Source organism: Callorhinus ursinus, unplaced genomic scaffold, assembly GCF_003265705.2.
Source record: "Callorhinus ursinus isolate GAN/ISIS: 27379988/994484 unplaced genomic scaffold, GSC_fseal_2.0 scaffold51, whole genome shotgun sequence".
In the NCBI taxonomy this organism is placed as follows: domain Eukaryota; kingdom Metazoa; phylum Chordata; class Mammalia; order Carnivora; family Otariidae; genus Callorhinus; species Callorhinus ursinus.
In genome coordinates, this window is record NW_027397113.1 from 9,141,670 (window position 1) to 9,265,403 (window position 123,734).

At 51.0% G+C, this 123,734-nt stretch overlaps 2 protein-coding genes, 1 long non-coding RNA gene and 1 pseudogene across 6 annotated transcripts in view; all 4 read right to left on the reverse strand.

The window, feature by feature from the left end:
• CD5 (CD5 molecule) overlaps nucleotides 1-5,971 on the reverse strand; it is a 21,194-nt gene extending 15,223 nt beyond the window's left edge. Inside the window, exon 1 of the mRNA XM_025878463.2 lies at nucleotides 5,836-5,971. Coding sequence (XP_025734248.1) covers nucleotides 5,836-5,893 — 58 coding nt within the window. The 5' untranslated portion in view covers nucleotides 5,894-5,971. The remainder of the gene's footprint in view (nucleotides 1-5,835) is intronic.
• Nucleotides 5,972-19,436: 13,465 nt separating this feature from the next.
• LOC112829099 (peptidyl-prolyl cis-trans isomerase FKBP3 pseudogene) lies at nucleotides 19,437-20,400 on the reverse strand (annotated as a pseudogene).
• Nucleotides 20,401-43,412: 23,012 nt separating this feature from the next.
• Nucleotides 43,413-53,427, reverse strand: LOC141370969 (uncharacterized). Its single transcript, XR_012375510.1, has 4 exons — nucleotides 53,284-53,427; nucleotides 47,653-47,739; nucleotides 44,560-44,801; nucleotides 43,413-43,837 (listed from the first exon to the last, which is right to left on the reverse strand). It is a non-coding gene; the product is annotated as an uncharacterized lncRNA (long non-coding RNA).
• Nucleotides 53,428-71,135: 17,708 nt separating this feature from the next.
• Nucleotides 71,136-107,240, reverse strand: CD6 (CD6 molecule). Of its 4 annotated transcripts, none has more exons than XM_025878618.2 (13): nucleotides 106,987-107,239; nucleotides 84,199-84,267; nucleotides 82,900-83,250; nucleotides 81,813-82,124; nucleotides 80,807-81,109; nucleotides 79,399-79,464; nucleotides 77,029-77,169; nucleotides 76,593-76,688; nucleotides 75,415-75,537; nucleotides 73,644-73,715; nucleotides 73,163-73,417; nucleotides 72,758-72,859; nucleotides 71,136-72,225 (listed from the first exon to the last, which is right to left on the reverse strand). In XM_025878618.2, exons 1-13 carry the CDS (start codon nucleotides 107,045-107,047, stop codon nucleotides 72,161-72,163), a joined length of 2,016 nt encoding a protein of 671 aa, XP_025734403.1. In that variant the 5' UTR covers nucleotides 107,048-107,239; the 3' UTR covers nucleotides 71,136-72,160. The 4 variants fall into 4 exon arrangements, with proteins under 4 accessions (XP_025734403.1, XP_025734402.1, XP_025734404.1 ...); XM_025878617.2 differs by having other exon boundaries at nucleotides 72,758-72,862; XM_025878619.2 differs by lacking the exon at nucleotides 75,415-75,537 and having other exon boundaries at nucleotides 72,758-72,862.
• Nucleotides 107,241-123,734: the final 16,494 nt, after the last annotated feature.

The following is a 123,734-nucleotide window of genomic DNA, read 5'->3' on the forward strand; positions in this document are numbered from 1 at the left end:
GGTATTAAAGAGGGCACGTACTGCGCGGAGCACTGGGTGTTATACGCCAACAATGAATCATGGAACACTACATCAAGAACTAATGATGTAATGTATGATGACTAACATAATAAAATCAAATTTAAAAAATACATTAAATAAAAAAAAAAAAAAAAGAAAAATAGGTTGCTCTGGCCACATCGGGCTGCATCCCCATGAGCCCCAGGCGGCAACCTGTCAGATCTGGTTTACCAGCACCTTCAAGGCACCTTACTGTCCCCCTGTGTCTGGAGCTCCAGCTTCAAACTCATGATGGGTTCTGCGGCGAAACATGAATTTTCACACTATGTGGGATGCGCAGGATTATAAATAGCCTGCCATTTGTTCAGGTCAGGATTTGCACCAAAGGCATTTTCTGGAGACCTGTAGGCGTTGTTTGGGTTTGGGAATTGCTGGTGAGTGTACTGTGTTAGCACTTCCCCTTTGCAGGACTCGGCAGAGCCAGAACTTGGCCCAGGCTGGCTGGCCCCAGGCTCACTCACAGACCCTGCTGGGACCCGCGAACATCTGCCTTTGCAGCCGCCATGTGCTGGGATGGCAGCGGGGTCCCAGCGAGGAGCTGGGATGCCACTGATAGGAGCAGTGATGGTGAACATTTATGGCACTCTTACCTCGTGCAAACCCCGGGGCAAGCCCTCTGAGCGGGAGACCCCACCCCCGACAGCCTTACTGAAGGGGGCTGCTATCACCCTGATTCCCAGATCAGGAATCGGAAGGACTTAGCCCAGGTTGGAAGTCAGATTTTCCATATTTTCCATAAACAAGGGGTCACTCTTAATAGTCCACAAACGTCTCCTCAATTCACAGCGAGCACCACATGTCGGACTGCCTTTTGGGGGCATTCTGGATTTGTCTTCCTTTCGTCCTCTGATGAGAGGCTGAGTTGAAAGGTCAGAAACCCCCTTTATCTGAAATGATACTAATCAGTGGAGTGCTGTCTACCCCGCGTCTGTATCAAGGCTCTAGGGGAACAAAGATCACAAAGGCCCCAGATCTGTTTCTCAGTGGAGAACCAGATGAAGTGGCTGGTTTTTGATCAGGAGCCTTTTTATGTGCAAGACACGCAGAGGGTCACACCGAGCTTATGTCAGGAGAAGCCCAGGGACTGGTGCCCGCAGAAGGAACAGCAGATTCGGGCCTCTAATCCCACTCACGGGGCCTGCGCCGACCCGTGGATGTGAGCTGATCGCGGGCAGAATGGCTGTCACAGTCTACATCGTGATCGTTCTCTCGCTGGTGGCCTGCTGTGTCCAACTGAATTTGCCCGAATTTCCACTGCATCTCCACTGGGACAGTGACAAGCCCTCCGTTTTGTTCAGAGCATCACATATCCCAAAGTTTTTTCCACCCATGGCCCACGCTCATTCTCATTTTCAGATCAGCAAACTGAGGTTCAGAGAGGCCGAGCGACTTGCCCAAGTTCACACAGCTTGCTGATGGTAGAGTCAGGACAAGAAACCCCATCACCACCGCATCACGGCAATCTACCACTGGGAGAACCTGGAGCCTGCTCATCCCGGGGTACAGACAGGGGAAACTGAGGCCAAGGAGGGAAAGGCTCACCCTGGATGTCTCCATGGGTGTCTGTGGTGGCACAGGACGCTTTTTGCTTCTGCCAGTCACCACCAATTTCTTATCCTGTTCCCACCACATCTGTCGCAGCTGTGCCCCAACGGCAAAGGGAGTTTCAGGGTTCCCGTGGGAACAGGACGTGATGCTGATGATGGTAGTATCTATGGAGGAAGTGATCTGGGGCTATAATCCTTCACCTGCAACTCAGGACCCCAAACTGTAAGTCTTTTCTAGTGCACTTGGCAGGAGGGTGTTTGCAGCCTTTATGGGTCTCTCTTAGGGTGTGAATTCATGTTTCACTGAATGGGAATGCGTTCGATTCGGGGGTGTTGCCCAAGACCTCGTTAGCAGGTGATGAGCACACAGCACATATGCAGTATGACCCACAATCTGGAAAATTCCGAATTCCCAAACGCGTCTGGCCCAAGGTTGGGGATAAGGATGTGTGGACCTGGAAAGGTGTGGGGGACCGTTCCTTTCGAGGGCACTCATCACACTTCCTCTTCTACTCTGCCCCTCTGCCTGGATCGTCCTGCCCAGGCCCACACTGTGTACTCCCTCACTTCCTACAAGCATTTGCCCAAACATTATCCACTCATGAGACCCACTGCACCCTCCTTGGGGTAAGCACAGTGCCCAGCACTCCCAACCCCCCAGCCCCACCCCACTCATGAGCTCCCAGCACCCATGCCATCACTGTCTGTCTCCCCATCACACCCCGATTCTTATGTTGGATCTGTCAGGGTGGGGATTTCGATGGTTCAGTTGTGTCCCCAGCACTTCGAATAGTGGCCAGCACATAGAAGGTGCTCAATAAACGCTTGCTGTCTGAATGAGTGAATGAACCAGATTCACGATTGCATTGTCCTTGAAGGTGGGCGTGGTGGTCAGCCCCATCTTATAGATGGGAAGCCTGAGGTTCTGAGACGTGTTCCTATCATTTGTGAGGGGCTCGACAGAAATCAAAGCCCAATCTGCGCGACTCCAAAGCCCCACAGGCCTTCACGCACCTGCGTGCACAGACAACACATATGCACACAAGGACACACACCGCGTGTGCACGCACAGCATGCACGCGTGTGCACACACAGCATGCACACGTGTGCTCGCACATGTCCCCACATGCAGGCACACACACACGCACGCAGGGGCTAGGTGTTCAATCAGTTTCATCAGGTGGAATCCTTTCATCAGGTTGAAATCCCTCCTTGGCTCTGCGGGGAAGTGTTGGAACTGGACAGAGTGACCAGAGGGGCCAGTGCCAGCACTGGAGCCCCCGGGGTTCCTCTATTCCCCACTGGGGGTGGGGAGCTTGGGCTGCTGGGCGCTGAATTCTTTGCGCCCAGAGCCAGCAAGGCGACAGTGGACCGGGCAAGCCTGCTTGAAGCTAGAGCCCCCGGGCCACCCCCCTGTCTCCTGTGGATGCCCAGCCCCTCTCGCTCCTGTCCCGCCTGTTGCGTTTGTCCTTGCCAACCCCTATGGGACACTTCCCCCTCTGCTCTGCCTGGCTGGCTCCTTCCTGCGTCCGTGTCTCCGAGGAGATGCCACCGCCTCAGAGAGGCCCTCCCCTTGGACTGGGCCCGCTCCTCAGGGACCGTGGCCACTGAGTCACAGCTGCTGTTGTGTTCTGCATCGCACTCACCACAACATTTAGGAATTTGTAACTATTTTGGGTGCTCCCTGCACAAGCGGAAGGACTCCCGTCTTGTTTACTGCTGGATCCCCAGTGCCTGACACAGTGCTGGACGCACAGCAGATGGCCCACAAATATTTGTAGGTGGATGAATGAAGGCAGGAATCGCCCGGGTCAGAGGACTGGGGAAGAGAAGGAGCGAGGGCCAGGCTGGCGTCTGGCGAGACTTTCCACCACGTCCCGAGCTCACTTGCTCCCTGCCGACTCCGACCCTGGTGATGATGATGGTAGTAATTACTAGGACCATCCATGCTTACTGAGCACTTACTACACTTGAACTGACATTCCTCTGCAGAGCTCCATAATCGATTCGTTTAATCCTTACAAATCTCTATACGAGACACAGACTCTTATTATTCCCGTTCTGCAGAGGAGGAAACTGAGGCTTATAGTATGGTCCAAGGTCACCCAACTGGCAAGTGGCAGATCAGAATCCAAACGGCAGCGCCCATGACTTTGCCATGGCCCCAGTGCTGGCTTCTGCCATCCCGGTGGCCGGGCCTGACCCTCAGGGCTGTCTCCAAACCCTGCTCCCCGAGCAGGTGAGCCCCAGGCAGGTTGGGGCTAAAGGCAGTGACAGAGGGGACCAGCTGTGACTACCACCCCAGGCATGCCGTGGGCATCTTCGTGCCCCAAAGTTCCCCTAGTCACAACCTTGGTGGCCAGCCAGGAGACACAGCCTCCCCAGGGCTCTGGTGGCCAGGTGTCTCTTCCCGGAATGGCTCAAAGGGTGTGCGTGCTGTTGGCCCCCAGCCCCAGCCCTGGCCCTCGGCGTCCCCTGCCCTCAGCTTCCCCTGCCCTTGCTGGGGCATGTCTGACAAGGTAGTTGTGACCTGCGGCCCTTTTCCTACTTGTGGGAGTGGCTTTGGTGTGTCTGTACTCTGAGGGTAACTCTCCTCCATGAGAGCAGGAGTGCGGGTCCTGGGTCCCTGCTGCTTACTAGCTGCCGTGCCCTGGGCTTTGCTTCTTGGCTTTTCTGGAACTCCGGTTTCCCGACTATAAAATGGGGCGCTGGGGCCCGCCCCCCTCCTAGGCTGTTCTGCAGCTTACAGAAGAAAATGGCTTCAAAGGTATTTTGTAAGCGGTGACCCATTGAACAATGGGAATGCTTATTATCTGCCAGTTCACACAAACACACACACCGGAAAGCATGAGCTCCTGGGGTTCCAGATGGTTCCCATACTCCCGGGGAAGGTGCTGTCTCCCAGTCTCCCTGACTCCCGGCTCTGCTGGCCTCGGGGAGCTGCCTGATCCTGCCAGAAGCCTGGCCCCATGATATGGGCTTCAGATGGGAGGCCCAGAGAGCAGGACCCCATTCCCATCCCCTGGCCAGCCTCCCTGCCCCGGTGGCATCAAGGACCCCATCCTAGGAACCCCCAGGGCCAAGGAGGCCACAGCAGCTCCTCAGGAGGGTCTCATCTCTAGGCCTCTGCCCTGGGGACGGGAGGCATTTTGTATGTCTTTGCGGTTCATGTGAGAAGGGCGGTGTGAACATGCGAGCACCTGGGCCATCATCACATGCACGGGCAGAAGGTAAACCTACAATTGGAGACGTGTCTGGCCCATGAACACACACACACACACACACACACACACACACACTTCTCATACACACCAACACACACTTACCTCCTAACACACACATTCACACCTACTCAAACTACTCACACTACACACCAGCCTGTCTAGGAGGGACTGAGGCTCCCTGATCAGGCAGCCAACGGCCCCCGGTCCTTGGCCTCCAAACCGGGAAGACGAAACACCCGCCCTGTTCCCACCTGGCCTGCAGTCGAGCATCTCTCTTGCCCCGCAGTATCCTCCAAACCCTTGAGAAGTGGTCAGACCTCACCCAGTTCACCCCCTGCATTTCATAAATATTTATGGGCCAGCTTCCATCAACTCCCTCCCAGCAAACAGGAGGCCCCAGGCTCACCCGCCTCTAATCTGACCCCCAGCCAGCTTCTCAGAGGCCCCAGGTTGCTTCCACACTGGCCCCTCCCCTGGGCCTGCAGTGAGAACAGACCCAGTGTGTGCTCACACCTTGGCTGGCCGGCCTGGCTGGGGCACCTCCGGGAGAGTCAGGAGGACTTGGGACTAAGGGAGCCTTTGGCACATGCTCAGCTGTGTTCTCAGCGGCAGCCCCCACCCTGCCATGGCCCACTGTGCTCAGAGCATCATCAGGACTGCCCAGGAGACTGTGGGTGCCCTGTGCCTGGGCGCATCTAGGTGAAGGCCAGACACTCAAGGTGTGTGTGTGTTGGGGGGGCTGTAGAGGAGGCTCACACTGGATGGGGGCTGAGAGTCTGATTTCCTGTGGGTCCCACCTGAACGGGGGCAGGAAGACCCCTGCAGTGCAAGAACGAAGCAGAGCTGGGACAGGTGGTAAAGGGATGGGGGGACAAGCAGGGCGGCCCCCAACCCTCCGTGATGCTCCAGAGAGGGTACATGCGGGCCTGCATCAGACCAGGGCAAGAACTGGCACCCCCTCGCACCCCGAGTCCCAGTAGCCCCGTACGTGCCCCGGTACTCACCCAGCACCCCCAGCAGGTACAGGGCGGCCGGCGGCGGTCGCTGAAACCCCATGGGCATGGCCTCCTCTTGCCTCAGCCTTGGCAAGCTCGGCACCCGTGGGTGAAAGGTGTCTGGTCCTGGGTCTCCCTCTCAGGGAGGAGGGGGTGGGGCGGGCAGGCGCCGGCAGGGGTGGGGCGGGGGGGCAGGAGACAGCGTGGGGCCTGCGTCACCCGTGTTTGAAGTCGAACTGTCAACTTCCTCCCGGTAAAACCATCTGCCCCAGTTTGAATGGCGGCCCTGGCCTCTGCCAGCTTCCTGCCTGAGGTGCCCAGGGCTGGGGCAGTGCCCCCACCACACCACGCCGGGGCGGGGCTACGGCGTGGGGCAGCTCTGGGCCCGGTGGCTGGGAGGGAGGAGGCCTGGCCTCATTGAGGGCAGGCCTGAGGGGCCTGGGGGGCGGGGGTCTCACTGAAAGGGCGCTGAGCTGTGCTAGGAGGTGACAAGGGGACGTGGAGGCCACACCAGTTCTTGCCAAAGGCACAGTGGTGGAAAACCAGATGAAACCGTCTGTATCTCCTTCACGGGGATGAGGTGGGAATTTGAGGTGAAGCTCCACAGGTGGTATTTTACCATAGAGCGTGGACGAGGGCTCCTCCATGAATGCTGGGCCTGGGCGCACGTGTGTGTGTGCGTGTGCGTGTGCGTGTGTGTGGGATCTCCATGTCGTTCTGTGTGATTTCTACGTAGGTATGTATGATCTCCATGCAATGTTGCCCCCACAAGGGCTGGAATCAACCTCTGGCCTGTTGGGGAAGAGCAGGGTGGCTGGGTTTCAGCAAATTAGCTGGGGGGGGGGGTACCTAGCATGGGGGGAAGGGCTGCAGCCCCTGGGCCCCGGCCAGGTTCAGTCCCTCTGCTCTCCAGGACGGGGCAGACCCAGACCATGGGCTCCTTCGGGCTTCCTATAATCTGAGCCACGCCAGGAGACACGACATGGTTCAGAGACACATAGATGACTGTGAACAAGTATGAAGTGCGAAGTGAGCGTGAAGGCCTCCCAGCCACACCCTTCCAACCCCTTTCAGCGGCTCCAGCTCCTCGGCCCCTCCTTCCCTGGGCACCTGGCTCCCCAGATTCCCCGTGTCTCCGTGGTGAGGGGGGTTCCAGGTGCTTGCATCTGCTCACCAGAGGCAAGAATGGAGGCCGGATCAAAGACTGAGGACCCAGGACAGCCCTGACCACCTGTACAGGAGTAGGAGGGGCCTTTTTAGCATCAGCCAGCCCTCCAGGCCCTGCCCCCTGCCCTCACATCCCTCCCTCCTGTCCTGGGACTCTGGAAATCCCAGACTTTAAAAAAAAAATTTTTTTTTAGAGAGAGAGAGAGAGAGAGAGAGAGAGAGCACACATGTGCGAACAGGGGTGGGGAGGGGCAGAAGGAGGGAGAGAGAGAGAGAGAGAGAGAGAGAGAGAATCTTGAGCAGGCTCCACGCTCAGCATGGAGCCCAACTCTGAGATCATGACCTGAGCCAAAATCAAGAGTTGGATGCTTAACCTGAGTAAGCCACCCAGGCACCCCGAAATCCCAGACTTTTTATCCATTAATTCACTCATTCATTTATTCTTTTTTTTTTAATTTTTATTTATTTATTTGTCAGAGAGAGAGAGAGAGAACACAAGCAGGGGGAGCAGTAGTGGGAGAGGGAGAAGGAGGCTCCTCACCGAGCAAGGAGCCCAACGTGGGACTCGATCCCAGGACCCCGGGATCATGACCTGAGCCGAAGGCAGATGCTTAACGACTGAGCCACCCAGGCGTCCCTCATTCATTTATTCAACAGAATTTTGCCCCATGCTAACCTCCAGGGATGCAGAGATGAAGGGGACAGACATGGGCCCCGCTCTGCTTACACCCCGAGGACCCCTCTGGATAATTTTTCTCTTAAAGTCTCAGTGTTTAGCAAGCTTGTATCGGTCACACTAGCCCCACGTAGCAAGTGGCCTTTCACAGGCCCCGTTAACACTTGGTTTACAGAACTGCACTGTGAAAGGGAGAAGGCATTTTACTGAGCACCTCGGTGAGCCCGGGTGGGGCCTCTTTTATTTTTCCCAAGCATTGTGGGCGGGGGGTGGTTTCCCATGTCACAGGTGAGGGTACTGAGGCTCAGAAAGCAATGCACTTGGCCTCAAGAGACCAAAACTAAGATTTGAACGCTCATTCTTTACTCGCTCTTTAAAACCCTTGCCACTTCCCCCCTTCCCCAGCCCCCACAGACCCAAAGCAAAGAAAACAAACAGAAAATTTGGCTATTTATGTGATCACAGGCAAGGGCAGGCGGGGTTTCTAATCCTTTCTGTTTGTTTTTGGAAAACTGAAGGCAGCTCAGGGCCTGGGGGCTCGGTCAGGGCGCCTCCACCCAGGCCTTCCCCACTCCCCGCGCCTGGTGGGCTCCCTCCTCTCCCTCCTCGGGCCTCCTCGGCCTCATCCAGCCCTCCCTCCATGCCCACCCGCCTCGAGTTACCCCTCCCACCTCCAGGCTCGCTGTCCCCGCTGAGACCCCAGATCCCAGGCGGGAGTTTCCTGTTCTCATCACCACACTTTCCATGACACAAGAGGAAGTCAGCTGGGCTGGGGCTGGGTTTTCCAAGCAGCCCAGCGGCGTGGGGTCGAAGGAGGTGGGGGGCGGGGAGGGGGTGAGCGGCCCCCAGGACCTGGGCGGCAGTACCTCCGAGGCCTCCGCCAGAGAGGCGCCTGCCTGCGCTGCCCTGGGCCCACACCAGGTAACCCTGGGGTGTGCATGCATCTGTCAGCTGGTTAGTCAGCCGCCCTGGGCTCTGTGACTCCCCAGCGCCCCCAGAATTTGCCCTCTTGCCAATGCAAAGGGGCCACGGGGACGCAGGGGAGAGGGGGAGGAGCTGAGCCCTGGGAGGCAGGGAGGAGTGGCGGGAGGAGAGGAAATGTGACTGGTGCCTAGTAGGACCTCAGTGTTTGTCAAATGAATCTATGCGATGGTTGCCAAAGGCCTTGGGATGGCCTGGTGGCCGGAGGAGATGCCTCTGCTCCGTGATGAGTGGGAAGAGCTCTGCAAATATTCGTTAAATGGCTCAGTGGCCTCAATCTTTGAAAACCGTGGAGTGGGGGCCAACTGAGGGGAGAAGGCTTTGCAGAAGCACCCTGCCCCCCTCCGTATCAGGAAGTGCATCCCCGCCCCCCAGCTTTGCTCCCGCTCAATCAGATCATTGGGGGGGGGTGGGGGAGGAGGGAGAAAGTGGGACAAGGTAAGATTGGATTCTGGTTCTGGATGGACAGCTGAGGGGCGTGCAGGTGTGGTGGGGGGCTCTGGCCCAGGCAGTCCCAGCTCTGCCCCAGCTTGCCAGGTGGGTGCTCAGGGCCTCAGATATCTTGTCTGTAACATATGGGGATGGATGATCCTGAGGCCCGTTCTCTTATTCTAGGAACCCTCTGGGGTTGCCTCGGTTGGTTCCCTGTTCTGGGACCTGAAGGGTCTGACTCTTCCTCTTGTGGGACAGGATGTCAAGTGCTGGGCTTTCGGCGGAGGGCAGAGGGCAGAGGTTCGGAGGTTGTGTGGGTAGGGGTGTGCGGGCTCTGTGAGGTGGCTCGGGTGTGTGCCTTTCGCCCTGTCCCAGGGAGGTGGGGCTGCCCTCAAGGCCCTGTCCAGCCCGCAGGGACAGGTCAGGCTGCCTTCACCCCCAGTCTTTTTTTTTTTTTTTTGTCAGAGAGAGAGAGAGAGAGAGAGAGAGAGAGAGAGAGAGCGCATGCCTGTGTGTGCACAAGCAGGGGGAGCGGCAGAGGGAGAAGCAGGCTCCCCACTGAGCAGGGAGCCCGATGTGGGGCTCCATCCCAGGACCCCGGGATTGCGACCCTAGCTGAAGGCAGATGTTTAACCGCCCCCCCCTCCGGCCCCCATGTTTCCCAGCCCCTCCTGGGAGCCTGGTTTTGCTCTCAGTTAATACTGGCCTCACTTCCTGGTGGCGAAAACTTGGGGATAGGACTCAAGCAAGTTACCGAGACTCCTCATCCATAAATCGTGATGTTTTGAAGATGAAGCCAAAATAATCCGTGTAAAGAGCAAAACGCAATCCTGCCTCCTCATAAGGGTTCTGGGGACCTTGATTATATTGTGATGAACATTTCAGGGTGGGGAGTAGAAGGTTTGGGGATCTGGAAGCTGGCTTTTCCTTCTGACTAAATGGGTGACCTTGGGCAGGTTATTTTCCCTTTTGGAGACTTCCTTTATAAGATGGAGTAGGGAATGATCCCTGCATTGCAGGGGCTTCTGGAAGTTTCCATCATAACGACATGAAGGGTTTGTAAACCCTAGTGCACTCCCCGGAGTGTGAGGGCCGGTCAGCTGAGGCCTTGTCTACCCCAGCCAGCCCCAGGGCCTCTTATACTCCTCACTGGGGCTGTGTGCATGGAGGCCCAGCAGATGCCCTTGAATGAACTGACCTGCCCTTTCACCCCGACCCCCACCCCGCACCCCGGGACCTGCAGTAGGCCTCCCCAAGGTGGGTGTGTAAGAAACACGTCCCCAGCCCCTGGCCCCATGGGGGCTGTGAATCACATATCTCAAGGACTCAGCGTTCACGGTTTCTCTTCCGTTGCTTCTGTAAGTAAGATTGGACTTGTCACACCACGGGGCACGCGTTCAGATTGAGAAAATAAGGCCACCTAGTAGAGAGAGTAGGACAAGTGTTAACCAAGCTCATTTTTCAGATGAAGTAACTGAGGATCAGAGAGGCACGGCGAATTCCCCAAGGCACACAGCCAACTGGCAGCGAGGTTTGGCCTGGACCCCCAGGTCTCCTGGGCTGAGGGCCACCCTTCCCCGGCACAGCCTCTCAGGCATCTCGGGTTGGGACCTCCCCTGCCCTTTGGGGGACCCACTGTGTTACAGTAGAGACTGTGGGGACAAGGGGGTCGGCAGGCCAGCTGTGTGTCCTTGACCTCTGCTCTCAGAGCCTCCCTTCTGTGAGATGTGTGGAGCAGAACCTGCCCGGAGGCTTGTTGAGGACTGGCTGAGCGCATTCGCGGAAAAGGCACACAGTGGGTCGTTAGGGTAGTGGGTTTAGAGCACCGGACTCTCCAGCCCCAAGGGGCAGCGTTCAGCCTTCTGAAGTCCCTGGCAGCTGTTGGAAGCTCTCCTGTCTCTTTCATTCTCCAACCCAAGCCTTCTCTCCCCAGCATCGAGCGCCCACCACAAAGCGATTTCTTGGGCAGATGAAGGAATGAATGACGGGGAGGCTTTCAGCAAGGGCACAGGAGACAGTGACAAGCAAACCCCCAGCCCTGAGCTTCCAGTGTAGTGGGGACACGACCTGACTGGCAGCTGGGACAGAGCAGGGCTAGGCCTGAGGGAGCACGGAGGAGGAGATATGTCAAATCCAGCCCCTGGAAAAGTCAAGGAAGACTTCCTGGAGGAGGTGACATCCAGGCTGAGACCTGCAGGGTGAGTAGGAGTTTGCCAGTTTGGCAGAATAGCTGGACAAAATGTTTCTACATTAACAGAAAAACGGTTTTGCAGGATATTCATCAAAAAAATGATAACAGAGATTAATGGTTGGGGACAGGATTCGGTGGAGATGGGGGAAAGCCTGGGTTGGGCTTTCGTTTTTATTTTATGCACTTCTGTATTTTTAGCTATTTTCAAAGAATGTATATTATCATTTTATAACAAATTAAAAAAAATGTAAAAGGGATTTGCAGAAAAGTTGTTAAAGAACAAAGCCCCATGTGTGGTTATGTATCACATATCACATTTTAATATCATTTTCCATTTTCCTTAAGAATAAAAATAATGTGTGTTTATTGAGAAAAATCAAGTACAATAGACTATAAAGAAAAAATAAAACCACTGGAAATTTTACCATCCAATATGTCTACTGTTAATGTATTAGAGCATATATTTGTATTATTTTTTCTATTTATAATTATAATAATTATACTTTGTTTCAAGATTAGTATTATATATGAGATATTTTTATACATATAAAAGATGTATATATGTATATATTAAGATATATACACACAAAGATATATATAAATATATATACATGTACAAACATATATATTCATAAACTGTTTTTTCTCTTATAGTATATTTTGAGTGTTTTCTCATGTCATATACTTATATAACATGATTTTTTTTAAATGGTCTATAATAGCCAATATATAAAAGTCCTGATGCTTGTTTAACTAATCCCTATTAACTGGACATTTGTGTTTACTTTTTTTTTTACCATTAAAAAATAATTCTGTGATGAATATTTCTGTACAAGCATCTTTAAAAAATATCCTTACTTCCTTTAAGTAGAATTATTTGAATCAAAGATTATGGCCATTTTGCTTTATTTTATTTTATTTTTATTTAATTTTATTTAAATTCAATTAATTAACATATAGTATATTATTAGTTTCAGAGGCAGAGGTCAGTGATTCATCAGTTGCATATAACACCCAGTGCTCATTACAGCAGGTACCCTCTTTAATGCCCATCACCCACCCGCCTCCCCTCCAGCAACTTTGTTTTTTCCTAGAGTTAGGAGTCTCTTACGATTTGTCTTCCTTTCTGATTTCATCTTGTTTTAGTTTTCCCTCCCTTCGATTATGGCCATTTTAAGTACCAAAAGCCTTTGTAAAAAATTGAATTAGTGACCCCCCTCACCCTCAGCTGAGCTCTAGTAAATCTACATCCTCATTGGCTGCATTAATTAACAAGAGCCGTACCCACATAGCTAGACAAGCACTTTCAGATCAGGGTTTTCCTACTCTGCGAGTGGGTGCTCTGGGTACCTGCTGACAGTCAGTGAGGGAGGGGCCCAGGCACATCCCAGAGGGCAAATGTCAAATAATATTGGCACATTTTTGATGATTTCCTGAGTGTCCAGAGCTCTCCTACGATGACTTCTGTGTGTCTAGTGATCTGGGCCCATTGGTGGGAGGTTCGGAGGAGCTTGCTGTGTTGTAGAGATGAGGGGAGTAAAGCTCTGAGGGATGAGGGGTTAGGCCCAGGTGCAATAAGACTTGGCCTGCAGGAAGAGACAAGTCAACACAGGCCTCCAGAGAGAGAATGGCTCTGGCCTGGCACAGGGTGTGGGAGGGTACAGCCTAGTGTTCTCCATCCAGTCTGTACCCACATGGAGCCCTTACTTGGATGTGCATCCCAGCAGGTCCCAAAACTTCAGAATGGGTTCCATGTCCTGAGTTCTTTAAGCTCTGCTGACATTAGGGCCATGTTGAGTTGGCCCCATGAGATGGTCTGGAAGCAAGTATTTACTGATTCTGTGTGTGGTGATAATGATGATGATGGTGATGATGCTGGTGATGCTGGTGATGCTGGTGATGATGTTGGTGATGATGGTGATAATGGTAAAGATGGTGATGGTGTTGGTGATGTTGGTGATGATGGTGAAGATGTTGGTGATGATGGTGATAATGGTGAAGATGGTGATGGTGTTGGTGATGTTGGTGATGATGGTGAAGATGTTGGTGATGATGGTGATAATGGTGAAGATGGTGAAGATGTTGGTGATGATGGTGATATTGGTGATGATGTGGTGATGCTGGTGATGCTGGTGATGATGTTGATGATGATGTTGATGATGTTGGTGATGGTGATGATGTTGGTGATGATGATGGTGATGATGGTGAAGATGTTGGTGATGATGGTGATGGTGTTGGTGATGTTGGTGATGGTGTTGGTGATGTTGGTGATGGTGTTGGTGATGATGGTGGTGATAATGTTTACCATGTGCTAAGGGCCTGCACAGAGCTAGGAGCTCTGAGTAACCCATTGTCTTGGTTCTCCCCAGTGTGAATATGCAACCATCACTGAATTGGAGGATAATTTGAGGTAGCTCACAGATGACCACTTTTATCTTAATAGTTATGTGTTTAACGTGTGTCAATTAGGAAGTAGATAATTAGCATACCAAATCCATGATTTATGAGAGCGATATAAAATTTCATTTTTAGGTTATTTAGCAAACACTGCTGAGTTGATTTCAAGGGAAAATACTAATACTTGGTGTTGGGATAAGGTCAATATGAAGGTGGAACTTAAATAGTTGACATTTGGGATCATTAAAGGCGGAAACCATTATTATCCCCATTTTGCAGAAGTCAGAGCAGAGAGAGTTTAACCGGCCGGAGGTCACACAATATGCAAATGGTAGAGCTGGGTCTTGGCCCCAGATGCCAAATTAAGAAAATCTTTAATTTAAGTAAAGGATACACCCAAAAGCGCCTGTATCATACATGTATAGCCTCAGTGACTTCACAAATTGGACATGCCCATGTAATCGGCACCTGGATGTCCCCCTCCCGCGCGTCCTCCCAGCCCCTCAGCACCAGCTCCCCGGGTAGCCACCATCGGGACTTCCATCATCACAGATTGCTTTTGCCTGTTCTTGAACTTTATCTAACTGGTATCACACAGTTTATACTTTTTTTTTTTGCGTCTGGAGTTATTTTAGCCAACACTGTGCCGGAAGATTCATCCATATTATGGCGTACGGCAGGAGCTGGGTCTTCTTCCTCACCATATGATATTCCCTGGCCTGCGGCTATCACAATTTATTTACCCCTTCTCCCGAGATGGCCACTGGGGTTGTGCAAAGCTTGAAGCTCTGCTGCTCCTCAACAGATACCTGCACACTGCACAGTAAACAGGACCTTCTCCAAGGAGCTAGAGACCAAGGAGGGTGTGAAACACACAAACCCACAATTACAGAACTGGTGCTTTCCTCAGTGCGAGGTGGCCTTGAGGTGGCTGGCGTGGTGAGTGGTTTGGACGATCTCACTGGTTGTCTTGTGGCCTTGTACTTTATAAAGCGCTTTTCCTAGCAGCTCCTCACAGCCCTGTCAGGTGGCGTTTGCCTTGTCCCCACGCTATCATTGAGGAAAGGGGGGCCAACAGAAGTGACTCCACCAGCATGTGGGGAAAAGGAAACAGAACCCGCATCTGAGCTCAGATCTCCTGCCGCTAAATCCTTGGCTATCTGTACCTCCTTCCAGCTGCCTGGTGCATCTCGGGGGGCTTGCAAGGCCAGGGAGACCCCCATGGCTGGGGGATCCTAGCTGTTTTCTGAGAAGGACCTAAAGCCAAACCGAGTGCCTGGCTTTTTGGAGTGAGAAACTACCTTCTTTTGAGCCTGACTTCATTTTATTTGCAAAACAGGGGGAGGGTCCCTGCTCCCTCCCTGGGGAGGGCTGTGGTCGCCATGACCCACAACAACGTCTACCCGCCGCCCGCCCTGAGCAGAGCGGTGAACTTTCACATTCGTTGTTGTAGTGGATTTCATAACCACCCTGGGAGGACGGCCGTGCACATCAAGTTTGCCCCGTATTTCGGAGAGGTGAAGTGACTGGCCCATAGTCACAGGGCCCAATAAGGAGCCAACAGGGACCCAGGACCCAAGGGGATACTCCCTTCTCTGCTATACCAGGCCTTGTCCTCTAGGGGAGCCCTGCTTTTAGGACAGAGCTCACACGGGGGGCCCTGGGGCCTGAAACACAGGGAGGTGGGGGCCCAGCAAGGTGAGGGGGCTGCCTCGGGACACACAATAAGAAGGGTCAGGCCAGGTGAGAGCCCGAGGCTCCTGCATCCCACCGCTTGCAGGATGGGGCTGGGGTGGAAAGCCTGGGGCATGAGCATCAGCAAAGAACCCCAAGACGGGGCGCCTGGGTGGCTCAGTTGGTTGGGCGGCTGCCTTCGGCTCAGGTCATGATCCTGGAGTCCCCGGGGTCGAGTCCCGCATCGGGCTCCCCGCTCGGCGGGGAGTCTGCTTCTCCCTCTGACCCTCCTCCCTCTCATGCTCTCTGTCTCTCATTCTCTCTCTTGCAAATAAATTAAAAAAAAAAATCTTAAAAAAAAAAAAGAACCCCAAGACAGGTGGGGTCTAGGGCAGCCTGCCTGGTGAGGGTAGGGGTTAAACGAGCTTCTAGAGCCCCTTTTTTATTACCTGGAAAGCTCTGCCAGCTGAGTAACCTCAGTAAGATGAGAAAAATAAAATTTTCTGAATTGTCATGAGGATTAAATGAGGCAAAGCCCAAACAGGCTCCTGGCACTGAGCACTCCCCCCCGCCCCCACCATCCACCTGCTAACGAGGGCGGCTCAGGATGGGCATGCGCCTGGCTTTGGGGAAAGGTGAACCGGCACAAACCCGTCCCCAAGGTTCCAAAAGGGAAGGGGTTTGTGACTGTCATGAACAGATCGAGCCAGCGCCTCAACAATCAAGTGTTGTTCCTTGATTCTGTGACAAGGCCACTCTGCTAGGTTTCCAAGAGGCTGGAAAGGAAAATGTGTTCTCATGGCATATAAACCACACCCCGCCTGTGGGCTTGCACCGGGGGGAGGTAGCCTGCCCTCTGTGCCCCTGTGGGGTTGGACTGATGGATGTGCAGGGCTGGCCTAGGCCCTTGATGAGATAGGCCCCGGGGAGGAAGGACCGGGCTCAGTGCTGGGGCAATGCACCCAGGGGTGAGGTCTGGGCGGGGCGTGGGAAGGGTGTGGGGGGCGGAAGGAAGCTGGAGCTGGTCCTGCCCCCACTTTTCTCCTCTGAAAGTCCCTACTTTCAGCCAGGCCTATGCCCAAGGCTTCCTCCCCCCCCCGGGAAGCCCTCCTTGGTTCCCCCTCTGCGGTGAGGCGTGGCCTGCCTCCTTACCCTCCATCTTCTTTTCTCTTCTCAGCTCCCTTCCGACTTCCCCTCTCTGATAAAGGGCTTGGAAAGAAAAGCGAAAAGTCTAAAATTCTGTGATCCGGAGAGCTTACTTCTTCCCAGGCTCTGCTAAAGGCACCGCCAGTGTGGCCACAGGATGGACTGCGAAGTTCTGGGTCAAATCTGGATCGTAGTCGGTGGAGAGAAGAGCATATTTAAAAACACGAATGAGGATTTTTCTCAAGGGCTCCACTGTCATCTGGGTGTCCTCCCTGTGCCTGGTGCCTGGGTCCCTGAAGAGGGAGGCTGCAGGCTGGCAGGGGTGGGGGCGGAGGGGGGCCTCAGGGAGCAGAGGGCCTTCCCCACCATGTCGAGGTCCAGAATGGTACAGGACACAGAGCTCCCACCTCTGGATGGTCTTTCAGCCCGAGCTTTTGGGAACCTGGTTACCCGCTGATTTCTAGTTGTTAGTGAATCTAAAGGGAGGCTTTTGGGGGCCAGCTAAGGAACTCACTTCTTCTGCCCCAGGATTTGGGGGCCCTGGGAAAGGGGATGAACCAGCATGGGCGGTCAGGGCCCAGAGTTGGGGATGAAGCTCTCGGCTCAGGCCCATCACAGAAAGCTGCCGGGCCTCTAGCCTGGTGTCTGCCTCCTCTGGGGGGCTGCCCAGGCTGGGGAAGTTGTCTAGGGCACCTCCGAGCCCAGGGTGGGCAGGGGTCCTGACCACGGGGCCAGGTTTGCACAAGGTTCCACAAGCTGCCCACTGTCATGAGTGTGTATTTTCTGGGGGAACAGGCCATCCCTTTAGCCTTTGTGTCTCCCTCGCCCCTCAAGAGGTCCCAGAACCTCTGGTGCAGGACCAGCCATTCACCATGGAAGTGTGTTTTCGTGTTTTGTTGATGTGCTGGGTTTTGCTGCAGACAATGTACCTTCTCCCCACTTGGCAAACCGCTGCTGGGGGACGCAGGCTGTGTGCTTTTTGTCTCTACCGCTGGGCTCTGTGTGCATCCGTCGTCCCGCCCGAGATTACCCAGCTCAGCTCGCGTGCACTACTGTCACCTCCCTGAGTCAGACCCCAAGGAGCCTTTGGCATGGTTCTGGCGGCTGGGGCCTGGACGTGAAATGAACCCGGCTGCCCAGAGAGGGAAACTGAGGCCCCACGGTCAGGTGGCCAGCACAGGTGCGCCCAGCCCATCCGGCGTGGCAGCTGGGACTTCCTTCCCTTCTGAGTCCTCGGTCCTTTCACCCCATCATTCTCCAACCTCTCTGCCTTCCACGTTGCCGTGGCAACAAGAGACTAGGGAGCCGAGGCAGTTAATATTCACTAGTACTTTCCACACATTCGCCGCTCACCACAACCCCGCAAGTGGCCCGGGATCTTGTCTCCGCTTTGTGGTCACTGCCCAGTGTGGATGGATCGATAACCAGGCTTCGGTGTCCAGCCCCAGTGTTACCCGGTCCTCGCTCCTGGTTGACAAAGAGCCTTCCCTCACTTTGTCGGAGGCCCTGTGGGATTTTGGGGAGCTCAGGGATCGGGAGCTGGAATCACACAACACAGCTCTGCCTGGTGGAGATGGGGTGGCCAAAGCCCGTGTGGGGAGAAGGGGGTCGTCCCCGTTCCCATCGTGGACCTTTTGGAAGTTAAAAGGTTTTTTTTTTTTTTTTTTTTTTGCCTCTTTACGTGTGTGGCCTGCGACCTGCGGGTTTGGAAATGACTGGGCCCAGCTCTGGAGGGGTCGTGGGGGGCAGGGTGGGGACGGCCACTCCCAGGTGCTCAGGGGAAAAACACTAAGTGACAGAAATGGGATAGATCTGTTATCAGCTACGTGCACTGTGATATATACATTCTTTTGTTATTCGCTCCCGCAGGGAAAAAAACTCACAGACGTCTGGTGGGGAGCTGAGGAGATAAAAAGGGATCCCTTCCAGTCACTGGTACCTGGCCTCACCTCCTGGGTGTGTTTGCAGCTGTGCTGTGCTCTCGGATAGACGGGAGGACGGGGTCCAGCCCGCCGCCTCAGCCCCACCCCCTCAGTACCTGTCTCTCTCTGACTCAGTTTCCTTCCCCAGTCGGGGTCAGGGAGCCTGGTTTTCTTTTTAACTACCTTTTTTTTGTGTGTGTGATTAGAAAAATTAAGACCTGTTCAATAGGCACATGAAATACACGGAAAACAAATTTAAACCACCTCCCTGAATCCCATCACCCAGAGACGCCGGCTTAAATCCGACCTCCTGAGCCCAGCCGGTTAACCTTAACGTATTTCAGCGTTGGCTCTTCATTTTGAAAGCATTTTTATTATTGTAACGTTTGCACGCTCACTGAGGAAAATTTGGGAAGCACAGAAAAAGGAGATGTTCTTGCTTCTTTAGCAAAGAAAGGAAACTCATAATCCCGTGGCCCCGACGTGGCCACTGTGCGTTTGGAATAGCTCCTTGTCATCTTCTCAGACATTTTTTAGAGCCTATGTCTAAAGCGTATGTTTCCGCAGTTGTGAGAGTGTTACACAGAGGATTCTGGGTCCTGGTCTGTCCTGCAATAGTGTGAATAACCATTTCCCATGTTAATAAAAATAGTGGCTTGTACGCTTTATTGTGTGCTGGCTTTGCCCAGCCCTTTGCAGGCAACCGCTTGCTTAATTTCCTCATGACCTTTGGAGGCAGGGGCTGTTGTTAATTTCAGAGGAGGAAACTGAGGTGACCTTGTCTGAGGCTGGAGAGCTAGCCCTCCTGCCCCAAGGTCCATGTTCTTAATCACTCCATTATGTCTCCTCCTCTGAATTTTTAATAATGTTTCTAGTTCCACAGAAAAGAAGCAAATGATCATTGTTACCGATTCAGAAATTTCTGAACAGCGTAAAAAATATGCAGAACCCCATCACACTGTAATGTTTATTTCTGACCTCTGTCAGCATTTTGTGCATATATCATCCCCGTATTTTTTTTTGACACTGAATATGTTTTTATTGAGCCTTTTAGTTTACAACATGAGGTAAAAGGAAAGTCATTTCTCCTTAACCAATATTTTACACAGCTGTAGTAAAATATTTCGAACTTTAGGGAATTATAATGGATTACATATATTAAAAGTTGGGGATTGGGTAAACAATATCGGAGTTCTTGAATTCTCCAGTTGACTCTTCCCTTACAATAGTAACCAGCTCTAATTAGTTACATAAGTTTCTTCAAGGCCATGTTTTATTGTTGCTGATGTCTTTATATCCGAAGCGTTGCTATTTCAGTCAATATCCACTAACTCCACTTCAAAAATGAGTTTTGCATTTGGTGGAATTTTGGCATCAGGCTGTCCTTTCTTTCCATAAGCCCATTCTGGTTCAATCTCTAGTCGAGCCTTTTCTCCTTTACTCATAGTTAAGAGTGCTTCATCCCATCCTCTGATAACTTTGCCTATTCCAACCTTAAAACTTAAAGGCTTGGCATTTTTCTTCTTCTTTGAACTCGTTTGAATATTAGTATCAAAAACAGTCCCATCCTGTAGTGTTCCTGTATACCAGCAGTGAACAACATCTCCCTTTTTGGGAAAGTTGGTTTTATCTCCTTTTTTAAGAACAGATTTTATATATTTTGGTGGACCCTCATCCAGAGTCTCTTCAGACTTGGTTTCTTTGGGTTTATCGTCATTAAGCTTCACATTTTTCACCTGCTCAGACACTTTACTTATACTTTCAGTACCCTTGAAACGTTTACTTTCAAAAAGATGGTTGTGGGCTGTAACCAAATGGTCCTTGTTAGCTGTCTTGGCCACATTTTTAATGTTTCCTAGTAACTTATGTTCTGCAAGAAACGAATCTGAACCGTGGTCCTGTAGAAACTTGATAATGTCCTTCTTGGGTAGCTGCTCGCTGCGCAGTGGCTCCACGGTCCAGGCCCGCTGTGGTACGGCTGCCGCCATCTTCCCCGGCTCTCATCCGCATATTTTTAAAGTGGATATTATCCTAGCTGGCTAGTTTTGAATGATTTTTTTTTTTTTAAATCTTACATCTTAAGTATTTCCCAAGTCATCAGACCCTCTCAGAAAAAGCTGATTTTTATTGATGATTGATCGGTTCATCGAGTAGGAGGTCTTTAGTGGGTGTAATCACTTCCCAGAGGCTGGACTTTTAGGTTGGGTTCTCTTTCTGAATTTATATAGAGCCAAGAGGTAACTAACTTTCTGCGTAAAACCGTTTTTGTATTTCTGTTTTTTAAGGATATATTCCCAGGAATTGAATTACTGGGCCGAGGGTTTTTATTGCTCTTAATTTCTATGCCAAATTATTTTACAGATGGTTGGTAACTCTGTTCTTCAATGAGCAATATCCACTTTACTCCCGAATAGATGAATATAAAATATTACCTTGTTTAATTTGCATTCCTTTTATTCCTAATGAAGTTGAATTTTTAAATGTGCGTGTTAGCCACTTGTGTATCTTCTTTTGTGAATTATCTAAGCACTTTGCAATCAAACTTTTAATGAGTCTAGAAATGGTCTGTATCTACAGTGTCCAATAGGTTAGCCACTAGCCAAATGTGGCTATTGAGCACTTGAGATGTGGCTAGCTTGGCTGAGAAACTGAATTTTCAATTTAACTTAATCTAAATACAGATTTAATTTAGTGTAAGGATTTAATTTAAATCTAAATTAATTTAAATGGCCACTTATGGCTCTTGGCTCCCATATTGGATAGCACAGGTTTAAGCCTTTCTCCAATTATACACCGGAGTCTCAGTGGATGTTTTATATTGATTTGCATGAGCTCTTTATATATTACAGCTGTTAATCTTACATTACGGCTATTTTTCTTTTATTGTATTTGTTGCAGATAATTTCCCCAGGTTGCTACTTGACCTTTACTTTTTGTTCATGTTGTTTACAGAGTATCAAAATTAGGTATAGCCAAATCTCGAGATCTTTTCTTTTGTGGTTTCTCCCATCACTTTAGGCTTAAAAGTCCTCCCCCTCACAAAGTTTTGATAAATTCTCTCATCAACTTTATTCTAGTCTTTCTGTGATTTTTTTTTTTTCCTCTAGCTCTTTAATCCACCCAGCATAATTTTGCTGTGTGTTATGTGGTATGGCATGTCTTAGTCATCTCTGTGCCTGGCGTAGAATATATAATCAATACATTTTATCTCAGATGGGAGGCTTTGGTGCCTGTGGGTTAGGTTGGGTGGGGGGTGGGTAAGCAGGGTGAAATTAAATAGTGAATAAAATACCACTACTTGAAACATCGATATGTTTTTAAATTGTGATACTTATGAAGGTGTTAATGACATAAGAAAATGCCTCTGATACAATGTTATATTCAAGGAAAGATACAAAATCATACCTACAATGTACTATCAACTCTGTTTTAAAAAGGTGGTGAAAATATTGGAAGAAATATTCCAAAATATTAATAGTAAACAGCGGTGGTTGATATGTTTTTTCCTGCTTCTTAGCATTTCTATACCAAGTGCTGACTCCAGTAATTGAATGATCACAAATGTTAAACACAGCGCTTGGAGAAACAATGTGCCACCACTTATTCCCACAGCCACGGTCTGCTGAGACAAAATTGATACGGCCACACTCTGGTCCAGGACCAGGGGGCTGTGGTGGGGAAGGGTCCTCCCTGGCTTTCGGTTCAGGCAAGCTGAGACTGAGCTCCTTCTTAGCATTCACAACATGTGAGTGTCTCCGGCAAGTGATATAACCCGGGGCTGTTTTCTCATCTCTAAAATAAAACTGATAGCGATATTGTGTGGGGGCCTGTGAAACACTGTCTTGTTGTTAATTTCTCTCTCTCTCTCTCTCTCTCTCTCTCTCTCACACACACACACACACACACTATACATATGTGCAAAGTCACACGTATCATTGAAACATTCAAAGATCCCCAACATAAATTTTTAAAAAGCAACATCCTCTCGTCTTTATCATTCTCCACCAAGCCCGCTGCCCACGTGTAACCAGGGCTAAAAGTTTGGTTTGAATCTTTATTCATTTGTTTAGTCTACAAAATGGGATCATAATCTACTTCTCACTATAAAATTGCTTCCCTTTCTTCCCCCCAGTGAGTTGTGACTTTTCAGGGCAGGACATGGGGATTCTGTCATTCTCTGTAACACCTGCCCGTCATCCACGATATGAATGTGCCACGATTTCTCTTACCTTCTCTTTGTCAACATGCATCTGGTCCCCTGTTACAAGGAGAGCTCAGCAAATGTGCTTTAAGCAGGTGTGTTTAGTTATCTTTTATTTACTTATTTTTTAAAAGATTTTATTTATTTGAGAGAGAGAGAATGAGAGAGAGAAAGCACATGAGAGGGGGGAGGGTCAGAGGGAGAAGCAGACTCCCTGAGGGGCAGGGAGCCCGATGCGGGACTCGATCCCGGGACTCCAGGATCATGACCTGAGCTGAAGGTAGTCGCTTAACCAACTGAGCCACCCAGGCGCCCTAGTTATCTTTTAGGATGTATTTCCAGAGGTGGTGCTGCTCTGTGCCCAGGAGCATTTACAATTTTGGAAGACAATGCCAAATGGTTCTTTTAAGACAGCTGAACAGGTGGACATGATTACTGTCCGGGTAGGAACTCTCCTTGCCCCCGAGGTCCTCAATTCTGGGTGCTGTTGGTAGTTTTAACTTTTATCACTATGATAAGTGTAAAATATCTTATTGTGTTTTAAATTTTAATTTCTTTAATTATCAGGGAAGGTGAACCCTTTTTCATATGTTTTGTGGACATTTATATTTCTTCATTTATATTTCTTCATTGGTTATTTACCTATTCATATTCTTTGCCTGGTTTTCTTTGGGGTTGTCTGTCTCTTCCTTGTTGATTCATAGAAGCTCTTTAAAAGAATGGATATGAATTCTTTGTCTATTACACATGTTACAAATATTTTGTCCCGGCCTTCTCTTTTGTTTGTGACAATTTATTTTTATGGTATCTCTCATTATTCGTAAGTTTTAAATTTGTATGTGGTCAGAATTCTTTTTTCTTTTTTAAAGATTTTTATTTATTTATTTGACAGCGAGAGGGGGAACACAAGCAGGGGGAGTGGGAGAGGGAGAACCAGGCTTCCCGCTGAGCAGGGAGCCCGATGCGGGGCTCCATCCCGGGACCCTGGGATCATGACCTGAGCCGAAGGCAGACGCTTAACGACTGAGCCACCCAGGTGCCCCCAGAGTTCTTTTTCTCTTAATGGCATCTGGTTTTTATATCATGCTTAGAAAGAGCTTTTCCACATTGAAATTATAAAAATTTTCCTCTATGTTTCCTTCCAGTATTTTTGTTGTTTTGTGTTATTACACAGACATCTTTAACACCCCTGCACGGTTTTTGAGTATGGTGTGAGATGTGGCCCGTTTTAATTATTTAAAATTATCTTTAAAGTTTTTACATTTTAATTTTTTTTCGCCCCAAAGGAAAGCATTTGCTTCAACACTACTGTTTGAAAACTGCACGTTCCCCCCGCCCGCGATTAGAAACACTACCACGCTATTGAATTTCCTTATAAATTTGGGTCTTTTTATTTTTTTGGATTCTTTCTTATTTCCCATTAATTAATCTATTCCCCAAAATGCTACACACAGTTTTAGTTCCAATAAATCTGTAGACTTAAATATTCTCTTGGTAGGTGGAAGGACATTATTCTTCTTCTCAAACATTTCTTTATTCTCGCTCATTTTCAAATACATTTGTCAAATCTCCCAGCCCTGAAATCCCACTAGGTTTAAATCTCAATGAATGTATGGATTGATTTGAAGTAGAATTAGCATGATAACAATATGGAACTTGCCCAGTTGAGGTTCTATTGTTAGAGTAAGTAAAACTTATGTGCTGGGCCTCAGTTTCCCTATTGGTAGAGAGAAGATTGGAGTAGATGTGAGGTGTCCTTCAGGTTCTATAATTGAATTAAGAGAGCACAAGAAGGAGGAGCAGCAGAGGGAGAGGAGAAGCAGGCTCTCTGCTGAGCAGGGAGCCCGATGCGGGGCTCGATCCCAGGACCCTGGGATCATGACCTGAGCCGAAGGCAGACGCTTAACGACTGAGCCACCCAGGCGCCCCTCAGGTTCTATAATTGAAAACAACAGTAATACTAGCATTCTAGAGCCGAAAGCACCATGCTGGGTACTAGGGCACAGAGATAGATGCCCTGATCCTCCAGGGGCTTTTCATATAAGGGGAGATTCAGCATTTGCAAGAAATTATGGCCAGAAGGCCCAATTAATGTGTTCTAGATTCATGGGCAAAAGTCAATAAAAGAATAAAAAATAAATACATGGATGGAGGCAGCTGTCATTGCCCACCGGCCAAGGCCAGGGCCACCGCCCTTGGCAATATTTTGCCCTTGGCACAAACGTTCACTATCTTTAGTGAAATTTCAGGTGAAAAAAATTAACAATGGGGCCTGCATCTAAATTTCCAGATAACTGCCCACCTTTTTGGGGCACCTTTCTGCTTTTGGTAACCAGCTAGTTTGTGAGTGGTTGTTTTTCTCTGACTTAGTCAGAATGTGTCCAGGCTTGGCCACTCAGAGCTTCTCAGGGTCAGAGCTTCTCAAAACTCGGAGCCCCAAATCTTGATCGTGTTGAACAGGAAAATGAGTCCCAGAGAGGGGAAGGGACCTGCCCAAAGTCACACAGCGAGTTGGAGCCAGGAGAATTCGGGAAGGCCCTGTGGGGGCCTTATGGTTGATCCTCTTGCCCTTGGTGCCCTGGGGCTCGAGGGCACAGCCCTCCTCAGTGCAAGGTGGTTGCAGCCCTGCACCCGCACTCCCGGCCGGGTAGTCAGAGAAGCTGTGAGCCAGCAACTATGTGAGCAGGGAGGGGTGTCGAGCGGAGGTTGCCCCCCAACGGCCAGCAGATCCCCCATGCTCCTGACTCAGGCCTCTTGGGAAGCCCCAACTTTTATCTAGAAAACTCGCCATGGTCTCCGGGGTGCTGACTTCTGATCCCGGGTGGGATTCTGACTTGGGCAAGTCTCTCTCGGGGCGGAAGAGCAGTTGGAGTAGGTGGTTCTGAATCCCCCACCGGCACCTGGGCCGCCAGAGCTGGCTTTCTGTGTCCTTTAGCTTCTCCACCACAGGTTGGGTCTGCAGCTCTGTGTGTCCATCCTGCTGGTCTGAGTGTGACCGCGGCCAGGCCACGTGTGCTGGTGGGCAGTGAACAACGTAGGTACCAGTGTGTTGGTGACAGTGCGGGGTGGGGAAGGTTGTTGACAGCCTCAGGCCCACACTCACCGAGAAGCCATCTTGATGTGCCGAGTGACCCATCTCTCCGCCAGCACCAAGGTCTCTGGAATCTGCCGCTCTGATTCCCAGTGCAGGGAAAGACCACCCGTGCTCAATCCCGGTCCCCTTCTGCCCCAGGCAAGGGTCCACAGAAAGCTTGAAAGCCCCCACCCCCAAGTCTGGGCAGAAGAGCCCAGAGTCTTCATCGGGTGGGGGGATGCCCACGGAGAATGAGGCTTGGGCCTAATTATCCTGAATCAGCTGTGGACTGGTCCTCACCCACTGAAGGCAGGAAGCTGAGGCCCAGCTCCGTCACTGTCACCTCCCTCCTTTGGGACTGCCCCAGGTGAGGCCCCACTTCTTCCCAGAAGCTGACTCCCCCTCACCCTCCACGGTGGGGTAGGTGAAGTCCTCTGGCCCCGTTTCTGTAATGGGGCCCCATGACCCCAGGTCTAGGTTCTTACTTGTCTGTGTCTTTCAAAAGGGCTTTTTTCCTTCAGGACATAGAGGCACTTCTAACCCCGAGAAGCTCATGAGCTGGGATGTTTATTTTCAAAGCAGTGTTGTGGCTTGTCTTTGTGAATGGCTCATTCTCTTCCTTCATACCTTCACTGAGTAAGTATGCACCAAGCACCCAGCCTGGGTTGGGCACCTCGCCTACAGAGATGGATAGAACACAGTCAAATTCACCAATTCTGATCCGACCGGAATGAATACCTCTCCCTTGGTGGTGGCAGTAGGGGGTGGGGTCAGTTCCCCCCAGGATGCTGGGGACAAGCCCAAGTGTTCCTTGGAGTTGGACAGGACCCCCCTCCCCCCGAGGCTCTGACATAGGAGTGGCTCGGGAGACCCGTGGGGGATTCCATTGCTTGGGGCCTTGTGCTCCTTCTTGCTTCAGACCATATTCCTTATGACAGGGCCAGGCTCAGCGTCCCCACGGGGCCCCGAGTGCTGCCGGGCCCACCTCGCCTGTGACCCGGTCGGCCTGTGGTTGACCTTGGCCCCCGTGAATCAGGGTGGCTGCCGTTTGCTCAGTGAGACTCTGGTTCTCACTAAGGTGGGCAACTCTCCTCCCCAGAGCTGCCACCACCAGCTCTGCAGGAAGTGGTTCTTCTCTCTCTGCTTCCCCTTCTTCAGTTCCACACGGGGGCTTGACACCACGGGCAGGAGAGGCCGGGCCCGCGCGCCGGGGGCTCTTCCTCGATTGCTCTGCAGGGGTGGGTGCTGAGGTCTGGCGGCAGGGGCGAGTGTTTTTTCCCTAAAATGGATGCACATTTTCTGTCTTACTAAGAATATTGATATAAGCTAATTGTAAATTATTCATAGAATATGGAAAAGAATTTTTAAAAGAGGAGGATCCCCCTGGGCTCACTACCTAGGGACCACCACTGTGGTCTTTCTAGATACGTTTCTCTGCAGATGTCCCCGCCTTTTAAGAAAACAAGGCTGGGCTGAGCCAGCACATGGCTTCATGCTCCATGTCATGGCCATCTCCCCGAGTTGGGAGATGGTTTCCAGGAAGCCATGATTTCTGGCTCCCTTGCCCTGCTGCGGACACTTGGACGGTCATTGCTCTGTCTTTCCAGCACTGCTCGGACAGACAGCCCCGCACGGCCACCGGGCGACAGCCTCGCATGAAATCTCTAGCTGTGGGATTACGGGGCCACAGGGAGGCACGTTGAAAAGGCTGGGGTATGGCTTCCTGCGTCTGCATCAGCATTTGCTTTCGGCTGGGGGAAAACCAGTTCCCTGGTGTCCCCCAGGCTGCTTGAGCCCCCTGCTACCTTCTGCATCCTCCTCGCAGGGGCCGGTCTCCCGGTTTCTGGCTGGCTTGTTCTTCCCCTGCAGCCAGAGCTGGTTTGCCTATCCTCTGCCCAGCACGGCCTCTGGCCTCCCCGGCTGATTGCTTTGGTGGCTCTGGAGGAAGCAGGGGGCAGAGACAGGGCAACCAAGTGAGGGCCAAGCCGGGTGTCGGGATGAGGGGTCCTCCTACCCTCTCCGATGTGTGTTGTTGAGACTTCTTCACCTGGGCCTCCTGGCCTGTGTGACAGGGATGCTGGAATCTTGCTCGGGGTTTATGTGTGGGTTCAGCTGACACCGTAGGACGAAGCTCTTTGTATCTTGCAAAAGGCAGGACAGATGTGAGGGGGACAAGGAGGCAAGGGGCACACTGGAGGCTGAATGAGGGCGGTGGGAGAGCCATGAGAACTGAGGGGACACGGGAACCTGCTGGAGACACACTGCACCCCACGCCCTACCCCGAGTGTGGGTAGTGAGGGGCCAGGAGGAAGGGAAGCCTTCGTGGCCAAGGCTGCGGCCCCAGAGGGAGGTTGCTGAGCCTGGACTCATTCATTTATCCAATGAGTTTTGGATGTTTCCTGCGGGCTAGACACTGCTGTTGGGGTTGGGGAGACGGCCGTGAACAAAATGGAACAAAGGCACCCCTGCCCTCATGCTTCCAACATTCTCATTTGGGGAGACAGACAACACACCAAATAAATAAAAACGTTGCGTGTCAGATGGTGATTAATGCTGCAGAGGGGACTTGGGAGGTGGCAGTTTTAAGAAGGGTGGCCAGGGATGGCCACACCTAGGATGAGAGAGGGAGCCCTGTGGATATCGGGGCGGGGGAGGAGCTTTCCAGGCAGAGGGATCAGGCCGTGCAAAGGCCCTGAGACAGGGGCTATCTGGGGTTTGATGGCAGGAAGGCCATGTGGTGGAAACAGTGCGAGCAGGTTGGAGAAGTAGGATGTTGTGAGAGTGGAGACGTAATGGGGCCTTGTTATAGGGTCACTTGGTATGCTGTGCGGAGCGCGCGCTGAAGGGGGGAGGGGCAGGAAGCGGGGACCCGGCTAGGAGGTGAGACATGATGGCGGCTCGGACCAGCCTGGTCACCATGGGGGTGATGGAAGTGGTCAGGGTTTGGCTACTCGTTGAGCGTGGAAGTGGCAGGATGTCTGGGCGGCTCGTGCGGGAGAGGCGAGAGAGAGGAGCCAGGAATGACACCTTGGTTTTGGGCCAGGGTTCCTGGAACGATGGAGGAGACAGGGACTCTCTGGGGTTTGCTTTCGGTCATATGACGCTTGAGATGCCATCGAACATCCAGGTGGGGTTGCTGAGTGGGTGGTGGGAAGTGGGGGTTCTGAGTCTGGGGCCTAAGAAAGGTTCATGCGGGGGCCAGACCGGTGTCATCGCTGTGGATGTGGGAGGGGGGTGGGCAGTGGTCATATGAAGTCATGGCCCGGACCTTCTCTGCCTCTCCTTTGAGCCTCAGAGAAGAGAGCCCAAAGCTCTACCTGGAGCCTGCCTTGCATTGCCCATCAGCCACTCCCCACCCACCACTTCTCCTTTTGCAGGCACCTGCTGTCTCTGTGTGGGTTGTTGGGGGGGGGGGTTGCTATTTTGGGCTCCCTCTGCCCTCACTGAACAGAGGAAAGGGCTTTGGAGGACATCCATGCCAGACCCAGCTTGCTCCAAAACTAGGTCACTCTGGAGCCCAGGGCCGCTACACCATGTCTGTCATTGATCCGAGACTGGTGTGGCCCTGCTCCCAGCGGGTGCCATCTGGGCCGCACACGGCTCTGATCACCTCACTGGGGCTCAGAAAGCAGGTTCCAAGCATCAGCCAAGGGAAGAGGCCTTGTGTTCATTGCACTTCCGCGGCCAGATGGCCAGACTCGCTCCCCCGGAGGAGCAGGAGAGCTGTGTGTGGCGGTCACGGGGACACACAAATGTGGTTGCAGAGTCCCTGGTCTCACATTTCACAGGAAGGATCCAGACTCAGCAAAACTGTCTCCGGCTGAGCCTTTTCATCTTTTGATCAAGCGTATAGCATATATAGGGTTAGCTCTGAAACAGATGGGTAAAACAGACACTGTTAACGATTTTAAAGAAAGCTTAGAGTGGGGCATAACACACGCACACAACTCACACGAGCATTCACACACATACACGTGGTGCCACTGCCCCGCTCAGGACAGAGGGTTTCCATCCGTCCTGGAAGGCTGTTCAGTGCCTCTTGCCCACAGTAGCCACATCCCGCCAAGAGCTAAGCCCTGTCCTGACTTCCATCACCAGCAATGAGTTGTGCCTCCGCTGGAGCGTCATCTAAATGGAACCCGAGTCTGTATCCTCCTGTCTGGTTTCCTTCACTCATCATTCTGCCTGTGAAATTCATCCGTGGTTTTGAGTGCGGCGCCGGTTTGTGCTTGCGTGTTGCTGTGTTGTCTTCCGTTGGGTGAACACCAATTTTATTTAGTGTTCATGATTTTGCTCTAAGCAACGTGAAGACCTAGACGCTGTGTCGCTTTCAGCGTTGTATCCACAGAGCCTGGCACGAGCCTGGCACAAAGCTTGTCCAATACACAAATGAATCGTCCTTCTTCAGTGGACATTAGCCAGGTCTGGACTCGAGGTGCGTGGTCACCTCAGCGGTGGACAGCCTCACAGCCACGCTGGGTTATCTACCGAGGACCTAGAGGACCCAGTATCCAGAGTCCTTGTCCCTGCCCCCTCCTCTGCGGAGGGCATGTCCTATTGTTCATCAAGGCCATAGCAGACCACCACCTTGTTACAATCCTGGTTCTGGGGTTGTGTGAGCCCTAGATGTGACCCCTTGGCCCCCACCTTGGGGACAGGGGTGGGGACATCCCTACATCAAGTAGCCTGAAGCCGTGCATGCTGCAGGGGTTACATGCCCAAGCCAGGGTGAAGAGACTGGCTGCTAGAGCCTTGTTGTGTGACTGTGGACACATGACTGCCCTCTCTGGGCCTTGCTTCCCTCGTCTGTGCGGGTAGTTGGGCTTTGTCTCGGTCTGTCTGCTGTTGCCGCACTTGGCTGTGGGATCCCGCAGGGAGGGACATGTGGGGGATGTTTCAGAATGTTCCTTCTCTGTCGGCTGCTGGGGTCCAGAGCTGCCATCCCAGAATCCCTCTGCAGGTGGAAAGCTGCTCAACCAGGCATGCTGCCAATAAGGCCACTCCCCCCCCCGCCCCCAGCCCTGCCCTGGCCCTTGTCTTTGATGGTGAAATGTGAAATCAGGAAGCGGCTAGCTCTTGAGTGAAGTTGTATCGAAATGAATCCATCAAGGGAAATGGGATCTTGATTTTTTTCGGTTCCGTGGTCGCCGTTTCCTGAGTGGAAGCGTAAAAGATGACAGGGTGCTTTCATTAGAAAACAAAGTGAGATGGATGATGGAGTAAATATTCGGCGGGACGTTAAGACCAGGCTCTCCGGGGGCGAGGAGGGCTCCTCCAGCAGACCCCAGATCTTCCGCCTTCCTGCTCTGAGGCTGGGTCTGCGCAAGTCTAATCTTCTGGGGGAGCCCGCATGAAGAGGTTAGATGTTCTGTCTACACGGGTAGCAAATGCACAACACACATATGACCACTCAAGAAATGGGGGAATCTAGGGTCTTGGGACATCAGAGGTGGGAACTTTGAGAAGGCAGAGGACGAAAGATGGAGGGCTTGACCCTCCTGCCTCACTTCTTTTGAGTTGGAGCCAGCCGGGGATTCACAAACAGACAAGTACCAACGATGACAACAACACAACAGCAACACGCTTCTCATGTCTGTAGGTCGCTTTGCGGTTCGCGAAGGGCTCTCCCAGAGACTTAGGACGTGCTCCTCCCAACCCTGAAGAGTAACCCTGTCTTCATGTTGAAGGGGAGGAAACAGACACAGGGAAGTTCAGTGATGTACACAGGGCCACCCAGCTAAGAACGGCCCAGATCGTCCCGTGTGACCCCCGTGACCCTCCTACTGCCAAGCGGAATGTCTTCATCCCTCCCCCAGGTCTCGAATTCCTTTTCTGCTTCTCACCTGACCATACCGTCAGCCTGTCACCCTGTGGGCCGGCTGCTGACTGTGTCCTGAATTGAGCTCGTTAATGGCGTATGTAAAATGGAGATTTATTTTGGATACTAGCCCCTTTATCTGATAAGACATTTGCAAATATAGGAAACACACTGAGGGCTGCTGGAGGGGAGGGGGTGGGGGGATGGGGCAACTGGGTGATGGGCGGTAAGGAGGGCACTTGATGTGATGAGCACTGGGTGTCACAGGCAACTGATGAATCACTGAACTCTACCCCTGAAACTAATAATACATTATATGTTAATTAATTGAATTTAAATTTAAAAAAGAGAGAGAGAGAAAATAAGATAAAATGAAGACAGAGTCTGTTTTTCTCACTGGCCCTTCTGCGGGGCTCGGCCCCATCCCCTCTCCTTGTGGGAAATGGCTTTGGGTCTTCCCCTCCGTTTCCCCCCAGACGTCCTGATGTTGCTCCCTCGATTACACGCGGCTTCACGTTGAAAACAGCAGGGAGGAGAGGTTTCTGGGCTTGGGAGTGAAGTTAGTTCGTTAGGCACACTGTTGACCCGGCCTCTACAATTGGTTTGCGTTAGCCCTGAATGGAGTCACCTTATTTAATGCTGCCATACCTTCGAGTTAACTTCCCAGAGAGCCTTCCTTATTTTCCCATTTGACTCCAAGTTATTTTGGTAGGTACTCTGTGGATCAGGCTTTCCATCTGGGAATATATTGCTTTCTAAATGAGACTTACATCCTGAGCCCCCAGGGAGAAAATAGAGAAAAGGTTCTCTGCAAATCCAATCCCCAGGGAAGTTCAGTAGAGGGGCAGGGCCCCTCTTTATGCCTCCCCCAATCTGGATCCTGCATGGGGTACTGGGCTCTGAATCGGCTGCCTACCTCCCATCATGTGCTCTGTCCAATCTTCCCCACAGCCACCGGAGTGCTCTCTGAACAACAGAAATCTGGTCACACCACCTTTGCCCTCCCCCCACTAAAAACCCTTTATTCTAAGCAATTCAGCCCCTCCCCCAGCATGCAGGTAATGCCAGGCAGGGGAGACGCCAGGGAGTGGGGGGTTGCAGTGAACTGAGATGAGGAGAGCGGCTGTACCCCATCTAAGGAGAACCATCCCAGCCCTCTTGCCATAGAAGAATATTCCCAGGTCCTGATTTTTCAACGCAACCTGAGAAATCTGGGTTTTTAGATGAAATCTCCCATTTTTTTAAAAGTGGGCTCCCTGCCCAGCATGGAGCCCAGTGAGGGACTTGAACTCATGACCCTGAGATCAAGGTCTGAGTTGAGATCAAGAGTTGGACTCCTAACCGACTGAGCCACCCAGGTGCCTCGAAATCTAATTTTCAAATGTCGGTTTATACTTTTTATATAAAAGAGGCCACATGGGCCACCAACAAAGGATTTCTGTGAGCCAGATACCCACAGGTTGTGAACTTTGCCCTATGCTATATGTTCACAAGATGTCAGCAACTCTCCCTAGAGGCCATGTTCTTTCATCTCTGTGACTTCCTACGTCCTGATCCGTACACTGTTGTGGCAGGTCAACCTGTCCTCTTGCAGTCCTCATGTCAGCTGGGTGACTTTGGGCCAGTTCTTTAACATCTTGGTGCCTCTGTTCCCTCCTCCATAAAGTGAAAGTATCCTGGAAGTTATCGCAAAGGTTGACTGGGAAGACTGCCAGAGTCGGTGAACTCACGGGAAGGTGTATCGTCGTGCTAAGCCAGGGTTAGCTAAAGTTGTTGCTGTCAACGTGTCATCCTGCTTCTCTTGGTTGTCACTTCCTCTGAGACGTCTTTGTAGACTCCTTGAGATCAGACATCCCCACCCCCCTGGATCCTGCAGCGCCCATGGCCCCCACCCCAGCCCCCATCTCTCTGCATTGACTGTTTGCCTGCCCGTCTTCCCCAGACTGTGAACCCCTTGAGTGGACAGAACTGTCTTTCTTTCCATACGCAACCCCTGGCAATGCTCAGCCCGGCTGGAAGAGGCCTCCAGAGAGGCTGACTGAATGGATGGTCCTGGGATGCGTGGTGGGCTGGATGCCTGATACCACTTGATCTTTCAAGCCGGGCCAGGGATGTGCTTCTTCTATGACATCCATCCATCCCAGTAGTTCCTCTCGCTGGAGGGAGGAAACCAGGAGACAGGAAGTGAAATTGACAGACACTGACCAACCTGGTTTCACTTCAGGTGTGAACGAGAGGGATTGAGGCCCCGGGGTGGGGGGCGGGGGGCGGGACGGGGAGTCATGGTGTGTCATCGAGATGTTGTTGGACGCATCTTTCAGTTTCAAAAGCGCGAAGCACTCTTACCATGCGTTGAGAACTTGGAGCACCAGATGACTGTGTCCCAAACAGGACGTTGTTATCGGTGTCTGGTAAAGTACCTGGGAGTTTTCACTGTTCCCAGCTGTGGGGCCCTATAGTGATGTTATGATCCCATACAGTAGCGTTCCTGAACCTCTGAGCCCTGACTAATTCTTCTGCCCTTGAACTGCTGTTTAAAAAAAAACCAAAAAACCAAAAAACAAAAACCCTCTGTGGTCGCAACTAAGATGTGATAATAGACTTCGAGCCCCGAGAGTCTCGCCCAGCCCACTCTGGCACGTTTCGGGGATGCTGTGAAACTCAGCCGAGCTGCCTGTCATCATGAGAGAAGCAAGCAAGTGGGGGTAAGACATTCAGATCAGCACGAGTTCTGTTTCTTGCTGCTTGAACAAACAGGTGCTTGCCGGAAGCTGCCTCAGTGGGAACGAGGTGGAGCTCTGTGAGGGCACTGTCAAGTCTTTGCTGGGAATGATGGAGGTTTTTCCATTTTCTCATTTTCCATTACTCTAATACAGTTATGACCTGGGACTTTTTGTGTGTGGGGTCCCGGTTGAATGTTTGTGATATTCAGGAGTTCTGGGAGGAGTTGGGTGAAGTGCAGACCGGGTAAACCTGAAACTTGCCCTAAATTCATGTTCCATTCATCATTGCCAATTACCCGCATCATGTGGGAAGTGTGTGTTCAAGAGATGTGTGGTGTGGCTGAAAGAATATGGGATGTGGATTCTGCTTCTTCCTGGACGACTTGGTTGGACAAGTTCCTCTCCTTCTCAGAGCCCGAGTCTATGTCTTCAATAATGCATTTGTGATATAGGACCAGTGGGAAGAAATTCAAGGGCCAATGTGCAGACAGGTCCTGGGGCAGAGAGGGTGCCCTTCTGCCCCTCCCCATGCTTCAGGTGGATAGGGCTGGAGGCTGGAGAAGGTCAGCCTCGGGGCTGCTCACTTGCCAGGATTCTTCCACGGCCCTTTATCTAATTTTATTTGTGTTCTGTCGGATCCCTTTCAAAGAAGACCTCCCCCACACCTAGGCTGTATAAGCTACAAGCTCCACAAAGTCTGGGTCCATCCCTGATGGTGTATCGTGAATAATGAAGAACTAAATCTATTGACTACAGGTTAGAATCTTGGCTTCATCTGTAGATAGGATCCAGCTATTGACATATTTGTTCATCTTGTTTGTTGTCTTTATGAAAAGTATTTACTTAATACCCCAAATGAGAATCAGACCCCTGGACCATTCAGCCTGTGTAGATAATAACTATGGATAGTCCTTGCTGAAAAATGAAAGGTTGGACGTGATATTCCTTTGAATTAACTCAGTGCTAGAGAAGGTCGTAAGTGTGAAGGGCTTGGTTCTCCTTGAGGACTTTCTCAGTCGACAGGGACTATCAACATGGACATGGTTCCCTGCAAGATCTCACAGGTGCGGTTTCAATGGGCTGTGAGGTGGGCAGGACAGGGGTCATTATCCCCTTTTAGCCAGTGCACAGACACAAAGCGGTCAAGGAGCTCAGTCAAGGTCACACTGCCACTGACAGGCACAGCCAGGATCCAGATTCATTACTGAAACTCCAAATTCACTGCTTTCAACCATGGCCACGTTGCTTTGGCAAGAAGTTTCACACGGGAAAGACCAGGGTGGATTTGCTCTTTATAAAGAGTGGATTTGTTCTTTGTAGAGCGTGACCCCACTTCAACTCTACCTACTGTGGGTGGGTGAGCGTGGAAGTGACCGGAGGGGCTCACGGGCTGAGTTCTGTGCCCAGTGGAGTCACCAAGGCCTTTCGGTCCGGTCACATGCACGCTACTCTTTGGAGTTTTTGGGACAGGAGACCGAAGGTAAAAGATTTCCTCTCCCCTACCTCCTCTCCCTGATTATCAGGTTCAAGGTTAACCTGAAGAGGTTGACAGTGGTTCAAGTGGTGGAAAACCAAAACGCCCACTTGAGATGTGATGACCCTTTGATTTTGTGACTCTATTTTTCCCAGCTGACAGTCGACTTAACCACTTGGTATGGCGTGAGGGGTGATTTTCTTGTGTCTGGATTTATGCTGCACGTGACCTAATAGGTCAATGTTGGACATTTGCTGCACCTCACCTGCCTACGGAGCTTCCGTTGGAATACATATCAGTGCTAGAGACCCAGGCGAGGAAGGGCCTGGAGTGTCAGGACTGGAAGGGGCTTCTGGATGTGTCTAGTCAGGGGGTTGCAAGCTCAGATGGCCACCGGGGCCGGGCAGGTGACCAAGTCCTGTGAATCAGGCCAAGGATAAGCCAACAGGGAGCAGCCCAGCTGTGGTGCTCACATTCAAACACTTCAACACTCTGTGCTGACCAAACAAAACTGTCAGACTGAGCAAACTTGGCCCACGTGCCGTCGGTCTGCAACTCGAATGCGGTCAGGCCTCCTCACTACACCACCAGGGGAACGGAGGTCCTGAGCGGCGGTGAATTCCCAGCGTCCCGTGAGACCATGAATACGTGCACGTGTCTCAGTGGTGCCACCGGAAATCAACAAAACAAAACAAAACACCTTCCCTGCACATAAGGTTTTAGAGTTTATTAAGTGTGGTCGCACAGATTATTTCAAATGGGTCCTTATAATATCCTCACTCTAAACCTGAGGAGACGGAGGTACAGAACAGCCACCTTCGGTCCCAAGTTGGGTGACCATTAAATCCTGTTTGCCCGGGACAGTCCTGATTTTTACCAACTGTTCCACTGTCGTTATTAATAGCCCCTGACGGTCCCCAAAGTGCCCTGACTCGGGGGCTAAATCACACAGCAGCTAGAAGGTGCCCGTGGGCTCTGGACTTGGCCGATTCCCCTGACCTTCTGAAGCAGCACAGCCAGCAGCTGGCCGAGCGGTTCTGCCTCCTGTCTGGTGCTCTCCCCTCTGCCATGTGGGTGCTGGTGTGAACCCCGGGGCCAGGCGGGGCAGTGCAGCTGGTAAGAAGGGCACAGGCTCTGGTGTCTGTCGGACCCGGGTGCAAATCCAGACTCTGCCCCTTAGCTGCCCAAGTTTCCGTATCTGTAAAATGCGACTAATAATAATAGCAGGGACGTCACAGCCCAGGGTTGAGGACTGACTGTCAGAACGCATGGAAACCGCGTAGCACACGGCTTGCATCGGCCTCGGCCATGACCCTGGGCTGTCAATGAGTGTTCAAGGCAGTTCACGGCCGAAACTGTCACTCCCCAGGGGTGATGAGTAGCGGCCTAACCTGCTTTCAGGGCCTGAAGTCCTGAGCCGACCCACGTGCTCGGGAGTGGGGGTGCCATGTGCCCCGGCCATGTGGGAGCTGGGTGCCGTGGGAGTGGGGAGGGCCCCACTGCAGATCCTTGTGACTCTGTGCCGGTCTCACGAAGGAGGTGGGTTTGGACTTGCGTTGCCAGGGTGCGAGGTGGCGACTTGACTGGGGTGCGCTCTGGGATCCGGCTATAACGTATTTTCCCAAGAACTGCTGTGGCTGTCAGGGTATAGATGGGACGGGGGCAAGGAAGGCTTGAAGCAAGTGAGCTTGCCGGGGCCACAGAACCCGTGGGACATGTGGGTTTGAGGGTGGTCTCCAAACAGTCCAAGGAAAAGCACCCAGAATATGGCTGAGCCGCGAAGGAGAGGGAAATCCAGCCTGGCTTCCGTTAGGGGCTCCCTTTAGGATCCCCTGGGGAGCTTAAAAAAATCCCTCTGTCCAGGCTGCACCCCAGACCAGCTAAGTCAGGATTCCTGGGGTGACCACAGACAACAGGGTTCAGGGTGCTCTGAGCTCAGCTCCCGTTCTGCAAATTAGGGCCAAACACATTTGTCACTGTGACTATGAATTCTTACCAGGAGCAAATGGGGATAATGCTGGAAAAGCACCACATAAGCCATCAGGGGCCGTGCAGACATAAGGTCAACCGTCATGCAGGCCCCGGGACCTTAGGGCAGCACTCTGCTGACAGATGAGTCCCACCGGGGCCCCGCCTCCGTATTTACTCCTCAGAGACCTTGCACCCCATATCTGGTCACACATGGGGGTAGTGGAACATTGATGAGATGAGGAAAAGCACTTTTGGGGTCTTCATGATGCTGGTCTGGGGTTTGGGGTTTGCACTGACTCAACCTTGCAGCCAATGGGGTGATGACTGGCTTCGTGTGGTCCATAGCTCTGGGTTGGCGGGCCAGGTCTGTCAGCCGCCAGCCACGTGACTTCCCCACTCCAGGCTTCAGTTTCCTCCTTTGCGCTTGGGGATCTGTGAGCCTGCCAGCAGAGGGTTGCTGTGAGGGCCCTGTGCAAGGCTTCTGCTTTACAACGCACTTTGCAGCTTCTGAGCTGCGCACATCTGAAGCCTTAACATCAGCCTGGGGCTTCTCAGTTTTTATTACCTTTGACACAGAGAACTCATCATGATCTGCTGACATCTGGATCTTTCTCTATTTGCATTTCTATTTGCATTTCTGTTTCCCTGTATTTTTGGGGGCTGGTGGTTCTCAAACTTCTTCAGAATTACCTGAGTACACATTTTAAAATGCGGGTTCCCCATTTCAGTTAGTTGGGGGTGCGGAGGGCCCAGGAACTTGCATGTTCGCAAATGTTCTCTGAGTGATTTCTACAGCTCAGTGTCGATGGGGGAGGTGAGCAGAGCCTCCTTCCCTCCTTCCCTTCACTTAGCCATCTCTTTTGGGCACCTGTACTTGGCCTTTGGTATAAACCAAGCAGGTTTGACCCCTGTCCTGCTTCTTTCTGCTGTGAGATACAGGACAAGGTGTCCTGGCCCTCTGAACCTCGGTTCTCTTGACTGTAAAGCAGGGTGACCACTGAGGTGCAGTATGCACTAGCCAATGTTAATTTCTCTGTGCCTTCCTGGGCTCTGGGCCGCTCAACCTGTGGCTTCTCCCTGGTCCCGGACCAGCCTCTGCCCCTCGCCCCCTCCCAGGGACCCCTCCTTGCCCCCTTGGGGGGCTCTGAGGCTGACCCCACATGGCCAGTGCTTGGGGAACAGGAAGCATCCCCATGATAGGCAGAGCCTGGCTCTGGGCTGGTGTGTGGCCGCGAGGGAGTTCGGGATGAACGACCGAGTCTAATCCAAAGCCCAAGGGACTGGACAGAAGGCCATGAGCTGCAGAAGGGACACCGTGGGGAAGGGGACTTGTCTCCAGCCCTGTTCTTGGGGATCTCCTCTGAGCTGCTGGTATAGTAATAGCTAGGTTGAGGTTGTGATGAGATGCTGGTTACTGAGCACACGGCCATTTGCGAGGCACATACTAGGCGACTTTCATCTTTACCTCATTTCATCTCTACATCGGCCCCGTGAAACTGTTACTCTCCCCGTTTTAGAGATGAAGGAGCAGGGGCCCAGCTAGTGAGCACAAGCGCTAGGTCCCCGTGTGCTGTGTGGTTGCACACACTTGGCTGTGGTCTTAATAATAGGACTGGCATCTCCGGAGCACATCACAGTTTTCAAAACACTTGTGTTCACGGTCTCTGACTTGAATCTTTACCATCTAATGCTTTTCTCCAGGTACTTTTTAAAAACAGCTTTATTGATGGATAATTAACATAGCATAAAATTCACTCGTGTTAATCGCACAACTTAATGATCTTCGGTGAATTTACAAAGCTGCGCGACCATTGCCACAATCCACTTTCATGATGTTACCATCACCCCAAAAGATCCCTAGTGTAGGCTCCATTCCTCCCCAGCTCCAGGCCACCACCAATTCAATCTCGCCACCAGCTCCTCAGGCTGTTACCATGACATTTTACAGCAGAAGACACTGAGTGCCAAGAGTTGTGACTGTTCCAATCTTACAGCTGACATCTTGCTGGTTAACCTGCTAGGAAGTGTCAGAACTGGTCTCAAACCCTGCCAGCCCAATTCCAAACCCGTTCCATGGTCCCCTAAAGCTCCTCCCTTCAGCAGCAAACCTGGACAGCTCGTTTCCCATTTGAGTTTCAAAGTCCCCCCTCCCCTCCCCCCCCTCCCCCTCCCCCTCTCCTCTTCTCCTCCAGCTTTGCCACAAGGGACAGGCATGGGCAGGCTAGCCATTTCCTGAGGTTGCTGAGGCCTGCAAATCAATTTCCATTGACTAGTGGCTCCCTCCCTCCAGAGAGACAGAGCTCATTCCCGCAGTGGGAAGGGGGACAGTGATGTGTGGCTGGAGCTTGACCCAGCTTCCCCAGGTAGGAGAGCTAGAAGTTCACAGAACACTGCGGCTCTCTGGTGTTCATTTGTGAAGCTCTCAGTGCCAAGAAACTAAACCAAGAAGCCAGCCGCTCTAGGGCATACAGATGGCATTTTCTGGTCTCTGTTTCCCCTTCCATGGTGTTGGGGAGATGGTGTTGGTCGTGCTGGGGACTGACTGTTCATGCTAGCATGCACCTGGGACATCTACCTACCCAGGTCTCTGGCCCTCAGCGCAGGACCCCTTCAGGCTCCAGGGATCAGGTTGTGGCTGGGGAGATGGGGGGAAGGCAGCTGTCCCCATCTGTGGATCTAGCACTCAGCCCAGATCCTTATGGTCATGGGGGGGGCAAAGACTAGGCTCACCTTATCCCCCCAGGTTGGAAGATCTGCTCCAGGGAGGCAGGGCTGGGTGGCAGCAAGGGCCTGCCTGGAGCCACCGCAGGATGATATCTGGTGCATGTGGGGTTCGGGTTGGCATGTGGGAGTACTGGGTTTTCCAGCCTTGGGTGGGAGGGCCCTGGTCAGGATCGGAGGGTGGGTGTGATGCGGGTTCCCAACCCCTGACCTCCAGAAGCTGGTTGACCTGAGCTCCTGTCTCAAAGCTGCTCTCCTGGGAGGACGTGCATCTCGTCATGGGGTAGGAAGGGCACGGGACAGGGACCTGGCCGGACCTGGTGGGATTCCGGTTCTGTCATTGTCTGTGTGACCCTGGTCCAAGTGCTTTACCTTTCCCAACCTCGGTGTCTGCACCTGTAGAATGTGCACCAGCACCTACCCTGCTTCCTGCTGAGCGTGTTTCAAACATCCTGCGGCTCGAGCCCGAGAGGCCCCATGGCTGCCGTGCGGCTCTGCTCGGGCCTCTCATTTTTGGGGGCTCCTTCCCAGGCGCCAGGAAATGGCAACTGTGGGTACCTGCTGGGCTGGCAGGGGGAAGATAGTTCTGTCTAAGCCCTTGGAGTTGAAATGTTCACTATTTCCTCTAGGGATGATTTGTTCTTTTTTTAAGATTTTATTTATTTGACAGTGAGAGAGACAGCGAGAGAGCAAACACAAGCAGGGGGAGTGGGAGAGGGAGAAGCAGGCCTCCCATGAAGCAGGGAGCCCGATGTGGGGCTCGATTCCAGGACCCTGGATCATGACCTGAGCCGAAGGCAGATGCTTAACGACAGGGCCACCCAGGCGCCTCTAGCTGGTGATTTTAAATCAAAGACCCAAATGTGCAGAAAGCCACTATCACAAAGATTTTAGTGAGACCGAAGGGAGCCTGGGTGGGAAACAGCCTTTTTAGGGGCTGGAACAAGGGACCTCAGTGATTCTCCTACCCTGGCTGTATCTTTATGGCATCGAGATGAGCAATGAGTTCTGTTAAAAATAAAAGATCCTGGGGAGTGAGGATTTTGCCGTCATGAAAAACCCCGCGACAGCCCATAACGATGGGACCCACTGCTGACTCGGTGCGGAGTGACACTCTCAAGCTAGGCCTGTGGATTTACGGTGTAATCACAGCTACGTGATATATTTTAAGTTGTCATTTATAAGTGCATTTTGAATTTATAAAATCCTAAGTATATAATGTATGCATAGAATTTTAATTTTTAAAATATTGGCTACTAATAAATCACTAAAGCGGATGTTTATACTTAAATAGCTCCCACCTAGTGGGCCCTCACTGTGTGCCAGGCCTTCTAAACAGCCCATGCTTTGTCTTGCCTTATAGAAGCCTCACAACCTTGTGAGGCAAATCCTTCTCTTCTCCCCATTGCTCAGATAAGGTAAATGAAGTTTAAGAAGGTTGAATGATATGCCCAAGGTCACATGGCTAGGAGGTGAAGGAGCCAGAGCAGGGGTACCCGGCTCTCTGTGACTTAAACTCCCCTGATCTTTGCATGGTTCTGTAGACACACGTGTCATATGTATTGACACAGAAAAGAGGATAGGAAGGCTAGAAAAAGCGATGCCCAAGTGGGAGCAATGATTGTCTTAGGGGCGGAGAGGTCCCTTATGGGCAACTACATTTTTTTTAGATGTTTGTGCATTTTCTAAAATGTCAACATATCACTATGTAGGGGAGGCGAAAACAAAACAAAACAAAAAAACTTTACCCTCTTAGGTTCAGCGCCGGGGGGCATGTAAATCAAACTGATAAAAGAAAGACTAATGGGAGAAAAAAGTTTATTTTGCATGAATATGAGGGCTTCACAGGAAAGAAGTGAAAAACTGAAGAAGTTGGACTCGGGAGCGTATTCATTATTTTGACAAAATGATGATCAATTGACAAAAGGTGATCAATTGTGGAGAAATAACTAGACGAAGGAAGAGGGGTTGGGCTCCTAGGGGAGGTCTCTTGTGGGAAGATAAGTATAGGAGGGAAACTAATGGAAATTAAGGGTTATTTAGTAAGGTCTGCAATGAGGGGTCAAGTTGGTGCCTTTGCCATTGATAAGAGTCATCTCCAGTGATTAAGAGGTATCCTTCTCTTCCCTGTATGGGAGACAGAGACACCTTTACCAGTGAGAATTTGTATTACCTTTGCAACAGGAAATGTATGCCCTGCTTTCCAATGGAAAAGTGGAGGGCGGAGGGTGAATTGCTTTCAGTTCAAAACAATCCTTACACTGAAGTGGCCTACTTTGGGGTGGCGTGCTCCGATCTCCCTTAACTGTATTTCAAATTTTTATTTAAATTGTACTTGGTTAACATACAGTGCAATGTTGGCTTCAGGAGTAGAATTCCCTTAACTATATCTTACATTTAAATCAGGATACATGTGGTTACATTTCTTGTTTTAAACGTGTTAACTTTAAGGAAACAATCTAAGGAAGAGAGATCTGTGTGTTCAAATGTCCACCGTGGACTTGACTCCTGGATAGGAAACCAATGTGCCACCCCACATGTGACTAAGGGAAGACCCAAAAAGCCACTCAAATTGAGCAGCCATTGAAAATGACTGGCTGGGGGGCGTCTGGGTGGCTCAGTAGTGAAGCATCTGACTCTTGATTTCAGCTCAAGTCATGATCTCAGGGTCATGAGATCGAGCCCCATGTCGGGCTCCACGCTCAGTGGGGAGTCTACTTGTCCCTCTTCCTCTGCTCTTCCCCCCACTTGTGCTCTCTGTCTCTAAAATAAATAAATCTATAAAATCTTAAAACAAAAACAAAGGGCCCGCAGGGAGGTGGTAGTGCACCCCAGGGAGGTTCTGGGATGTGACAGGATGTGACACAAGGCAGAACCAAGTGAGGCCATGTGGGGAAACAAAAGTCACATGGAGCAGGACCAACGGGGCCCGGCTCAGGGCCCAGTGGCCTGTGGGGGACACAGAACGGGCTCCGGGTGGCCTCTCTCTGCTCTGGACTCCTGCCCATGGCTGTCTCCGCCCCGCCCCCCCCCCACCCCGGTGGTAGAACCTGGAGGAGCCTCGGTCAGTTCATTTTGAAAAGGACAGCAGAGAAAATCCAATGAAATGTTTCGTGATCAAATGAAAAAGAGTAGAAAAGCAAAGCATCGTCTTACCCCAGGGGTGAAACCCGTGTGGTGAACAGGCTGTGATAACTGCGTGTGTGAATCACAGGTGTCAAGGGCTTTGAAAGCTTAGAAGCAGTAGTAAGCCCAGAGCGCCAGCAGCTGGGATTTACTGAGCACATAGCGTCTGCTGGCGCTGAGCCGCGAGCACCCGCAGAGATGGCCGCGCTGTCACACTCATTTGATGGTGACGAGGATCATAACTGTATCATCGTTCGCAGTGGGCGTGTGCTGTTTGGAGCGCCTCCCCCGCCTTGGCTCACTTCGAATCACCTCCTCCTGGGGAGATGAGGAAGCCGACAGTGAGGGGAAGTCAACAGCCAGTTAGTCGTGCAAAGGGGTGCCACAATTACCTACGGTCCAGGATAAGAAGTCAGGCCGAGTAATGGCTCAAGGTCAGAGCTGCAACGGCGGCAATGTCAGTGCAATGAGCCAAGGCTTGGTCTGCCGGGTACACGGGGTAGATCCAGGAGCCTTTCTGGAGGAGCTTTGTTTCATGATGCTTGGCTGGGTATGGGGTTTCTCTTCATTTGGAGCCCCTGTAGACCCTGCGGTGTGGAGAGCTTACCATCTCTCTTGGCCAAGGCCAGGTCTTCAGGACAGCTTTGATACTTAGTTACAAAGGAAAGGTTGCAACCAGCCAGGCAGGTAGCTTTCTGTGATGTCACTTCAAACCCTGCTGGCATTTTAAGATCCGGCAGTGGCTTGGGTTCCAAGTAAGGAGCGCCCCCCTGCTCCCCGCCCCCGCTCCCCAGCCTGGAGGCGGAGGTGGGGAGCAGAGGGGCACCTGAGGTGAATTTCTTGCTTGTGTCTCTGCAACAGCCTGGGAGCTTTAGGGGGTGAAAGGTTTTGTTGCTTTTGCTTTGTGTTTTTAACCGAGACTTTTTCTCAGTCACCTTAGAACCAGGTAGGCCGCTAACGTAGGGTTCTGGATTCCCGGGGGGCGGGGGGTGGGGGTGGGTTTCAAGGGCAATTTTAATTTCCCGACTTTGTTGCTTTACCTGGTGGGTGAGGAAAATAGGTCTGTTTTGATAGTTGAAGATGTGGGAAGAGGCCACTGATGCACTTTCTTCTGACGTTAGGGACTAGAGGTGACTCAGATCCGCCTGTGACTGATCAAGGTAACTCCTCTTCCTCCTCAGGTGACCCAGTCATCGGATGTGGGGAAGGGGCTAGGAGTCCGGGGACCAGCCCTCGGCCCCTTCCGACATCCAGTTACTTCCCTTCTCGTTCCGCCAAGGATCTGAGGCAGCAGTGGATAAAAGGAAACAGATTAAAGAATTAGAAGAATCTGCATGATAGGAAAATAAGGATAGACTATAAGATGAATTTGGGGGGAAGGTTGTCCACGTGGTGCCTGGTGCCAAAGGGTCTGTCCACGTGATAGGTGGTGAAGCCCTGGTTTGTTTCTGAGTTACCCGGTGGCCAAAGCAAAGAGCTAAACCCGGGGGCCTGAAGATGCTCTCTTCTGTCTTGAGAGACATTCCCGTCACCAATATGAGTGGTCAATAGCAAGTTTCAGGGAGCTTTTTCTTATGAAATCCCTCAATGCCTAAAAGTTGCCCCAAAGCACAATTCAGTGAGAGCAATTCTTTAGGGACCAAAGCAAATTAATTCCTGGGGAAGAGGCCTTAATTATGGTCGCAACAAAGATTTACATGTTAGACAGAGGATTGGGTCTTTCTAAGCCTGGTTTCTAGCGTCAGAGACACTGTGTAAAGCTGGGATTCTTTCTTAATTTAAAGATTTATTTATTTATTTGAGAGGGTGGGGGAAGGGCAGAGGGCGAGAGAGAGAATCGTAAGCAGACTTCCTGTTGAGTGTGGAGCCCAGCATGGGATTCGATCTCATGACTCTGAGATCCTGACCTGAGCCAAAATCAAGAGTTGGACGCCCAACCGACTGAGCCACCCTGGTGCTCCTGAAGCTGGGATTCCTTTTTTTTTTTTTTTTTTGGTAAGATTTTATTTATTTATTTGACAGAGAGAGACGGTGAGAGAGGGAACACAAGCAGTGGGAGCGGGAGAGGGAGAAGCAGGCTTCCCGCCGAGCAGGGAGCCCGATGAAGCTGGGATTCTTGACGAGGGTTTTCCCTAAGTGCCCCAGGAACTGCCCAGGCCTCAGAAATAAGGTGGTATGTGCTTAGAACAGTCCTCTAACGCGTAGTAGGTGCTCAGTTCGGTTGTATTGTGGTTGCCGTTGGGTCAGTGCCATTTCGCCCAGTGGAAGGCCACTCTCGTGCTTGCTACACAGCATCAAAAGCTCTTTGCAAAGAAGAGGCCTGTTTCGGGGCATCTGCAGCGACTGCATTGTTGCTAGTAGGGGGATCGTTGGGAGATTTGCTGCAGAGCAAACACAGAACTCAAGGCATCCTAGTGCGTGCCTTTTTGAGGCTTGAGGAAAGACGTGGGGAAGAAGGGCAGGACGGAGTGTGGTGTGTCGGTGACTGGGTGGGCGGTAGGGGACCGCATCGCCTCCGCACCGCTCCCAGGGCTGCTAGCCTGGTTGAAGACAGAGTTGCCTTCCCAAGTGTTTATGGCCCAAGATGGCATTGGAAGTCACTTTCCAGCCACCCTCCATATCAGGAAGCAAGCCTGGCAGGGATCTGGGGCCTTCACAGTATCATTTGACAGAGAAACACTATTTTTAGCTGTGCCATTTACTCTGAATTGCACTGAGCACTTCATGTTCTTGAAAAATCAACTGCCACCTCAAGAAATCAGGGAGTGCTGCAGCTGCAGGCACCTCAGCGTTCACGTGACGCCCTCCACGTCCTCCTCTTACAAAGGAGGAAACTGAGGACGTGATGGGAATAGTGAATTAACAGTAGATATGACAGCTAGCTGGGAGGCTGACTCCCTGCCCGGCTCACTTACTGATAACATCAATTACCGAGTGAAATATTGCAAACAACCTCAGTGTGCATCAATAGGGGATTAGTTAAATAAATAATGGTCCATCCACCCACAAGATGTGTGGGTGGAAATACTATAATGCAGACCATTAAAAAAGAATGAAGTCGATTGACTTTTATTGATATGGAAGGATGTCCATGACATATTCATGAATGAAAGAAGCAATTTGCAAAACAGCACTTGTGTGTGTGTGTGTAATATCTATCTATCTATTTATCTACCTATCTATCTATCTATCATCTATCCATTTATCATCTGTGTCGTTATTGTACAACAAAATGTTAGAGGTGAGTCTCTCCAGGTGGTAGGATTTTAGATTATTTAAATTTTCTTCTATACAGCAGAAGAGCAGCATTTAGCCTGTTTTCTTCCAATGACTATGGATTTGTTATAATAAAAGTGTATTAATTTTGGGGCGCCTGGGTGGCTCAGTCGTTAAGCGTCTGCCTTCGGCTCAGGTCATGGTCCCAGCGTCCTGGGATCGAGCCCCGCATCAGGCTCCCTGCCCCGCAGGAAGCTTGCTTCTCCCTCTCCCACTCCCCCTGCTTGTGTTCCCCCTCTCGCTATCTCTCTCTGTCAAATAAATAAATAAAATCTTTTAAAAAATAAAAAAAAGAAAGAAAAAGTTTAAAAAAAGTGTATTAATTTTGAAAACTGGTAATGGCTCATTTAAAATAGGTTTTAAAACCATCAAAGAAATAAGTATTCATAACGGAAAACTTTTTTTTTTTTTTTTACATAGAAAGAAAAAAGAATCCCATCCAGCCTGACCATCATTGTTTGCTGGAATTTATAAAAAAGAGTCACTTCTGAAAATGGCCTAAAATTCTATCCGATCCACATTTCAGAATTGACTGAATGGTTTTCCTAGATGCCGGGCACCTATTTCTAGTTTTCCCTTGTGCTACAGATGCTAAAGGACATGCTTGTGCATAGATGTTCATCCACACTGTGTTCTTAGCAGTTCCTAAACGTGGGTCTCCTGATCAGCATTGCTAACCTCAGCAAATATTTTCCAATTGCTTTAAAAAGCAGTCTATCAATTTACATTCCAACGTGGCGACTGTCTTTTCAAAATATTTGCTAAATGAATCTGTCACCTTGAAGCTGTTCGAGGTATGTCAGGCGGAAAATTGGGAGGCTGGTGCAGAGCTCCGGGGGTGCCATGGGTGTACCTACGGTTGGCTTCATGACCTCTCACATCTCTTCCAGTTCAAGCCGACAGATGGCCAAAGGGCGTGAAGGGAGGATTGGTACAAAGGCATCCTGAAATATTGGATGGAAAGACCAAATATCATAACTTAGAGGTTAAAGGCCATTCTCCCCAAATCCAAATGGTATTGATGTGTGTGTCGTGGGCTGGAGGGTGGATTTAAGTAATTTCAGGTTCACCTAAAGGATAGACTGATGAGAATTATCAGGACATTTTTGAAAAATGGGAGTGGTAAAAGAAAGCTTGCCTTTCCAGCTATTAAAATTCTAGTGTTTTATGAAAACAGAAGTAGAGGCTAATACAGACCTCTGTTTATCTGATGGAAGGATGAAGAAAAGACTTACTAAACACCCAATAATGAAAATAAAAACATAAAAGGAAAACGGAAGTAGATTTTAAAGTTCTGTAAGGAAATAAGCATCACGAGCAAAAATGTAAGCTATTGAATACCTAAGCACATACCTGCAACATATAATGGGAATGCAAACTGATGCAGCCCTTGTGGAGACCAGTATGGAGTTCCTCAAAAAATTAACGATAGAAGTACCCTGTGGCCCAGCAATCCCACTTTTGGGTATATATCCAGAGAAAATGAAAATACTATACACTGTAAGACACTTGAACCCCATGTTCATTACAGGATTATTTATAATAGCCAAAATGTGGGAACAATCTAAGTGTCATCAGTGGATGAACAGACACAGAAATGGTGGTGTGTATATATATATATACACATATATATATATACACACACACACACACAGAGTGGCATATTATTATATATATGCAGTGGCATTATATTTTATATATTATATGTATTATATATGACACATTATATTATATATAATATATATATACAGTGGTATAGTATTATAGTGACATTATACTATATTATATATGTGCATATATATATATACAGTGGAATTATATTATATATTAGATAATATATATTATATAATATATGCCAATAATATATATAATATATATTATTATAATATATATTATATTATATATGTACAGTGGCATATTATTATATATATGCAGTGCCATTACATATATGCAGGGGCATATTATTTGGCCATAGAAAAGAATGAAATCTGGCCATTTGTGACAACATGGATGGACCTCGAGGGCATTATGCTAAGTGAAATGAGTCAGGCAGAAAAAGACAAATACTGTATGATCTCACTTATAAGCGGAATCTTAAAAAAAAGAGAGAGAGAAAAAAAACTAAGACCATAAATACAGAGAACAGGTTGGCTGTTGCCAAAGGAGGGGGTGGGGTAGGGTGAGGGTGGGGGTGGGGTGAAACCGGCAAAGAGAATCAAAAAAAGAAAAATAGTAGGTGGAGGCATTCTGTACAACAGTCTTAAACTTTCTTTTTTTTTTTTTTAAAGATTTTATTTATATATTTATTTGACAGAGAGAGGGAACACGAGCAGGGGGAGTGGGAGAGGGAGAAGCAGGCTTCCTGCTGAGCAGGGAGCCTGATGCAGGGCTCGATCCCAGAACCCTGGGATCATGACCTGAGCCGAAGGCAGACGCTTAACGACTGAGCCACCCAGGCGCCCCTGTCTTATACTTTCTTTTTTTTTTAATATTTTATTTATTCATTCGAGAAACAGAGATACAGAGAGAGAGAGAGAGAGAGAGCGTGCGAGCAGGGGGAGAGGCAGAGGGAGAAGCAGGCTCCCTGCTGAGCCAGGAGCCAGACATGGGCTCGATCCCAGGACCCTGGGATCATGACCTGAGCCGAAGGCAGATGCTTAACCATCTGAGCCACCCAGGTGCCCCCCAGTCTTATACTTTCATAGATGAAGAACTTTCGATTAAAATAGGATTGCTCCATATAGTCTCAATCAATATTTAAAAATATTGATGTAGAGCTAATTATGTGTCAGACATTGTACTAGAAAGTGGTGTGCAATGATAATAAAAAATCGTTATACACTGTATTGAAGTTAATAATATAGACATCTGGGTGGCTCAGTCGGTTGAGTGTCAGACTCTTGGTTTTGGCTTTGTTCCTGATCTCGGCGCTGTGGAATTGAGCCCCATGTCAGGCTCCACACTCAACGGGGAGTCTGCTTGAGATTCTCTCCTCCCTCTGTCCCTCCCCCTGCTCTCTCTCAAAATAAATAAATAAATCTTTTTAAAAAGTAATATTGCACCCTATGTTTTCCTACTGTTTACAATGTATCCTGGTGATGCATGAGGTTATTAATGGGGAGAGCCTTATGAAGAGCCCACAGGAACTCGATTCTGGCAACTGTCAATCTATTTCAAAATAAAAAGGGTAATGTAAACAAAGTATACAGCCAAAAAGCATCATGAGCAAAAATTCAAGGCGTTTGATAACTAAGAGCACATATTTCCAACATGGAGGAAAAAGGATGAACATCCCTAGGATTTATTCATTCCCTTAACATTTATTGAGTGCCGTGATGTTTAAGGCACTGTTATAAATGCTGGGTATTCACAAATATATTATATACTTTTATATTTCCATAAGAAAAAGATAACACCTTAATGGAAAAACCAGTGAACATGATAGCAATTTGCAAATTGAAAGATAGGCTTGGCCAATAAGTGTACTTAAAAACCCCTACCTCTCTAATAATCATGAACATGCAAGTTAAGTCAACAGTGAAGGGGTGGCTTGGGTGGCTTAGTCGCTTAAGCGTCTGCCTTCGGCTCAGGTCATGATCCCAGGGTCCTGGGATCGAGCCCCGCATCAGGCTCCCTGCTCAGCTGGGAGTGTGCTTCTCCTTCTCCCTTTGCCTGTACCCCCCCCAGCTTGTGCTTTCGCTCTCAAATAAATAAATAAGTAAAATCTTTACCAAAAAAAGAGAAAGAGTCTCATCCAAAGTGTTCAACATTTGAATAATAGTTGAATAAATTAAGGTGCATTTATACATGGACTACTAAGTGTACATTAAAAACCTTGTTTTCTAGGGAATTTTAGTGATATATTATTAGGTGAAAAAATGTAGGATGTAAAATCCTCTGCATTTTTAAATTATATGTGTTTAAAAGGACAGTGTTCCTATACGTGTAAGTATGGAAAGGGCTGACCAGAAGCGGCAAATTTTGACAAAATGCACAGCAGCTTGTTGACTTTGAGGAAGACCTCTTATTTCTATTTTAAAACCAAAATTATATTTTTGAATTTTTGCTAGGAGGAAGTAATGCTTTTGTAAAAGAGGAGCTATGTTAGGAAGTTAACAAAATCCAATCAGCATCATGAAACACACAGCCGTCTAGCAAAACACACAGGAAGGAATTCTAACAAGTTGATGATTAGGATTTTGAGCCATACTTTTATTCTTTTGTATATTTTGTGAATTTTCTACAAAATAAGTGTAGCTGTCATGACCAGGAAGTAAACCACAGCCTAAAACGTCCAGGTGACCTCCCCCCCCCCCCCCCCCCGGCAACCCGCCGAGTCATTTTTGCACGCTCGGGGTGTTCAAAATCTCAGGAAACAGTATAAGCTTATTTTAAAGCAATGTTAGTTACATTTCCAATCTGTTTTCTTCAACCTCTAGTTACTGTTTCACGTGAAAGACCTCTAAATTTGAAGCAATGCGTCCAATTGTTAATCTGAAAAAAAAGTGCAATAAATAATTGCCATTTCACGTGAATTTCTAGACTTTCTGGAAACTCTGTTGCACTGGAGGATGAAGAAAAACATCGTGCTCGGTGTTGAGATTTTAACGTGCTGTTTAAAAATGAGTTTAGCGGGTGGAAATATAAACATGGTACAACGGCTTTGGAAAACAGTTTGACCGTGTCTTGTACGGTTAAACATGCATCTTGTACCATACAACATGATAATTCCACTTGTAGGTATTTACCCAAGAGAAATGAAAGCGTATGTCCAGACACAGCTTATGCACGAATTGTTCACGGCAACAATGCTCATAATAGCTCCAAACTGGAAACTTCCCAGATACCCATCCACAGGGACAAACTGTGGTATATCCATATATCATCACAGCGATAAGAAAGCACAAACAATGATGATACAACTGCATGATGAACCTCAGAACAGGGCACCGGGGGAGGAAGGCAGAGCAGGAGTGCATACTGCACAATTCTGTTTTTGTAGAAGTCTGGAAAGGACAAAGTCAGCTAGAGTGCCAGAAAGCCCGTCCATGGTTGCCTGGGGCTGGGATGGGGGAGTGTGACGGGATGGAGCAGGAGGGAACTTTCTGGGGGTGATGGAGATGTTCTCTGTCTTGATTGTGGTGGTGTTGACACGGATAGACACGGTTGTGAAAATTTGTTCAACTGTCCACTTAAAATGGATGCACTTTGTTGTATGTAAATTATGCCTCTGCAAAGTTGATTTTTTAAAAAAAGATTTTATTTATTTATTTTAGAGAGAGAGAGAGCGAGGAGGGGCAGAGGGGGAGGAAGAGGGAGAAAGAATCCGAAGCCGACTCCACACGGAGCTCAGAACCCGATGCCGGGCTCGGTCCCACGACCGTGAGATCATGACCTGACCCGAAACCAAGTGTCCAACAGTCAGACACTTAACCGACTGAGCCACCCAGGTGCCCCTGATTTTTTTTTTTTAAGTCCCAACACAAGGCTTGAACTCAGCCCCCGGATATCAAGATCTGAGCTGAGATTGAGTCGGATGCTTCACTGACTGAGCCACCCAGGCGCCCCAGTTGATTTTTTTTTTTAAGTGAGTGTTTTCTATGCAGAGCCAACTGCATAATTAAGAATTACGAAGCTGGTAGAGCATTAAACCATGCACAGAGTCTTTCTGAGTGTGGGGCCCTGAACAGGTCCTACACCCATGATGCTGACTCTGCTTCTGTTTCCTGACATTTCAGATACTCTGTGTGTGTGTGTGTATATGTGTGTGTGTGTGTGTGTGTGTGTGATACCACTTTACATAAATGGTATCTCACTACAAATGCTGTTTTTAAATTTATTTTTTCCCTCAAAAATATGCTGAGGTCTTCTCTCTAAACCAGCAAATCCAGCTGTATATCGTTCTCCAGAGAACATTCCACAGTGGGCTGTGTGCTGTAAATAAGTAAGCAGTCTCCTTTTGATAGTGTTTAAGATGTTTTCTGTTTTTCACCGGTACCAGCACCCACCCCCACTGTACGGGGCTCTGTGCACAGAAATTTCTAGGCCCTTTCCCAGCAGCCTGGGCCCCTCCCCGCCAAGGCACCATCTCTGATGTGCCTAAAGATTGTTTGCCTTTCATATTTCCCTTCCCGCTTTCTTTTTCTCTTGAGCTTTAAATAGACTGGGTAGGTCTCTATAATTAACTTTAGCTCAGAGGCTTCTGCCACCGCTCCCCCTCCAGGGGACTGTGGCACCTGACCCCTTGCACCCGGATTATGCCTGTCCCTCCAGAGGCCGCGAGGGAGGGCCACAAGGCTAGACATCGTGCAACTGGGGCCCCTCAGGGTCAAGCAGCCCATGGCCCTGTGAGTAGGGTCATCACTAACCGTGCCCTAGGAAGTGTACCGAGCCTCAGGATTTCCAGAATCTACCATGAGAGGATAGCCTAATATTCTTACAGGGGAGGGACCCTGGCACATTTCAAAAGAAGAGAAGTGTCAACTTACATTTTTACCATATACAGCTTGATGTTGGCTTTCCACGCCCAGAAGAGTCTCTCGGGCCTCCCACTGCTGGCTTCGGAGTGGGCCGAGGTTCACTGCTGTGTGCCGTGTGAGGGACTTGGAGCCGCCCTCTGTCAGTTAGGCAAACATTTATTTGGCACATGTCATGTGTCAGGCCACGTAGCACCGTTTACAAGCGTCAGGGTTGTTGGAAGAGCATGGTGGCCTCTGACTAGCTCTTCGGCCTCAGGAACGTCACCTGGTGCCCTCAGCTTCCACTTTCACTACACAATGCGACCTTGGCACTAGACGATCTTTCATGGTCTTTAGGGTTTCTTCCAGGCCCCAAATGTGAGGATCCCATCTCTCCCCCTCCAGACAGGAGTCCCTTTTCTAGGCTTGGAAGGACTGCGGTGTGTTCTCTCTGAAGGAGTCTGCCCCGGGCTTCCCAGAGGACCGGCAAATCACTCCTCTGCTAACAGAGGAGAGGCCCCGGGAGGAGGCGGGCCTCCGGGGGGCGAGGGCAGCTGCCCAGCCAAGCCCACTGCTTTCTCTTGGCTGGACAGGCCGATCCGCGTCCAGTGTCAGTGAAGGCCTTGCGCGCCTGAGAGGCTCCCCGGGGAAGAGCACTGGAGATCGGTAGTTTAGCTGCAGGGAGGGGATGTGCTCTTCCTGCACCTCAAGGACAGTCTGGTCAACTGCCTTTCACACAGGGCGACCGGGTCATCTGAAGAGGGGATGGGGGTGTTGGGAGAGGCAGCTCGGGGTGGGGGGGCCGGAGCAGAGTCAGGAAGTGAAAATGACAAAAAGCAGGTGAGAGGTTGGTGAATGTCAAAGTGATCGGGTCACCCAGTGTCCGCTAAGTGGCATTCCTCAAAGTTCGGATTCTACCTTGAGACAGGAAGGCAGAGGTCCCGTCCTTCCTGACAATTGCATTCAAAGGAATGGCTCTCCGGTCCTTGAGACACCCCTGGGTGGAAGGAGATGCATGTACAGCTCAGAGGGACAGAGAAAAGATTTACAATTTTAAGTGTTTTTTTTTTTTTTCCTTCAATAAACGCTCCGTGGAAAGGGAGCCACCCTCGGGTGTTTTCTGGAACAAATGGTAAAGTCTTCTGGCCACCTCGAGCTTTTGCAGACGGGAGCTCAAGGAGGCTGGGTCACCCCAGGGATGTGGCCATAGGCTGCGAGGAGCCGTGTGAGCGTGGTCAATCCCCTAGTGCAGGGGCTTGGACTGGAAAGTTCATGCCGAGGGTTTCTGAAATTCTTGGCACTTCTGCCTTTCTTCATCTTTGCCCCAGGCTGCTGGTCTTCAGATGGGAAGGGGCTCCGGGGGTCCTCGGGGACTCTATTTCCAGCGACCTCTGTACTCCTCCCAGACCACGTCCTTTTGTGCACTTTCATAATTTTCCCTCTTCCCCTTACTAAAACTGCGCAGGCCTAACCCACCCCCTTACAAACTACTGAGGCACCCACAAAGGGACGATTTGAAGTGTCGGCCCTGGTGACAAGGAATTAAATGACTCCAAGAGAACAAATCATTTTGCAAGTGGGATGAGTTCTGGTTTTTATCTTCAACAGAATCTTGAATCAAGAAGTAATTTGATGCTAGATTACTTTGTGGAGTTTAGCCTCTAAATTGGACACAGTTGAAAAAATTAAGTGGCATCACTATAAAAAAAAGTCCCTTCCAGTGTCACTGGCCAGTCTGCGCGCGTCCATAAAAATGAAAAACAGGATGCTTGTACCTATGTTGTTTTAGCAACAAATAATATCCATCCACGGATACATTAACTACATGAGGGGGGGAAAGATCCTAACGCCTGATTCAGAGAGAGATACATTTCCCATAAAACGTAGCCTTTTGTAGCTAATAATCATTTATCAAAATGGTAACACCCATGTTATTTCTATTTGTGCACTAAGAATAATTGTAATGACAATTGTGGTCGAGGGGGGAAATTTTACCAGAACCTTCTCACCATAGGAAATGGTAAAGTTTTAATATTTTAATGTAGATATATTTTTGTTTCAAAACACAATAGGATGAAAGTAGGAAAATATATGAGGATAACATTATATGGAAGGAGTAGAATAAGTGTTCAGGGAAGGAAAGGAACGATGTGGTAATACTACCTGGTGAAGAAGAGCGTCCTCATTTACAATTGACTCTTGCACAACACGGGTTTGGACTGAGTGCATCCACTTACATACGGATTTTTTCCTATCCATATACGTATAGTACTGTGAATGTATTTTCTCTTTCTTATGATTTTCTTAGTAATATTTTCTTTTTTCTAGCTTACTTGATTGCAAGAATACAGTATATAATACATATAACACATAAAATATGTGTGGATTGGCTGTTTATGTTATTGGTGGAGCTTCTGGTCAACAGTAGGCTACTGGTAGTAAAATTTGGGGGGAGTCCAAAGTCAAATGCGGATTTTTGACTGTGAGTGGGCAGGGAGGGGAGGTTGGCACCCCTAACCCCCATGTTGCTCAAGGGCCAACTGTATTTTTAAATGGTTGTACACTCTGCAGGAGGCAAATTTTTTTTTAAGATTTTATTTTTAAGTAATCCCTACACCCAACGTGGGGCTCGAACCTACAACCCGAGATCAAGCCTGAACCAGCCATGCGCCCCAGGGGAGGCAAATTTTTACCTCCCCTCTCTTAGGTTTCTGAGTGTGCCTGACAAACTGACATACAATGAATTAGTTAAAAGGAGAAAAGCACCACATTGATGAAAGTGTTACATGCCCGGGAGCCCTTGTGAAGCCCCAAAGACATGGTGAAACCTGAGTGCTTCTATAGCAGGTTGAGCAAAGGGGCGGCGATTGTGGGGAAACAAACATAGGAGAGGCTGAAGGGAGCTAAGAATGATTATAGCAAAGCCTGTGCGTACAGAATTTTCTCTGTCTCAACTTCTGGTCCTTGATGATAAGAATGCTACCTTGCTTCTGGTATGTTAAGGAAGACATTTTTCATATGGGGATTTCATCTCCTGCTTTTTAAGAAAAAGAAAGAAGGTCAGAGTGTTTTTCCTGTATTTGCTGTTTTCCAAGTGTCTTTCATTCAACGTAATCCTTATGCCAGAGTGGTGTATCTTGGGGTGGCATATTTTGCCACCCCTCCAATACCCCTGTTCCTGGCAGCACTGTTCGCCACAGGGAAAATGTAGAAGCAACCCTTTGACAGATGTGAGTGGATAAGCAAAATGTGGCGTATACTTCCATATGATTCAGCCTCAAAGGCTGAGTACAAAGGAAGGGATTTCTGACACCTGCTACATGGATGGACCTGGAGGACATTATGCTAAGGGAAATGAGCCAGTCGCAAGAAATTAAATCCTGCATCTTCTACTCGTGTGAGGTACTTAGAGGGGTCGAAATTGTAGAGACAGAGAGTTGAATGGGGGCTGCCAGTGGCTGGGGTTGGGGGGAGGGGAGTGCGTGTTTAATGGGGACGGAATTTCAGTTTTACAAGAAGAAACAGGCTATGGTTATGGATGGTGGCATGTACGAATGAATACTTCTACAGGGTAGAGGTAAAAATTTGCCTCCCCTGGGGCGTGTATGAATGTATGATTCACATTTAATGCACCGAACTGTACACTTAGACATGGTTAAGATGGTAAATTTTGTGTTGTGTGTATTTTACCGCAATAAAAATATTTGGAAGGAGAAAAGGATGATGGTGGGTATCAAAGTTCTATTCCACTAAGTTCACTTAAAAGCATGACAGTCACAGTGTTCTTTTAAAATGTCGGTATTTAAAATAGGACACTGAGTAAGAAATGCGAATCACATCCTGCTTCATCAGACTCTTGATGCAACATTTTAGAAAACAAGCAAAGAAGGTGCGAGGGCATCTGATGTAACTTTCTTGAAACCCTTCCCTAGACAAGGGGCAAGCCAACTCTCATCCTTGGGCCATCAGGCCCGGTGCTTGGTCGCAGGTGGCCTGCAAATTAAGAATGGTTTTCACATTTTTAAATAAAATAAGTACAAGGAAGAGTATTTTGTGACACATAAAAAAGGTATGAAATTCAAATTTCCGTGCCCATAAATAGAGTCTGACTGGAGTACCGCCAACCTCATTCATTTACGTCTTGTCTCTGGCTGTTTTCCCAGCACTCTGGAAGAACCAAGTGGTTGTGACACGCACCATATGGCCAGCCAAGCCTGGAGTATTTGCTATCTGGCCCTTCACGGAAGATGTGTGCCTACCACAGACCAAGGAAAACCGCCTCATGGCTCTGGCTTTGCTCCTCACCGTGGACAAACCATTTCCACCTCTCTGGGACTCGGGCTTCTGGTCTGCAAGAATGTGCTGCTTGGACAAAGTGGTGTTTGAGTTCTCTTCCATCTCTAAAAATCTGACAAGTCTGGGAAAGCAGTTCATACTCAGGCACTAATGGCCAATACCTCCCAGGAGTACTTTTAAAAATGTACCTTTAAAAATGACCCCGGTGGGAGTGCTTGGGTGGCTCAGTTGGTTGAGCACCCACCTCTTGATTTTGGCTCAGGTCATGATCTCGGGGTCCTGGGATGGAGCCCCAAGTCGGGCTCCATGCTCAGCATGGAGTCTGTTTGTCCCTCTCCCTCTGCCCCTCCCCATCCCCCCGTGCTCTCTCTCTCAAATAAATAAAATCGTAAAAATAAATAAATAAATACAAGTAAAAATGACCTCTGAAGAGGTAACTCTTTAACCCAAAGGGGTGGAGTGCTAACGGCAGGGTTCCGGGCACTGGCTGTGGGTTGGTGGCCACGGTTTTAGTGAAGGGGGCTCTTCCCAGCGTCACTCAGTCTCCGCGTTTGTGGTGAGCAAAGGTTTGAACAAACTGTCCCGTGACAAACATCCACCAGCTTCCCTAAAGGCCACTCCCGGTTCACTCCCAGCCCACAGACTTCCCGTGGCCGCCTCAGGGAAGGCCGGGCACAGAACAGACCTGAAACAGGGCTGAGCTCGAGCAGGACGGGGCAGGTGCTTCTCACCCCCACCGTCTCTGTCTATGGAGAGCTCCCCTTTCTTGTGGGGCTCGCAGGGAGTGCAGATGAGCCATGTGAGTTATAGGCAGACGAGGGACAGGCCCTGCTGCCTCAGGCCCCCCGGAGGGACCCTGTGCAATGCCCCACCCACTCCAGGGTGCTGTGCTCTGGGGTCTCAGACAGATGGAAGCCCAAGAAACAGAAGGAAGGGGTCTCCCTTGGACTTGCCCGAGGGTCCCCAGCTGGGGTACCAGCACACTCTGCTTCCCCATGGGTCCAACGTGGCCCAGCCGGCTTTCATGCAGGGACAGGCCTTGAGCAGTGGGGCGGGGGTGACGAACCCAGTGCCAACACGGTCCTAGCCTGGGTGACAAGCAGCCCTGTCCCATCTCAAAAGGTCTCCTCTCTGGCCACCAAGCTGGCCTCAATAAGCACATCTGTAGGTCACATTTGGGCTCCAGGCTGCAACATTGAGGCATTTGAGAGGGCAAACCCTAAGTCTGGACCCGGGGGCCAGGATGTGCCTCCACGCTGGCGCTGCCCATGTGGCCAGTGGGCCTGTCACTTGGGGTCCCCAGAGCGTCAATTTCCTCATCTCCCGGGTGGGATCCTCCCCCACCTTGCAGGCAGACTCATGGATGTCCCTCCTTTTGTGACTCGGAAGCTGGCAGTGTCTTCTGATGACAAGAGAAATGAAGTTGGGGCCAGTCATCTGGTGGGTGGGACGTGCGGCCCACCGCTCCATTTCTGGACGCTTCTGGAAGGGCAGGCGGGACTTACCCGGGTGACTGCCTCATCTTGTCCTTTTAGGCACTGCCTTGCGGGCCCTCCACCCACCCGAGGAAGCCTCTCAGACGGGAGATGCTTAGATCCCACTGATCGTGACCCTGGGGAGGAGGCGGTGGCTCAGATGGCTCTGATATTGTTGCCTCACACGACTGTTTTCCGGTTTTCGCGTGGGCGTCTTCCCCTTACAGGAAGATTAGAGATGGGTCCACCATGTCTTCCCTGCCACAGGCGCTGTGATCGTGGCTGTGATCATGACCGGCATGAGGCCGTCCTCACAGGGTGCAGGTGCAAACCCCACGGATCTGGGTTTGAATCCCGCCCGCTGCCAGGTCTGTGTTGTTCCATCTGTGCAAAGGAGAGATAGGAGCAGTGGCTGTGGCAGAGGGCTGTCTGGATCCCTCAGGCACCTCAGGTGCCCGGTGCAGAGCAAACAGCAAGCCTTTGGAGGAAGAGCAGGCTGCAGATGGAATGAAAGCAAACCGAATGAGCGGGGAGGAACATTCGTTCTTAACCCCAGCTATGCAAGAATTCTTTCTGTTTTTGGAGAGCATTCCGGTCCCCACCACCATGCCCCAAAGGCTTGTTCTCTAATTCTGTTTCATCTTTTCATCTTGCTTAATTAAGAAGTAATATACCCAGGGACTTTGGTGTTCAGAGGCGGTGCTCACAATTCATGCCGGGCTGCCTGCACGAGGGGGTCTTCTAGCCACCCCCCCCCCCACCCAGGTGGGGCCTGAGCTCCTACAGCATGGGGCTCAGTGACAACGAAGAACAACCCTGGGGTGGGTCTGGGGCCTTCAGAAAACGGGGCGTGTCCCACGGAGGGCATCAGGATGGGGGGTGGGGGGGTGCCAAGGGAGCAGGAGAGGAGCAAGGCTGAGCCCTTTCATTGTTTTACATTGGAGCAGAAATGAGGGATGACAGTGACAACCATTGACAACTTAAAAAAACCCTTTCGGGGACACAGATGTTCGGGTTGCAGCTCTGTCTATTTATAGAAACACTCGTCAAAGGAACCAGCAAGCCTGCTTCTCAAACGAAGAGACAATTAACCAGAAACCTTCCGATGCTGGGTAAAAGCCGTAGAATCTGTTTCTCGGAGGGCTCGTGTGCCCATTGCGCCTGACTCAGTCCAGTCAGGGCCTCTTCATCCCATCCTTTCCCAGCGACAGGGAGAAATCGTGACATGGGCTGGCAAGGGGGACCTCAGGGCCAATTGCAAGGATTTTCCTGAGAACTTTGCAGAGCCAGGGGCCAGATGGTTTCTTCTTTGCTTTAACTACACCGGATTACTGACACGGATGCTTCTTCTTACTGCAACTGAGCCCTTTCCAGTTCCCATTCATTTGATAGAATGATAACAAATCCATCCTATCAAAATAAGGGCACAAACCCCTGGGAGGTGGCTGGCAGGCAGTAGGAGCTCCAGTTCTCATCCGTCCACTGATATGAGTGATTCGGGTGCAGCACCAAGGAGATGTTTAGACATGTCTGTGTGTGAGGAGCCAAGTGCAAGCGCCTGAGAGGTACTTGGCAATAGTTGAGGACTGATCCCTTCTCTTTTCCTCCTTCCATCATTCCCTCCCTCCTATTCTCCTTCCCCGCTTCTCTCCCTCCTTCCCTTTCTCAAACATTTACTGAGCATCTACTATATGCCAGACTCTGCCTTGGGTGTTGTGGATACAGCAGTAAGCACATTAGGCAAAAATCCCTGCCTTCATGAGTTTGAGGCTCCCTCCAGCTCTCTTTTTTCTGTGGTCCTCTATTTGTGATCTAGAAGTCTTGTTGTGCCAGGCAGTTCGTTTAACGTTCAATGAGTATTTATTGGCAATGAAGCAACTGGAGGGTCAGCACCACGTCCTACTCATCTTTACATCCCTAGACATGAGCGGAGCGGAGAGTATGGCTCGTAGTAGACACTCGTAAACATATTTGTTATATTGTTTTTGCTTGAGGACATTCAGCTAGACATTGGTGTGAAGGGGGTTGAGGTCAGAAAACAAACAACAAAAAAATGCTCAGGCTTCGCCCTTGAGGAACGTATAGTCTTAATGGAGAAAATATGAAAAATCTAAGAAAGGAAAATAACATAGAATCAGACAATTAAGGAAATGGGTAGCGGATGCGGGAGCCGGCTTCCCACTGCTGGTGGGAGGAGAAGGTCTGGATGACCCGATGGACTGGACTAGAGCTGGGGGCAACCGTATGAGCTCATGTTTACCTGCACACGCAGACAGGTGACTGTGTTGGGAGCGTTCATGGGCTTTTTGATACACACACACACACACACACACAGTTGAGTGCCTATACGTGCTTTCTCGCTCTGTCAGCTGAGAGGACATAGAAATAGCCAGGCCCTATTTCCGAGGTAGGGATTGCACACAGACTCCCTTCCAGAGAGTACGGTGTACGAAGAGGGAAAGAAGGACTGTCGGGGGGGCGCCTGGGTGGCTCAGTCGGTTAAGCGTCTGCCTTCGGCTCAGGTCCTGATCCCAGGGCCCTGGGATCGAGCCCCGCATCGGGCTCCCTGCTCCGCGGGAAGCCTGCTTCTCCCTCTCCCACTCCCCCTGCTTGTGCTCCTGCTCTCGCTGTGTCTCTCTCTGTCAAATAAATAAATAAAATCTTTAAAAAGAAGAAGAAGAAGAAGGACTGTCGGGTGAGGAAATGTGACAGGTACCGCCGCGGCCCGCTCCCCATCCTCGGGGTTAAATCCCACTCATAGACGTACCATCGATCGCATCAGGTGAGAAGGCCGTGTCACCTCTGGTCTTCCTCTCGTAGACCCTCGCAAGCCCAGTCTAAGGTCAAGACAAACATTGGACAGATTGTAACCGAGGGTCATTTTACAACATACCTAAACGATACTTATCAAAACTGTCATTGTTATTAAAAAAAAAAAAAAGTCTGAGAAACTGTGATAACCAAGAGGAATCTAAGGAGACTCATCATAATGTGGCATCCTGTGTAGGACACTGGGACAGAAAAGGACATTAGGTAGAGATGAAAGAAATCCGAAGAGCCTATGGACGTTAGTTCATAATAATGTGTCAACACCGGCTCATTAATCGTGATCAATAACGTCATTCTAACGTGAGGTGTTAGTAACGGGGGCAACGGTGTGGAGTGTAGAACTCTATACTGTCTACGCAATTTTTTCTGTAAATCTAAACTACTTTAAAACAAAACGTTCCTTCTTGAAAATGAGATATGTCATAAGAAAAATGGGGGGAAAGTCTCCCTTGCATTCCGAGCAGGGAGCGGCATGGGAGCAGGGTAACAGGGGAATCAAAACAAGACACTAAAGACTGAGTCGGCTCAGGCTGTTCTGTCTTCCTGGGTGTGGTGGGCCGTGGGGGTGGGTCCCGCCACCTTGTTTCTCACACGCTGGTGATCTCTTTTCTTCCCCAGCTCTGTGTGCCCGCTCCCTGGGCACCTTCTAGCCCCCTCCCCTGGGGTCGCCATCTTTGGATTCTGGGGACTTCAGAAACACTGGATTCAGAGAAGTGAGCTCTGCTGGGACCCCTTTCCATCCTAGTACCGCCCCTAACTGTCTCTGCTCAGGGTCCTGTCCTATCTCCGTGCCAGGGCTCCACAACGAGCTGGCACTGAGGGTGCCCATTAAACTGTCACGAAATGAATGTCCCTGAGCTCACAACCGCAGGACAGGACTCATCATCAGATCACATAGGGAGATAGCGACCCCCTTGTCGGCCCTGTGCCAACCTTTCTCTGACAGCAAGGAGAGCACCTCTCAGGCCGGGGTGAGGGCGTCTGAAAACCCTCCCTCCCTTGCCCATCCCCATACATAACCAAGAATGGGCAGGTCTTGGGTTCACACTCAGCCGACTAATGTATCTATAACAAGAGCAGTGGTTGCTTTGAAAGAATTACCTTCAATTTGTAGCAAGTGATACTGGTTTTCCCCTTACGACAGCAACATTGCGTTTCCTTTAAACATGTGCCTGCTCCCTGGGCTCCCTTTATACATGTTTTAAATTTTAAAACAATCTCAGGCTTAGAGGAAAGTTGCAAGAATGATATAAAGAATCCCTGGATACCCCTCATTTCTGGCTATCCCCCAGGGTTACTATTTTACTACTTTATCACCCCCTTCCCCCTCTCCAACCCCCTCCCCCAAGCAGAGATTGTTTGTTTCTGAACTGTTTAAAAGTAGGTTGTCCCTTTACTCATAAATCCTTCAACGCTTTCGTGTGCATTTCCTAAAAGCTAAAATATTTTCATACATAACTATAGTTCATGCATCAAGATCAGGGAGTTAACACTGATACAACCTTACTATCTAATCTGCAGACCTTATTTGCATTTCCCCATCGGTCCCAGTAATGTCCTTTAGAGCAAAAGGCAATCCCAGATCACACCTCGAATTCCGTTGCCAGATCTCCTCAGCTCCTTTGGTCTGAAATAGTTCCTGGATCTTTGTAGTTTGGGATATTAGCATTTTTGAAAAGCACGTGCCAGATATTTTGTAAAATGGCTAAATATTTCTCTTACAATACACCTAAGTTAAAAAAATATATGAATCCATATATAGAAAAACTGCAGGCATACCAAGGATATATCATAGGTTTATTCCAGACCACCGCCATAAAGTGAATATTAAAATATTCAATTCATTGAAAGTTCAATGAGCCTTTTGGTTTCCTAGTATATGTAAAAGTTATGTTTACTCTATACTGTAGCCAATTAAGCATGCCACAGCATTATGTCTTAAAAGAAAAGTGTAAATACCTTAATTTAAAATATCACCCCAAGATGCTGACCCCCATCTGAGCTTTCAGTGGGTCATCATTGCTGCTGGTGGAGGGTCTTGCCTCGATGTTGGTGGCCGCTGATTGGTCAGGATAGTGGTCGCTGAAAGCTGGGCAAGTTCTTAAAATGAGACAACCATAAAGTTTGCTGCACTGATTGACTCTTCCTCACTAGAACACCTCCGGGCACCGTGGGCTTGTCAGTTGTCCAAATTTCAGTGTTGTGGTGTCTCAGGGGATCCTGGGAGGCCCGAGGAGAGGGAGAGAGATGGGAAGTGGCTGGTCCGTGGAGCAGTCAGAACACAGAGAACACGTTTGGATAAGGTTCCCCGTCTTACGTGGGTGCCCCAAAACAATTCCCATGGTCACATCAAAGGTCCCTGATCATAGATCACCATAGCAATGATCCCAGTAATGAAATATTGTGAGCATTACCAACACGAGGCGCAGAGATACCAAGGGAGGAAATGCTGTTGGCTAAGTGGCGCCGAGGGACTTGCTTGATGCAGGGTCACCATGAGGCTTCAATTTGTAAGAATCGCAGGATCTGCAAAGCACAATAAAGCAAAGCACAATACAATGAGATATTCCCGGATTCAGCAACCAAAGAACAAATGGTCCGCCGATAAAGTGAAACCATGAAGGCACGTGGAAAACTGAGGTTTGAGAAATGTTGGCCTACATCAACTTCATTCCGCCCCTGGCTCTTCATCCCACTGGGTTAGAGACTGTGGATCAAGTGACAAGACAGAAGCTATTCCAGACCGCTGGGCAGAAATCAGCCTCGGGAGGCAGGGCCGGTGGGGGGGGGAGGGTTGCTGAGCTCCCTCCTGGGGGCTGGTCAGCTGCTGGGAGGAAGGCATGCTTTGATGTGGGCAGATCTCAGCTGCACGGGTCACTGAACAAACAGCCCATAACGTTGAGAATGGAGAAGAAAGCCCAACAAAGCAGCCAGAAGACTTGAATATGGATAAGACAGATGAGTTTTCTGGAACCAGAGGGAAGGTAGTTCAGGATTTTACTGGGCGGCATCAGAATCAAGGCTGCTGCAGCACCCCGCACTCTGGAGTGTTCCCTAGCAGCCAGAGGAGAGGGATGGCTTGGCTACCTCGGGTCCCGCACTAATCCCCGAGGAGGGTGGCCTGGGGACAGAAGGTCATGATGGCCTTGCATGATCTGAGACCCCGCAGGGGCCTTCTCCAGGGATGAGCTGTTCTTGCCAGAGGGGGAGTGTGGGTATGAGCCCTGGGGGGTCCTGCAGGTTCCCAGAAAGGAGGAGGCTTGAGGGTGAAAGTAGGAAATGGAGCAAGCCGCGGGAAGTCGGGGTGCTGGTGCGGAAGGGGCCACGGGTTTGGGGGAGAAGAGAGAGGCTGTCATGGACGTGTGACAAAGGGTATCACTGTGTCTCAGTCACTCAGAAGAGTTGGGGGATGCTGACTCCAGTCACATTAGCATCTCTTCCTCAGATGAGAGTAGCCCCCACCTGCCCTCACCCCAGGCCTGGGTGTCGGCGTGAGGCCCACGGGAGGGGTGGCCGCGCCTCCAAGGGGAGGCTTTGGAGGGAAGTAGGACCCCTGCTCATGTATTCCAGAGGGACAGCGGAGTGTGGCAAACAGACCCGTGGGGGGAATGTGTTCGTGAGTGCAGATGTGGATCATTTTTCTCTCCCTGCTGTGAGAGACTGGAGGGGGACGAAGTGGGCCCTGCTCAGTGCTTGGGGGGGTGCAGAAGACCCCACAGGCGAAGGGGTTGCTCAGAAGACAATGAAGGCCGTGGAGGATGACTCCTCCTCTCTCCTTCTGCACTTGGGGGGGCGGACAGGTGGGTGGAAGGAGCCAGGAAGGGGCCCCCTGCCTTCAGCCAGGATAGGGCTGGGGTCCCGTTGGTGGGGGGCAATCCCGCCCTAACAGAGGATGCTTCACCATCCTCCCTGGGCCTCTATCTCGTCCCATCTCATTCTCCAGCCTTCTACTTGTCCGTCTTCTTCCCTGTTCTCCTTCCTGCCTACGTGCGGGAGCCACTACTGACTGGCCCCTCCATCCGGGTCCTATCTGGGTGGCCTTGAACAAGTTCCTTGACTTCTCTGGGCTTCCCTTTTCTTCCCTGGGAGGAGATGGGAATATCTTGCTGTCCTGAGAGCCCTTGAGGTTTAAGTGACGCCGCACAGGGACTCAGGGCAGTGCCCAGCTCGGGGAGAGGGGTTTGGGGAGGGGGATGGAGGCTTCATCTGGTCTTGCTGTCTCTCCCACCGTCTGCACAACACCACGCTGTCTCCCACTTACCTTCCTCCCTGTCTCATCACGCACCCTCTCTCTCCTCCCTGCCTCTGTTTCACTCTTCTTTATCTTCCTCTGCTGCTATTTCGGTCCTTCCTCGATGATGGTGGTGAGGGGTGAGCCTCTTTTCATGTCAGGATGCCAGAACCGCGTCAAACTGGTAAACAGCTGAAGGATGTGGTGGGAGATGAACTTTCCATGAGGCTACTTTGAACTCATCCCTTCTTTGACGGGTCTCCCCAGTTCCTCCCCGTTTTGGAGACTCCATCCCATCTTTACAAACCCAGAACCAGGGTCTGGGGCCAAGGCCAAGGGCAGCCCACACCGAGCGGCCACGCGGGGCTCTGGCCACCTCTGGCCACCTCCGGGATGGTGGGGAGGGTCTCAGGGAGGGGTAGAAGTGGAAACCGCAGATGGGGCAGCGGGCAGGGATGGGGACCTGAGCCGGGCTTGGCAGCTGTGCCTTGGAAGTGAGTTTTCCGGTGGGAAAGGTCGAGTACCCACAGGCGATGCCAGGCCAGGGCAGGGAAACCCAATCCCATGCTTCCAGAAGGGGCGTCGGAGCCCCCTGCTGCAGCCCAAGTTGCAGACTGGAGATGGGCCCGTGGGAGGAGAATCGTGCCCAAGCCTCCTCCTGGCCTCCTCCCTTGGGCTCTTCCGGATGTCTGGAGGATGCCAATGAGTTGTGAGGCCCGAAGCATAAAGGGTATGGCACTCCCGGCTGGGCGTTCAGATCAGTAAGCACAGATATGAGCCTTTAGCGTGGCCTTCCCGCCTCAGGAGGCCACATGGAGTGGTGGCCAGGGCCTGGCCACACCGTGACCAGCTGCCAGCCCTGGCAGAAAACTCTGAGTCTTCCCGAGCCTGGGTTTCCTTAGCTGTGAGATGGAGCTAATGCTCACGGGGCCACCATGAACATTAATGTGTCAGTACTTGGAATATTCCCAGAACAGCTCCCGATGCATAGTAAGTACTAGGGAATGGGCGCTGTTTTAATGTCACTGTCGTATTATCACTGTGGCTGGAGGGTGCCGTGTTAGAAAGTCTTCTCCTGTTATGTGGTCACCCTCCACCTGCTGGGATCCTTCTCCAGGCCATCAACGCTCGGTGACCACCCCCAACTGGTCTCCCTCCAACCCACCTCCACCTCACAGCAGTCATCTTTCTAGAGCATCCGTCTCATCCAATCGCTTTGCTGCCTTAGAAACTCCTCAGGATTCCCCAGTGCCTGGAGGACGATGACCAAAGCCTTGGCTGAGGTTATAGACCCTTTGAGATGTTCCCCAGTGTTTTTTTTTCCCACGTGTGGACTCCCTGTCCGCCCCACCCCCACCCCCCAGGCTTTGGCCGACAAGCACCATGCTTCCCCATGTTGCCACTGGGAATGCCCTTCTCTCTCTTTCCTGTCCAGCGAACTCCTACTCATCCTTCAATGGCCCACCCATTTGTTCTCTCTGTTTTGTCCTGCTCTCCCCAGCAAACTCTGTCAGAGAGAGTGGCTTCTTCCGCTCTGTCCGCCGAGCCCTCTGGAGCACTGTGTCAGTCACACAAAAAGTAGAGGTTGTGAGCTTGGCTAGCACGTGGGACAAAAACTCAGACATGGTCAATGTTACTTTCGACAACCCCTCAGGAGAATTCTCCGGCATGCCTTGAGAAGTGAGAGGAAGCAAGGAGCCTAGGAGTGTGGGTAGAATGCCTTTTTTTTTTTTCTTTTAATTTTGTTCAGCAAGCAGGGGCATGGGGAAGCAAGAGGTAGTCGTATTTGCTTGTGTTTGCATCAGAGGAATGATACTGTTTACCTGGGGAGCAGGAAGAGCAAGGGGAGAGGGCAGATGGGTGAGCAACAAGATTTTGATGCTCTGCATTCGTATGTTGTTTGGAGTTTTGAACCACAGGACTGTTTACTATTTATAAGGAAGAAGAGGAAAGGAGGAGAAAAAGGAAGAGGGAGGAAGGAAGGAAAGGAGCGAGGGAGGGAGGGAAAGAAAAAGCAAGCCCCTTTAGGAGGGGTCCCGTATCTGAGCCTGTCCTGCACGCCTCCACCCGAGACATCTCTCCCTCCAGCGCTGGATCGCCCAGATGAAGTGATGGGTTCATGCTCGGGCCCACCGTGTATGAAGAAGTTTAGCCGTTAGTGACTGCAGTGGCAAGGTGCCCAGGCGGTGCATAGTTCTCAGGGTCTGAGAGAAGAGAGGGCCCCCCAGCTCCCACTTCCCTCCTCCCTCCGGTGTTTGTTCACCGAGGCGGACCGTGGGCTCCACTGTTCCTTTTCTTTCTCTTTTGCTGCTGAGCAGATACACTGAAGTGTATGTGGGTTAAATGTGCCCCCACTGTGCAGCGCAGTGGTTTCACATGGGGCTTTGGAGTTAGGTAGATTTAATAGCCGAGTCGTCCTACCTGCCAAGCTGTGTGGCTTCTGGCTTGTCACATAGCCTCTCTGGATGTCATTTCTTTATTTATAGATTAGGGAGGACAGTACCTCCTGCGAGAGCTCTTAGGAGGTTATGTGAAATGTCGTATGCCTGGCACATAGCAAATGCCGCTCACCACCACCACTGTACGGCGGGTACCGCAGTTGCTGGCATCTGTGTGTGTTTCCCCACGTGAAGGGTTCCAGGGCCAGCATGGAGCATGGTTCCGTAGAGGTGCCCAGAGAGTGAGTTAGTCTCCATCCCTGAGCCCGGAATCCCCATACCCAGCAGGTGCCTGCCTGTGCTGTCCGTGGAAAGACAGGCTGGTGTCTCCAATCTCAGAGTTAGGCTGGGGCTCTGGCTGTGTCCAGCAGTGTGGCTCCAGTGGGCTCAGGGACAGGAACAGGTTCCCACTGGAAGCGCCACAGTTAATGCTCAGACTCTGAAGCTAGACAGCACGTAAAAGGTGCTGCTTTTTAGCTCGGCGACTTGGGCGTTTTACTTAACCTCTCTGAGCCTCCGTTTTCTTACTTACAAAATAGAGCCGGTATGACAATTGACTGTCCTCAGCCTCTTCTCTTATCAGGCTGGACCACCCTTTACCCTGTGAACTACCTGGTTTCTTGCGCTGTTTTTGCTCATGCCATCCCATCGACTTGGAATGCCCTTTCCTCTCTGCTCCTAGATAGCAAACTCCTACTCATCCTTTACAACCCAACTCAGGCATCACTGCCCCCCGCCCCCAAAAAGGTCCTTCCGGATGGCCTCCCTCCACCTGGGTCAGGGGCTCTCCTGGGCTGTGTTCATTCCCTCACTGGCTTGCAGAGCCATAAAATTCCCACAGTGCCTCCGTGCTCAGATGCAGCCCCTCCCCGCATGTCGATGTTTCTGAAATCCATTCAGCAGCCACATCTTTTTAACATCTTGATGTTTCCTCTCCCAGATCCTGGAGGCTAATTCTAATGCCTGGTTAAGAGTGGAGGGTGAGAGCCCCTGCTTATGTTTGGGACTTCCCTGCCAGGCTCCCGTTCCCTCCCTCCTTCGGATCAAAGCCGGATGTCCTTGATCTCTGCCTCTCCACCTCCAGCACCGAGTCGGTTCCATAAGCAATGGCTGAGGGCCCCGGAAGGCATAGAGATGGCCGGGAAAGGCCCTGTCTGTGCGCAGCCCCCGTCACCCATCGTGGGAGACCGACTCTGGACAGCAGCGGTCAGAAACCCCCCCTGACTTGTGTGATCCTGGTGTCGCCAGGCTGCAAGGGGGCAAGGGAGACACGTGTCAGAGTTTCCCAATTTCTCTCAGACTGGTGTGTGTGTGGGTGGAGAGGGGGCCCGGGATGGGGAGGTGGTTCGAGTGAGAGATGAGAGAGAGCTCAGAGAGTGTCACCATTTCCCTGTCTGAGCCCCCGGGGGCCGGGGGAGGAGGGGGAGGGCTGAATTGTGTCTCGGCTATTAACTCTGAGTGGCCCTGGACAAGTCCTTTGCCCCCTCCCCCCCAGAGGCTCAGCGTCCTCATCTGGCGATGAGAGCGGGCACAAGATGCTCCCCGAGCTTCCGCCAGCACCAGTGTATGGAGACCCCCGGGGATCGCTGGCTGTCCTCCCTTCTCTTCCCTTTTCTCCCTTCCACGAGCTCTCCCGCCTCTACTGAGAGAGAGCACTTATTGCTAAGCCTCTAACCCTTGCAGCCACTGTGTGGTGTGTGCTACCTCCGTGCCCGCCTCGCGGACGAGCCCCACCGCAAAGGCTCGGAGATGTCCAGGGGCTTGCCAATGGCCACACAGGGAGGAGACAGGATTTGAACCCAGGCTGTCGGACAAAAAAAGCTTGCACAAACCACTCCGGGCCTCTGTCCCGGCCCACCCCAGCCCTGGCTCCTCCCCTAGGAATCCCCCTCGCTGGCTGGGAAGGGTGCAGAGGGCCCGAAGGGGGCCGTCACCAGCAACCACATCCTGTGACGGTTGCCCTGGGGAGTGCTAGCTTGAGTCTCCACCTCTGGGACAGGTGAACGGAAAATAGGCCCTACTCAGCCCCGCAGGGCAGGATCCACAGCCCAGCCTCCTCCAACACCTGCCTGCTCTGAGGAACCCCGCGCCCCAGCCCTTACCCAGAAGGCAGAGCTGGCCATTGGCCCTGGCAGCTGGGTGAAAATCCCAGCCTCTGAGCAGATGGGAGGACACAACCACAACCCCTCCCCACTGTATGTACACCAGCCTCATCTCCAGCCCTTCCCTCCCGGCCTGGAGCCAATTCTTTGCCAGGCGGCTCTGAGCATGAAATCCCCCCGCGTTGCCCTTCCTCCGAAACTCTTGGAGCCACTGAGCCAGGGCCTGAGTGGGGCCGAGAAGAGAGGGAAGCGGGCCGCTAAGCTCACAGGCCTGTCTGGGTCCACCTTCTCTGGGAGGGCAGGCCCTGTCTTCCTGTTCCTGTGTCCCCAGCATTTTTCATGGCGCTGGGCCACGGGAGGTTTCCAGGTCCCCAACATTTCCACCTTGATGGATAGAGCTGCCCCCACCCAACACACACACACACACACACACACACACACACACACGCACGCGCGCACACACACACACACACACACACACACAGGCTGGGCACTGTAAAAGCTCAAGGACTTGTCACTCTATGCCCCGATTTTATTCAGCAATTACTTTAATCTCAGGACACTCAGACCAGGACACCAGTAGCTGGCTCCGAGTCCTCGGGCCTCTCTCTGGAGGCCGCCTGGACGTGTCCATGGCTCTGGGTGACATGCCGCATATTCATGTGCTCCTCAGGGAAGCTCCCAGCAATCCAAGCAGACAGATGGGTGCCCAGGGCTTAGTGCAGCCCCTGGGCCCCTCCCGGCAGACATCTCTGTGCACGCGTCTGCTCCCACGGGGCCTGGGGCCCGACTCTGAGTCTTGGGGGAGCTGGGCTAGGGCCATCTTTGTAAGCCATAGGAAGCTCAGAATAAGGATCTTCTGTCCAGGGACAGTCCCTGCAGAGCAGGGCTGTGCCCTGGTGGGCTCCAGGGTCTGTAGAGGCAGGGCTGGCCGAGGCCCCAGCCCCTTGGTCGTGGGGGAGGGGCAGTCGTCCGGCTTGCTGTCAGCTGGCTGTTCCTAGGAAGGCAGACTCTGTGCCCCGGTGGTCACCAACCTGGGTCGGTGGGTGGGTCACCCCAGCCCCAGAATCCACCTGTCAAAGCCAGGGTAGCCCAGCAGCCCCTACACGTGGGCAGCACTGGGATGGGATCCCATTCTGTTCTCTCAGTACCTCCGGACCCTGAGCTGTCTGAGACTCAGGGAACCAAAGCACAGAAGGGGCCTCAGGAGGCATTCCGTTCAACCCCTCCTTGCAGCCTGCTGAAACGTGGCCCAGGCTGCTTGCCCATCCCTGAGACAGAGAGCTCACTACCTCTCAGAGGCAGGGCCCTCCACCTTGGGGCTGTTTGGGGCCGAGGGAGGGCTGTGCCAGTAGCTTCTCTTTGAAGGATGGAGACTGAGCGGTGAGTGCAGGGTGAGGGCTTTCCCTGCTTCTCTCCAGGGAAGGCCTGTCAGCTGCCTGGGGGAGGATGTGGGAGGGCGGGGTGAGAGAGCAGTGGGCAGGGAGAGTAGGAGACCAGCAGAAGGGAGCCACCTGGGGCCTTGCTGGGCCCAGCCTAGGCTGCTCCGATGTCATCGTAGTCCTCGCTGTCAAGGGAATCAGGCTGCTGGGTGAGGGACCCTGTGTGGTGGGGGGCTCGGGTCAGCGGGAGGCTGGTCACCGCCCCTCCTGCCCCATGGGACACACCCCTCCCCTGTGATGCTGTGTGGGGTGCAGTGACCAGACTCCCTTCACATCATCTTGTTCACTACCATCGCCCTTGCTAGAACGTCAGCCCAGAAGGCAGAGCCTCATCTGCGCAGTCTGGGGCTGCAGTCTCCACGCTCGCACAGGAAATGATGGGCGACTTGACTGTTGGCATGCCCCCCGGCTACCACAGTCTCCCCCAAGGGGACATGGGCTACCTCTGCTTGAATGCGTCCACTAATGGGGAGCTCACTCTCTCTCGAGGCATTCTTTGGAACTTTCTCTGTCCCATCTGCATCCATTTTTCCCACCTCCTCATATTCTTGTTTGTTTAAAAAAATCCCTTTCCTTCTCTTCTTTTCCTCTTGGGCTAATGAATCCAATGGATCCAGAGTTCCCCCACTCATCCACCCCCTGCTTCCTGTCCTTCCCCCGCTTCCAGGACCACCTCCCCTGCCACTGGCACCTGGACACTCAAACTGCTCCGTCGAGGGGGGCTGCGGCGGCGGCTGGAAGTTCTGGTACCACTCCCCGGATGAGGTGCTGGAGCTGTCATCGGCCGAGGGCCCTGCTGGAAACGCCCACAGCCAATCACTCTCTGCCTGGAGACAGCCAGCTCCAGAGATGCCAGAGCTGGGAGGCCCTCATGTCTCACGAGAGTCAAGTGCCTGGCTTGACCATGCGTGAGGAAATGAAGGCCCAGAGAGGGGTGGAGACTTGTCCCAGGTCACACAGCAAGTGGCCACAGAGCCGCGGCTAGAATCCTGAACTCAGCTTGGCTCAGGGCTTCCGGCTTTATGCTTCCCCCGGCCAAGTCGGCTGTAGGATGGGAGTCTGGGACACACATGGAATCCTCCTGGGCCCTGCTTACCTGAAAAAGTACCTTGGGAGCCAGCCAGCTCCAAGTTCGGGGGCTGCTCCAAGAGGGGGCTCCTCTCTGTAGAAAACACCTGAGGGGTCCAAGGAGGTAGCCTGCTTCTGGGGCTATTGCAGTAATTTTCCCCAGAGGAGGTGCTGGACCCACTGTTGTTCCTGGGGTGGTTCTGAGAACCCAGGGAGGGGGCGTCCGCCGTGTAGTGTCCAGCGCTGACAGGTGGGATCTGGGAAGCATGCATCTCTTCAAGTCCTGGCCCAGGAAAGGGGGTACAGTGAGGAAAGAAGCAGCAATGCACCCAGAGGGCTCTAAATGAGACTCAAGAAAGAACTAACTGCCAAGAGGAACGGCTAAAATCCGGAAGGACCTGTTGAGGGGGGTTGCTGCCCGCATTTCTCAGGGTGGGCTGAGTTGCTAAGTCTGGAGTCAGGGCTGATATCGTTACACTGCCACCACGCGCCTCCCCAGCCCGACTCACCTTCCTCCAGGGGGGGCATCTGGAACCTGTTCTGCTGGGCCTCCTCATCCGTGACGCGGTGCCGCTGAGAATCTACAAGCAGAGCAGTGGTGAGGAGGGGTGCAGGCCCACCTCCTCATCTCGAGAGCCTGGAGGAAGGGCCGCTGTGCCTTGGGACTTGGGAGGGTGCCCTGAGGCCGAACAGTGTGGGAGGACCACCCCAGGGGTACAAAGGGGCTTAGCATTTCCCATCAGATCCCAGGTGCTTGTCCTAGTCTAGCCAGACCCTGAGCTCACTCTCTAACCAGCACGGGATCAGGCTGCTTCTGGCCAGAAGCCCTAGGGCCTTGCACCTCGCTGCTCCCCAGCTGCCCCTCCTTCTGCTTAAGGAAATGGGGCAAGTCCTGGGCTCTCTCCTTGCACCCTGGAGGTTCTGGGCAGATGGTGCCCTGTCTAGGAACCTTCTCAGAGAGGAAGCTGGAAGGTGTGGAATCCTTGCCTCACAGGCTTTGGGGCACCCTCGCTTCGGAACTGGAGAGATGACGTGAATTTGTTGAGTCTTAAGGACTCGAGTGTCTTGGATCATGGAGTCTGCTCTCTCGAACCTGGTACCACTGAATCTGAGTCACAAAATGTCGTAGGGTTTTGGACTCTCAGTCCTGCCTCTTACAGGCCTGCGTGCAGAATCTCAGGTTCTAGGGATGCCCCATCCCGGTGGCTCCCAAAGGCTGGTGTGTGGCATGGCAGAAGTGGAATCTCCCGTCTCCCACCCCAGAGGCCCTGGTTCAGCAGGTGGGGCACAGACGGCTAGCTGTCCCCCATATCCATTCTCCCCTCCTGGAGTAGGAGACCCTCTGGCCTTTATCTGGACACACAGCTGCTCAGGACAGAGGCTTCGTCTGCCGGCCTCTCTTGCAGCTGGTGGGCTTAAGTTCTGGCCGGTGTGTGTGTGTGTGTGTGTGTGTGTGTGTGTGTGTGTGTGTGTGACTGTGAGTGGGAGTGACGTGGGTGTCTCTGGCATCCTGCCTTTCAGGGTACCGCCTGCCCCACCTTCCCTTCCCCTCCTGCTGCCCAGGGTGTGGGCATGGTAGTGAGCCAGGCTGGACCATGCGGACGAGGGCAACATCTTAGGGACTGCACAGCAACAAGAAAGCAGCATCCTGGGCCCCTGCCAACTGCTCAGGACACCGTCGTTTGGGGGCCTCGGTCACACACAGTCAAACTCTCATCCTAACTTACATGGTGGGTCCCGGGGGGAGCTGGGAGTGTTTGACAGGCTCCTAAGGGAGTCTACCATAGGTGTGCGGTCCTCTGGCCTAACCTCCAGTCTTGTGTGGGCCCTGCCTTAAGCACTGTCTTCCCCCCTCCTATCCGCAGCAGGCAGGGAAGGGAGCTGGAAAAGCCAGCTAAGAGGTTCAAGCTGGGCTCGCCATGAAGGGAGGAAAAGGGGTGAGGTGGATGGGCAGCACGGGACACAGAAGGGGTGTGAGCATGTGAGAAGCCAGCCGAGCTTGTCTCTTGCCTCGACTTCCTTGTCTAATACACACACCTTTAGGTGAAGGTCGAGGGGCGGGTCTTAAGACCGCGCGCGCGGCCAGAGACAAAGGTGGGAAGGAAGGAGGCTGGAGACATGGAGTTGTCTCTAGGGTCACAAAGCACTTTGAAAGCTTCAGTCCAGTGGGTGTGCAGGGGTGATCAGGTGGAACCCACTGAAGCTCCCCAGCCACCCGGGGCCCTCTCCCTGGTTGGGACAGGTGGTGGGCCCCCGGGGAGCCCAGGCCCAGGCACTCACTGTAGAAGGTGGTCAGGGCCATGGGAGGCTGGGCGCTGAAGTCATAGTGCTCATAGTCTGAGTCCGAGCTGGAGTCCGAGTCCTTGGGGAGTGGGGCCTGGACCTGGATGGGCAGCTTGGGAACTGGGGAGAGAGCAGAGTTGGGGCGTGGCCAGATGGTGGGCAGAAAGGCAGCAGAGAGTGTGGAGGGTGGGGACCAGAGACAGAGGGGCAGGGAGAGCACCAGGTAGCCCGTCTTGTACAAGACCATCCAGCCTGGGTTTTCCAAGCTCCCCCCACCCATTTCAAACATGGGGATGTAATAACATTTGTTTATTTCACAAACACAGGGCAGCCACCGCATGCCCGGCGCTGTTCCGACATTTAAATGAATGATCTCATTGGGATTCTCGTAGCGGCTCTGTGAGGTAGGTACATCCGTGTCCCCATTTTACAGCTGAAGGAACTAAGGCACAGGGAGGTCCTCATCTTGCCCAGAGAAGCAGGCAGTGTGGCTCTTAACCCCTAGCCGGTAATAGTCAGTGAGCGAATGCCCTGAGCCTAACCTGTGGGCTAGGTTCTGTATTCGTATTCTTCCCTTGAACACATGGATTCCATGCACGGGGAATATTTATGTTATTTGGCTGAGATTTGTATTGATCTTCCTGTCATTGAATGCTTTCAAATAAGGGTGATTTAATACAGTCCCAATGCAATGTGATTAAGCTTGAGTTCCTTTCCAAGACTTTCAAGGAGTATAAACCCCTATGTTGTAAAAGATGGATGACCGATTTCCATTTTTCTTTCATTCGGAAAATACTAAATAAAATTATGTTCCAGGAAAATCTTGATGGGGCTCTGCAGGAAGGCTGATGGAGCAGACCATTGGAAGAGGCCATAATGTCCCAAACCTACCAACCAAGTAGCAGGGCCGAACTGTCCTCTGAGAAATGCGCTGGGCCTGTTTTATTCCAGAACTCGAAAGCCTAGCCTAGAATGACTATCCTGGAAGGTCATCTGCCCATCAGGGCGCAGATTGAGACATGACACGCCCAAGGTCCCACAGGCCCCAATGGGCTCACTGAGGTCTCCTCTCCAGTGGGGGCACTGCTTTGACCTAAGCAGTACTGACCCTCCAGAAAGGATACCCTTCCTGTCCTCCCCAGCCCTCCCTACCCCCAGGGTAGGTGACATCCTACCTTCTTTGGGAATGGTGATGGGAACATCGTGATAGTTATTGATCCCTTCTTGGGTGGTGGCGAGTAGGTGCTGGTTGTTCACCATCACAGGGAGGGCTGAGGGAGGGGAGGCAGAGATTCTACAAGTCATTTTTTGCTCTCTCCCAGTCTACTTGGTCCTGTTCTCACTGAAACACCTTCCTCCTCAAACACACACACGCGTACACATAGAGTCTGGTCGGTCCTTCCATACACGGACGACTTCTGCTGGGCATGCTGGGAAAATCCTTCCCATTGGGAGGTGCCCCCCGGGGCCAGGGCTGGGTGGCCATTGCTGGATCACTGCCACTCCTGCTGGAGTCCCACAAGGCCCACATCCCCCTGAGAGGGTCATGCCTCAGGCTTGCTTCTTTCCCTCTCTGAGCCTCTCCTGTGGCTCCCAGAACTCTGTACCTACCGTATTTTCCTTTAACTTTCAAGAGGATGAGGGCTATGAAGATGAGTAAGCCAAGGAGGAGAATCCCCAGAACGATGCAGAAGAGGAGGAGCATTAGTTCCCGTGATTTCCAGTCCTCTGTTTTCATGGTCACAGAAGATTCTAGAAGCAAGAACCCCAAGTCAAGGAGAAAGAGGAATGGACATAGACTTCTCCTGGCCCTTCTTGCCTCTCCAGACTCTTTGTGCTCACCCACTTCCCTTTTGGACCTACCCTCCTCCCCTCTTCTTTTTTTCGAATTCACCCATTTGCTTTTAGGTGCCTTGTATTTAGTAGGTGCTCAAGAAATGCATAAATGAATAACTGACTGAAGGAAACTTTCCCCTGGCCACCAGCCCACAGGGATCTGTCTCTCTGCTCAGTAATTATTGAGTGCCCACTGTGTGCCCACTAAGCCCTAGGGATACAAATATGACATCAGCATCACAGGCCTTGAGGGCGCTGTCTCGTGGAGCGATCCATACGTTGGCTCAATCCAATATGGTGCCATGCTTGCTGGGATGGAGGTATGGGCAGGCATGAGGCCCTACAAGGGGCACCTAATTCTCTGGGGCGGAAGATCAAGGCTGGCTTCCCAGAGAAGGTGACTTGGAGCCACCTCTGGCAGCAAACAGGCCATCGGGAGAGCAAGATCTCCTTTCTGTGCCCTGGATGCATCCTTCCTACCAGACATGCATTCCCTGAGGGTAGGGGTGAGGGCCGTGACTTTGGACCTCCCAGCCCTGTAGCCCTGGTGTGGCTTACCGTCTTCTCTCTTGGCCCCACCCCTGCTTAAAAGAACCCAAAACCTGGATAGAGGCTGAAGTGGGGCAGGTGCTGGGAGCCCTCGTCAGGGGGGAGACGGGAACCACCTCCTGCTCAGTGTATAAGGCCTGGGGTGCATAGGCCACAGGGCTGGATGAAGGGTAGTGACAGCTTTACAGGGGGCGGAGGGATGTGACCATCCCGATCCCCTGGCTGGGGATAGTGTCTGCTCCCCACTCCCAGAGATGATCCCTTCCCTGTTCTTATTTTCTTCCTTCCCCTCCATCTGCAAAGGGGGTGACTTGGACCAGCCTAGGAATTGCGCTTAGCAGCAGGAAGTGGGTGCAAGAGCGAGGCTGGGCTGTGGGGGGTACGGGGAGACCAGTGAATTCGGGCCCAGAGGGACAGGGGCTGAGGACCGGGTTGTTGGGCCAAGGGCTAGAGTGTGGTCCTGGGAGGTGGGCTCCCCGGCCTGACCTCAGAGAGAGAGAGAGAGAGAGAGAGAGTGTGAGTGGGTGTCGGGCCAGGGTCCTGGCTGCAGCTCACCAGCATTTCATTCCCTCTCTGTGCCCTCCATGCCCTCATCCATAGCCAGGTTCTCTGTAAAGACTTGGTGCCCCTCCACTCCATCCCCAAGCCCCTGCCCACCCTCCTCTGGTGGAAGCAGGGGACGGCCTAGAGCCCGTGAACCTGGGCCGGCCCCTGTGGCTGGCCCAGCTACCCTGGGGTCGCCAAGGGGCTCCACGCCTGGACTCAATCATCACGAGAATAACTAACACTCAGACACTGCTCACTGTGGACTCCGCCCTGTTCCAAGGGCTTTAGAAAAATTAACTCACTGGAGACTCACAGCAGCGCTAGGAGAAAGTTACCATGATTATCTCCCCCATTTTACAGCCAAGGGGTCTGAGGCTCAGAGAGGTTCAGACTTGCCCACCATTCACAGCTAGGGGGAGGTACAGCTGGGATCTGAGCCTCGGGAGTCTTCCTGGAGTCAGCCAAACAATCCATAGCTGGCAGGCAGAGGAGCACGGCTCAGAGCCTTGGGTGCACACTCCAGCCAACGCTGGCTGGCCGTGCCTTCACCCTCTGAGCCTGAGCTTCTTTCTCTGTGTAAGGGCTCTAAGGAGACCTCCCCCCATGGGGACACCGGGAGGCTTACAGGGCCAGGAAAGAGTGTCGGTAGAGCTCTGGGCCAGTGCCCGGGGTGTGAGAAACACACTGTCACCCTTGGCACACCTACAACTGGCCAGAGGCCAACCAGACCAGTGCGGGCTCTCTCCAGCTCTATCCTCCTGCACGACAGGAGCTGACAGGAGAGTGGGCTCCTGTCCGTGAAGTACCAGGATTCTGGGAGCTGGGGAGCTGACATGGCAGGGAGGGGCGGGGGGAGGAGCAAAAGCACCCCCAGAACAGAGCGGTGGGTTGGGGTGGGGGCGGAGGGAGAGGCAAGTGCATTGTCTGGAGGTGGGGGATGGGGGATGAACCATCGGGGCCCCTGCCAGGTGCACACCTGCGTTCACGCAGGTATGCACCTGCACACGTGAACCCACCTCTCTGAGAAACCCTGAACCAAGTGACACTCACCTACGGTGACTGGCTGAACACTTGCAGGGACTTCAGGAGTGGACAGATTGAGCAGACTCCGGGAGCCTGTCAGAAAACACCGTTCATGCCCTCAACACATTACTGAGCACCTACTCTGTGCCAGTCCTTGGGTTAGACACTGAACAAGCAGACAAGTAACCTGTAGCAAGGGGCGTGGTCCCATGGGAAGCGGGGGGGGCGCGGCATATGGTTAAGGAAACCTATCTTTTCCACCCCCCATAATAAGGAAGATCTCATGGATCTTCTTTGGTTAGAATAAGAGGCTAATAAAAAGAAGTATCTCTTCTTTCTGTAAAAATCTGCTACAGACCACAGATCCCTTTCTCTGTTAAGTCTTGGGTTCACTCTGGGCACCTGCCTGGCTCAGTCGTTAAGCGTCTGCCTTCTGCCCAGGTCATGATCCCAGGGTCCTGGGATCGAGCCCCGCATTGGGCTCCCTGCCCAGCAGGAAGCCTGCTTCTCCCTCTCCCACTCCCCCTGCTTGTGCTCTCTCTCTCTGTCAAATAAATAAATGCAATCTTAAAAAAAAAAGTCTTGGGTTCACTCTTTACATTGGCCTTGGGAGCTGGGAAGCTGACATGATGATCATTATCATAATCATTTGACAGGTAAGGGATGGAGCTTACAAAGCCCCTTGGTGGGTATTATCTGATTTCCCAGCTACCCTGTGAAGTGGCTAGGATCAGCATCCACATATTCGTGGAACTGAAGCCTCCCAGTGGGTGAGCCCCAGAGCTGGAGTTCATTGCCAGGTGCCTGAACTCCATAGGGATATTAATACCATGTTTCTTTGGGTCCAATGCTCTGGCTTTTTCACATTTTAACTCCTCTGAAATTGGGGTGATGGCATCAATTGCTACAATTGATGACATGTTGTGAGCTTATTTTGGCAGCAGTTTCGTCCTTTATGGGACATAAATAATAGGGTGACAGATCAATGCCACCTGGGATTTGGTGAAATATGGCAGAATCCAATTCATAGCGTGGACATGAGGCTTAGCTGAAAAAAAGAGGTATCAGGTGCTCCCCAGTGCCTGCCACATGATTCGGGGCTCCAGACCCTGTCTCCCAAATATTATTTCGCTATGACCACCTATGATCACCAACCCTGGGATGGCAGCTGGTTTCATCCCCTGAGCCAATTCCAGGCAACAGGGATCCCTGCTTAGCATATAATAAGACCTTAATACATATGTGGGGGCCGAGTCGAGGCTCTGTGGGCAAGAATGCCCTGATTTATTAGCCCTGTCTTCCCGGACATGGTAAGTGACTGATGCCAGCAATTGTCATCCCTGACCTAGTCCAAGTTCTTAGGCTTCGGATTCAGGTGGAATTCCTGGTGCAAATCTGGGGGAGAGGGTGAGGTAGGGGTGGGGAGGAGGGATACCTGAGCAGACGACTTGGGCTGCGCTCGACTGGCTGCAGAGGTTGGAGTTGTTGAACCGCCAGGCGCAGTCGGAGAGGGTGGGCTCCTCTCCTGTGCACGAGTAGTACATTCTGCCCGGCAGGGAGTGGGGCAGCCCGCTCGGTATTCCGACCATGGTCCCACAGCCCAAGGCCCGGCAGAGCACATGGGCCTCCGGCGCATACCACTCACTGTTACACACTGTGCTCCAGACCCCACGGAAATGGACCTCCACCTGCCCCTCGCAGGGGTCACGGCCCCCAGTCAGGCGCCAGGACTGGTGCTCTGCAGGGGAGAGGTGGGGCACGGGGGCAGAGTCAGATCAGGATCCTTTGGCCTGAAACCCCCACCAGACCAGACTCAGGAATGCAAACACCCTACGGCCAATCGGCCTCCAGATCCTGTGTGCTTTCCCTCCTATGTCTGCATCCCCCTCTCATCTGCTCCATCTGCTCGGGCTGGCACTGCATGCCTGCTACTCAAACTGTGGTCTGCAGACCTGCAGCATCAGCTTGGCATGGAATCTCGGTAGAAATGCAGAATCTCAGACTCTGCCCAGACCTACTGAATCAGAATCTATCTTTATCGAGACACCCTCCCCTCCCCATTCCTGTGCACATTAAAGAGAAGCCCTGGCTGGACCAGAACTTCATGGCCTCCTCCGGACTGCTGCCCGCCTCCTCAGGGGCCTCCCTGCCTCTGTCTCTCCTTGCTGCTCTGAACCAGGTGACCAACTCACACTGGGGTAGAGTCTCCCCTCTAATGTGGTTTCCTCCAGGAGGTGGGCAGGCTTGTCCCTCCCCCTCTGGATTGCCCCCTACCTCTAAACTCCTTTCCTAGGGCATTTATCACTCTCTCCCCCAGAGGGCGCTTGCCTGGGTCTTACCTTCCCTGGTGGACTCGACCTCGCACCAGCCGAGGCCATCCCTCCCCGCACCCGGCCACGGTAAGGGCTGGTGGCTGACCGATACCCTCGCCGCCTGCTGACCTGAGCACACCACACCGGCGTCCTCCTTGTGGCCGCAGTACCCGTCTCCTGGCAGCCCCGGGCAGTCCCACAGGTAGGTCTCGTCCCCTGAGCAGTTCACCTGGTCCCGGTGGATGGGTCCTTGGCCAGGGGCGAAGTGCAAGCCGGGCAGGGCCTGAACCGCCCAGCCGCAGTTCAGTTGCCGGCACACCACGTGCGAATCCTCCAGGTCCCACGTGTCGTCGCACACCGAACCCCACCGGCCCTGCTCTAGCATCTCCACGCGGCCTGCGCACTGACTGCTACTGCCCACCAACCGCACGGCGCGGTTCTCTGGGGAAGGAGGGGAAAGCGTTGGTGGGTGGTCGAGGAAGGGAGGGCTGGGAGGGTGGTGGTGGCTGTGGATCCAATGAGAGGAGCTGGTGATTCGGTGGGCAGGATTGGGGAACCCTGTTAGGACTGGGGCCCTAGTGGGCAGATGTGGGGGACCCCGCAGGACTAGGGACCTGCAGGCAGGACTGGACACCTGAGGGGGAGGGGGCGGGCTATGGAGCCGGTGGGAGGGGCTAGTAACCTGGTGGGCGGGCCGGGGGAAGCCTCAGGGCTGCGGGGGGGGGGGGGGGGGGGGGGCTAGAGACCTGGTGGGCGGGGCCTGAAGAGCAGCTGGGGGCTGGAAAGTGACAATGCTAAGGGACACTGGGGAACCTGGCATATTTATGTACATGGGGGATAGGGGCAGAGATAGAGGTCCTAAGCGAGAGAAGGCGCGGGACCCGTAAGTAAGGGCCAGAGACCCAGTTAGGATTGGGGACCCAAGTGGTCAAACTGGAGATCTAGTAGGGAGAGAGGTCTGGGGGCCAGATCAGAGGATGTGCTCAGAGCTGGAAACGAGGCAGCGCTGCAGTCCTCCAGCGTGGGAACCAGCTGTGTTTGCGATGAGGGTAGGGTGGAGGGCGGGGGTGAAGTCTGGAGGGTAGGGTGGAGGGCGGGGGTGAAGTCTGGAGGGTAAGGCTTGGGTCCGGTGGCGAGGACTGGGGACAGGAGTGAGGAGCAATGGCTGAAAGCCTGAGGGTAGGGCGACAGGGTGCAGGGGGTGGTCTGCTCGTACCTGCACAGGTGACCTGGGCCGCCCTCCCGTTGCTGTCGCACACATGCTCCACCACTTTGCAGAGTTGCCACTCGGCACTTCTGCACAGGACGGCGGGCGCCAGGGCCAGGGTGGCGTTCGTGGTCTCGCTGGTGTTCCCGGCACCGGGCGCAGGCGTCAGCTCCAGGGATGGCAAGGTGAGCTGGGTGGCTTCCCAGGCCCCGCCGCAGCCCAGCGCGCCACACACGGCCTCGGAGGCCAGGCTGTCCCAGAGCGCCCCGCAGGCCGGTTCCCAGGACAGCCCGAGCCAGACCTCCACTGCCCCACTGCAGCGGCTGCTCCCGTTCACCAGACGGACCCCCAGCAGCTGTCCTAGAATAGCCAGACGCCCGCTGAGGCCTCCACCCACCCCGCGGCAGGTCTCAGGGATGGGGGTGGGGATGAGGGCTGCCAGGGGAGCTCCACCGGGTTATCTTGGACAATATCCCACTGGGCCCTGGGCCTCAGCCTTGCAATCTGCAAAATGGGGCTGGGCTGGTTCATCCCCGAGGCCCCTTTGAGGCCTGACCTGGTTCTCCTTAGCGTCTGGAGAAGGGGGCTGAGGGCGACTGTAGAGGTTAGGGTGCCTTCATTAGGTGTGGGGTGACAGAGAACCAGGGGTCCAGTCCCCACAAACCTCCCTCTCTTGCCCCTTTCTCCAGGGTACCCTGGCATGAAAGAAGGGCAGAGTTCTGGGTTCGGGGGCCCTCCTTGGCACTGTGGGTGCCACGCTTCCCCCTCTGCTGTTCTGGAGGGTGCCACCATGACCTTGAAACCCTGGGGGTTGGATACGGGGTTGGTGATGGGGTTGAAGCCAGGTTGCTTGGGACGGTGGGTCTCCCTTCCCCAGACACCCTCCTTGGGGAGCCACCTGCCCATTTTTGCCTGGGACTGCACCCCCGGGGTGGCACGCAGCTTTGCTCAGAGGAGCTGCTTAATAAATACCTGTGGAGTTAATCAAGGACCCACCTGATGGAACCCCACCACCCCCACCAAGAGTCCTTTAGTTTGTTCTCAACAAATCCCCTTAAAATGCTCACTGAACAGTTTGCCCACAAGTATGTGACATTTGATCAGTGGCCTTTTGAAGATGGTAGTTCTAAGCTTTCAGAGTGGATGGAATGGTGGCCCTTCGGGCATTGAGCCAGGAAGAAGTGTTGTCTGAAGTTAGGGAGCCTCCCTGACACCCTAAAAGTCCATTTTCCTTCCCCATCACCCGGGATACCGCCTGCCTGGTGTCAGAAAGCAGGCTGTGGGCCCCCAGAAGGATTCTTTCCTCACCTGGCTCCAAGGGCAGGTTCTCTGCACTGCTGGTGTTGGGCTGGTCAGATGGAGCTGGAGTCGGGTGACCTGGAATCAACCAGCAGCAGCCGGTGGGTGAGCGAGCTCAGAGGTAGAGGCACAGAGGTGCCTTGAAGGTCAGGGGCCACTTTCTGGAGCTGGGGCTACATGGGGACTTTGAAAGACCCCGGTCCTGGGCCTTGGGCAGAGTTGCCTCATTGAGGGTAGGGAAATTCTCAAGCTCTGTTGCGGCAGCATCTTCTGCTTCGTCTTTGAATTGTACAAACGCCCTCAGAAATCAGAGTAGAGCAGGGAGGAACGCCTGTGGGCTTTGGGGCCAGACCTACTTACTGGCTGAGTGACTATGGATGGGTTACCAACCTCTCTTGGCCAGAGTCCCAATTTATTGGCCACAGCACCTAGGGGTTGTGTTGTGCTAAGAGGAGTCAATGTCTGTACCATACTTGACATACAGAAAAAGCTCAAAAACGGGAGTTATTGTTAGGAAAAACATTTTCGTTTGGAAAATCTGTTTGAGAAATTCATACCAGGGGCGCCTGGGTGGCTCAGATGATTGTGTCTGCCTTCGGTTCGGGTCATGATCCCAGGGTCCTAGGATCGAGCCCCGCATCGGGCTCTCTGCTCCGCGGGGAGCCTGCTTCTCCCTCACACTCTCCCTCTGTGCTTTCTCTCTCAAATAAATAAATAAAATCGTAAAAGAAACAAACAAAGAAATTCCTACCAGACTTTAGGGTGATTGGTGCATCGTGGGGTGGGACCATCCAACTGTAAAGCGCTTTCAGATACTGAAAAACTCAACATTTGCCGAGAGCTGAACATATGTCAGCACTTATTATTCACATGCATTATTCCTTTTCCCCTCAACCACGCCAGGAGGTAGATATGAACATTCACTTTTTACAAACTCGGAAAGCGGGGCCCAAAGATAGAAGTCCATCTCCTGTGCCAGGTGATGCCCCTTCGTCCCTCCAGAGCCGCTGTCTGCTCGGCCCTGATGGGCGGATTTGTTTGGACTAAATCAGCAACTTCCTGGGCCCTTCTGCTTCTGCCTGGCTCAGCCAATAGGGAGCCACAGCAGACATAGGAGGGAGGGAGGAGTGTGGAGAGGGGGTGCTTACTCTCCTTTTCTGTGAGCTCCCCCACCTGAAGGTGATCCCTCCTCTCCTTGACTCTCTCCTCTGGTCTCACTGACCGCTCCCTGCCCTTGCCTCCTTGGGCCCCCGGGGTGGCAACAGCTCCTCGGCTTCCAGGTCTTGCTTACCTTGCCCTTTGTAAATAAGCCCCTTCACATGCTCCTGTTTTGATAGTGCCACCCATTTCCTGTTGGGCCCCTGACTGACCCATGGCCTGAGGCCACGCAGCTCAGCAAGAGGCAGGACCTGGATTTGAACTGTCTGCCGGGAAGCAGCTCCTTGCCTGGCGGGGATATTCCTGCTGGCAGAAGCACAAAGGGAGGGCTGAGGCAGAGACTGTGGTGCTCCCAGAGGAGCTCTGCTGCACTCAGGGTCTCATACTCGGGCTGGGCCATTGCTGCCTGGAAGAAGGACGTGTGCTCGCTGACGGGCCAACATGGGTAAGATGCCAGGGCGTGTCCTCCGTCTCTTTTCTTGCTGTGGTGCCGGGATCTGAGGCCCTGATACAACTGCAAGATGGGGGAGGATGCTGACCCCGCTAGAATTTTGTGTAAGAAGTGAACCCGTATTCCTGTTCAGACCCGGGTGCCCCCTCCCAAAATAAAACAAAAAACACCCCCACAAAACCAAAAAAAAAAAACAAAACAAAACCCAAAAAAGCCCCCAAACCAGAAAGCGAATCTTTAGTCGGTTAAACCGTGAAGATTTCAGGCTGTGCGTGTTACCGGAGCCCAGCCCGGCCTGGCCTGACTGCTAGGAGCTACAGACTCACGTGGCTACTACGCAGCCCCAGCGTCCCCTGGGCAGACACCGTGGACTCACACCCAGATGTGCACACGCGCACACGCACGCCCACCCTCCTCCTGCAGAACGGCTCTCCTACAAGCATCCATCTGGGCCACTCCACCACTCAGACGGAAAGTCATCAGGCCTAGAATTGCCTGTCACCAACTCCCTGGTTGGCTGCCCAGCCTGACCCCCTGGCGGGGACTCAGAATTCAGAGCACAGACTCCATGGCTAATGTAATATTCAGAACGAGAATTCAGAGGCCCACAAATTAGGATGGCAGAATCCTGGTTCCCACAGCAACAGCCCCAATGTCCCTGGGAACCTATCCTACAGAAATAACCTGGATTACCCCACAGAGATTAGAGTACACCTGTCAGAACTGGAACATTCTAGATTCCTTTCTCCAACTGGGCCCCTTTCAAACTGTGTGACGCAGGCAGATCATTTAACTTCTCCTAGCCTCGGGCACTTGCTCAGCAAACTGGGAACAATAGGAACCCCGTTGCAGCTCATCATGAGCACAAACTGAGAGGACTCTTCTTGCAGCCAGAACTTAGATTCGCTGCACGGTAGATGGTCTTCCCCTATATCATTTCTCATAGTAAAACCATGACCCCACCCCCCTCCCCCGAAGCCGGAGACAACGGAATTGTCTAAAAGCAAGTGGGGGATTGGTTAGGAAGATCCACATTAAAAATGTTCACAAAAAATATTCACAAAGAGGGACGCCTGGGTGGCTCAGTCAGTTAAGCGTCTGCTTTCGGCTCAGGTCATGATCCCCAGGACCTGGGATTGAGCCCCACATCGGGCTCCCTGCTCAGCGGGGAGCCTGCTTCTCCCTCTCCCTCTGCCCCTCCCCGGATCGCGCGCTCTCTCTCTGACAAATAAATAAAATCTTTAAAAAATATATTCACAAAGAATTTTTAATGATGTGGGGAAAGCTGTAAATATGGTGGTGCACTCCCCTCCAGCCCCCGCCCCCGCGCAGCCTGGTGTCAAGCTTCTGAAGGTCTCCCAGGACCCAGAAGGAGCCCAAGTTCGGTCCCCCATTCTGTCCTCCCCTCGAACCCTGGGACCCTTTTCCTCTGTGGCCCTGGCCACATACAATTACAGTGCTTTCGGTGACGAGCTGTTGACTCCCATCGGTCCCTCTGGATTCTCAGGGTCTTGGGGGCAGGGACTGTTTCTATTTTGTTCACTCCCATATCCCTGGCACCTGGCACAGTGCCTTGCCCAGAAGAGATGCTAAAAGGATATAAATAAATGAAATTCGATCTCTACTACAGAAGAAAGCATAGGAAAAATATAAACACTAGCAAGAAATATACCCATACAGGGAGTTTTGTTGTTTTCTCTCTCCTTTTGTAGCTCTAAATTTTTAACATCTTCTACAACAAAATAAAAATTAAAGGTCTCCAAAGAAACAAACAGGCCTTTTTTTCCTGGGGGAACACGTGGCTAGCTCACAGTACTAACAATGAGTTTTAAACCAACTGTCCACACGTTCTGCTCTCCCGAGCCTGCGGAGAGGGCCAGGCACGATGTGGCCATGTCAGCCAGAGCCATCCTTGCTCCTGGGGGTGAAATGAAGAGCCCGTGTGCTCCGTGGGCCAAGGTGTTTCCTCTCCTGTAAATGTCAACATCCCTGGGTCACTGGGCTGAGCGTTGAGGAAGTGGGTCCCGGCTGATTTCTACCATTAGCTTTCTGTGTGATCCTGGTTGGGTCTTTTATACTCCCCGGACCTGTTTTCTCACTTGCAAGACAACAGGTTGATAGCTTTCTGGTCTCTTCTAGTCCTTCCATTCTTCTGTTATAATTAGATAAATTATATAATGAAAGACAACAGCTACTGAACACTCACTGTAGGCCCCGTAGAAGATAACATTGTGCTTTATCCACTTGTAGTAGCTGTTTGAATCCTCACAACTCCCCAATGAGGTGGGTACTATTAGAATCCTTGTGTCATCGCAGAGGAAACTGCAACCCAGAGAGTTTTAAGTAAGTCACCCAGGGTCACCCAATCTGGTCGGTATTCGAGGCAAGACCAGAGCCTGGGCAGTCTGGCTTTAGAAGCCACTCTTTTAAACCACTACATTGTACAACTTCCAACATCCTATCAAGATAGATGGGAAATCTGTCCCATACTCTCGGTCTATCGTTTCAGGGGTAGGTTCATCATATGCAAAGAGTTCTTACGTACAAATGCAGCAGAGCAGTAGAAATCTGGACATGTCCGAGATCATTTTGTCCGAAATGGAGAATTATGTAGTGCTGTGCTGTCCAGTATGGTTAAAATTTTCATTTTATTCAGTTCAATTCATTTAAATTTAATTTTAAAAAACTGGTATTCAATCCAGTCATTGGAAAATTTCAAAGAAACGTTCGAGCAACATAGACCTGCAAATCTACCTTTTCCTTAGTAAATTTTGTGAAATCTAAATACAGATTAAGTCCTGCTGATGAAACTTTAATGTCTGGATTGAGGTGGGCTTTAAGCGCCAACTGCAAACCGTATTTCAAAGACTTGGTAAGGAAAAAAAGCAACACCAAGAATGGAAAATAGTTCATTGTTAACTTTCTATATTGACAGCATGTTGAAATGATATTTTGGACATCTGGATTAAATAAAATATATCATTATGTTAATTTCATCCGTTTGTTTTTACTTTTTAAAATGTGGCTCCTGGAAAATTTAAAATGACAAATGTGGTTCTCATCATATTTGTATCAGACAGCGTGGTATGGGGGAGAACGTGGGCCTCGCACCCACGGGCTTGGACAGGAGTCCCAGCCCTGCCCTCATTAACCATCAAGGAGTCATTTAGACATGTACGCCTGATTCTCCCCTCCGTAAGCTGGAGTTCATAGTGCTTCTCTCAGAAGGCTTTTTGTGAGCGAGTGTTTTGTAAACTGTTGAGACCATGCAGACATGATTATTATTACTGCCCAGGCCTATGATCTCATTGAACTGATGCAAAATCTGAGGTCCCGGGGCAAGGAAGTGTACCCCAAAGCCCACAGCGAGTCAAACTCCCAGGACAGTGGTCTTTTTCTAATACTTGAGATGGATTAATTTAGTTTAATTCCCACAGCAAGCCCACAGAATGGGGAAACAGAGGCACAAGTCCATTTAGTAATTTGCCCAAGATGACACAGTTAGAAAAAGGTGGAGCTGGGATTTGAACACAGGCTATCCGGCTCCAGAGACCACACTCTTAACCGCTCTACTCCACAGGTTGGAATCCAGCATCCTGGTTTTTGCTTCAGTGACCATGCCGAGGGTGGGGGGCTGGGAGTTCTCACAAGCCGGCGGGGGGGCGTGGTCTTCTAGACGCCTTCCAACTCTGCACTGCTCAGCAAGCCCCGAACGTAGCAACGAGAGCTCAACCCCCAATGGCGATACAGCCCAGCGCTCAAGCCCCAGGGACTAATTTCCAAAAGGGGTCCTGACGCCAAGGATGAGCTGCAATGAGGAGACCATTCTTCCTCCGGCAGGGGCCCCTGGGATGACATTTGTCCCCCTGCCCTCCCGTGGCCGCGAGCTGCCTTGCCCCTTCTGCACCGGCTCTCCAACACAGGCTGGCTCCGGCACCCTTGGAAGCCCCTGCTTCAACTCTGAGGAGAAAGAGAATCAACCACCAACAGAACCAGGGGCATTTGGGGGAGGCGCCCTGACAGGGAGGGGGCTGGGACTGTGTGAATGTTTTTCTTTTAAGAACTTTCCTCGACGTTGTTAATGGGGAGCGATCCATAGAACTGGAAAGAAAAACAGAAACAATCTATAATTCCATTAAAATTGGAAAGAAGCATGGTGCTGGCTCACACAAAGTAACTTTGAACTTGATTGGGAGTAGCTAACGGTGTTCCGTCTTTGAAGGGACTTGGAGGGGTCGTGACACCCGGTTGGGCTGAGTTTACTTTGACACAGAGACTGAGGCTGGCCCCGGGGGCTTGGTTGGACAGCATGGCCCTCGTTCACAGAGGTGACTGGTGTCAGGTGGCTGTGGGGAATAGATCAGGCAGCACCTGCTGTGATTCTCCGAGCCCAGGAAGGTTGGGGTGACCTCTCTCCCCTTGGAACCTAAAAACAAGTCAGTGACTTGGTGTTTTGGCCTTAGTTTACTTTGACAGTTTTTGTTCTCTCCTCTTCTACCTCGGAAAAGCTTGGGAACACAAAGGAAACTCAATGTGCATGCTACGAGCTGGATGTTTGTCTCCCCCACCCCAATCCATATATTGAAGCCCTACTCCCCAGTGTGATGGAATTGGGGGGGGGAGCATGGTTAAATGTCAGAGAAATCTAGCCTTTTTACCTTTCCTGGGTCACCCTGCCACACGACAGAGGATGTTTGCATGCGCAGCATCCTCCCTACATGCCCTGGTGGAATTCACCTCCTCCACCACCAAATCCACGGGGAGTCAAGGACAACAATTCATAACCTCCACTGAAAGAGAAGCGCCACCATAAGAATAATGCAACATAACGGGCTCTGGGGTCTGTTAGATTTCTGGAACTCCCCCATTCTCCCCTCTCTTGCTCAAGAAAGCGAGGGGGTGTGAGTGCCATTATGCTGGGAGCCGAGAAACGAGTCTGTGGCTGGCCTGCGTTCAATTCCATTAACACCCTCTGACCGTTCACCACGTGCGTGACTGGGGCAGGTGCCGGGGAGATGCGTGAGGCCAGAAGATCCTGGGAGTGGGAGGGTCCATGGCCTTTCCCACGCACCCGTGCATCTCTTCGGAAATCCTTTTTTCATAATTCAGAATGCAGACTTGGGGGACAGACAGAATAGTGGCCCGAGCCCTCTCTGCTGATCGCTGGCTGTGTGACCTTGGGAAGGTCTCTGAGCCCTGCCAGACTTGATTTGAAGCCGGCACTGTGTATGATGCCGGGTTTGCAGCGTGTTGCCCTGAGCGCTGCATGAAGAATGGAGGTGAGATGCCTAGGACGTGGTATACCGCTGCTGTCATTATCATCCCGCAGCCTGAGGCTTTGGCCTACTCTCTCTTGTCCAGTCCCAAGTGCACAGGGGAGGGCATCTGGCCATCGATTACACATTCCGTCCCAGGCATAACGATGACTCTGAGGGCCCTTCAGCCTTCTCCTCTGCCAAAGGACTATTCCCGTTCCCCAAAGACTGCATTCTTTCCTCCTTCCTCTCCATCTTTCTTATGAACCTTAGCAGAGCTGCCCCACACTCACATCTTGCTGCCGCCTTCCCTGGCTCTGCAAGCATGGCATCCGGTGGTCCTGGAGATGAGAGGTGGCCTGCGGTTGCCATGGTAACAGGAGTTCCTCCAAAAACAAAGGCTCCTGTGGTCCTGACCTAAGGCTTGCTCAGGTTCCCATGCCAGACTACATACCTTCTTTGCAGGTGCCAGATGGTAAGACGAGACACCACTGAGCATAGAGGATCATGAGTAGTTCGATATAAATTCCAAGAGATAACAGGAAGGATGGGGTTCCAAGAGAGCCCAGCAGGCCAGCGACACGGGCCTTTCCCGGACCGCACCTGCTTCATCCCCTGTGGAATTCAGACCACTGAGTGCCGGAGGTGGATGTCGGGTCCCTCCTCTAGAACTCTGATTCAGCTGGTCTTGGGTAGGGTGTTTGAATCAAACTTGCCTGGGTTCGAAACCCAGCTTCCTCCACGCTAAGGGGATGTTGGGCAAATCTCAGTATATGCCAGGCTTGCTTCCCCCACCTCACAGGTGTAAAACCCTCCCAGGACTGAAGTCCCATCCCAAGAAACACCCAACAGCTGACCCACATTAAGTATCCAAGATCTTGCTGAGTCAACGAGTACAAAAGTGTATATGTGCCAGACACGTGTGTGCACATACACGTAGTAGGTGGATAAAGCAGATTATTAAATAAAATCTTAAAAAAAAAAAAAAAGGGACACCTGGGTGGTTTAGTTGGTTAAGCATCTGCCTTCGGCTCGGGTCATGATCCCAGGGTCCTGAGATCGAGTCCCACATCGGGCTCCTTGCTCAGTGGGGAGCCTGCTTCTCCCTCTGCCTGCAGCTCCCCCGGCTTGTGCTCACTCTCTCTGACAAATAAATAAGATCTTTTAAAAAAATGTGAACATTTCTTGTTTTTTTAATGTAAACATTTCTTAAACGCGGGCGGTGGGGATGCCTGGGGATTGTTGAAACACTCTCAGTTCATTTCTATATGTGTGTGATATTTCTCTCTAACAAAATATCTGGAAGATTCCTTAACAGGATAATAATAGTTACCAGTAACATGACAGGTGTGTTTTTTTTCTTTATTTTTGAAATTATTTTCTAAATCCTGTAACTTTTGTATTACATATAATTTTAGTGATGAAAATAAAAACAACAGTTGGTCTTTTTAAAGACAAGATAGGTGAAAAACGTTTATAAATTGCTCGAGTCCTATCAGTGTCACTTGTGAATGATTCTTGTGTGCCTACATGGGTTTCTAATAGTGGTCAATTCATCTCCTTCATGATGCTCAGACAAAGGTATTCTTACTGTCCCCATTTTAGCGATGGGGACATTTAGGGTCTAAGAGGTTAAGGAACTTTCTAGAAGGACAGGACTCATAAGAGCCAAAGCAGGATTTGAACCCAGACAGAGGGTTTCCTGGGCTGCCTTAATTGCCACCTGGTAAATACCTCAGGACATAGAGTGAATGCTCAACAAATCCTAGTTACCATTATTTTTAATAGAAGTCTCTGTAACTCACCTCACCTCCATTAACATTTCTGGGATGGTGCCATGGCCAGACCCCCTCTGGGCTCTGCTGCGGGAAGGTGGAGGTGAGGGAGCTCCCGGCCGGCCTGCAGCCCAGAGCCCAGCCTGGAGGCCCAGATGTCAAGAGCTGGCTCAACTCCCATCTCTCTGGTGGCACGAAGGGTGTCCTCAAGGAACCCAGAGGAGAGAAAGCCTGGGAAGTGACTGCAGGGGAGGGGATTTTTGGGCCAGGCCTTGATGGTCAAGGAGTGTTTCCCAGGGGCGGGGGGAACAGACCCACGATTACCAAGGATTTCCTCTGTGCCAAGGGTTTTATAGACGTTGTTGTACAGAATCCTCATGACAGCCCAGTGAGGAGGGTATTACCATGAAACCCCTTTTCCTGATGAAGAGGCTCAGAGAAAGGAAGTTAGTAGCCCAAGGGCACAAAGCTTGGACGTGACAGACCCAGAATTCAAATCCAAGTTTGTCCCCCATATTCACTCTTTCCCTACTGCAGGTGGTCTCAGTGTGAGGAGGCAGAAGGGCATTCTGGGCAGGGACTACAGCACGAGCAGAGGCCTGGAGGCAGGACAGGGGCTAGTGTGCTAAGCTGGAGTGAAATTCAAGAATAAAATCCCCCAGAGCTTGGCCCCCTGTGCAGGGGAGCAGGGCTGGGTTTCCGGGTTTCAGTGGAAGCCGAAACCCTGCTGGGCCACACAGGGCTTTCCAGGGGACCTGTCCCCACCCACTGGCTCTCCAGAGCGACTCTGGTTAGAGTCTCTGAGAGCTGTTGGAGCTGCAGTTTCTGGGTGAATGAAGATCGAGTGTGGGCACAGGAGGAAAATCTCCCTGTCTCCTAGCGGTGGGGCTAATACCTTCCAGAGGTGGCCTAAACCCCCCTTAAGACAAGGGCCCCCCTAATGTCAGGCACCCAGAGCTGCTGGAAGTCATCAGCCTCCCTCTGAGGAAGGAACCAGGGCCCTTCCCAAGCAGATGACTTCAGGCTGGGACTAGAACATCTCGGGGGGCGGGGGGACAGAACATGACTTCCGATCCAAGCCCACATTCTTAGCCACCAGGCTTCACGGTCGCCCCATGCTCCCCTCCACAAGTTACATGCAGGGTGCTTTTGAGGTGGCTCGAAAGTCCTTCCAACGTTTCCACCTATCTTAACCCTTAGCCAAGAAGGTGCATTCATTCATTCCTTCATTCATTCTTCACTCTCGGCCAGACTCCATGCCAGGCCCCAGCCGTGGTGGAGGACACAGATGTACTCACGGCTGATTATAGTCGGGTCTAATGGCTATCCCAGGGGTCAGAGCAAAGGGCTCTGGGAAAGGTAGAGGTGGGAGGGAATAACTTTGAGTCCAAAGAGCAGGGGACAATTGGAAGGGATCTTAAAGGATGAGTAGGAGTTCTCAGGGATGAGAAAGTGATGGAGAGAAAGAGCTATCCAAGCCTTAGACAACCTGGGAGACCTAACCTGCAAATTTCCAGAGGTGAGTGGACCAGGAGGAGAGATGGCCAAGGGCAGCAGTGACCCACCACTCTCTGTACACCCCTTGTTCTCCCTGCCAGTGGCCTAGTATCACGGGGCTTCCCCACCATTCTCTGCAAAGGTGCTCGAGCCCTGATTTAAATACTGGGAAGACTTGTTGCTTTCTCAGCCCCTGCCCCAATGAAGACTAGGATCTCTGGTCAGTGCCTCTCCCCGTGGTGTCAACCCTTTAGGCTTCAATCTGGGGTGAGTAGAGGCCTGGCTGAATGTTTGATCAGTGCCAAAGCATGATGGACACTTGGGAAGTTCTGCAGAGATTTGAGGTGAGCATCCCAGGCTCTGGCCACCAGCACCCACTGCTTTGGGCTGAGGGTCTGGCTCAGCCAACTGACCTCCCACCTACTCACTCCCAGCTGCATTCTGCCTTCCCAATCCATTCGTCTGGCTTGTGACTCTGTTTTCAAACTCCAGAGCCTTGGGGTGCAGAGAAGCCAAGAATTCACCCCCAAAGGGTTGGGTAAGGCACAGCAGCAAAGTTGGAGGCGTGTGAGCTTTGGAGTCTGACTGATGTGAGTCCAAGTCCAGGATTTGTATTTCTTAACCTCACTGAGCTTCCACGATCTTTCTCCACATAAACGGTGATGGTAATATCACCTTCGTGGAGCAATCAAGGGATTAGCCGAGAAAGGGGGCACCGCAGGGCCTGACTTAAAAGTTTGCATGCACAATCCCTTACTGCAGTTTGAAAGCCCCAGAGACCCCCAAACTGAAAGTGTTTTCATAACTCTGTTGGTGGCAACACCTGACCTGACCTGATGCAAGGTGTTCCTAGTCTTTGTTTATTCCACATGGTGTGGAAAATCATACATTTTCCTGCAGAAATATTAACGTATTTGATTCCAGTGCCTGGCCAGGCCCTGGTTGTGACATTACAAAGTCTACAAAAGGGCACCTTGTCCCCTTTCTGAAATCCAAACATCGCAGATTCTGAATTGTACCTGGCCCCACGGATTCCAGAAAGAGACAGAGGACCCAACGTGGTTTTCGGTTTCTCCCCTGAAAGAGTAACTGTGCGGGTCAGTCCTCCAAACTTAAGGCCAGAAAAGTTGCCTTAACCCCCCCTTCCTCTTCCCCTCTCCTTACCTTTCCTAATGGAAACCCTCCTCCAAAAGGAAGCTTGTGTATAAATCAATAAGGAAAAGGCAAACAACAGAAAAATGGGCAGACAGCCAGAAGAGGCATTTCACGGTAAACACACAAGACCCATAAACTTACAGGAAGTATCCAGCCTCACAGTCATCAGGCAAATGCAAAGTAGGGCCACAGGGAGATACTATCTGATACCTACTAGATTGTCCACAACTAAGATGTGGGGTAATACTGAATGTTGAGAATGGAGGTCAGCAGGGACTCCGTACATTGCTGGGGGGTGATAGTCAGGACAACCACTTTAGAAAACATTTCCATAGTCATGACCCAGAAATTCCACCCCTGAGCCGCACACACACACACACACACACACACACACACACACACACACACACTGCGATGGGTTGAATTGTGTCTCACAAAAAAAGGTATGTTGGAGTCCTAATCTCAATACCTAAGCATGTGACCTTATTTGGAGATAGGGTCTTCACAGAGGTGATCAAGTTAAAATAAGGTCACTAGGGTGGGCGCTAGTCCAATAGGACTGGTGTCCTCATGAACAGGGGAAATGTGGACACAGGTGTATGCACATAGGAAGAATGCCATGTGAACATGAAGGCAGAGATGGGAATGGAGCTTCTATAAGCCAAGGAGAGGCAAAGAAAGCCAGCAATCACCAGAAGCTAGCAGAGAGGCCCGGAACACACTCCCTCACAGCCTGGGAAGGAACCGACCCTGCCGACCTCCTGATCTTGAACTTTCAGCCCCCAGAGCTTGAGACAATACATTTTCTGTTGCTCACACACCAACCCGTGGTACTGAGTTATGGTAGCTCTAGAAAACTGAGTCACCCATTCCTGTAACAAAGGTTGCCTACGAGAGGCAGGGGCTGGGGAGAGCCCATGGGAGCTTTTAGGGGATTCTGGGAGGGAGAAGAGGGGAACTCACAAGGTACATGCCTGAGCCCCTCCTTCACTTCCAGAGGGCCAGACTCTGACCCCCCAAGTGCTGCCTGGAACCATTTCACGGCTTATGCTGGCATGGCTGGACCCGAGACCCGCCCGCACACAGGCAGGTGGCTGGAGGGGGTCTGTGAGGATCTTCAGGGAGGGCGTAAAGCCCATCTAGAGTGTAAGAACAGAGGAGCTGGCATTCGGGTGTGCCCGTTTTCCTTCGGGAGGGTTCAGGAACTTGCCCAGAGCCACAGAGAAGGTGTTGGAGCCTGGAATCAAACGCTAGCCTCCCAGAGCCCAGAGCCACCCTGACAAAGACCGATCAAAGCCCACACGATGCCCCTCTGCACACCCGCCCTCATGCCGACGAGACTAAACACCCACATCGCTCTGGGGACTTGCAAACTTCCTCCTTCAAGAATGAAAGGACGAGTTGGGTGAGATTTCTTTTCATGTGGTTGTAAGAACGTTTTTACAATAAGGATGACGAATGTGTACAGTGGGTGTGAATTTTCAGCTGGATTTGGGTGGGAGGGACAAGGAAAGAGAGTAGAATTGAGATCAGCCGTTATTAGGACCTTGGGTACATCCCTGTTCCTTTTGGGAGCCTCAGTTTCTCCGTGCTAAAATGGGCCAACTGAGCCAGCTTGGGTCTGACTGCCGGAGTGGGAGGCAGCTCTCTGGCCTCGGACTGCTTCTGGTGTGAGGATGCTCCGCAGACTGCACTTCCCTCCATCACAGCACGGCCCCCCTCTGTCCCTGCTGCCCCCACCCACCTGACCCTGCCACCAGCGCATCGGTTCCCAAACCAGACAATTTAAGATTGGATATCAAATAGTACTAAATCCCACAGCAAGTGGAATCGTCCTTTTGCTGCTCGTCAGGGCTTGGGATTACAAGCCTTGAACACAACACGCTGTGCAAGGAGAGAGTGACCCAGGCTTGGGTAGCAGGCTCTTTAATGCCACTGTGTTTTCAGTGTTTTGTTTATATGGGCATATTCTATTTACTGAAGAATATTTATTGGAGATGCATGATGGTGATAGAAGATTTCTAGGTTTTAATAAACTGACTTAGATTTGAATATGGAGTTGATCATAGTCAAGGGTTGTTAAATAATTGTATACGCATAAGGGTGAATCAGATCACATCCTTTGATATCTAAAACTCTCTGATGATTTCCCATTTCCTGTGGGTTCATTCCAAGCCCCTATGTGAGCAGTGCTCGCCAACACCTGCAGCCTGCCCCTCTCCTCCGCTCTCCCTCCCCCTCGGCAATCTCCTCCAGCACGTCCACCAACCGTTCCACTTCAGGGCCTTCTTGCCTGTGTTCCCTCCACTTGGAAGGTCCTTCTCCCTGATCTCTCGATCTCTCAGCATTCTAGGTTAATCTCATCATTCACATCTCTGCTCAAATGCCTCCAGAAGACTTACCAGGACCCCCATCCCACTCACTCTCCGTCTGCCTTGCTTTGCTTTATTTCCCTTGCTGCACATATTCCTCTCTGATATGAGACTGTTTTAAAACATGCTTGCTCATTTCTCTATTTTCCCCACTAAAATAGAAGCTCCTTGAAGTCTGAGGCTTTGTCCCATATCCTCAGTGGCTGAAAATGCTGCCCCACATTGGAGCTGGAGCTGAACAAATGAAGGGCAGAAATTGTAGGTGGGGAAAGAAGTGGCCCTGGCAGCAGAGAAGAGTGAACCGAGCTCCAACCTTTGAGGCCGGGAAGATGGCAGCTGCCAGAGGCTCGACCTGACGGGCTCATCAACGCCAGCCTTCCAGGCACTGAGCCAATCGGCTCCTACCCCCTGAACCAGCAAAGAGGGCCAAGTCAGTGACTAAACTTGTAGAAGGAGTGATGGAGTTATAACATCACCATCCAGAAACGGTGCTGATAATAACCAGTTCAGGCCAGAATCATCAATCATGTTAGGACTAGTGGGTAAAGGTTTGAGGGGGGCTAAAATTTTTACATAGTCTCGAAGAATCTGCCCACAAGATACATATTGGTTACAAAGAAGAAAAGAGTCACTTTACCTAGCGGACATCACCTTAGCCAAGCCATCAAACTTAGAACACCAAGATGGGACAAGCTGATTCGGCGGGCCTCTTGATACGACCCACTGAGAACACCAAGCACTTCTGTTCTATTCCTGCCCCAAGAGGTACGACCACTTGCGGGGAATCATCAAGCCAACCATGACTAGGGTCATTACACAGAATAACTGGACTATCAGGGCGCCTAGGTGGCTCAGTCGGTTAAGCATCTGCCTTCGGTTCAGGTCATGATCCCAGGGTCCTGGGATCGAGCCCTGCATTGGGCTCCCTGCTCAGTGAGCAGTCTGCTTCTCCCTCTGCTTCCCCACCCCCCACCCCTGCTTGTACGCTCTCTTTCAAATAAATAAATAAAATCTTAAAAAAAAAAAGCGTAACTGGACTATATTCTTCAAAAGAATCAATGTCAGGGAAGAGAAAGAAAATCTGAGAAAACATTCTAGATTAAAGGAAAATAGAGAGAGACAAGAACAAAGCATGGTACCCCGACTAGAATTTTCTTTTGCCTTAAAGGACATTATTGGAACAATTGGCAAAATCTGAAAAAGGTCTGTGGATTATCTATTAATGTTGTATTGACATCAGCTACCCCATTTTGACACGTGTATCGTGGTTAGATCAGAGAATGTCCTTTTTAAAAAAAAAGACAGACTGAAGTATTTAGGAGAAAGGGACCTTATGTCTACAACCTACTCTCAAATGATTCAGGCCAAAAGTAAGAGATAGGCAGACCAAAAAATGGTTAGGCTGAGAAAACGTAAAGCAATTGTGGTGAAATGTTAACAGTTGGGGAATCTGAGTGAAGAGCATATGGAACTTGCAACTTCTCAGCCAGTCTGAAATTTTGTTGAAATAAAATGCCCGAGAGAAAAAGAAGGCAGAGGCTGGGGGCGGGGTTGCCACGGATGTGTGCAGGAAGAGTGCCTGTAGGAAGGCAGCTCCTCACCTTGCCAAGCTGACATCTCAGAGCCCCGCTCACCCGGGCTCCCCTCAGACCACGGTGGACCACCGCCCAAGGCTGCGAGAACACAGGACCCCCGCTACGGCTCCCGCCCACCGGGCTGCCCACCCCGGCTCCGTGAGCTCGGGCACCTCACCCCCCACTCTGCACCTCGGTTTTCTCCTCCGACAAACAGGAGTAGATGGTGGCCCCCTGGGGTTTCTTCCAGCCCGGATACTGTCATGAAATTTCTAGAATCCTGTCTGCAGAGTGCAGCACATTTCTCCAGGGAGTTTAGTTCATTTGGAGAGGGCCTTTACTTTAGTTTAGCTGATGGAAGGAGGGGAAAGTGAATCTTCCCAAGCAGAGTGGGGGATGGACCTCCTCCCTGTCCGGGGCGTGGTGGTTTCCCACCTCTGTCCCCGGCCCGGCCCAGCTCCCATGCACCCCTCCCAGACAAGGTGAGCACCCTACTAAAATTTATACTAAAGCATAGATAAAATCCTTCCCCCCACCAAGCTCCATTTCGAAAGAGGGGTGGCGGGGGACACGGTGACCAGAAAGTGACTCTGGTCCCCATTCTGACAGCCACTGGCTACATGGCTGGAGCTCTCTATCAGTTTGTGCTTCTATAAAAGCCAAAGCTATGCTTGGCTTTGTGTGTAGCTGGGAGGGCGCAGTGACTTCACCTCCGTGTCCTCCTTTACTCAGCGCTCAGCAGGTGACTTCCAGATTAGAAGTGGGGTGCTCAGGTGAGAGCCCCAAGACATGTTGAGAAGCCCCCAGCTCCTCGCTCACACAGCCTGTGGCCCCCAGCCCCATGCGTAGACTCCCTGGGCATCTGTCAGCACTGCCCAGAGAGCCCAGCCCAGCTCGGCCATGATGGAGTGGTTGGAGGAAGCCTGGAAACATAGGGTGGAGCTTCTAATGTGCCCCGCCACCTCCTAACACAGGTGGAGGCCAGGGGAAAGCAAGGGGATCACTTTCCTATTATGGGATTCCAGTCCACATCTCCCCAGGGCCCTACGGCTTCTCCCTCCGTGCTGCCTCCCTGCTGAGGCGGGCCTCTCGGAGGCTCCCTCGGCGGCCATTTTCTGGCAAAAGGTAGTCAAGCCACAGGAATCTACAAAATGGTGGGCAGAAACTGGGGCTTCTCTCTGTTCTTTCTCTGCTGTCCCTGCGAGCTCCTGCCTGGCCCCAGGCCCAGCGGCAGTTATGGCCGTGGGGCTCTTTGGCGCCCCCCAAGGAGCCCCAGATTTCCCCAAGTACTTCATAGCCAACATCTCATGGAGCCTCATCCCAGACCTGGGTTCTGGAGGTTTCCATGAACCGTGATTTAGAGTCTGGAAAACTGAGGCTCGGAGAGGGTCATCCAGGAAGTGACTTCTGACTCACAAGTAGCTTCAAGGTTTTGTTTTGTTTTGTTTTGTTTTACCCCGGTTCCATGACAGCGAATCTGGCAGTGGGTAAGATGAGAAGTCTCCTGAGAATGGGGAGACCTTCCCTGAGAAATCTTGAGGGGGATGGGGTCGGTGGTCCAAGCCCTGCCTATTTTCCAGGGCTGGGAAAGAACATGGATTAGGAGTCAGAAGGTCAAGTCAACCATCTACCAGCTGTGCACCTATTAGCTGTGTGACCTAGGAAAAGTCCCTTCCCCTCTCTGAGCCTCAGCGACTTCATCAGTAAAATGGAGGTAATAACGTTAACATGTCCTAGTTCTCACATGACTTACAAATGTACAGAGTGTGGTCCAGGAGGCCGTCACCCCTGCGATTGCTCCCCTAACCTCCTGAAATGTACGGTTTATGCGTGTGCTTTCTGCGTGCCAGTCACTGTGCTTGGCATTTGCATGACTCCGAGCTCATCGAAGCCTCCTCACACAGCAGTGCAGGTGAGTCAGGAGGAAGAAAACGTGCCCTCTAGGGCCAGCAGGGCCCGCTGGTCAGCCCCTCCCTGCAGCCAGCCCCTTGGGGCTTTTCGCCTTGCCTGTCCGACCTCCAGGCTTCTGCTCAAATCAGTCCTTCTGCCTGGAATCCTTCCCCCCCACCTTTTTATCTTGAAATCACAGACTCACAAGAAGTTGCAAAACAGCATGGAGGAGGCCCATGTACCTATCGCCCAGCTTCCCCTGATAGTGACTATTAGGTAACTAACCAGAGTAAATTACCAAAACCAGGAAGTTCATACTGATGCAACACAAACTAACTAGCCTATATACATTTTACTCAGACCTCAGCAGTTTTTACGTGCACTCATTTTTAACACCGTCTTTGTGCCGGCCTCCTCCGTTTGTCTAGCCCCCTGAGACATCCGGGTTCCCGGTCTGGGAAGCCGCCCCGTGTTTCCAGGAGGCCCGAGCTCTCCCTCCTCGGACTCCCAGCTCCTGAAGGCAGTGTAGCCCCGTGATGGGGAATGTGGATTTTGGAGACCTACAGACATGGGTTTAAACTCCACACCAGCCACCAGCCTGGGACAAAATACATAACTTTCTGAGCCTCAGTGGACCCACCTGTAGAATGGGGTAATTGCCCCCATGTCAGGGCGGGACAGGATCAGCCTAGCTGCTGCTCAGAGAACGGAAAGTGCCCTGCAGTGGGTCGTAGTTTTGGCTGTCATTGGATTGTACCTGTGGTCACACCTATCCCAGGCTGACCCTCGTGTGTGTGTGTTTTTTGTTTTTGTTTTTTAAGATTTTATTTATTTGACAGAGCTCTAGAGACACAGCGAGAGAGGGAACACAAGCAGGGGTAATGGAAGAGGGAGAAGCAGGCTTCCCGCCGAGCAGGGAGCCCCATGCGGGGCTTGATCCCAGGACCCCGGGATCATGATCTGAGCCGAAGGCAGACGCTTAACTGACTGATGGCTAATGGCCCCACCAGTCATTGACCTGTGACCAGAGAGCCAGACTGAGCGGGTAGAAATGTACAAATGCCGGTCATATATTATTTATACATCTATCAGTTGCCGTCTTGCCAGCAGGGAAGAAGAAGAGACTCGTAAACACATTTGTTTCATTTAAATCCAATCAAGTGGTGAAGCCCTCTGGGTTGAGGGTGGGGGAGACATTGAGAATCAGGTTTGTAGAACTTGGGTCCAGAGGTCGTGGGTCAAGGGACCAGCCTGAGTGGAAGGCAGAGGCTATCCAAAAGCGCACTGCGCACCCATCTGCAGCGCATAGGAATCCTATCTCACATTTCGGCAAAACAATTAAAAAGCTGACCTCATTGCTGTCCACTAAGAGCCACTCCCATCTGCGGGGATCACCCAAGTTATTTGCTCTGGGACAGTCCTCTTCTTCTTGGTAAGTGGCTTTGAAGAAGCCCAAGAAGACTAGAATTTTCAAAATAAAGATGGTGGAAGTACATGGAAACCCACAGTGATGACACATTTATGCTAAGTGTCAGTTGGATCAATTGCTGTGTGTTGGTGCAGAAAGTCCTAGATCTGTGATGTTTACGAATACTTGGCTGCTAGCCTACGTGTGTGACCGAGTAACTGACTTTAGTTGAAATTTTAATTTAAAAAATTTAAGAGAATTTGGCCACATCTGTAAACAATACTAGAATGTTTAAGAGAACTTAATATTCACTCTGTTTAAACGTTAGTTTTTTAGAGCAGAAAGTATTCTACGAAGTCCTTGGAAAAGGCTTGTTTCTTAGAGGTATTTGAAGCATTTATTTATTTATCTTTTAAGATTTTATTTATTTATTTGACAGAGAGAGACACAGCAAGAGAGGGAACACAAGCAGGGGGAGTGGGAGAGGGAGAAGCAGGCTTCCCGCAGAGCAGGGAGCCCCATGTGGGGCTTGACCCCAGGACCCCGGGATCATGACCTGAGCCGAAGGCAGACGCTTAACGACTGAGCCACCCAGGTGCCCCTGAAGCATTTATAAGAGAATCAAATTCATTAAATTTGTAGATGCAGTTTAGATTATCTAAGGCAGTGTTCTCTGGTAGAAACATAACGCAAGCCACATAGGTCATTTATAATTTTCTAGTGGCCATGTGTTTTACAAGTCAAAAAGGAACAGACCAACTCAATTGTAATAATAAAATGTATTTAACTCAACCTGTGCAAAATACCTTTTCAACACGTAATGCATAAACAAGTTATTAATGAGATACTTGATGTTCTTTTTTTGAACACATCTTCAAAATCTGCTCTGTGTTACCTTTCCAACACTTGTGCACTCAGACTACCACGTTTCAAATGCATATTCTGGTGGTCGCTGTATGGGATATCACAGATCTAAGGGCACTCAATTATGCGCATTTGTGAGTGGTATTTATTATTTAAGGAAGCTTGCTCCGTTCGACCTGATCTGATGAAATATTAATCAAAGGCTCCCTGAGAGTCACTGTTAAAAATTACTGGACTTATAAATAAAATGAGTTTTGGATAATGAATTTACAAGTAAAGGGAAAAACCCGATTTTTATTTCTATTTATTTATTTATTTATTTTAAAGATTTCATCTATCTGACAGAGAGAGACACAGCGAGAGAGGGAACACAAGCAGGGGGAGTGGGAGAGGGAGAAGCAGACCTCCTGCTGAGCAGGGAGCCCGATGCGGGGCTCGATCCCAGGACCCCGGGATCATGACCTGAGCCGAAGGCAGACGCTCAACGACTGAGCCACCCAGGGGCCCCAAAAACCCGATTTTTAAAAATTTGTTCATTTAAGAAGCTTTTTTTAGCGTAACCACAAATGGCCTTCCTAGTACACGAAAGGAGCCCCGCAGGACCTCACCGACCACGGGCCAGATGGACCTCCGCACGGCCCTTGGGGGACAGGTCGGGTTATTTGTTACTATTTCGCACACAGAATGTTAGATCTGACCGAGCCCTTAGGGGTTTTCTGCCTAAAGCACCCCATTTCCCTGGAGCAAAAACCAGATCAGAGAAGAATGCATGGTGAATTAGAGGCCGGGCCCAAGCAATACTCCGGTCTCCCGACCCCACCCCGTCCTCCCCAGTCCAGCGCTTCAAGTTCATTCTCTCTGCCTCTTTGTCCCCGGTTGGCTGATCAGGAAACTGAGGCGCAAAACTGGAGGGTAGGAGGACAAACTGGGCCTGGACCCAGGCCTCCAGGGAGCACCAGCGGAATGGGAAAGTGTGGTCCCTGCCCTGGTCATTCAATAGCACACACCCAAGCCCGAGGAGAGAACAAGCCAGAGTCCAGGCAGCCAGGCCAGAGAAAGCCGTGTGAGGCCCCGGACGGAGCCTGGCGCTGGGGCTGCAAAGGAGAGCAGGCGAGGGGAGGTCTTGGCCGTGCCGGCTGGGGCTCACAGGGCCGGCCGGGGCTCCGCAGCTCTCGGGGAGAAGGCCCTGGACCTCCCTTGTGGGCCTCATTCTCCTAGCCCCTTTCCTCCCTCCTTGGTCTCTGTTGTTTGTCTTTCTTTCCTTTTCTTTCTCTCCTGGGAGGCCCTCACTTCCTCTCCCCACCCTGATCTGCCCTGCACACTGATTTTGCCAAGGAGAACCCTGGAGCAGATCTGGGTCCATCTTGCCCACTGAGGGCCCGGCTCTGCCGGGGCTGGGGTCTGCGGGACCTGGGTGGAGGGAAGGACGGCTCGGGCAGGTGGGCTGGGAGAGGGGGGGAGCGGCCTCCCCACATCGGCTCGCTCTGGCCCTCCCTACCCCACTCCTTGGGCTTTGGAGCGCAGTTTCCTTCGGCCTGCACATCCTTCCTGCCAGGCCCTGGTTCTCAGCAGGAGGACAGACACCATCGGGGGACACTTCAGAGGCTTTAAGGAGGCAGCATTTAGTGCTGTGAAATCTCATGGCAGAGAAATTACTCTCTGCTCCAAGTGCTCTCAGTCCCCCTGGAAAGTCAAGGAGAAAATGACAACTTGGGGGCGGGGGGTCTTTAACTCCATCCCCCATTCCCCCTTCAACAGAGAGCACAGATGTAGGCTTCAGGCTCCAGGGTCTTTGCATCCTTTCCACTTTTTGCCAACACGTAATAGAAATTGGTTTCCATCCCCACTTATTTTTATGCTTACCTTCACCTTATACTTCTGACACATGATATCAGTTTTCCACTTAACAGTAGTGACATAAAGTTTCCTTTCAAAACTAGTATTAGTAACAAGTGAGGCCATTGACTATAAATGCAGTTTTAGAAACACAAAGTAAATATCTGTACTGGGGGTGGAGTGGGCCGGGCCGGAGTGTCAGGAGCGGACGAAAAGTTCTCGGCTGGACGGACCTTGGCTCCAGGAGCCCCTTCATCTCACCCCGCTGAGCTCTGCTGGGGCCCTGGGGTCCCAGCTGCTGTCAGGCACCACTCCAGGCCAGTTCCCCAGGGCCCCGGGGCCGGCCAACAGACCTCTCCCTCCTAGACTTTTCCGAGCCGAGGCTGGTGGCTGGGCCTCATGGGAAAGGACAGGGAGTGGTGGTGGGAGGATCGCCCCTCTGACCGTCTGTCTGTCTTAGCTCAGGGGCAGAAGGTGGCTGAGCTCCAGGTGCTCTTGGCAGAGCAGGAGAAACCAAGCCGCCCCACATGGAGCCGAAGGTGCACACTTTCCCGCTCCCAGAGCTAAATGGCTTTTCCCGAACCAGTGTGGGGTCAGGAGCATGTGCCTCCAGAGAGAGGCAGAGAGAAGAGCTGCCCTCACCCCAAAAAAACTCCCCAGGTCTCCCATTTCTCCTAGTCAGCTTGGATGCCCCTCCCGATGGGGCCTCTCTGGGTCGCCTTCTGAAAGCAAAGTGAAAGCACTTGGGATCTCCCCTGCCAGGTGGGCTCAGACTCCCTGGCCCAGAATTCTGTTTCCATGCATCTCCCCACCCCCGAGTTGTGAGGTCCCAACAGAGGCAGGATGGGCCGCTGCCAGGTTCTTGCCAGCTTGGACCCCGCATGCAGCAGAGGCCAACAGTATCCAATGAGCACAGCCATCCCCCAAACTCTCTGGCCACCTGATGCCCCTGCCCAGGTTGCGAAGGGCCTTGGTGCTCAGGGGGAGTTCAGGATGGGGGAGGAAGCGCTTTCCCATTCATCTGTGCCCTAAACTACCCCTACTGGCTGCACCGGAGCTACCGGCTGTCCTCGGCGCCTGCTGGCTTCCCCGACGGTCTATGTCTGGACAGTAATACCGTGAATGGCAGAAGCCTAGTGAGTCCAGAGCCTCAGCTTTGGGGTCGAGAATACAATCACTAGTGGTCCTACCTTTCTGGAAGGCAGTCTGCTCCCTACTGAGAGTTGCCAAGAAATAGGGCTGGGGGAGTTCCCGAACCTACGGTGGAAAGCGTCTCCCTCCTCAGACCCTGGGAGCCTGCTGAGGAGACACCAGGCCTGCTGCCCACATCATCTCATGCCCGGGAGTCTTCTAGCACCGTCCAGGCACAACCCCGGCCCCTCCAGGGGGTTCCTGGAGCCTCTCCAGGCCCCAGTCGCCATTGACAGAGCTGGGGCCTCCCTGGTACAGTCCTGGCTAGAAGGCTCTAGAAAGGTGAGTGAGAACATGACCAGCAAGGGGGCCAAGAGACCAGGACCCAGGTCCTCCAGCACGAGTGGCAGGAGGTGGGAGAGGGGTCCTACCTGAGAGGGCTGCTGTCAGCAATCCGATGATCGTAGAGAGAAGCCACATGTCTGGGATCATTCCGACTGCTACGCGTGCCTGCCAGTGGGAAGGGCCATCCTGGGGTCGGGAGGGGGTTGTGGTTGCTATGTGTTCCTCACACCCACTCGGACCTTTGCTGCTCCTGTTTATAACTTTCTGTCTGCGCGAGAGAGAGCACTCCTTTACACGCGTGCGACCAAACCCAGCCTCTGAGTGTCTCTACGCCTCTGTGCTCTACTTGTGGTTTTGGTCTCCAGGAAGCCAGGCTGGTATCACAGGGGCTGTGAGGGAGAGCCCAGCTGCCTCTGCTGTGAGCCCACCCATGGTGGCTGAACCCCAGGAGTCACAGAGTGAGACACACACACACACACACACACACACACACTTCCTCCAAGTGTGTCCTAAGGAAAAGGGAAGAGAGGGCATGCTTCCTTTCTGGAGACCCGATACATAGTAGATGCTCAACCAATGCATGTAAGAAGAGTGGATGCATGACCCCACGGCCTGTCCCAGTCCACGGAAATCCAGCTCTTTTGGGATAAAATCCCAAAACTTACTTTGTCCTTGGGTGTGTTAATGGCTAGGAAGGAGGGTGTGGTCTTGCACTTTTGAGAGGAGAGAGCCTCAGATTCCCTTCAGAGAATTAGCAGTGGAGAAGGGACTGAGGGATGGTTTGTCTCCCCATCTCCTTACAGGCTAGAAGTGTCCCCTGAGATGGCGCAGGAGGCTACAGGACCCCCACCTGCCGGCACTGGGCTGGGTGCTCATTCCTCAGGGAGAGTCAGGCATGGGAGCTGGTCCAGGAAGGATGAACAGGATTTCAAAAGGCGGAGGCGGGGGGAGGCCTCTGGAAGGGCCAGAAGGAACGGCAGGAGCAAAATGCCAGGGCTGCTGCGGAAATGCTGAGTTGTGGGTTTTTATTTTTTAAAGAAAGCAGGGACCTCATGTGGGTTTTTATTTTATTTTTTTAAAGATTTTATTTATTTATTTGAGAGAGAGAGAATGAGAGATAGAGAGCATGAGAGGGAAGAGGGTCAGAGGGAGAAGCAGACTCCCCGCCCAGCAGGGAGCCCGATGCGGGACTCGATCCCGGGACTCCAGGATCATGACCTGAGCCGAAGGCAGTCGCTTAACCATCTGAGCCACCCAGGCGCCCTCGTGTGGGTTTTTATTTTTTAAAGATTTTATTTATTTATTTTAGAAGGGGGTGAGGAAGAGCGTGAGTAGGGGGAGAGGCAGAAGGAGAGGGAGAGAATCGCAAGCAGACTATGCACCGAGCACAGAGCCCGAGTCCGGGCTGGATCGCACAACCCTGAGATCGTGACCTGAGCCAAAACCAAGAGTCGGACGCTCCACAGACTGAGCCACCCAGGCGCCCCAGGGATCTAGTGTGTTTAATTTACCACTGCACTCCCTGTGGGGCATACTGTAGATGCTGAATGAATGTTATTGAGTGAATGAAAGAACAGAAAACTTAATTTGCTTGTATAAGCAGTCTCCTTGAAGAAATTGAGTCCAGAGGAGACTGGTTCCGCCCTGGCCCTTCTCTGTATGACCTCTCAGATTTACCTGGCCCGGCCTGACACTTCCCTCCTCCCCATTCGACTTCATTTCCCCATCTGTGGAATGGGGAGGATTTCTCCACTGGGTCCCAGTCCAAGGGGGCATCTGACGTTGCAGGTTTGGGAGCCACAGAGAGCCAGGCCCCTCCACCGTAAACCTTGCCCAGACCTATGGGGTGGACCTGACTCCGGCACCAGCGGAGGCTGCCCTCTTGTGGGAGGTCACTGGTAGCACAGGCAGCCGATGGGGGCCTCCATCTCCTGGGTTCACTTCCGTTCAACTGACACTTAGGAAGACTTTGGTGTGGGGAACTCTGGCATGGGCTCTGTGGAAGGTGAAGACAGGAAACCATATCCCTGCCCTCAAGGAGCACGGCGCTCACAAACCCAGGTGACCCAACCACAGGCCAGAGTAAGATGAACACAAGGAGAGGTCTCCTGCTGATGAGCAGCATCCTAGAAGAAACGCAGCTGAATGGGCTAGAGAGGATGGCTAGATTTCCATTTCTGACAATAGGATAAGCAGTATATGCCAAAAGTTCTCCTGATACAAAACACCAAAAAAAAGGAGGGGGACAAAATATTTGTAAAAATCCTTAAAAATGCAAAGTTGAGGTGGCAAGAAGGTAACAATAATTATCAGAGGCCAAAATGACAAGAAAGCACAAATCCAAAGAGATAATTGAGAGCAGAAGCGGAGGTTGCCTTGAGGTACCTGCTGATCCCAGGTGGCCAAGAATTTCAGTTTAATGAGACGAAACCTAGAGCCTGAGCAAATGAAAAGCAAAATCAGAAACCTACCCCCTAAAGCAAAACCAATGAAAAAAACATCCACAGTGAATGAACTAAGAAAGAAAACGCCTCTCAAAGGGATCTGAGAGAAGATGTGCTTGGCTCAGCATTGACTCTGAGTGGAAGAAAAAGAAATGCTATTCCTAAATGCTCTTAACCACAAGTCCACCTGCAACTGGGTCTGAGGGGGAATTCACACTACTTGTGAGGCAACAACACCACCACCGCAAACAAGCAAAGAACAACAGGAGAATTTAAAGCAGATAGCATGGGGCGCCTGGGTGGCTCAGCCATTAAGTGTCTGCCTTCGGCTCAGGTCGTGATCCCAGGGTCCCGGGATCGAGCCCCGCGTCGGGCTCCCTGCTCGGCGGGAAGTCTGCTTCTCCCTCTCCCACTCCCCCTGCTTGTGTTCCCTCTCTCGCTGTCTCTCTCTCTGTCAAATAAATAAATAAAATCTTAAAACAATAATAAAGCAGATAGCAGTTCCCAGGGCACTTTGCAGAAACAAATGCAAAAGTCCTCTCTGAAGTAAAGTAACTCACCTTAAATTTAAGTCTCAAAGAATTCCCACGGAAAAGTTCCCAGGAATGTAAGCTCACATGGACAGAAGGAAAGGAAGGAAGGAAGAAAGAATAAAAAACAGGATACAAATGTATTAATCAGGGTTTTCCAGAGAAACAGAATTAATGGAATTTACATGAGATTTTTAAAAAAGATTTATTTATTTTAGAGAGAGAGAACGAGAGGGTGTGGGGGAGGGGTGGAGGGAGAGAACCTTCAAGCAGTCTCCCCATTGAGTGTGGAGTCCAGGGTGGGGCTTGATCCCACGACCCATGAGATCATGACCTGAGCCAAAACCAAGGGTCGGATGCTCAACTGGGCCACCTAGGAGCCCCTATATGAAATACACTGTAAGGCATTGTCTCAAGTGATTTTGGAAACAAAGTCCCGAGATCTCAGTTGGCCAGCCGGAAATTCAGGGGGAGCCAGTATATCATTTCAGTTCAGGTCCAAAGGCCCAAGAACTGGGAAAACCAATGGTGTAAATTCCAGTCAGAGCCTGAGTCAAAAGGCAGGGGGAAGACTGGTGTTCTAACCTGAAGACAGGCAGAGAGAGACAATTCTTTCTTACTCCTTCTTGTTCTATTCAGGCCTTCACTGAACAAAGCCCATCCACAGTGGGGAGGGCAATCTGCTTTACCCAACCTATTGATTCAAGGCTAATCTCACCTAGAAACACCCTCACAAACACACCCAGAATAATGTTTAACCAGATATCTGGGCACCCCACAGATCATTCAAGCTGACACATAAAAGTAACCACCACAACAAGGCACTGTAAGTGAGAATTGCACAAAGCAGTAAGCAACAGACCCAGGCCCTCAAACACTTCAGCTACTGGACTTATGGTGTACGTAATATAAAATAAGGATGTTTCATATGCTTAAAAAATACAGTTGGTAATTGAGGCTGTAGATAAGAAACAAGAGACTATAGATAAGGAACTAAGTGACCAGGAAGATTTGGGGGGAAAAATAGTACTTCTATAAATGAAAAATAGAATCTTCAAAACTAGCAATCCAATGGACAGATTAAGCAGCGGACTAACATAGCCAAAGAGAAAACTAGTGAGCTGGACAGTAGGTCTGAAGAACCTACCTAGAATGCCACACAGAGAGACAAAGAAGTGTCTAAGAGAAGACTATGAAACAGAAGTTAAGAGACACAGAGGATGGAACAGGGTGAATAGGTCAAATCCAGAACTGATGAAATACATAGCCCTCAGATCCCAGAAGTTTCCCCATGCCCTGTCTGTTAAATAAAAAGAAATCTCTCTCAATAAAACTGGGGGAGGGAGAGAAATAATAAAAAAAGAATAAAAATGTTTTCATACACACATCAATCAATAAATAAATCTACACCAATCACTTGTGGTAACAAGATTGCTACTTGCTAGAAAGAACTACAAAGTAGACTTACAGCTAACTTTTTCATGTTAGCAATAGAAGCTGGAAGACAATGGAATACTATCTCAAAGTGCCAAGAAAATAAGTCTACCTCAAATATGTTCTAAGAATGAGATTGAACAATCTACAGAAAGGGAGAAGAGATTTGCCAGTCATATGTCCAATGAGGGGTTAATATCTATAATATGTAAAGAACTCATACAACTTAATAGAAAAAAAATCTGATTAAAAAATGGGCAGAGGATTTGAAAAGACCTTTTTCCAAAGAAGACATTTGAATGGCCAACAGACACATGAAAAGATGCCCAACAACACTAATCATCAGGGAGATGCAAATTAAAACCACAATGGGGTATTACCTCCCACCTGTCAGAATGGCTATTATCAAAAGGACAAAATATAACAAATGCTGGTGAGGATGTAGAGAAAAGGGAACCCTTGTGCACTTTTGCTGGGAATGTAAATTGTTGCGGCTGCTATGGAAAACAGTATTGAGTTTCCTCAAATAATTAAAAATAGGGGCACCTGGGTGACTCAGTTGGTTAAGTGTCTGCCTTCGGCTCAGGTCATGATCCCGGGGTCCTGGGATCCAGCCCTGTGTTAGGCTCCCTGCTCACGGGGAGCCTGCTTCTCCCTCTCCTCCCCACTCGTGCTCTCTCTCTCGCCAACTCTCTGTCTCTCTCAAATAAATAAATTTAAAGATTTTATTTATTTATTTGACAGAGAGAGACACAGCAAGAGAGGGAACACAAGCAGGGGGAGTGGAAGGGGGAGAAGCAGGCTTCCTGCAGAGCAGGGAGCCCGACACAGAGCTCAATCCCAGGACCCTGAGACCATGACCTGAGCTGAAGGCAGACGCCCAATAACTGAGCCACCTAGGTGCCCCAAATAAATAAAATCTTTAAAAAAACTTTTTTTAAATAATTAAAAATAGAAATACCATATGATCCAGCAATTCCACTTTGGGGTATTTATCTGAAGAAAAGGAAAACACTATCTCAAAAAAATATATGCAGCTCCATATTCTTTGCAGCATATTTACCAAAGCCAAGATATGGAAATAACCTAGATGTCCATCTACAGATGAATGGATAAAGGAATTGTGGTAGACATGTGCAATGGACTATTACTCATCCATTAAAAAGAATGAGAGCTTGCCATTTGCAACGACATGGATGGGCCTAGAGGGTGTTATTATGCTAAGTGAAATAAGTCAGACAGAGAAAGACAAATACCATATCAGCTCACTTATATGTGGAATCTAAAAAACAAAACAAACAAAACAAAACTCATGGATATGGAGAACAGAGTGGTGGTTGCCGGGGTAAGGGAGGCAGCTGGGGGTTGGGCAAAATGCATGAAGGGGGTCGGGAGGTATAGACTCCAGTTGTGAAATGCACAGGTCATAGGGATGTGGTGCACAGCAAGGTGACCCCAGTTAGTGGTAACGCGGTGCAGATATGAAGGTTGCCAGGAGAGTGGATCTTGGACGTTCTGGTCACAAGGAAGATAAAAACTTTTTTGTAGGGGAGTAAGTCAGAGGGGGAGATGAACCAGGAGAGATGATGGACTCTGAAAAACAAACTGAGGGTTCTAGAGGGGAGGAGGGTAGGGGGATGGGTTAGCCTGGTGATGGGTATTAAAGAGGGCACGTTCTGCATGGAGCACTGGGTGTTATGAACAAACAATGAATCATGGAACACTACACCAAAACAAATGATGTAATATATGGTGATTAACATAACAATAAAAAATTAAAAAAAAAAGAAATAAAAGAACTAAAATCTAATCAGAAAAAAAACAAAAAACAAAAAACTTTTTTGTAACTTGTTATGGTGGTGAAGGGTGATTAGCTGCTTGTGATCATTCGCAGGGCATACAAGTGTCAGATTATTACCTTGTATACCTGAAACTAATATTATGCATATCAATGATGCCTCAATAAAAAAAACAAACAAACAAACAAACCCAGAAAGGCTTTGTTACAGACTCGAAAAAAAAAAAAAAAGAATGAGGTTGAACAGAATCATTTTCAGATAAAAATTGAGAGTAGTAACAGACCCTCACCTAAGGAAATTTTAAAGGATGTTCTTCAGGAACAAGGAAAATAATCCCAGAACGAAAGTATAAGATTCAAGGAGGAACGGTGAGCAAAGAAATATGTCACCATGGAGGTGAATTAAATAAGCAATGATGGTATACAATGGTTATAATAATGTCTAATTTGTGGGGCTAGGAAAAAAAAACAAGATAAAAATAAGGAACCGGAAGATAACAACATGAATTAGTAAGGAGTGAGCAGAATTGGAAAGGTCTGTTATTTGTCAGAAGCATAAAATATTGACTAGTTTTTGACTTTGTTCAATTAAATGTGTATGATAAACCAGCAGAACAATCAAATGGAATGAGTTGAAGAGCCTGATAGAAAGCGGTAAGGAGGGACACCTGGGTGGCTCAGTCAGTTAAGGGTCTGCCTTCAGCTCAGGTCATGATCTCAGGGTCCTGGGATAGAATCCTGCATCGGGCTCCTTGCTCAGCGGGGAGCCTGCTTCTCCCTCTACCTGTCTCTCTCTCTCTGGCATTGAAAAATAAAATGAAAGCCATAAGAAGTCAGGACAGGAAAGGAAAAGAAACGAAGGACAAACAGAACAATGGTAGGTTTTCTGGCAGAGGGCACAGGGTAAGTCGAGGCAGGACAGCATGGGGGGTACGTCCTTGGGAACTGATGGGACACACCTCAGTCACCCATGTTTCATGGACGTGAAGCTCTGAGCAGGAAGCTGGAAGATACACCCGGCTGGGTACCCAACTCAATGAGCTCTTTTTATTTTTCTGAGAAGGGGGGACGGGGGGGCAGAGAGAATCTTAAGTCTTAAGCAGGGTCCACGCCCCACATGGAGCCCAATATGGGGCTCAATCTCATGACCCTGAGATCATGACCTGAGCCAAAATCAAGAGTCGGATGCTTTTTTTTATTTTATTATTTTATTTAATTGACAGAGAGAGAGAGAGACAGCGAGAGAGGGAACACAAGCAGGGGGAGTGGGAGAGGGAGAAGCAGGCTCCCCACAGAGCAGGGAGCCCGATGCGGGGCTCGATCCCAGGACCCTGGGATCATGACCTGAGCCGAAGGCAGTCGCTTAACCAACTGAGCCACCCAGGCGCCCCAAGAGTCGGATGCTTAACTGACTGAGCCATGCAGGTGCCCCTTAATGAGCTCATTTTTACTTATAACTCTTAGAGCCAAGACCTTTTTTCCTTAAGATTTTTTTTTTTTTAAGTAAACCCTATGCCCAACATGGGGCTTGAACTTACAACCCCAAGATCAAGAGTCACATATTCTGCCTACTGAGCCAGCCAGGTGCCCCAGAGCCAAGCCCTTTTGGATTCAAGTTGCAAGGACACCTAGTGCTCCCCCATGCTGTGGAAAGCCCAGGCATCTTTCATCCAAACTGTGTCTCTCTCCTGACCTCGGCCCAGCAAAGTGGAATATGCAACGTTATTGGGGGACGTAAGACTGCCTCTCTGGCCAGAAGGAAGGGGAGCACTAGAACGGCATCCCCCTACCCTATGTGGCACAGGGGAAAGCCTTGTGCTGACTGACCCTTAGTGAGTGCATCCTATTGTGCCCCATGCTTCACGTGGGGTCTGCCCCGATTCTCACAGCAGTGCAAGGAGACAGGTGCTGTTCCTAACACACCTGTGCAGGTCAGGAAACCGGTTAGAGACGCTGTTTGCTGCTCATGATCCCACAGCTAAGACGTGGAGTAGAGCTAGGCTCCGAACTCATGTCTGTCCACCCCAGGGCCCTGAGCTCTTAACCATAGGCAGTTCAGCCTTTGGCACGAAGGTTTTGGCCGAACCGTGGCCTCTTTGGCAGGAAGGCTCTGGCTCTACGGGGCTCTGAATCTTGGATCAGCCCTGCCCCAGCTCGAGTCAAGCCCTCTCCTGTCTCCGGAGTCCTGAAACGGTCTCCACTACAGTCACAGCCAGCTCCTCGTCTTTCCTGAGGTCCAGCGTTTTCTACCACAGTCTGAACATCCAGCGCCTAAATGTACATACATAACTGTCCTCACTTGGTCACTCATTCAACACCGAGGTCATGAGTTTTAGGGCCCGGGGACACAGCACTGAACAAAACAGACAAATGTTGCTGTCCTTGGTGGGAGAGTCACATCATAAACAATAGACATAACAAGTGTAAATTATATGAGAAAAGAAGTAGAGCTGAGTCCCGGGTACTAGGAGAGCGAGGGAGACGTCACACTTGTGAGTAGGGGCTCAGCCTGTCTCCTCTCAGAAGAGCCTTGCTTGCAGATAGGTTACTAGGGAATGTGATTCCGGAGAACAGAGAGGAAGGTGGAGGGGTGACAAAGGAGAAGAAGGTCAGTCAGTAAAAGGGCACACCATTGGGTTGGCCCCACTCTAGCGAGTAGTGCTGGATGTCAGACTTAAGAGATGGTTCTCAGAACGGTCCGCCCCAGGGACAGCCCCCATTCTTGCTTCCCGATACCCCAAGGCCGAGGGAGAGAAGCTGGCCACACCCACGGGAAAAGGCATCCAGTCCAGTGGCTTGCTGGAGCCTCCCGTGAGTAGACCTTCTCCGCTGGGCATTAACATAAGACACAGAGCATTTGGAGTGTGGTCCCTGGGCCCCACCCAGGGACTCATGCACAACCAGTGCCTTCAGCCCCTCTTCCTTCAACTGGCAGCAGGTGACCCAAGGTACTTTCACATCTCTGCCCCCACCCCTGCCCCCGGGAGGATTTCCATTTCTAGTTAGGAACTGCCTACTCCACTGTCCCATTTGTGAACCAGGCCTGAGGGGTGTTCCTCCTCCATCCGTGGCAGTTCCGTGGAAGCTAGAGGTATGAGTTCAAAGAGAAACATGAATGCAACAGAGGCCAAGGCCATCTGTTTTTATCATTTCTTTGCAACTTCTGGGCCTGCTGGGGCCTGAAGCTGTTGTGTCCAGTGAATCCTTTAACAACCCGGCATATGTGATAATACCGAGCTTATGACCGGCCCTGGGTGGCCTCGTCCTCGGTGACCTGTCATCAGGCACAAGTCTCTATCAGGGCGTGGTGGTACACAGCAGGAGATGGTTTTCGGATGACAAGTGGTTCTTTGCTGCAGAAGTCAGAGATTTGCTCCAGAGCTCTAGAGGCTTGTGCTGCAAATTCTCCCCCTTTAGAGCCTTCCAGAGACTCGGCACAGCATCCTTATCCATCTTGGCATCTCTGGCACGATTGGACTGTCCAGGTCTTACGGCCACGTTGGGCACAGGGGCCTGCACCACTGCCCGGAAGCTGCCACAGAGCCTTCTCCTGCGCTGGGCCCCACTCAGAACTGGCAGCCTTTCAAGTCACACGGTCAATGGGTCAGAACAGAATTGCTAAGGATAGTCTATGCTCCAAATTCTAAACAGGCCCCCTGTGTACTGTGCCCTGTTCTTGGTGGGAGAGGATGCAAGGTGCAAAGTCTTGCTCTTTGCATAGAGGCAGTGCCCCCGCATGGCTCAGACCTTTGGATACCTAAAATCTTCCTCAATATGGCAGCCACTTAAATCTCTGTGGGGCGTGTCTCCCCGCTTTGAGCACACAGAGAGGACAGCAGTTCTCAACCTTGTTGGTCTCAAGCCTCCTTTACATTCTTAAAAGTTATCAAGGGCCCAAAGAACTTTTGTTTATGTGGGTTGTATCTATTGATACTTAACATATTAGAAATTAAACTTATAAATTTTAAACATTTATTTATTTAATTTGAAAATAGCAACAATCAGGGCGCCTGGCTGGCTCACTCAGTTAAGTGTCGGCCTTTGACTCAGGTCATGATCCCAGGGTCCTGGGATCAAGCCCCGAGTCCGGCTTCGTGCTCCGCGGGGAGCCTGCTTCTCCCTCTCTCTGCCCCCCCCCCCCCCCCTCCCCCCCCCTCGTGCTCTCTCTCACTGTCTCTGAGATAAATAAAATCTTTAAAAAAATAAATAAAAATATCAACAATGAACTCATCACATGTCAATGTAAATAACACTTTTTGTGAAAAATTACTATATATTCTGAACCCAAAAAAATTATTGGGAAGAGTAGCCTGGTTTTAGACGCTTTCAAATCTCTTTAATGTCTGGCTTTATAGAAGACGCTTGGATTCTCCTATCAGCTTCTTCATTCAGTCTGTTGAGAGGTGTTGCTTTGGTCAAAGCATACAGGGGAAAAAAATCTGGCCTCATTATATGCAGTTGGAAAAAGGAGGAGTATTTTTTATACCCTTTTAAGATAATTTTAGATATTCTTCTATGATACTGCAACAAAATTTGACAAGTGATGTTTTCTAAAGGTTAGTTGCAGTGTGAGGTCTGAAACTGTATCAGTGAACTTTAATCCACTGTTAAATTAAAATCCATTGGTCTATCTTGCCCTTTGAACGGATCTTTTATCCATGCAAGGTTCTGTAATAACATGCACCGGTCATTCTGGAACATACTGGCTCACAAAAGTCATGCAGATCTTCCTAATGTTGACATATTTTGTCGCATGGTATTCAAAAAAAAATCACATTCATTAATATCATCTGTGAGCTCATCAGAAAACTTTTAAGCCCTGGGAAGCTGTCAAGAGCACAGTGGCAGATAAGAGTCTTTCTAAACTTCTAAGTTTCACTCAAAAGCTCCAATTTCATCACTGGCAGCAAATACTGTCATGTATTTCCTTTGAAATGACAGGTTTCCTTTGCTTGGTTTCAAAAAATTATCTGCCACATTCTCCAGGCTGAATAACCATCATTTTCAAGTAAAGATGGTGTTCCGTGGAAGAAAACCAACAGCCCAGCTCGCTTGCTGGCAAATTGGAGAGCAGCCTCAGAACTCAGCCCGGTGGTGACGGCCGCACCGCGGGACTCAGCGGAAGAGCGCTACGCATATTCTCGTCCTGTCACATTGAATGCCAAGAAATTGTGCCCGCAACGGTTGTGATCTAATAATGTTAACGATTTTAACTGCTTCGTGGAGGAACATTCCTAAGTAAAACTAGCCGTTTTTTACCCTGCTTGTACTCCGAGCAGAGGGTTCTAGAATTCAGTGGCTTCTAGGACAATTTTATGCCACTCCATCATGGCTTTTGTACCAGGCAAACGAGGTCAGGAAAAAGGCAAACGATGTCTTTATATGAGTATGAAAATAGTTTTTGACCTCCTAGATCCCAGGAATGGTCTCGCGGACTCATAGGGCGCCACCCATGGACCTGACTTTGAAGACTCCTGGTTTCAAAGGAAGGGCTGTGGGGCTCAGAGCTGAAACCTCACGCACCCTGAAATCCTCGCTCTTCTCTGAAGCATTTCCTGAGACACAGAATCCCTCTTTAAGGAGCGCCTGGGTAGCACAGGCGGTTGAGCGTCCGACTTGGTGTCAGCTCAGGTCCGGGTCTCAGGGTTGTGGGATCAAGCCCTGAGTCGGGCTCCGCGCTCAGTGCAGAATCTGCTTGAGGATTCTCTCCCTTTCCCTCTGCCCCTCCCCCTGCTCTCTCTCTCTCTCAAATAAATAAATAAATCTGAAAAAAAAAAAAGAAGCCCTCTTTGAGGGGCAGCCTTCGAGGGACGTTTGGCAACAGGGATGTGCTGTCACTTGTCTTTTCTCTCCCATGAGCAGGACTTCAAGGCCTTTCCTTCCCCTGGTCGCTCTCCATTGGACCTTTAAGTGTGGTATCCGCTGGACCCAATGCTCTGCTAAACCCAGGAGAGGAGTCGAGCAGAAGGATAACCCCCTGATACCAAATTTGACTTTTGGGTAACAAAGCCTTAGAAGTACATTACAGCAACTCTGGAGATTTAGGAAAAGAAAACAAATCACTATAATCTCATCACGTTGACAACCGCTGTTCTGTTGTGGCCTCAGGTGGCCCAAACAATTTTGACTCATCCTGAATCTGTTGATGAAATCCCCAAGGATTTTTTGTTTGTTTGTTTTGTTTTGTTTTGTTTTTTGTCCTGCTACCACTAAGCCATGTCATCCTTGCCCTTTCCGCTGAGCGCGCCATGAAGACAGCCTGACGTTCACATTTGTCCACTGCCCTGCGGACATCTTCTGGCTTCTGGAGTCCACTGGCCAAAGTTGTTATTGTGTTGTTGTTTGTTTGTTTTGCTAACTTTTCCAGCTTCATTTGATCTGCAAACGAGATCACCCTCATCCAACATCAACCAGCTCCTTCATAAATTCTCCTATGGCAATTTGAATCTTGCATCAGAACATTCGATGTTGAAACCCTCTCGCCGATGATGTACATCTTCCCGATTAGTTTCCCATGGTTGCTCTTAGTAAAGTACCACACATCTGGCTACAGATGACAGAAATGGATCCAGAAATGGATCCTCTCACAGTTCAGGAAGCCAGAAGCCTGACATCAAGATGTCTGTAGGGATGCACTCCCCGCAGAGGCCCTCACAAAGTCTGTCCCTTGCCCCCCCAACCACGTGTCATGGCGACCCAAGTTCCTTGGCATTCCTGGATTTGCAGCCACAACATTTGCTCTCAGCCTCTGTCTTCCCTTCTGGGCGGCTCTGTCTCCTCTCCCTCTGCCTTGCTTTTACGAGGACACTTGTCCATGGTGTTTAGAGCCCACCGGGATAATCCAGGATAAGCACCTCCTCTCAAGACCCTTAATTTAATGGCATCTTTGGTCATATCAGCTAATAGTCATAGTTTCCGGGGATTAGCATGTGGACGTATCTTTTCAGGGGCCACCATTAAGCCCACTACACCCTTCCCCCGCTGACCTGTATGTATAGTTGCAGTTTTCTGCCCCCAGGGGACATTTGGTAATGTCTGGAGACATTTTGATCATTACAGCGGAGCGGTTGGAGTACAGGTAGTGTCTTGTTCACAGAGACCAGGGATGCCGCTAGCTACGCCCCGATGCACAGGGCAGCCTACAAACACAACAAAGAAGCATCTGGTCCAAAGTGTCACTAGTGTCAAGGTTGAGAAAGTCTGATCTATAATAAATTATGATTATATTATACCTTATCTAAGAAGCCTCCACTGGGGATGCCTGGGTGGCTCAGTCGGTTAAGCGTCTGCCTTCGGCTCAGGGTCATGATCCCAGGGTCCTGGGATCGAGTCCCACATCGGGCTTTTTGCTCAGCAGGGAGCCTGCTTCTTCTCCCTCTCCCTCAGCACCGCCGCCCGCACTTGCTCACACAGTCTCTCTCTCTGATAAATAAATAAATAAAATCTTAAATAAATAAATAAAATCTTATTTTAAAAAATAAATAAAAGTGAAAAGCCTCCACTGTCATCTCCATGTCTCATTCCAACTTTATTTTTCATTATAGCCTTTATTATATGTGACATTAAATATACCTCCTGATCTGTTTTATTCCCCTTCCTTCTTTTGTTCCTTGTCTATGACCCCAAACACTGGAACATCACCTCCACGAGGGCAGAGGTTTGTGTCCATTTTGTTCACTGTTGTATCCTCAGCCCCTTGAACAGCACCCAGCATATAGTAAGCAATCTCTAAACATTTGTTTTATTTGTTTGTTAGTTAATTAGGGTGCAGACATTTCCTGAGCTCTTATGATATGCCAGCCACCGGGCTGGGTTATCTCATTTTGATACAAAAAAACCTGTAAGTAGTGTAAGTATTTTTCATTCTCCACTTTTCAGATAAAGAAACAGTAAAGGTTAAGGAACTCGATGAAGATCACACAGCTCTTGAGAGGGCCAGTGGTAAAGCTAGACAAGTCTCTTCAACAAATGCTGCTAGAACAACTGAACATCCACGTGCAAGAAAATGAATCTAGACACAGACTTTATGCACTTCACAAAACTTAACTCAAAATGGATCATGGACTTAACTATAAAAGCACAAAACTATGAAACTCCTAGAAGATAACAGGAGAAAACCTACACACCCTTGAGTATGGTGATGACTTTTTAGATACAACACGAGCTATGAAATAAATAATTGACCAGCTGGATTTCATTAAATTAACAACTTCCACTCTGGGAAAGACAACATCAAGAGAATGAGAGGATAAGCCACTGACAGGTAGAAAATATTTGCAAAAGACACATCTGATACAGGGCTGTTACCCAAAATATACAAAGAACTCTTATAACTCAACAATAAGAAAACAAACAACCTCATTAAAAGATGGGCCAAGACCTTCACAGACACCTCACTGAAGAAGATAAACAGATTAGAAATGAGCATATGGAAAGGTGCTCTGCATCCTACATCATCAGGGAAGAGCAAATCAAAACAACAATAAGATACCACTCCACGCCTCTTAAAATGGCCAAAATCCAGAGCACCCACAATGCCAAAGGCCAGCAAGAATATGGAGCAACCCAAACTCATTCCTTCATTGCCGGGGAGAATGCAAAATGGTACAGCCACTTTGGAAGACAGTTTGGCGGTTTTGTACAGAACAAAATATACTCTTACTATATGACCCAGCAATCCTGCTCTTTGGTATTTCCCCAAAGGAGTTGGAAGATTACGTTCACACAAAAACCTGCACAAGGAAGATGCTAGCAGCTTTATTTGTAATTGCCAAAACTTGGAAGCGTACAAGATGCTCTTCAGTAGGTGAATGGATCCATTTTGGTCCATCCAGACAATTACTCAAAAGAAATGAGGTTTGGAGCCATGGAAAGACATGGAGGAATCTTAAATGCATATTACTAAATGAAAGAAGCCAAGCTGTAAAGGCAACCCACTGCACCATTCCAGCTATATCACATTCTGGAAAAGGCAAAAATGGAGACAGTAAATTCAGTGGTTGCCAGGGGTTGGGAGTGGTGGGGGGTAGGGAGCATGCACATAAGTAAGTGGAGCACAGAGGATGTTTAAGGCAGTGAAAATGCTCTACATGATATTATAATGGTGGGTACGTGTCGTCATACAGTTGTCCATAGGATGTACAACATCAAGAGTGAACCCTAAGGTGAACTGTAGACTTCGGGTGATTATCATGTGTCAGTGTCAGTTCATCTTTGGTAAACAATGTACCATTCTGGCGAGTGATGTTAATAATGGGGAAGGCTGTGCATGTGTGGGGCACGGGGTATATGACAATCTCTGTACCTCCCTCTCAATTTGGTTGTAAACCTAAAACTGCTCTAAAAAACATTAATTCTCTTTTTTTAAGATTTTATTTATTTATTTGAGGAAGAGCGAGAATAAGAGCGATCACAGAGGGAGAGAGAGGAGCAGATTCGCCACTGAGCAGAGAGCCAGATGGGGGACTCCATCCCAGGACCCCAGGATCATAACCTGAGCCAGAGGCAGACGCTTAACTGACTGAGCCACCCAGGCGCCCCTAAAAAAATATTAATTCTTAAAAAAAAAAAAAAAAGACAAGGTCCTTGACCCAGTGGAACTTCTATTCTGTTGGGGAAGACAATAAACCAGTAACTGGATGAGTATTACACGCTCTGAAGACACGAACACAAGACAGAGTGACAGATGGAGGGAATCCAGTAGGCAACTACTTAGGACCACCAGGAAGGTCTCCATGAAGAGGAGACATTTCAGCTGAAATCTGGATAAAGAGAAGAGAGCAGCCATGCAGAGCTCAGGAGGAAGAGCAAGTTCTGACAGAGAGCAGAGCTCAGCAGTCAGGGGAACAGAAAGAAGGTCCCTGGGGCTGGACTTGAGTGGCTATGGGGCTCTGGTGAGGTTGGAGGAGGGCAGGGGTCAGAGGCGTGCTGCAGGGCTCTGCGGAGGGAGTGCTGAGCCTGGTTTGGATGAAGTCTGAGGTCCCTCTGCTCCCAATCTTGACTCACTTGTGGGCCCTCTATGGTGCCACATGCTTCCTGAAGGGGACCCCGCTTCCTTCCTCCCAATAGCAGTTACACAATCTGAATTGCATTCTGAGAGCTTCCCCTGTCACTCAGGAGCCCCAGCGGTGGTTCACCCCCAGTTGAGTTATCATGAGCAGTCATCCCCACCCTCCCTTCCTACAGGTCCTCTGGGCCTCAGCCACCGCATCTGTAAAGTGCCCAGGGACCGGGAGGGGGTAACCAAAAGATGCAAATGGCATTTCCAGTTCTGTCCCTGTCGCTTTGGATTGTGATTGGAAGAGGATGCAGCCCAAGTGGAATCTAGGGAAGAAGTGAAAGCAAAAGATGGAAACTATTACTCCAGGCTCCAGAGGTGGGGGGAGGAAGAGTAGGCAGGGAGGGAAGTTTTTAGAAAACTGAGCAGGCAGAGACCCTGCGACCCAGGCTTTCATTTCTCCTAAACTCCCCAGAGCACCATGTGACGCAGCCGTGCCACAGAAAGGGGAAGCGAAGAGAACCCAGAATTTCTCAAGAAGCAGAAAGCAGGACCGAGGGCGAGCGGGACGGGAGAGCCACAGGGGCCCGGGGAGGAGGGGAGGAGGGAAGGCAGGGGAGGCCGTGGGGGG

Excerpts from the sequence above, each read along its gene's own strand:
- CD6 (XM_025878617.2), bottom strand. The coding sequence starts at position 107,047 with ATGATCCCAGACATGTGGCTTCTCTCTACGATCATCGGATTGCTGACA. Across the intron at positions 84,268-106,986 it reads GCTGACAGCAGCCCTCTCAG|GTCACCCGACTCCAGCTCCA; the intron begins GTAGGACCCCTC and ends GGTTGATTCCAG. Across the intron at positions 73,418-73,643 it reads GATGCCCCCCCTGGAGGAAG|GACTTGAAGAGATGCATGCT; the intron begins GTGAGTCGGGCT and ends TTCCTGGGCCAG.